At 35.0% G+C, this 144,179-nt stretch overlaps 4 protein-coding genes and 1 long non-coding RNA gene across 23 annotated transcripts in view; 2 read left to right on the plus strand and 3 right to left on the minus strand.

Annotated features, from left to right (window-relative positions):
* LOC106869440 (small ribosomal subunit protein bS16m) overlaps nucleotides 1–18,108 on the minus strand; it is a 430,651-nt gene extending 412,543 nt beyond the window's left edge. For both annotated transcript variants that reach the window (XM_089346379.1, XM_052977318.2), the window contains exon 1: nucleotides 17,975–18,108. The gene's annotated coding sequence lies outside the window, so the exon portion shown is untranslated. The remainder of the gene's footprint in view (nucleotides 1–17,974) is intronic.
* Nucleotides 18,109–18,415: 307 nt separating this feature from the next.
* LOC106882926 (non-canonical pre-mRNAs endonuclease FASTKD5, mitochondrial) lies at nucleotides 18,416–31,874 on the plus strand. The gene is made up of 7 exons (XM_014933770.3): nucleotides 18,416–19,736; nucleotides 21,863–21,957; nucleotides 23,199–23,358; nucleotides 24,306–24,471; nucleotides 27,159–27,179; nucleotides 28,659–28,776; nucleotides 31,683–31,874. The coding sequence occupies exons 1-7, from the start codon at nucleotides 18,416–18,418 to the stop codon at nucleotides 31,794–31,796; spliced, it is 1,995 nt and encodes a 664-aa protein (XP_014789256.3). The 3' UTR covers nucleotides 31,797–31,874.
* An 18,185-nt stretch (nucleotides 31,875–50,059) lies between these two features.
* Nucleotides 50,060–89,411, plus strand: LOC106882925 (uncharacterized). Of its 14 annotated transcripts, none has more exons than XM_089346224.1 (15): nucleotides 50,060–50,133; nucleotides 61,473–61,756; nucleotides 62,694–62,872; nucleotides 65,848–66,249; nucleotides 67,203–67,320; nucleotides 69,273–69,373; nucleotides 72,801–72,927; nucleotides 73,182–73,303; nucleotides 74,932–75,123; nucleotides 77,035–77,123; nucleotides 84,674–84,848; nucleotides 85,882–85,979; nucleotides 87,122–87,276; nucleotides 88,087–88,216; nucleotides 88,674–89,411. In XM_089346224.1, the coding sequence occupies exons 2-15, from the start codon at nucleotides 61,488–61,490 to the stop codon at nucleotides 88,698–88,700; spliced, it is 2,184 nt and encodes a 727-aa protein (XP_089202350.1). In that variant the 5' UTR covers nucleotides 50,060–50,133; nucleotides 61,473–61,487; the 3' UTR covers nucleotides 88,701–89,411. The 14 variants fall into 14 exon arrangements, with proteins under 14 accessions (XP_089202350.1, XP_014789250.1, XP_014789252.1 ...); XM_014933764.3 differs by having other exon boundaries at nucleotides 50,110–50,338; XM_014933766.3 differs by having other exon boundaries at nucleotides 50,110–50,338; nucleotides 74,935–75,123.
* Nucleotides 75,246–82,140, minus strand: LOC149137087 (uncharacterized). Its single transcript, XR_016239225.1, has 2 exons — nucleotides 82,022–82,140; nucleotides 75,246–78,044 (listed from the first exon to the last, which is right to left on the minus strand). It is a non-coding gene; the product is annotated as an uncharacterized LOC149137087 (long non-coding RNA).
* Nucleotides 89,412–94,060: 4,649 nt separating the features above from the next.
* LOC106882924 (myelin expression factor 2) lies at nucleotides 94,061–113,331 on the minus strand. 5 transcript variants are annotated; one of them, XM_052977360.2, is made up of 15 exons: nucleotides 113,209–113,331; nucleotides 107,938–108,098; nucleotides 107,759–107,819; nucleotides 107,581–107,674; nucleotides 106,564–106,770; nucleotides 106,324–106,477; nucleotides 105,535–105,645; nucleotides 102,240–102,314; nucleotides 101,303–102,123; nucleotides 101,162–101,213; nucleotides 100,934–101,032; nucleotides 100,037–100,077; nucleotides 96,292–96,410; nucleotides 95,565–95,603; nucleotides 94,061–95,388 (listed from the first exon to the last, which is right to left on the minus strand). In XM_052977360.2, exons 1-13 carry the CDS (start codon nucleotides 113,277–113,279, stop codon nucleotides 96,363–96,365), a joined length of 1,995 nt encoding a protein of 664 aa, XP_052833320.1. In that variant the 5' UTR covers nucleotides 113,280–113,331; the 3' UTR covers nucleotides 94,061–95,388; nucleotides 95,565–95,603; nucleotides 96,292–96,362. The 5 variants fall into 5 exon arrangements, with proteins under 5 accessions (XP_052833320.1, XP_014789248.1, XP_089202475.1 ...); XM_014933762.3 differs by having other exon boundaries at nucleotides 95,558–95,603; XM_089346349.1 differs by lacking the exon at nucleotides 101,162–101,213.
* Nucleotides 113,332–144,179: the final 30,848 nt, after the last annotated feature.

Raw genomic sequence — 144,179 nt, forward strand, 5'->3', positions numbered from 1 at the left:
GAGCACACCATTTATTCTGGGGTAAGGGGCCCATTGATCCTCCTTCTCCTTTCATCTTCCACTTCTTTACCCCACCCCTACCTTTCTTGTTTTTTCTTTTCTTTTCCTTTCTTGTCTCTTTTCTTTTCTATTACTTTGTGTTTTTAACCCTTTAGCATTTAAACAGGCCACATCTGACCAGAATATTCTACCTGTTTTATGTTCAAACTAGCCAGATCCAGCTTCTCGCAACTACATTACAATGTCATTCTAAAAATAAACAACCACATCTTTGAAATTTCAAAGCTACAAGATAACATAGGGTTCAATTTTTAAAATGTGAATAAATAAGCATTATATTTAACAAAGAAATCTGAATGCTAAAGGGTTAAACTTTATTTCACAATGCTTCAAATAAATTATATCATTCTAAGAATATATTACATTTCTAATGTAGGCCTACAATTTTAACTCTATTTCACTGTCCTACAACGTCCCACTTCTGGCACATGCAATTTTCAACCAATATCTTTTACCAATTTTAAAACATCAGGCATTGTGATATGTTTCCAACTGTTTATTTCATTTGTTATGGCTTAGAAATAATTAATACAGTAAAGCAAACACATCAAAAGATAAAACATAAAAACTATCGTTATGAACGACACAGAGGAGAAGAGGGACATTTCAGAAGAAAAATAAGATGTTAAGAAATGTGAACAATGATGAATATCACATGATTCTTTTGTCATCACAAAAATCAAAGAAAATATAGAAAAAAAATATTAATTAATTTATCAACAAATTAGTAAGTATATAACATGATGGCTTTAATGAAGAAATTCAATTTAATTAGGATACATCAGCTGATATAAAGTTTGGGATTGCTTTATTCTTCTATTTCCTTTGTATTTTGTTCTTTTATTAATCTATTGGATCAAAAGTTTTCAATATGGTCATCATGTAATTAAAGTCTTATACAAAACAAAAAGAACAGCAAAAAACAAATAAATTCTCAATTCTTCTGTATATATTATGGAGAGTGAAGTGTCAGAGATATATTGAAGAATTTACCTCATGTGTCTGTTACAAAGATTTAACTCCTATTTATGAACAAATATGGGAGGTGAGGCCTCCGACAATCTTTTCTTTTTCATCAATACTCAGTTCTCATTTTATAGCTAATACTAGAAACTTCTAAAGTTCAATTCAAAACCGGGTTTACAGGACTTGACACAGATAGTTTCTTTTTCATCAAATAATTAATGTGGAAGTTACACAAGTTTAATTCAAAAAAGAACAATTTGAAGGAAATTTGGCTGAAACCTAAGTCTAAGGAACCTTTTAGAGGAATAACATTAAATAAACCACCATTGAATGAATATTATAAAGACAGTGCAATCAAAGAAAACAAAATAGATGCAATAATTGTACTTGTTGTTGTCAGTGTTTACTGTCAGGTCAACCTTGAGTGAATAGATCAAAGCATTCATGCTATAATAATCCATCTTTTTTCCCAGCTTGAATATATGTAAGTATTTTACTATCCAATGTGTCCTTCCTTCTTTAGATGGTAGAGAATGATGTGAGGGATATTTGGCTACTTTTTCTAGCAGGTCAAGGGACCATGTAGCAGTGTCTTTGCATGTAAATGTAATAGTATTTAGGATTGGCAAATAGTGAGTCACTTTTTAGAAGGCACAGTAATTCAGTTGACAGAACAAGGAGATATGTTTTGACTGGAAAATTCATATATTAACATCATGAAAGTAGGAAAGTGTCAAACAAATAAAGAGTGAGTAATAGTAAGAGAAATAAAAAATAGTGAATGGAAGGCTGAAATACTTGGCTAAGAAAAAACCATTATGCCTGGCTTTCATTGATTCGGAGAATGCATTTGATAAAGTATCATGTCCAGTAATTTGGATGTAAGTTGTAATTTAGCCCTAATCCTAAACTGAGCAGACTTATAATCACAGACTTTCCAACACATCTTTTTAAACATCTACAACTACATTAGGAGTGGCTGTGTGGTAAGTAGCTTGCTTACCAACCACATGGTTCCGAATTCAGTCCAACTGCGTGGCACCTTGGGCAAGTGTCTTCTACTATAGCCTCGGGCCGACAAAAGCCTTGAGAGTGTATGTATATGTTTGTGTCTGTGTTTGTTCCCACATCGCTTAACAACTGATGCTAGTGTGTTTACGTCCCAGTCACTTAGCGGTTCAGCAAGACAGACCGATAGAATAAGTAAGTACTAGGCTTACAAAGAATAAGTTCTGGGTCGATTTGCTCGACTAAAGGCAGAGCACCAGCATGGCCACAGTCAAATGACTGAAAAGAATAAAAGAATAATGTATGTTTCTCTTTTTTAACATGGTAGGGATTTGAGGGTGGTTTGGTAACTGTTTCTGTGAAGTTGAACATTCTCATAAGAAGTTCTATCACTGGTTTGAAAGGTTCATGCATCTCGTAAATGTTAATATTCAGGGTTGATGTATTTCTTGGTCTGAAAGATGAAACACAGCCTTCCATAATGAAGTTATAAAAGGTGATATAAGAACTCTGCAAGAAATTTGTTAAAGAATGCTATACATTATTCATACACTTGTGCTGGTTTCTAGTACTGGGCAGAGGCCATGCTAGAGCATTGCAAACAACGTGTTTGTTTTATGAAACCATTTTTTGTTGAATTTTTAATCTTTTTTATTTTACTAAAGTTACCATGTTTACTAATGTATAAGTTGCTTTCCTAATGTAGAGTTAAATCTTGGTACAAATATTTATTTCCTTCACATTCAGACTTGATATCAGCTTTGCCCCATGCACAAGTTGCACCCCAGTATTTTCAATTAAAATAAATCAAGCATAAAATAATGCAACTTCTTTGCAAGTAAACACAGCATGTTCCTTTTATAGAGTTATACACAATAAAGTATGTATACAGACTTATATATATATATATTATAAGTAGGTACCACTATAGAGTGCCGTACAATGGAGACAAACACTGTTTGAACACACAAAAACACTTTTTGTTTTGTTATTTTCATGTCAAAATAATTTTTTTTCCATGGAAAATTATATATCATTTGAAAGTTCTGGACATGAACTTTCTTTCCATATAGTTTTATTTAAAATCTGACAGTTACATATCATGTCATGGTCTCTGGTATTTCCACACATTTACAAAGTTTGCCCCCACACACACATACACACCCTTTTTTTTTTATTTTTTTGACTGCTGAACAGTAGCCCTCATTCTAGTTCAATGCACTGAAGTGCTACAACCCAAGATGTGTTGAAAGTAATCCAGTCATGAAGAGGAATGTTTCTACATTATTATTTTGATATAAAAATCTATGGGGACAGATTAGATAATCATTACAAAATATAAAAGTAAAAATTTTATAGTTAGTTTTCACTTAAAAAAACATACTGTCTTTGAGATTTTTATGAAAAAGTTTCCCAAGAATTCAATATGGTCATAGCTGAATCTAGCTACAATATGGCAGGAAAGCACGAAGTCAATAAAGAGGCTGGTATACTGATGCTATTTGTCAAACTGACATATTCACACATGGCAAGAAGTCAAATGGAACACAAATCCAAGGTTTCAAAGATGCAGCCAAAATTTCAAGAAATGGACAAACTAACTACTAAGTAAATATACAGGATGCGTAAAGTATTTGAGGACATACTTTTTTGGGGGTCATTACTGCCTTTTTTGCTAACTCTGTATAATCTTTGTCTCAGAAAATAATAATAATGGCAGACCCTCAGCTTACTCAAGAAATGAAGAGGCATGCTGTTATTGTGGTTATAAAGGATGAGTATAGTGATTTAGAAAAATCTCGATTTTTAAAAGTTGCTAGATCTTTTGTCTACAAAGTTTGTAAGGAGTTAGAGATTGAAGATAGAAATGTATCACCAGTATCAAAGCATAAAAAAACATTCTAAACACTCTGAAATCATCAGAACACCTAAATTTATCCAGCAAGTTCAACAGACCATTTATTACAATCCCAGAAAGTCCAAGAGGTCAACTGCAAAAGATCTCCATGTGTCAGAAGGAAGAATCAGAAATGTTGTCCACAAAGACATCTATATATATAAAAATGAGAATGTGTGTCTGTCTGTCTGTCTGTGTGAATCCCTAAAACTCGAGAACTACGCAACCAATTTCATTCAAATTTTACAGATGCCTTACTTAGGGTTCCAGTTGTGTTTTAGTCAAAAAAAATTTTAACTTCTTCCAGAGTTCGAGCCCACAGCAACATAATATCTCCTCCACTATTTAAGTATTACGTGTCAAAAGTGAAACAAAAACACTCATGTCAAATACTTTCACTTTAAAAATGAAACTATTCTACTAACTGAAACAATCACATTTCGATACTGTAATGACAGATACTTTCAGAGAGAGAGAGAAAGAGAGAAAAAGAGAAAGAGAGAAAGAGAGAGAGAGAGAGATGTATATGTATACATATAGATGTATATGTATACATATAGATGTATATGTATACATATAGATGTATATGTACACGTTATTCCACTAACTGAAACAATCACATTTCGATACTTTCAGAGAGAGAGAAAGAGAGAAAGAGAGAGAAAGAGATGTATATGTATACATATACATGTATATGTACACGTATATACATAGATATATATATATAGATATAGATCTATATGCATACATGTATATGTATACACATGTGTAGATGTATATATATAGATGTACATGTAATATGTACACATATATACATATATATACATGCATACAGATATCTATACATATATACACCCATCACACACAAACACATGCACACAAACACACACATTAGTCATTTGTTTTCTTATCCAAAACTACGTCAAAAGTACTGAACGGATCTTTATGAAATTTGGAAATTATATTCTATGTATAACGGCCATAACTCCCATGAAAATTCATATATTTTTGATGTTGATGAAATTTTAACCGGAACATAAACAGATGAGCATTATTTGTAATTCAACGGTACAACAGTGTAAGACTACCCTTTCAGATATACTTTCATTGTGATTTCTGCAATGTGGTGCATAAATTGTCAAGTAAATGAGACGCATCTTTGCCTCCACTGATTCACTTGCAAAGTAAAATTATTTCGTTGCAGACCTCCTTTGGGTCTTTTTATTATCACTACAACACACATAGTCCCCAGTTGGTAACATTGATTTCAAGGCCCTCCTAGATGAGAGACTGGCATTCCACTTAATGTCTATGTTCCATGCTGGCATGGATTGGAGAATTATTAATGTAGAAATATGGTATCGTAGCTACTAACAGTTGAGGGTTGCGTAGTCTAGACGGCGTTTTTAGATTTCATTATTCTCTTTAACCCGGCAAAGCCGGGTATTTCTGCTAGTCTAATATAAGTCTTATGAAATGAGTAAAGGTCAATTTGTCAGAAAAAGCAAAAGAAAATCACTACATCAGATCTAAAAGGTTCTTAAACAAACTGAAAAATCTAGCAGAAAAAGATTTGATTTGGCTTTTCTCAAATGAGAAAAACTTTGACCAAGATCAAAAAGTTAACAGAAGAAAAATTACAGATGGTTATGTACAGACCCTTCTGAATTTCCAAGTGTTATGCGTACAAAATTTCTTGCAACTGTCATGGGTTTAGGAGTTGTCAGCAATGAAGGACATGTGATGCCTCCTTACATCTTTCCACAAAGCCTTAGAGTTAACTCTGCCGCCTACATTGAGGTCCTGAAATAATTGTTAAACCCTGGATAGACAGTGTATGCAATGGAAGGCCATCTATGTTTCAGTAAGACTCTACACTATCATACATGGCTCTAGTAACAAGAATGGATGGCTGAAAATTTTCATGATCACATAACCCCCTAACATTTGGTCTCCTAATTCCCCAGATCTCAATCCATTGGACTATTACATGTGGAGCATTGTTGAGAGAGAGGTCAATGAACACGCCCATAACACCAAAGATTCTATGAAAGCTACTATAGTCAGAGTAATGTCCAAAATGAACGAGGACCACTTGATTCAAGCATGTAGATGGTTTAGATCTCATATAGATGCAGTTGTTGCAGCTGAAGGAGGCTTTATTGAATAACATTATAGAAAAGAAGGTTTAGTTTTATCCTCATAGCATTTTTTGATAAATAAAGTTATTATCTGTTATTATATATCTGTATTTTTATAGACATAAATCTGTCCTCAAATATCTTACGCATTCTGTATATTTTTACAAAAAAAATGCACTAAAGAGCCCAAGCTTAGCATGGTATCATTGTATTGAGAATGTTGCTTATTTCCTCTTGTTTTAACAATGTGTGTCCAAATTTTATGTAGTGGATATTCTTGTGCATGTAAATTTCATTTTTCTTTGAGAAATATTGGTCAAATTTCGCAAATAAAAATTATATTGTGCAATGAATATAATTTTGTAGACTATTAAAGTCAAATGTGATATTTCTTTTTCCAATTCTGAATATAGTTGGATAATTTGTAGTAGTGTTTACATATTTGTTTTGGGTTATTCTTTCTCTCTCTACTACAAACAAGTTTGCTGTAACTTACGGATGACTTTCCTGTCTTTAATTCATGTTTTTAATGCTTAAAGCAAGGAATTAGTTTTCATATTTTGTTTGTTTTTAATCTAGGTCTACATGCAATTCTGAGGTGTCATGTGATCATGGGATGTGTAAAAAAACAAAAGCTAAATCCCATTAAATCATCACATACCTTTTCATTTGAAAATTTTTTCAAAATGTTTCTTTTTTTTTAACTGAAAAGGCTTCTCCCATCGTTTTTAAGTGTGTAATGCAAAAAAAATTGGCCAAAATCAGTCTGGAGGGGAGGGGGTGGAGAAAAAAATCATAAAGTTTCAAAAATTTTTTCTCATAAGACGCTTACCCCACTCATTTCCAAGACTGATACAAAAAAAAAAAGGAAAAAATTCCCATCAAAACAGAATCCAACTTATGTGGGTGTCCTCATCCAAAACTCCACCATTTATAGCCATTTTTAATAATTAATTAAAATTTTATTGAAATGGTGTCTTGCCCCAAAATCTCAGGATTTATTTACTTTTTTATACCTACTACAAAAGCAACAAAACTCAAGTCCCTTTGGATTGTACTTTTAGATTTGGATAGATCTGAAAACACTGTGAAATTGACTGTTTGTAACATGCAACAAAATAGATTTTACATCAATATTTTAAAAATTGCCAAAAAAAAGTTTTCTTTCCAAGAACCTGAAAAAAAATCGGCAACTGCTATACCATGATCACTATTAACTTGCATAATTTGAAGATAATTTGTCACCTCAATTTCAAAGATATGACATCATAAATATGGCTAATTATTCATTTAGGCCAAGTATGCAACATTTCGCCCAATTTGCTGACCATTCAAATTGTCATATTTCCCAAAATATTTACCCAGTACATGCAATGTGAAAAAATTAGGGTTCTCATGCAAGCCCCACCAGCTTGCATAACAAAAACATAGAATGATGGACACATATTTAATGCATTCATCACAGCCTTTTAATTTAGAGTATTCAGACAGGCCTTCCTCTTCAACCTTCATCATCTACAAACCTACAAAGTTCACCTAACACCCACAATGGAGTACTATCTAGGACAGTGCTGCTGCTACTACACATACAGATATGTCACATACCCACCAAAAAAAAAAATGGTTACCTGACTGATTGAAACGACAAATTTAGCCACCAACTCATTGCAGCCACCCACCCACGGATGTGCTGTTGCCTATTCTACTGTTACTACAGTGGCCGCTACTTCTCAGAACTAGCTGGTCTCATGCCACCTTCAATCAGACTCACCTCCTATTGTCAACCAAATTATCATCCACTCCAGCCTGCACTAGTCACATCAGCCAGGTCTTCCTCACAACAGAATCCCCTCCAACTCTGTTTATTTTTCTGTAGCTGTTAACTTCAACAATTAATTCTTTCTTGTCATATTTCTGCTGAAATACTCTTTTACTCGTTTCAGTCATTTGACTGCGGCCATGCTGGAGCACTACCTTTAGTCAAACAAATCGACCCCAGGACTTATTCTTTGTAAGCCTAGTACTTATTCTATCAGTCTCTTTTGCCGAACCGCTAATTTACGGCGACGTAAACACACCAGCATCGGTTGTCAAGCGATAGTGGGGGGACAAACACAGACACACAAACATATACACATACATATATATATACATATATACGAAGGGCTTCTTTCAGTTTCCGTCTACCAAATCCACTCACAAGGCTTTGGTCGGCCCGAGGCTATAGTAGAAGACACTTGCTCAAGGTGCCACGCAGTGGGACTGAACCCAGAACCATGTGGTTGGTAAGCAAGCTACTTACCACACAGCCACTTCCTTTGTTGCAACTAATTTTGAAAATTAATGAAGACTTTAGTAAAATACCCCAGCCATTATTAAGCTAAGGTTTGGAACATAAATTAACATGAAATTTTGACAAAAGGTTTTAATTTAGATTACTTTAAAATAGAAAGTTTGTATCGTGGAACCCGAGGTAGTTTGGGGTGGGTTGGTGTCAAAAGAGTTCAATGCACTGGTCTCACTCAACTCAGAGAACTTGCAAAGACCAAGGGGTACAGCTCCTTCCTTTGGGCCAAACCAATAAGATTAAAATTTTAAAAGATATCTAACATTCAATAACTGGAACACAATGATTTTATTTTCCAGCTCTTTACTACTGGCGCACGAGTGGCTGTGTGGTAGGTAGCTTGCTTACCAACCACATGGTTCCGGATTCAGTCCCACTGCGTGGCACCTTGGGCAAGTGTCTTCTACTATAGCCTCAAGCCGACCAAAGCCTTGTTAGTGGATTTGGTAGATGGAAACTGAAAGAAGCCCATCGTATATATATATATATATATATATATATATATATATATATATATATATATATGTATGTATGTATGTATGTATGTATGTATGTATGTATGTGTGTTTGTGTGTCTGTGTTCGTCCCCCCACCATCGCTTGACAACCGATGCTGGTGTGTTTACGTCCCCGTAACTTAGCGGTTCGGCAAAAAGAGACCGATAGAATAAGTACTAGGCTTACAAAGAATAAGTCCTGGGGTTGACTAAAGGCGGTGCTCCAGCATGGCCGCAGTCAAACGACTGACACAAGTATTAACCTAAACATATACTACATTAATTTCGTTCACCTATCTTGGCCTCTTTATTTACCACCAAAATCTCAAGATGAAAAATTTAAAGAACTACTCATTTAGCTTATAAACAATATAAGTATCAGGAGAGAGACAGATTGAAAAAGAGTTCAGTAATAAAAACGTCAATGCACTATATAAATATACACACTGCACATTAGGCTAGAAAGGACAAATTAAAGGGAGACAACTTTGGTTTTCCTAATGTAAGGGAGATAATTGTACAATTTAAATTTTAACCAATATTGAAGTTTAAAAAAAAAAAATTTTCGGTTTATATCATCAAAATTTCTAATAGAGACATGACAACAACAGCAAGAAGAAAAACAGTATCATAAATAACATAAGAGTTACATATTAATTAATTGAATTAATTTTATTCATAAGAACTTTTATAATAAATTCTATTTCTGAAGTCATTCTAATCAACACCACCACCACTTGAAATTAATTCTAAGTATATTTCGGTTCCACATTTTACATGTCACTATCATGATTAATTATGCATGTATTTATTTATTTATCGGTTTATTTATTTTTGCATGGGTTCACTTAGCACATCAAAACTATTCTTTTACTTGTTTCAGACATTTGACTGCGGTCATGCTGGAGTACCGCCTTTATTCGCAGAAATCGACCCCAGTACTTATTCTTTGGAAGCCTCGTACTTATTCTATCGGTCTCTTTTGCCGAACCGCTAGTTTACGGGGACATAAACACACGACCATCGGTTGTCAAGCGATGTTGGGGGGACAAGCACAGACACACATACATGTATATATATATATATATATATATATATATATATATATATATATATATATATATATATATCCATCTTATAGTAAAAATAGATACATAAGGGTGGAAAACCACAGGAATAATACCATATGTCCAACGCAAGATATAATATGTGTGTTGAATTCCTTCAAGAATCAATAAATAAATTTATAGTATTCAGTCTCTAAAGTGTCTAAAAGGTACGGTAAAAAGACAGGCAAATACAACAATAAAAACTTTAGAAATATCATGAATGTTCAAAATATTTATTTAAAAAAGCCTTGTGAGTGGATTTGGTAGACGGAAACTGAAAGAAGCCCGTCGTATATATATATATATATATATATATATATATATATATATATATATATACGACGGGCTTCTTTCAGTTTCTGTCTACCAAATCCACTCACAAGGCTTTAGTCGGCCCGAGGCTATAGTAGAAGACACTTGCCCAAGGTTCCACACAGTGGGAATGATCCCAGAACCATATCTTGACGTAAGTTGAAAAGTTGGACATAAGACGCATCAGACGTGGTGTGCAAGAGAGACAACTGTGGTGGTATGGTCATGTGACGCATATAGACAAAGACAATTGTCAAAAGAAGTGCCGATCTCTAATTGTGGAGAGAGCCTGTGATAGAGGTAGACCCAGGAAGGCATGGGACAGGGTGGTGAAGCATGATCTTTGAACTTTTGGCCTCACAGAGGCAATGACTAGTGACCAAGACCTTTGGCGATATGCTGTGCTTGAGAAGACCAATCAAGCCAAGTAAAATCGTAGTCATGGTCGATGCTGGTATCACATAACTGGCACCTGAGCCAGTGGCACGTAAAAAGCACTTGGCCTCACAGAGGTTAAGTGGCCGATGGCATGTGAAAAGCTCTTTTCAAGTGTTGGGCCTCATGGAGGCAATGACATATGACCAAGACCTTTGGCATTATATCGTGCTTGAGAAGACCCATCAAGCCAAGTAAAATCACAGTCGTGGCAGATACTGATGTCACATAAAGGCACCTATTAGACTCTCGGAGTGGTTAGCATTAGGAAGGGCATCCAGCTGTAGAAACCATGCCAAATCAGACTTGAGTCTGGTACATCTCATACAGCATAGATATGGTTTCATGTTGGTGGTCAGTAAAACAGCATAAAACAATACGTATGAAAGTAAAAATAGATATTCAGCATACACACATGCACACACATACCATATCTGATGGCCTATAAGACGCACGAGAGCATAGAATGCACTCAAGTCGAGGCTATACTTTTGTAAAATAAATTACCACTAAAATAATGTTTTAATTCCTCCACTTACCTACATAACTTTATGTTATTACCGGTATTTATAAGCAATTTATTGCATCCACATTCAATATAAACATAACGTAGGAGATTTTTCACCAATAGATGACAGCACACCTTTTATAAACATATATACCATAGTCGAATTTTAAGCCTACATTGAGTGCATTAGATGCAGGGGTTTTTTAAAGCCATTTTGGGGTAAAAAAAGTGTGTCTTATAGACCATCAGATACGTTTTATACAGGGTGCAGTGAATGAACTATCGTCTAAATAACACAAAAATGAAAATAATACTGACATCTCATTTTAACAGATATATTTACCAAAATTACATAAAAATATCTTGAAATACTAAAGAGTAAATTTATTCAATAAAATTGCCATTGGCTTCAATCACGGCCTCCAGACAACTTCAGAATCTCCTGCAACTCTTCTGGACGGTTTCCTTGTTTAAGTTAGTGAATGCTGCCTTCAGTTCATCTTTGGTGTTACAAGGAGTTTTGTTGGTCTCTCACTCAACCGCACCCCACACATAATAATCAAGTGGGTTGTAGTCTGGGGAGTTAGGTGACCAAATGTTAGGGGTGATGTGGTCACAGAAATTGTCTGACAGCTATGACTGGGTTCTCCTGCTTGTGTGGCATGATGCAGAGTTCTGTTGTCAGAGTTCTTCCAGCAGCTACCCTCTTGACCCAGGGTAGCTACACGCTCAAAGCAACCACCCCCACTACAGACTTGGTCACCTAGGTAGCAAAAGCTATCAACTACTTCTAATTTTCCCCCTGGCATGTGATGGAATCTGTTTTTTTTACATCTTCAGTGTTATTGTTCCTGTGCATCTGCCACCCACAAAAACTATCTACCTGGTTAACCTCCCTTTGATATTGCTGGACCTCTTATGTGTCCATAGCTTACTCCAGGTACATCATATGGAGTTTCTACCCATGCCTTTTCTACAGATCGAGCAGGGCCATCTACCTACTATGGTTTTTGCTACACTATCCCTAAGGCCCTTCAATTCTAGACATTGCTTCCACACCCTAAACTTTGTCTCTAGTTCTGGCAGTGACTCAGCTATTTGAGCAAGGTCATTAGCATAGAGGAGCTCCCAGGGGCCGCCTGTCTTGAATTCCTCTGTTATTGCCTGAAGGACTATAACAAATAAGAGAGGGCTGAGGACTGATCCTTGGTGAGCCCCTACTTCTACCCAGAATTCTTCACTATACTAATTGCCAATCCTCACCTTACTGACAGCATCCCTGTACAGGGCTTGTACAGATCTTACCAACTGCTCCTCTTTATCCTCAGTTTCCATATTGACTATCAGATAAGGGAACGGGGGACCCTGTCAAAGGCTTTCTCCAAGTCAACAAAAGCCAAGTACAGAGGGTTATCTTTAGCTAGATGTTTCTCCTGCAGTTACCTTATCAGAAATATAGCATCAGTAGTGCTTCTGCTTGGCACAAAACCAATCTACATCTCATCTAGGCTAACTCTCACCCTAATCTCATATGTATATATAGATGTAAAACTCTGTTTTTCTTTTCCCCGCCATTTTCATCTCAATCCTGAAGAAGGACTCAGCCTGAATTATTAAAATCTCCATAACTCACCACCATCATCATCCTTTTAATGTCCACTTTTCCATGCTTGCATAGATCAGACGAATCTAACTGAGGCAGATTTGTCTATGGCCTGATGCCCTTCCTGTGACCAACACTTACCTGTTTCCAAGCAAGCTAATGTTTCCCCATAGACGAACTTCCTTTCACAGAATATTGGAAATGAATGTCACTGCTTGTATGACAGTGACAATCATTTTACAACTACCATGTAATGTCCAGAAAAGGAGACACAAACATGCACACACTCACATATACATGCATGCATACATACATACATACGATCAGCTTCTATCGGTTTCTGTCTACTAAATCCATCCAAAGGCTTTGATCAGCTTGGGGCTCTAGTAGAAGACACTTGGCCAAGACATTTGACCAAGCTCAGAACCATGTGTTTGGGAAGCAAACATCTTAACATACAGCCACCCCAGCGTCTACAGAATACAAGGTTAATAGACTTGAAAATTTTATTATAACCTTAAAAAATTATGCAGTATAAACATCTACAAACTTATTTCATTTCAAGTCGCTATTTCTCTTGAAATCCATCAAATAAGTTTATGATTTGATAAAACGTTTGCATGCTGTTAGTTTCCTTTCATAATACTTATAGCAAACAATACAGTACAGTTAATGCTTAATTTAAGTTCGATATCTGCCAAAAAACAAAGAAAGAATTACAGAGTTGTAGAGGGAGGAATTATTAGGGAACATCTATTTAGTGCACAGACGCAGAAGAGAGAAGAAAAGAGAAGTGCATCTGGCGAATTTTGTCGGAGATGATTTTCAAGCCGGTTTTGGAAGGGAGAGAACTCGCACATTACATTATGTAATGAAAATAGAATCACAACATTATGTGCCGATGGCCGATGTAATAATTGTAAAGGAGATAGACAACAAACGTCTCAGAGAGCCGATAATTGTAATGAGTTGGTGATTTTTTGCCAGTCAACCAATGGCTTTCTTTTGCATGTTTGTAGTAGAAGTAATTCCAATATTATCTTTTATCTTGTTCCACTCATTAGACTGCGGCCATTCTGGGGCACCGCCTTTAACCCTTTTGATATCAACCTGCTTGAGACCACCCCTCGTTCTCTGAAGCAAACTTCCTGTTTTGAAGTATTCTAAATTAAAACCTATCAGAATTTCACGTTAATTTATGTTCCAAATTCCAGTTTAGTAACGAAAAAGTTATTTTAATAAATTCTTCATTATATTCAAATAAACAGAAACGATGGCAGAAATACGGTAACAAAAGGATTAAGGGTCCCAGTACTTATTATTCAAAACCTGGAATATATTCTATCGCTGGATAATGAGGACGTAAACAAACCAACACAGGTTTCAAGTGATGTTCATACATACACACACACACGGAGGAGGAAGTGGTGACTTCATACCTGTGAGCCAGAAGTTAGGCCAACTGATCAAACTTGAAGTACTTTCTGGTCTTTAGGAAGAAACCTAGAATATCCATATGTAGATTTGGCAATTCTTTGATAATGTAAAGTTATCGTGAAAAGTCAGGGGTTATAAAACTTTGTAGTAGTGTTGAGGATTTAAATGAGTAGTTCATAGATAAGGAGAGTATGCTATTCAGATTTAGGGTGGATGACTATTTCCTAGGCATGTGTAATGATTGTCCTTGTGCTATTGGAAGACACTAGGTTATCGTATCCCAATTCAACGATTTTCTCGGTCTTTGTTCATGAAAACAGAACGTTTAGGATGTATGTGTATGATGCATCTATGCCAACAATTAAACCGCATGGATAAAACCTTGAACAAAGCTGCATAGCAATGTCTACCTTGGATGAATATGTACTGCAAATGAATCGACCAAATGTACATAAATGCTACATCAAAGGACACTAGGACACCTATCCAGCAGAAACTTGTGTCAGATTGAAATTTGATAAGAATAATACTGTAATAAATAAATTTTGAAGATGTATAATTCTCCATTCTTTATGATGTCTTGACGTTATACTCTGCATGTTGTATGAAATCCAATGAAACAAATTCAGGAGTTATCAACCAAGTGAAGTATCAGTCAATTGTTTATTGTAAATGATTCTGTATGTTCTTTATCATTCGATGTAGTTAGCCAGATCTGGATTATATCAGAGTGGTAATAAGGTACCTGCACAGATTTTAAATCCTTATTCCTTAATGTTATATATGTGTGTGTGTATATATATATATATATATATATATATATATATATATATATATATATATATATATACATAACAAAATAGGTAAAGCATAGGAATTGATGCATAGTGCTACATTACATAAGTTACAAAATTTAAACAGAAACACAGCAAAGGAACAAATCGAAAATTCACACAAGATGGGACATTGCTCATTCCTCATCATTTATCGAAGACTGAGCAATGTCCCATCTTGTGTGAATTTTCCATTTGTTCCTTTGTTATGTTTCTGTTTAAATTCAAAATTTTGGAATGTATTATATTTATATATATATATATATATATATATATACATATATATATATATATATATATATATATATATATATATATATATATATATATATACATATATATATATATATATATATATATATATACATATATATATATATATACATATATATATATATATATATATATATATATACATATATATATATATATATATATATATATATATACATATATATATATATATATATATACATATATATATATATATATATATACATATATATATATATATATATATACATATATATATATATATATATATACATATATATATATATATATATATACATATATATATATATATATATATATATACATATATATATATATATACATATATATATATACATATATATATATATATATATATATATATATATATATAGGGTTCATATAATTTTCTCATTTCCTTATTAATTGCTACTCTCACATGTAACTTGAGAGTATGGTCTGACATATTTTCACCACCATCTTTCTTTTCTGATTGGAGTAGCCATGTATCCCCCCTACAGCAAGACACCTATATCTGTCTCTCAATCATGCTTTAACCTCTCATCACCTGGCATAAAGCCACCTCCCTCAATACTACTCCTCACTCAGTTGAGGTGCCTTATCTTGTGAGATTTATGGTGACCTCACTGGTGCTAATGCTAAGTAAATAGCACCTAGTACACTGTAAAGTGGTTGGCATTAGGACAGTTATAGAAACAAACATTGGAGCTTAGTGCAATCCTCTGTCTCACCAGCACCTGTGGAACCGTCCAATCTATGTATTACTGAACTTTCCCTCCTCCACACATAATGTTACATACACACTTTTTGCTTTACCAACTATACTTGTGCTTGTTGACTGGACTTGTCAGCTGCAAGGAATGGTTTATTTTTCTTGGAAGAATAAATTGACGATTTTGATGTTCATGGGAACTTGCATGCCTCTTTTCTTTTTGGCCAGTTACACTTCTTCACTAGATGGTCAAATTCATTAATATTCTTCAGGTTGAAGGAGTTCAGAAAACAACAAATAAATTTAAGAAAGTAGGGAAGAGAAATTCTCAACCAGAGTAACTGGAAGTATTATTACTGAGATCTTGATAAGAAAGATGAGTGATAGCAAGAGTGATGCTACTTGTTAGAATAAAGTTGGGTATAGAAAATAGTTTGAGCAGCAGAGATTGATTAGAGATATAGAATAAGATTTGGGTCTCTGACAGAAATAGTGTGTGATTTTTGTGTTAATAGGTGTGAGACTAGAAAACAGTTGGAGTAGTCTGAGCAGCAAAATACAAAAACAGGAATGAGACTGTACTGTCAACAGTCTTCACTAAATATCAAGCCTGGTACACTGGATGAAGTGGAAACAGATGAGGAGCAGGATGTCACCTAGTGGACATCTTCAATCCACAGAGGATTGAGTTCTTGATCGAGGATCTTGATCTATGATGTCCTCCCCAGACCATCTAACCTATTTATAAGGGACACCCACAAGCAGAGCTTAAGCAGTTACTCCAAAGTACTAAGTAATAAGGATGCTATCACTGGTGATACCATCACGGAAGCAATTTCTAACAGGATCAGTAACGGTAAAAATATCAACACTACAGCCAGAATGATAGCCTTTGTTCTGGAGGAGAGAAGACAGCGAAAATACACAAAAATAGCAGCGAAGGATTACTTTCCACAGGTTGAAGGAAGCTGAACTGGAAAAACAACTAGAATTTCCAGCACATATCATCCAGATCCTGCTTAGACCATATATCATCTTGGTTTCTAAGACAACAATGTAACTAATCCTATTGGAGTTAACTGTGTCGTGGGAGGAGACGATAGAAGAGGCACAGTAGAGAAAGAGAACCGTGTACCAGGAATTGGTAGAGGATTGTCGCAAGAATGAATGGAGAACATGGTGTTTGCCCGTGGAGGCTGGCAGTCGAGAATTCACAGGTTGAAAGGCCTATGGAAATCTTAGAGGAGGAAGCAAAAGAGCCATCAAGGGTAACGTAGAAGCTGCTGAGAAAGCACCCATATGGCCTTGGCTAAAAAGAGGTAATTAGTCGGGATAGTAGAATGCGCTTGGACTAAGGTCTAGATTTGATCAACCTGGGCCCAGTCACTTGAATAAGGGTGTGTGTTGTAAGACCTGAGACACTCAGTGACTAGTATACAAACACTGACGATGTGTCCAAGCATGTTGAGCTATTTACAGAATGATACGAATTTGTATAGTTTGAGAGAACAGAATTCTATGGTTAGGTGTTTTCGTTCTCATCCCAGAATATAACAGGAGATAATTTGTGATTAAATATAACAGCAGAGATACGATATGTGTATAACCAAGATGTTATACACAAGAAAACTAAGTAACATGAACGTCCGATGAACATGTGACAGTAGAAAATATAAACAAACTTCCCTTCTTAATTAAATCCACTCACTTTCATATATGCAATAAAATAATTGTTACAGAGAATTTCCACCCATACATAATTTAAACATAAATCAAAATAGAAATTAAATAAAAGTTAAGTTAGGGCTGAACTTACCAGGTTTCAATGACACCGGAGGGTAAACTTGAAGTATATTAGCAACAGCACCGCCGGTGTAAATTCCGAGCGCGTAACCGCTTAAAAAATAATCAACGAAATTATCTTTATTTTAATCATAAAAGAAATAAGCGTACACTTTTCTGGAAATTTCTCTGCTTGTTAGTTTGTGTGTTTGTGACAAATAAGATATTTTGTGCTTTTGTTGCTTCTTGTGTTTTTTTTTCTATAATAGTTAATTGCTATTTAAAGATATATTATTAGAAATTTTATTCTTTTATTGCAGTATTATTATTATTATTGAACTCACACAGCCTCACATACACACACACACACACACACACACACACATATATATATATATATATATATATATATATATATATATATATATATATCAGCAATTATTTAGAAATCCCCTTCACTAAAGCTATCAAGGTTATGAGTGCAAGGGAGATAACTAATAAGTATTGTTGGTCAGATTTAAATCAACAAATCCATTTGCTAGCTATGTCGTTCTGGCTTTCTTCTTCTGTCAAAAGAATTTTTTATAATCAGGTAAGAAAACAGAATCCAATATCTCTGTTCGAAATATGTAGTGCAAATACTATAATTCGTCCTAAATGTCCACGATTCAATGCTTCAAAAATACGCCTTTTATCCACCGTTCCCGGCTTCGAACTGTCTCAAAATTACACTAAAACATCGCGAAAAGTCTCAAGAAGACGGCCTGTCTCATTCAGTGTTGGTCATGGCATCTACAATTCCTTGTCACTTTCAGAACATATTCGTCCTGTGGAAAATAAGGAATTTGATGGAAAACTGAAAAGCTCCAGCAATCTGTCTGCAAAGGACCTGCTTCAAAAGCTTCACTCGAGTAAAAAATTGCCCTTGTATGAATTAAAAGAAATTGAACAAGCGATTGTAGGAAATTTTTCTGAATTGGAATTGAACGAAAAGTTTTTAGCAGCTCATTTATTTTTCTCGTGTTATTTTCGTTGTCCTAAGTATTTGAGTACATTATTTGAATACATCGACAACGAATTTGATCACGTTATTAATGAACCGAGCATATTAAAACTAACCCTGTTCTATATATACTTTCATGGAAGTGGACCAGAAACTTTGTTACAAAAAATAGAAGACCACTTGTCTGGAATAGTCATGGATCTTAGTCCAGATGAAATTGGCTTGGTCTGTTTGGGATATTTCCGTGCTAACCGAAGAATCTTTTCTTTTGACCTTCTCGATGAGTTTGCCGAAAGAACACTTGCACAGTTAGGATCATTTAAACCTAATCACCTCATAAATGTGCTGAAGGCTTTCCGCCATGCTGGTTATTGTAAAGTAAGTTTTTTTGAAAGACTTGCCGACCAACTAATCTTGAATGATTTATTAAATGGGTTTTCTCTCAATCAAATCATGCATGTCGTGATGGCATTCGCTTCCACTAGAATCTACCATCCTGCTTTGATTCATCACTGTTTAGTAAGAGCCTTGGCTATAGTCAACGACAGGCCTTCAATTCGTTCCAAAGAAATAGGTAGAATCATATGGGCTGTGGGAACTTTAGGCATAACTGAGTCGGATATGACCATCGTTGAAACTCTTATAGATATTCATTCCCAAATTGAAGATCAAGGCAACAATGAATACCCAGAGTCTGTCTGTGACACTGTTATGGGTTCCATATTTCTTGGAATTTTTCCCCAAAATCTTATCAACTATCTAATGAAAGATGAAAATGTTGAATTATTGCAAGGTTTGTTGTTTGTCATTTTTTACTACATCATCATAATAATGAGCTTATTGTATACCAAAACAATAGTTAATTTGACTTTTTTGTAGTTGTTTGGAGAAAATTGTTTTTCAACCCAGTAGAGTTCATTTATTCTAGAGATAAATGCTTCAAGCACTTGGGGCTCTGGTAAAATTAAACGTTTCCTCAGTTAAAAATCTGGTATACAACATTATTATATTAGTTAGAAATATAATCTAGAATTCATTTGTCTAATAACTGTTTAGCTGGAGTGTTCCTATATGTCTCCAAATAATCCACTTAAAACTAGTTGCTTCTATTTATCTAATTGGAGAATTTGTGCTCAGGCTTTATGGAGAAAGTTACATGATCTAAGCTAAAATCTTACCATTCGTCTGACTGAAACTTCAGAAATGTAAGCTATATTTTTAACCCTATAAAACTAATAGTTTTTGAAAGAATTAATTTTCTAAATTTTCAGTGTGATTCCACTCAACTTTATATCAAAATTACTGCATATTTATGAGGGGTTTTTTTTTCCTTCCTACTAATCAAATTACCTCATCTCATCTTTCATCTTTGAGGTTACTGTATCTGCTAGAAATCTCTCTTTCCCTTTGTCTTAAAATATATATAGGAAGGACATGCTGGGCACTCCCGCAGCAGAAGTTTTAAGACCAATCTTTCTGGTGATGTAAAAGCACTTGTGACAGTGCCACATAAAAGCGCCTGTGTGGCAACATGTAAAGGTGCCTGTGAGGCAACACATAAAGTGCCCATCCAGTGCCACGTAAAAGCACCCAGTAAATTCTGTAAAGTGGTTGGCATTAGGAAGGGCATCTAGCCATAGAAACTATGCCAAATCAAACTGGAATCTGGTACAGCTCCCCAGCTTACCCCCTCTAGTTACACCAGTCAACCCATACCAGCATGGACAATGGACGTTAAATGATGATGATATATAAACAGATGGTTGGAATGTTTTGATCACAGGTTTACTTGATCAGAGCTGACCTGTGGTTAAATAACAACATTCCTAGAGGTACATTCAACCAATTGAAAAGACAAGATGCACCAGGTTCAGTGCAAAGGTTTATTGATGACCAGACAGGAAATTGAAGCCTTTTAAATTCAAATGACAAATCTTCAGAGGTCATCTGTACATGAAATAATCATATTCAGCAAATTTTCCTCGCCTGATTGTGGTCTCTAGTGCATGGGCATCATATTTTTAATGGTGAGTTTTGTGTCCTTGCAAAGTTTTGAAGCATATATCATGTAGTTTAACATGAATTTGGCTGCTTTTTCTACCAGGTCTACCTATCATGCAAAGGTTTTGTCATTAGTTCATACAGTTTAATAGTGTTATGGAGAAGATTTTACTGCCTTCCTACCTAGCCTCCCTAACATATAGGGGCTCCTTTTATAGCTCATACATACATGAGATAGTATAATGAGGTTTGAGGGAGATTTGATTGTTATTTCTACCAGGCCAAGATACCTTGTTGAGGTGCCCACATTTTTATCTCCAGTCCCTTTTACTGTCAACATATACAATGCACTGAAGTGTTGTAAATGTTGTCAGAGAAGTGGGGCACTAAAGAATAAATTTATGAAAAGTTACTTTTTACATCTTCAGAACCTTCAATGTTCAGAATGTTGAACTTCTAAGACTGTTTTGAAAAAAAAAACAAATGTAAAAAAAAAAGTTGAATGTGCAAACAAATGCTGGCCATTAATTTTAATAACTTTCTACTATAAATGTTGAACTTTTTCAAGCAAATGGTGCATGTATAGGAGAGTACAATTCATTTTTCCAAAAAGAACGGCGAATTGAAAGAGAATGTGTTTTTAATTCAGGAAGGTTGTTTTTAGGTAGTCATCTCCTTTCACTCACTGTCATCTCCATCTTCTGGCTAGTAAGAAAGGCTCTGTCAGCTTCAAACCATTAAGCTGTGCTACAGACAAAAAAATGCAGTCAAATAATAGAATGACTGAAGATAATTCTTCAAAACATTGCTAGAAATGTGTCCTAGGTGAATCCCTAGATCTTCAATGTCACAATAGTAATGCTGTAAATAGTATATTGCGTCTACTTATATTCACTTAACTTATTTCTTTTCATAAAGGGCTTCGTGGTTTGGAAAAGAAATCTCAACTTCTCTTGATACATAACTCAACACACATTGAATGCCCAAATTATAAAGGCCTAAGGCTTAAAAAGGTGAGTATAGATCTAAATACACACATTTTTCAGAAAAAGAGATGCAGTTTGATCCTGGTCTACAGTAGTAAAAATAAAAACAGACACATTCATACACATGTCAGTGATGGGCTTCCACACAGTTTCCAACTACCAAATTTCAGTCACAAGGTCAACCTAAGGTTACAATAGAAGAACCTTACCTAAGATGCCATTCATTGGGGTTTAACCCAGAAACACATGGTTGCAAATATCACACGTTTATTTCTGTAACTAATCATCCTTTCACCTACGGGCACAAGGCATGAAATTTTCAGGGAGAGGGCTAGTCAGTTACATCAGCCCCAGTACTTGACTGGTGCTTATTTCATCAACCCCAAAGAGATGAAAGACAAAGTTGACCTCGGTGGAATTTGAACTCATTCTGTCCAGTGTGTTAAAGATTCTGCCAGCTGGCTGCCTTATATCTGTATTTAATTATATATTTCAAATTTTGGTGCAAGGCCAGCAATTTCGAGAGAAGGGACGAGTCATTTACTTTATTGACCCTGAAAGGATGAAAGCAGAATTTGAATTCAGAACGTAAAGATAGATGCCTGGCATGCATTTTGCCTTGCTGCCTTATGTCTGTATCTAATAACTGGTTTCAAATTTTGGTCCAAGGCCAGCATTTCAGGGGAGGGAGTAAGTTTATTACATCGACCAGTGCTCGACTGGTACTTATTTTATTGACCCCAAAAGGATGACAGACAAAACTGACCTCATTAAATGATGCTGATGGACAAAATGCTACTTAGCATTTTGTCCATTGTGCTAACAATTATGCCAGCTTGCAGCCTTATGTCTGTATCTAATAATAAAACTTAAAACTACATGGGAACTTCTATATGGTCACTTAAACTAGAAATAGTAGGGACATTTCTCACAAAATGTCAGGAGGAAGGTTTGGACATAGTGTTGAGTGTGTGAACAAGAGTAAAGAGAAAAGGAGAGACAAATTGGTTAGAATTACCTGAGTGGAGTTGATATGAGTTCTGAAGAGTAGAGGCCTTTATAGTATAAATAGAAAAGGCAGCAGGAGGAAACAACACACCTGTGGGCTAGAGGCCGGAGCATGTCTGTGAGTGATTTTATGCTTATCAGTCAAGTGACTTTTCTTTATCTTGCATTTGTTAAATATAGGTTTTCATGAAAGATCAGAGTTATCAATATATCTCTTTCATATTTTATAGTTATTGAGAGTTTTTTTTCTATTATTGTAGCAAGCAGTAAAGAAATTTCAGGTATCAGATTTTCAAAGGGCCATCAAATTTGAACTGAAAACTCGTTCTGGTTTAAGTCCAATCTATGAACAACTTGTAAAATTAATTGGACCAAGTAAAGTACACTGCCACATGATACTACCACACTTTACAACAGCAGGTTAGCATTTTTTTCTTATCTTTTCAATCAAATATTCTCTCACTTTTTAAATTATTAAAAGATTTTACAACTACTTTTATAAATAATGTAAGTTTGGTTCTCACATCTGATCATTATCATACATCTATTTTTTTATGCTTGCATTGGATGGACAAGTTTTCTCATGCACAGCATCTCGTTACTTGTTTCCTTTTGTCATTTCTTTCATAAAGTTTAACCTGCTGCACTTCATGAAATCTCCTCATGCTTTCCTTGGTCTTCCTCTTTCATTTGGATCACTTGGCCCTTCTTTACCCTACGGTTAAAAGATTAATTCCAAGTAATTTTAGTGAACATTTTTCCATGCTAGCCTAAGTGAAATGGTTATTATTGGACCAATTCTTTCTACTGGATGCTCTTCTAATTTCCCGTCGCCACCCAACCAAATATGTTGTTAAACAGATAAGAAATAGGCAGAGTTATGTCCCCTGCAATGTTATAAAACAGTGATTCCGCTCCACTTCCCGTCAGTTAATATTCTTTTCTACTCTAAGCACAAGGCCCGAAATTTTTGGGGAAGGGGCCAGTCGATTAGATCGTCTCCAATACGTAACTGGTACTTAATTTATCGACCCCGAAAGAACGAAAGGCAAAGTCGACCTCGGCGGGCAGTCAGCTAATATTATAACACGCCGGAAGGCGGCGTGTTGGCAGAATCGTTAGCACGCCAGGCAAAATACTGAGCGGCATTTCGTCGAATTTACATTCTAAGTTTAAATTCCTTCGAGGTCAGCTTTGCCTTTCATCCATTCAGAGTCGGTAAAATCAGTACCAGTTAAGCATTGGGGCCGATGTAATCGACTTACTCCCTCGTTTAAATTGTTGTTGTTGTGCCAAAATTTGAAACCAGCAATTAAATAACAGAAGAATAACTTTTTTTTTTTTTTTTTTTTTTTTTTTTGTTACAGATATTGAACTTCACCTAAACTCTGACAACTGCCCTTTAAACTTCACACCATCAAGTGTGAAATTAGATTCTGATGATACAAGAACTGTTAAATTCCAACAAAGTGTTACTGAAGATTTATTAAAGCAACTTACCAACCCATCAACTGGCAAACAAACTGATTACAGGTGCAGGTCTTAATTATCATTTTTACTCACAGTTATTCATCGTCATTGTCATCGCTTTACTCTCTACCTTTCAATGCTTACATGGGTTAGACTAGAGTATGTTGGAGCAGAGTTTTTCTCCAACAGGATGTCCTTCTTGTCACCAACCCTACCACCCTTTACAGTATTCTCCCTTTCTATGAAACAACAAACAGCACCATGCAAATGAATCTTTTGTTTACAAAGATTACACAACCAGTCAAGAAGTCTGAATGTTTTTGTAGTGGACTACTGCAAGCAAAGACTTCATGAGTGAACACAAAGGACTTACAGATTCAACCACACACACACACACACACACACACACACTTCATCATTGTCATCCTCACCATCCTTAACATCCATTTTCCATGCTGGCATAGATTGGAAAGATTGACTAGAGCTGCCAAGAAAGCTGCACCAGGTTTCAGTCTAATTTAACTTGGTTTCTATGGCTGGATGCCCTTCCTAATGCCAACCACTTTACAGAGAGTACTGGACACTTTTATGTGGTGCCAGCATGGGTGCTTTTTGTGTGGCACCGGCACAGGGCTCATGCAGACCAATCCTCTTCACCAGAAGGAGTGGCTTATGTATGGTGTGTGTCCCCCCAGTCTGCTCACAGGGCTGCAGCAGAAAGCACTTACCCAAGGTGTCACACTGAGACTGAACCTGGAACCATGTGGTTCAGAAGCAAATCTTAACCACACAGTGGTTTCCCACTTCTGTTTTCATTTCTAAGACACACAAATAATCTAATTTGCATTGTCAATGTAATGAAGATTATAAAGTGTTCTAAAGATTAAGAAAGTTATGGAGCATTTTCCTTATTTTTCTGGTTAAGTTTGAATTCTTAATTAAGTTCTTTCTGTCAACTTCAAATATTAAATAATTCATTTATTATAATTACTGTTACAATTGTTCCTATTACTGTGGCAAACTGGCAGAATTGTTAACAAGCCAGGCGAAATGTTTAGCAGCATTTCATCCATCTTTACATTCCAAGTTCACCTTCTGCCAAGGTTGATTTTGCCTTTCATCCTTTCAGGGTCAATTAAATAAGTACCAGTCAAGTACTGGGGTCGATGATACCAACTAGCACCTTCCCTCCAAATTTCAGGCCTTGGGCCTATAATAGAAAGGATTATTACTATTATTATTATAATTGCCTTTGCACAGCTTCTAACACTGGAGATGTATTACAGTGTCAGCTGTTCACTACCAGTGAACTAAGGTAACACCTCTTATTTTTCGAGCACCTTCTCGAGTACTTGAGCAGTTCCAAGCAGCGCTGTTTTCTGCAAGTGCTCCATCCTTATTGCAGCCCCTATTTATTCCACGTACTTCTCAAGATTTTTGCTCACTGTTCCCAGGGCTCCAACAATTATTGGTACTACTGCTACCTTTTTCACCGACCACAATTGCTTAACTTCCCAAGCTAACCTGTCGACTTTTCTTTCTTCCTTATCACATACTTTGTTGTCAGCTGGGCATGCTATATCTATTATCCAGCATAATTTGTTTTCTTTCTCAATTAAGACTATTGTCTGGCTTCCTATTCTCTATCTCATGGTCGCACTGAATCATAAAATCCCATAGGATCTTTGCATTTCCATTTTTGATGATGCCTTCAGGGTTCTGGTCATAACAATTTTTTGCTCTGTCAAGCAATATGAAATAAAGTGTCTTGTTCAAGAACACAACACACAGCCCAGTCCAGGAATTGAACTCACTCCTTATGATTGTGAGCCCAATGCTCTAACCACTGAACCAACTGGCCTATTAGGCCAATATTGGAATAAAATCCACATTTACAGTGGGAGATCTGACTGTTGAATGGTCGTTGGTGATTGGAACAGTTTGAAGAAGCAACCAATAAAATAGGCCCACTTTCTCTTCAACTCTCTTATAAATAATATCTAAACAAAGCTTACTAGGATCATTTTAAAAATGTTATAAATATGTAAGAAATGGATGAGGACAGCTGTGTAAAGAAGTGCCAGTCTCTAATTGTGGAGGGAACCTGTGGAAGGGGCAGGCCCAGGAAGACATAGCATGAGGTGGTGAAACATGATCTTCAAACATTAGGCCTCATGGAAGCAATGACATGTGACCAAGACCTTTGGTGATATGCCATGCTTGAGAAGGCCCATGAAGCCAAGTGAAATCATAGCCATAGCCAATGCCAGTGTCGTGTAACTGGTACCCGTGCTAGTGGCACGTAAAAAACACCCTTCAAACGTTGGACCTCACATAGGCAATGACAAATGACCAAGACTTTTGGCAATATGTCATGCTTGAGAACTGTGAAGACAAGCGAAATTGTAGTCATGGCTGATGCCAGTATCACATAATTGGCACTTGTGCCAGTAATGTATAAAAAGCACCACCCATTACACTCTTGGAGCGATTGGTGTTAAGAAAGGCATCCAGCCATAGAAACCATGCCAAATCAGATTGGAACCTAGTGCAGCTCTCCAGCTTGCCAGTTTCAGTCAAACTGTCTAACCCATGCCAGCATAGAAAGCAAATCCTAAATGATGATGATGACTAATAGACATTCTAACTATATATATTTCAAATTAAATAAAATAACTCACCTTAAATAAAAAGTGATTTTCATTTATGAAAAATAAATGATTGTTATAATTTCCTTTTCTTTTTTTCAGGAAAACCAATATTGCCAGAAGGTAAGGATTTAACTGTCATAAGATGAATGGACAACTGTTCATGTTGAGACTATATAAATATATATACTTTTTTTTCTTTATTGTCTGTTGAAATACTGATAAGTTTTGTTATAGTAGAAATGGTACACCCCTTCCACGGGACAAGTGGTATGAGATAGCTACTATAAAGTGAGATGACATCAATCAGTACAAGGAGTCATGTGTCGGTCATTGTAGAGTCGTTGTACGAGTTCTCATTTGGAGTTATGTGCCAAGTAACAGTCAAGGTAGGCAGTTCAAATTCAGTGTCTTGCAGAGCTATCAGTAATAGCACAACAGACAAAGCAGTATATTACCATTCAGGTATAGAAGAGATACACTGTATCCGATACCAAGAAAATATTGTGACTACTAGAGTAGATACAACAGCTACAGTCACAAGAGTGGCCACACATTATAACTGTGGAAAACACCACATCATGAGTTTTTTACAGAATTTTAAATAATTATTGCTTCAGTCCCGTGTGTGTGTGTGAAGTAGGTAATGGTTGGATAATTCCATAGGGACAAAAACTCATGGTTTAAGAAAGGCTGGGTTTAGAGATGAGAAAGAGGTCAAAGTTGTTTAGGGTGTGTATATGTTTGTTAGGGATGTATATAAGGAATGAAACTAGTTGTTATAAAGAGTTAGGATTGCAAAAGATTCAATTTTTACAGCACAGCCTTAGTGTGGAGTGAGTGCAAGGACCAAATGAGCTGAGGAGGTCTTCTGAAAGAAAGAGTAAAGCAAGATAGATGATGGATATCCTTAATGGAGGACATCTTTCACCAAGATATGGTCAAAGAGTTGTTAGTGGTTAGATGAAGCAAATGTATTTAGGGAAGTGATGGAAGGAGAATTTAAACCAAAGTAACTGGAATAAACGATATTGAAAGTAACTGGAAGAATGCAAATATGTGTAGACACTGCCTTTTAGAACAAAATTTAAATATAATGTCTCATCTGGAAACCTAGCTCTTTTTGTAAAAAAAAATGCATGTACTTCAATATCTCAGTGTTGTAAATTTAAATCCCTCTAAACTAGTAAAACAAGTATAAAGAATGATGTGAAACTATTCTTCACTTGCAATATCTAACTTCATGCCATGTCAGAAAAATCAATATTTATTACACTTCCTAAGGCAACAAGCTGGCAGAATCATTATTGTGCTGTGCAGAATGCTTAGTGGCATTTCCTCTGTCTTTTATATTCTGTGTTCAAATTCTGCTGAGATTGACTTTGCCTTTCATCCTTTTCAGGTTGATAAAATAAGTACCAGTTGAACACTGGGGTTGATGTAACCGACTCACCTTGTCCCCCTAAATTATTGGCCTTCTGCCAAAATTTGAAACCAATATTTATTACACTTTTTTTAATCATTTATTATTTAATGTTTTTTTGTGTGATGTGAATTACTATGTTGATGATAAGTTGTAATTCTATTTTATTTTACAACCAGAATTGTCATTCAGGTAGCAGGGCCAAACCAGTGTTCTCTTACTGAACCACACGTGATCTTTGGAACCTATCGTACCAAACTGAGACAGTTAGAATTGTTAGGTTTTGAGGTTATTCTGGTAAGTATTCTGACTTTACCACAATTCAGTGTGTGCAACCCAAATGTGTAGCAGCCAAACTGCTTGTCAAAGTTAATCAATGAAAATTAAGTGATCAAACTGGCAAAATCTGGCAAAATTATTCTACCTGTTTTATGTTCAAACTGGTCAGATGTGGCCTCTCATACCTTCCCTATAATGTCATTCGAAAAATACAAAATCACATCATTGAAATCTCAAAGCTTCAAGATAATACATGATTAATTCAAAACAATGTGAATAAGTTTGACAAGTAATCTGGATGCTAATGGATTAAAGAGTTAAACCTTGTAAGAATTGAGGGTGCATGCTATTTATATAACAAAAAAAACCCAATAATTATGCCTTTAAAAAGTGTTGGGGTTGTATTAGTTACATCAACTCTCATTATCTCAAATCAATGACCAACATAGTCATTAAGTCGTTGACATGATTCATTTTGTTTCTGTTAGTAAGAAGTAAATCAATGACAACAAAAGAATCAGCTTAACTTATTGATTTATAACAAAATGCTCCTCTCTACACTTAATGGTAAACATTTTCCCGACACTTCAACATCTGTTAACGTTTGCAGTTATATCATCATCATCATCACTGATAATAACAATAATGTCTCACTTTAGCACATGGCCATAAATTAATACTACCTCACTATGCTACCGCTGCTTCTTTTGTTTAGCCTGGAAGGATCATAGATAAAATTTTACCTGAACTCTGCAAGTTGAAGGAATATAGCTAAATATTGGTTTCACGTTTTTGGCACAAGGCCAGCACTTTTAAGGAATGGATAAGTCAATTACATCAGCCTCAGGTTCAACTGGTACTTGTTTTACCAACCCTGAAAGAATGAAATGGCAAAGTTGACCTCATCAAAATTTGAACCCAGAATGTAAAGAACCAGAAGAAATGCTTAGCATTTCGTCCAACTCATTAACAGCTCTACCAGCTCACTGCTTTAATATAGCTAAATATTAAAAGACATTTAGATCAGCACCATATCAAATCTCCTTGTCCACCACCTTTACTATAATAAACAATAAACAAGTAAAATAGTTAAGTGCTAACAGCTGACAGATGAATCTGTTTAAAATATCAGTTTATGATATTTTATACAGATTTAGCAAAAGAGTAAGTATAACATACTCATGTACGTATATCTCTTTTTTTCTTCAGTTAATACCCACTCACTCATATTCATAGCAGGGACATCATCATCATCATCATCAATAATATCTTAAAATACCTTTTCTAATATGCTATACAGTCTTTTGTACAGCATATTGTTACTTGTCTCAATCTTTTGCTTCCTTGCTTGTAAAGCCCAAAATCTGGAGATATGACCTTACCATTTCTTTCCATGTCTTTTATTGTCTTTCTCTACCACAAGTATCTTTCACTGACTGCATACAAAACATTTCCATTAACAATCATCATCTAATCACATTACACAGCCATACCAACTCAGTCATCTATCCTACATATATCAACTGACACCTTTAACAGTCCGTTGCCCTTTTCTTACAGATTGACACTAATCATCCAGTGAATCATCTTTCTCTCAATACCTTCCAGCTTCAACAGATCTTCATTCAGGTCTATGGTGTCACGATCTTGTAGCATAAGATTTTTTTTGTACATGGTTCATTCCGCCTGTCAAAAGGCATCACTGACAACGGGTTTTAGGATTGCTTCATAGTTAAGTGATTAACAGTATGAATGGTATCATCCACTATCGAAAGACTTGCGCCATCATCATCATTTAGCATCCGCTTTCCATGCTGGCATGGATTGGACAGTTTGACAGGAGCTGCCCAGGTTCCAACTGTCTGTTTTGGCATGGTTTCTACTGCTGGATACCTTTCCTAACACCGACTACTTTACAAAGTGTACTGTGTGTCTTTTACGTGGCACCAGCACAGGCACTTTTATGTGGAACCAGCACGGGTGCTTTTATGTGGCACTAGCACAAGTGCTTTTTACATGACACCAGTGCCTGCAAACCCTCAAGAGAAAGACCACTTGGCTAAGAAAGGGACAGAGAGGACATACATGTATATATGAATGGCCACAGTTTTACTTAGCTTGACATGTCTTCTCAAGCACAGCAAACTACCGCAAGTCTTGGTCCCTCAGTCCCCCAGTGTCTGGAAGATCCTTTCTTATTACTTCATACCACATCTTCCTGGGTCTACCCCTTCCACAGGTTCCCTCCACAATTAGAGATCGACACTTCTTTATGCAGTTATCCTCACCCATACACATCATATGACCATACCAATGCAGTTTTCACCCTTGCACGCAACAACTGATGCCTCTCATACCCAATTTTTTTCTTAAATCATTTACACTCTGTCGTATATGCACACTGATATTACTCATCCAGTAGAGTATGCTGGTTTCATTTCTTTCAAGCTTTCACATGTCCTCTGTTGTCACAGCCCATGTTTCATTGCCATATTACCGTGGCTATACGTACACCGTATCCAGATTTTCAAAACCTATCTTTATCATGGTAGCATAATAGATGGGGAAATAGATGTAAATCAGTAAAGACAGGAAAATGATAAAGAAATAAGGATGAAGAATATCTTATATTTGCACAAAGCCATACATCTGCAGAGGTGTAGTGTATGGTCTTTTGATTCAAGCTCAGTATATACTGGTACTTGTTTTATCAATCTTAGAGAGATACACAAAAATAGAAACCTTTTATTGAAACAAAGGAAACAGCTGTCTGAACTTCTTGTTGCAAATTACTCTAACTAATCTGCTTCTACAACTTGTAATTATGTAAGAACGTATTGGTATGTGTGTGTATATTTGTGATGGAGAAAGACTTGGTGGGAGGGCATACATATATTAATGTATAACTTTCTTTTTAACTTCAGATAACTTCAACTACAGCAAGACAGTTAAATGAGAAATTAACTTTTGATGAACAAAAGGAGTGGATTCTTCAGAATATTATTGAGAAATTCAACATAAATATTAACAACACATGAAACTTATTTATTTCATTAATTGATTATTTTGATAATACAAATAAAATTATTGAAACAATAAAGATATTCTTAAACATTTGTCCTAATTTAATCAGTTTATTGAATCCTGAAGACGGTTATTTGATTTCCTCAAACCTCAGCATAATTATCATCATCATCATCTTTTAATGTCCACCTTCCATGCTGGCATAAGTTGGACTGTTTGACAGGAGCTAGCCAGACAGAAGACTGCACCAGACATCTGTATCTGTTTTGGCAAGGTTTTTATGGCTGGATGCCCCCAACACTGGCAGGGTCACCAAGTAACTTGCAAGACAGATCCTTTGAGAGGGGAAGGGGCATTGGAGGAAGTGACTTTGCATCAGATGATAAAAGGTTATAATGAGACAGAAACAGGTATCTTGCTGTAGAGGTGGTACATGGTTACCTGGCCAGAGAGAGAGCGAGATCCAAAATGTGAACAAATAGGTGTGCTCCTGTAAAGGAGATACATGGTTACCTAGCCTGAGCGAAGAGCAGGAGGAGAGAGAGAGTGGGAGACAGCAAGAGTGTGCTGGGCATACTTACAAGGGACAACATAATAATGTATTTATTCAGCTCAGACATCAGCTTTAACATTCAAGCACACAAGTTTACATGTGACCACTTTTATTACAAATAGTGGCTATCAGATTTCAACCAAGATATACTACAAGATACCTAGGGCAGAATTCATTTCTGTGAAAAATAGAAGAATAAAAAAAAAGGATGTACATGAGTAACAAAATAAAGATGCTTTTTAAAAACTAAGGTTTGCATGAAATGTGGTGACAACCCAGTATGAAATCTCTTTTATTGTAGAATGAAGTGAAATAAATTTTTATTGCCTTTTTCATCATCCTATCCTATGAAGAAAGATTTTAGTGTGATAACTCTAATTGTAACCTAGAATAGAAACTAAATGGAAGTTGTGCAGCATAGAGATTTATGATTTAGTAAACCTGGAAACCATTTTGGCAAAAACTTACTGAGTCGCAGTCTTTTACCTTTGACTTGTTTCAGTCATTAGTCTCTGGCCATGCCGAGATACCACATTTAAAGAATTCGAGTTCAACAAATTGACACCAGTACTTATGTTTTTTTAAGCCTGGTACTTATTCTATCAGTCTCTTTTGCCAAACTGCTAAATTATAGGGATGTAAACATACCAACTGATTGTCAAGTTATGGTGGGGAATAAACACACGTACAGAGCTTTTTAGCACCCCCTCATACATATATAAGGTAATGGAGACTGGCACATCATCAAATTTTCTTTTAATTTTCAGTTGGTTGTACAGTATAACTGACAGACCTGTGTTTCTACTGCACAGAGATTATGCTGGGTAGCAGTTGCACATGCTACCCAGCATAATCTTCTGTGCACTTTCATTCAAGGTCCTTCAACAAGTGTAGGTGGAAGTGAACTGACGTCAGTTCACTTGTTAAAAGACCCTGAATGAAAGTGCACAGAAGATTACACTGGGTTGCATGTGCAACTGCACATACTCTGTGCAGCAGAAACACGTCTGTCTTTGTAACCAACTAATTATGTTGTACAACCAACTGGGAAATTTGGTGATGTACCAATCTCCGTATTTTTTGTAATTGTTTGAAATCTGCACTTCTGATAATATTCAAAATCCAGGGAAGTGAACCCAAAGTTAACCATCAGAAGAAATATACCATGATTGTTAATACTAAGTCATCACTGACACTTATTACAACTTGATGTGCTTAGCCATAACCTGGAATATACTTGAGAGCTAACTCTGTACCTGCCTGGATAATTTTATCCCTATACACTCACATTATACATACATACATACATATATATATATGTATATATGACATAATTTCCATCTACAAAATCCACTCACAAGACTTTGGTTGGCCCAAGGCTATAGTAGAAGACACTAACCCCAAGGTGCCATACAGTGGGACTGAATCTGGAATCTGTGACAGACTCCTTACATCAAAGACACAATGATATTAACATTATGATGATGCAGCCAGCTTTCAATTAAGGCACAAGGATCAGAGGTGACAATAAACAATTCATAACAGATAACTTTCTATAACATCTGTAATGTAATTCTATTCACTTCTCCACTTCATGGTTCTAAATACCTCCTATAATACAGTTTTGGCCACAACACCTTCATGGCTATCAATGTTCCCCTAGGAAGTAGTATGTGACACTTTGGGAACTCCTGTTTGACATGGTCACTGAACCTGCTAGAAACAGCAGCTAAATCGCTCTCGCATCACACCTTTCTGCTTTAAAGAAAATGGAAGGTACACAAAGACAACATAGTAATATGTCTTTATAAAGATAGAATGGTTGTAAATCTATTTAATCTGAGCTGTTTTGTGGCTAAACAGCAGCAACAAAGAACAAACAAAATTATTTTAAAAATTTTATTACCTTCTGTTGGAAGCTAATGCAGACTCTAGTTGTTGGCTCCTTTTTATACCTAATACTAATCTAGAATGAGTGAGAGCAGATGAAATAAGAAAGCATTTGGTTACATGAGATATCAGCAGATATAATCAAAATAAAAAAAAAATTGCTCCTGTTTGCACAAGTGATATGAATAGAAGGTATCAGTTTATCAACTTTGTGAATCAGTGTTGAGAGATAGCAGGAGAATGTTTCCATAGCAGAGGCAAACCATTGACTTCCTGATACAAAAACAGTCAGCTTCACAGAGGAGAGAAAAATATGGAAGATTGGTATAGTGAAAGTGCTTGTGAGCTATGCCCTGCTTACAAAATCTGAAGTTAATACTTTTTATAGCAATCCAGCTGAAACCACCTCTGGCTCTGTAGTACAGATGTCTTGTTTTCAAAAGTTCTGAATTAAAATCTTCTACCAAACCTTAGTCACAATTTATCATTAGCTTAATAACTAAGTTATTTTACTAAATTCTTTGTTATATTTAAAATTAATTGAAAGAAACACAGAACATCTCAACAGAAATATGTTAACAAAAGGGTTAAATCAGTGATAAGGTTAAGTCTGCATTTGTAATTCATATATTGTTTAGCAACAAGTCAGCTCTAACTGAGGGAAACTATGATCAAAGGTTTTGCCAGCAGTGACTCTCCCTTCTGTTTTGTAAAGTATAATGTATCTAGAACAACGTTATCCAATGTGTCTTTCCTTTTTATGATACGGTACATATTTCTTATCAGCTCATATATATAGAAAGAGAAGGAGAAGAGAGAAGAGGCTGCACAGTAAAATGCACCTAGTCTATATTATAAAGTGACTGGTGATAGGAAATACACCCAACCACAGACACCATGAAATAAATTGGAATAACAAAGGAGACATGAACTTCACAAGCCATATTGCATCTTTCCACCGAAGAAAGCAACTCTAAAAGGTACAACTCTGATACAGGGTAGAGGGTACTCTTTAGTCCGGCCACAAATAATTTCTCTAATGCTAGTGGCGTAATGTAATGCATTGATTATATGTTGTAATATGTACTCAACAACAGAATTAGCTGGCTTTCTTTATTGATTTCAAATTTTGGCACAAGGCCAGCAATTTTATGGGAGGGGATAAGTTGATTACATTGACCCCAGTGCTCAACAGGTACTTATTTTATTGACCAGGAAAGAATTAAAGGCAAAGTCAACCTGTTAAGCATTTTGCCCAGTGTTCTAACAATTCTGCCAGCTTGCTACCTTGCTGGTTTTCTATATTGCAGTGTGTTCAGCATGATGAAGTAACAAGATACTGAGACCATCAAATACCTGCAAGCATGGAAAAATATGAATAAAATAATGATGACAATAGAGAGAGGATGAGAGTAGAGATAAGTGTCTAACAAGTTTTTATTTTGGTGGGAAAATTATCTGGATATGCTTCTTTCTTCATTACAGTGATTAATTCCCTCATTGCAGTTCTGCTATGTTGTTTAAGACAACACAAAAGTTAGTAATTTATTCTGCTAATAATTTCTTCTTTTCTACTGCAAAAATATGATAATCACCTTCTTGCCAACATTTTCATCACATTGAAATTTGATTCATTTTGATGAGCTCATCTGTTTTACTGTTCCAGAGTTTCTCAAACTTTTCCTCCCAACAAACCTTTTCATATCCATTACTGTTTTGTATGGTACCCCATTGGTTATGATAACAAGGGTTCCAGTTGATCCAGTCAATGGAACAGCCTGCTTGTGAAATTAACATACAAGTGGCTTAGCACTTCACAGATTCATATATCCTTAACATAGTTCTCAAGGAGATTCAGCATGACATAGAATGTGACAAGGCTGGCTCTTTGAAGTACAAGTATTGCTCATTTTTGCCAGTTGAGTAGACTGGAGCAACATGAAATAAAGTGTCTGGCTCAAGGACACAATGCACTGCCAGGTATCGAGCTCATGACCTTATAATTGTGAGCTGAATACCCTAACCACTAAGCCATGCACCTTCATAGTGCTGGAATATACAAGGTGAAAACATGTAGAGTAAAATGTCCAGATACTATAAAATAGATAATAGATATGTTTTTTGGTAATAATTTAACCCTTTAGCATTTAAACTGGCCATATCTGGCCCAAATTATTTTACTTGTTTCATGTGACAGATTCCTTACATCAAAGACACAATGATATTAACATTATGATGGTGCAGCCAGATTTCAATTAAGACACCAGGACCAGAGATGACAATAAGCAATCTATGACGAATACCTTTCTATAACATATCATCATCATTTGACATCCGTTGTCCATGCTGGCATGGGTTGGATGGTTTGACCAGGGCTGGCAAGATGGAAGGCTGGTGTGGCATGGTTTCTATGGCTTGATGGCCTTCCTAATGCCAACCACTCCGATAGTATAACGGGTGCTTTTACGCACCACTGGCATAGGTGCCATCTGTGTGACACCAGTATCTGCCATTACTGTGATTTTACTTGGCTTGATGGGTCGTCTTCTCAAGCATGACATAATGCCAAAGGTTTTGGTCATTCGTCATTGCTTCTGTGAGGTCCCACACTTGAAAGGAGCTTTTCATGTCCCACCAGCATCAGCCACTTTGTCTCCGTGAGGTCCAATGTTCAACAGGTGCCTTTTACGTGCCAGTTATGTAACACCAGCATTGGCCACAACTATGATTTCACTTGGCTTCATGGGTCTTCTCAAGCATTGCATATCACCAAAGATCTCGGTCACTATTCATTGCCTCTGTGAAGCCCAAAGTTTGAAGATCATGCGTCACCACCTCATCCCATGTCTTCCTGGGTCTACCTCTACCACAGGTTCCCTCCACATTTAGAGATCAGCACTTCTTTACACAGCTGTCCTCATCCATATGTATCACATGACCATATCAGCGCAGTCACCTCTCTTGTACACCACACCTGATGCTTCTTATGCCCAACTTTTCTCTCAAGCGGCTTACACCTACTCGTACATGCACACTGACATAGCACATCCAGCGAAGCATACTAGCTTCATTTCTTTTTAAGCTTACACATGTTTTAGGCTGTCACAGCCCATGTTTCACTGCCATGTAGCATAGCTGTTCACACACAAGCATCATACAATTTGTCTTTCACTCTGAGGAAGAGACCCTTTGTTGCCAGCAAAGGTAGGAGCTTTATGAACTTTGCCCAGCCTATTCTTATTCTCACAGCTATACTCTCAGAGCATCCACTTCCACTACGAACTTGGTCACCTAGATAACAGAAGCTATCTACTACCTCTAACTTACCCCACTGACAGTCGATGGAATCTATTTTCTGTACATTTTCAGTGTTTATTGCACATGTGCATCTTTCACACACAAAAGCTATCTTCCTTGTTAATCTTCCTCTGATATTGCTGCACCTCTTATGTGTCCAGAGGGTACATCTTATAAATTACGCACCAGTTGCATACTGGGGTCGATCTAATCGACTGGCTTCCTCCCCCAAAATTTCAGGCCTTGTGCCTAGAGTAGAAAAAAATATTCACCTGAAAGGGATGCCTATCTATCTCAGGGTTACTCATTTACAGCTAAGTGAACTGGTGTAACATGAAATGAAGTGGTTTGCTCAAAAAACACAACACACTGCCTGTCTCGGGAATTGAAGCCATGATCTCCTGTTTGCGAATGCAACACCATAACTGTTAGGCTACGTACATCGACTCAAGTACTAATATCATCCAATATGTCCTTCCTTTTTATGATATGACATGGATTTTCTGTTATCTCTAAACAACTGACTGTTCTCTCTCCCATAAAACAAATTATTTTCTGGCCTTGTGCCTATGTAAGAAATCAGTTTCATTTTATTTACTGTTACATTTTTAATGAGGTGAATCATCTTCACTCTTTTTAACAAGTAACTTAATTTTTGATACAGTTTTAGAGAGAAACATACTTGCATATCATTATGAATTAAGACTTACATAAAATTTGTTTCTGGTTATAAATATTCATCATCATCATTGTTTAACGTCCGCTTTCCATGCTAGCATGGGTTGGACGATTTGACTGAGGACTGGCGAACCAGATGGCTACACCAGGTTCCAATCTGACTTGGCAGAGTTTCTACAGCTGGATGCCCTTCCTAACGCCAACCACTCCGAGAGTGTAGTGGGTGCTTTTACGTGCCACCGGCACGAAGGCCAGTCAGGCAGTACAGGCAACGGCCATGCTCAAAATGGTGCATTTTATGTGCCACCTGCACAGGAGCCAGTCCAGCGGTACTGGCAACGATCTTGCTCGAATGTTTTTTCACATGCAACCAGCACAAGTGCCAGTAAGGCGGCGCTGGTAACGATCATGCTCAAATGGTGCTATTTACATGCCACTGGCATGGAAGCCAGACAGCTGCTCTGGCAATGATCATGCTCGGACGGTGAGAACCATTATTCTTATTCACAATGATCAGTGGCAGGAACAATGAAAGGCTCTCCACACAGTTTCTAAACACACATAATTTGTGTTTAGTGAGTTGTAATGACTTCAAAATTCCAGTATTTTTGCAAGCCTTATATAATCCAATTTGAGAAACCCAGATCTAGTTTAACATTTCATCTTTCACATAGTAATTTCACACCCACAAACAATCTCTTCTTATCAAATTATAAAAGAGGAATACAGAAACAGGATCTTGCTTTATTTACTAATCAACAAGTGTGTGTGTGTGTGTGTGTGTGTGTGCACGCGTGCATGTGTGTGCGTGTGTGTAATATAAATATTTTTATGAAGTAAATTAGATAAAATAAGTATCTTAATCTATTGTATCATCTGAGCAGTCATCAAAGACTGTATCCTTTTGTAGTGTACCTAAAGCAAGTTAGATGCATGGAGTCCATTCCTTTCCAAGTTGAATTCATCAATTCAAGCATGATTAATATATATATATACATACACAAACTAAGGTTCTTATTCTTTCTTGGGTGCTAAAATTTGACCTGGCTCTTTATTTGATAGAACAAAAGAAACTAGCCGACAGGTAAGCCAGTTTATGAATGTCCTTTGAAAGCTGTAGATCCATTTCTCATCACATGTTACAATTCGATTCAAAATTGATTCATTTTTGTGACGAGAGAGTAGCATAATGCAGGCTTCCAAACGTTACTTTTTCTGATTTTCATTGAGTTCATATGGAACCCACTTATCCAACTTTTTCACTTTACCGATTTGAACTAGATGAGTCGATATTGTTTGCTTGCTAACACCAAACAACAACAATAATTCACGGGCACTTTGAGATAGATCTGACTCGACGGTGGCTTTCAGTTTGTCATTATCCACCTTGTTTCTGGTCGACCATGCTGCTCATTTGTGAGCTCAAAGTTACCAGAATGAAATTTTGTAAACCAATTTGATACTATCTGCTGTGTAATAACATTAGAATGAAATACTCCATTAATATTCCGAACTGTCTGTGATGCTGTGTTTCCAAGAAAGAACTCATATTTCAAAACTGTACAAATTTCCGACTTATCCGTCTCTAAACAAAAAGAGCAAAAAACTATTTATATATACTTTATAAAGTATAAAATGAGTTAGAATAAAGAAATAGATGTGTCAGCTTTCTAACAAAAAATAAAGATTATCAAAATATAATAATGGCGCAAAATGAGCAGCTGTCAAAGTTTACTGTATACCTTACTACAAATTTCATACTTGACGACCTAATATATATGGGGTGGGTGTATAATCCTATGTAGCAGGTATGCAAACATGGCAAATTTAACTAATTCTCCATAGATTGGAAACAATGAGTAACTGCCTTAATCAATTTTTGAACCTTATTCAATTCCCATCAGCGGTATTACTATATTACTTGTATATAAATAGACTGGCAACTTGTTTCTCTAAGCAAGTAGTCAGTCTGTTTATATACACAACAAATTCAGTAGCTACAGAGAACTCATGTTGCTAATTTGCATACTATAAGTATTTAACATTTTATATTCATCTAAGAATCTATGAGTCAAAAATAACAGGCATCATTTGTTTGCCAATACAATACAATATTATGGATTAATTTCAGCCAATTTCGCCAATCTGTTTCAGACATGAGAGTTTGGAAAAGCTTAGTTTTTTCATACCACTTTATAATGATATTCACAAACTGAATGTCACACTTTCTGACTTCCAGTGGCAAAGAGCCATTACCCTACTTTTCCTAACAGTCTTTCTGATGATTGGTTTCACCTAACTCTCGTGTGTAAAAACAATTGGTAAAATCAACTAAAATGGATATAATATTGCACTGTATAAATATTGATACATACATAACGTACATACATACACACATCATACGTACATACATACATACACACATCATCATTTGAAGTCCATTTTCCATGCTGGCATGGGTTGGATGGTTTGGTAGGAACAGGCAAGTCAGAAGACTAAGTGTTGCTTTCTGTTTTTGACATAGTTTCTACTGTTGGATCCCCTTCCTAATGCCAACCATTTTACAGAGTGTACTGGGGAGCTTTTTATAAGGCACCAGCAACAGTGAAGTCACCAAGAAATTTGCAGGACAAGACCTCCCAACTGGGGAGGAAAGTATTTTTAAGGGACAGAAAAGGTGTCTTGCATTAGAAAAGAGACATGGCTTCCTCAGATATGAGTGTGTATGCGTTTTGCGTCTTCTTGTCTTGACATTGCATAATAGTTGTAAATAAGTATCACAGTCAGACAAGCAATGTCATTCATTTCCAATAGTCTATGAAAATATGTCTGGTAATGTGTAGCTAAACTCGATGAAACATTGTCCCATTTATGAGCATTATGTTGTATTGTAGCTTATGTGGACTTGGTTTATTTGAGAATTAAGTGCCTGGACCATAGACTTAGTGCATTTACACTGCCAAGACAGAGATCACCAACTCTCCAGCTGCTAATCCAACATGCAAATTAACATGGCTTTCTACAATTCCTTGATATGTATAATACTGTTGTTGAATGTAAGTGGTGATCTTAATAGAGTTGAATTAGGTAAACTGAATATGTTGTAGTTTTAAGATATCAGGATATATGATAAAGGATTATCAACTCTTCTGAATTAGCAACATATTATTACATTATAAAGAGAGAGGGAAAACACTATAACCTATTTTATAGTAAGATAGCTGAGCCACATAGGAAATACTTCTGATATAGCTGAAAAGCTGATAAACTACTTGTTCCACACTCAAGTGATAAAAATAAACTCACACATCAAATGCTTTGCTTTCTTTTATAGTTGCCAGAGAAAAGGAGAAATGGAAGTTGTGATTTCAGTACCTTTTTAATGGTATTAACAAGTGAAATGCAATAGCTAGGGCCAAAAGCTGAAACAAATATGTCACAAATTCATTGAGAGCTTTAGTGTAACATGTGGTTGCATAGTTTAAATTATGACTGAAAATATTATATATGTTTAAAGTTTGTGAAGTTAAAGACCATGAAATGAAATCACCATAGTATTGTGCTGCCAGACAAGATGCATAATTCTACTAATCTGTTTTCCTGGCCAGATTAACTGATGAGCAGCAAGAGAGTAACCAGTTGTAAAAATGATGACGATGATGATGATAACAAGGACAGCAACAACAACAACAATGACAATGACAATGATGATGGTGGTGATGATGATGATGATGATGATGATGATGATGATGATGATTATGATGATGATGATGATTATGATGATGACGACGACGACAATGACTGGCATCAAAGTTATCATTTATTCATATCTTTGTGATTTAAAACGAAGCTTCTTATATAATTTGTTACATGAACTAAAGTACTGTATTTGATGGCATATAACATGCTCCTTTGTGTTTTTAAGAAAAAAACAATGGCTGAATAAATTGTCCTGCATTTTATATGCAAAGTCGAGGCCCCTTGTTGCCCACTTTCTCCAGTTATAATTCCTGGCGGACTGATAGAACAATTGCATCTTTTAGGTGTATCTGAAAATGAGTCTTTTAAGCAAAACATACAAGAACAAATGGATAAGAAATCCAGACCAAGACCTTATGCACACAAGAGGAATGATGTGATCCACTAATGTACAGGTGTAAGAGTGGATGAAGAAATCTAGAAATCTTGGGAAATGTAAGAAGGAAAATAATAAAGTTTTTGAAGTATGAAAGTAGTGACACTCTTCAAGGTATCAAAGAGGATGCATAATTTGGAGATAATGAAGTCAATTTTTCAATCTTTGATGATAAAGAATTCTTTGGGTTTGAAGATTATTAAAGTTTGTCTCCATTTCTCTCCACTGTCTTTTCGCTTATGTCCAACATTAGTGGTAGCTTGCTTTTTATAAAATGTTTTCTACTTTGTTTTCTCTGGTAATGTTATGCTACTGTAGGCTGTTCATGTATGATATTTTAATTGCAAGTGACCTGTTCATCTGTTGTGATTCTTTGCATATGTTCAACTGTAGTGTTAGCTTACTTTTTACATACAGTAATGCTTTCAGTTATAACTAAGATATCTTTGTTTTCTCTTGCAATGTTACATTATTACTGTAGGCTTCTCATACAGGATATTTTAATTGCAAATGACCTGCTCAACTGTTGTAATTTCCTGCTTTATGTTCAATTGTACTGGTAGCTTGCTTTTTAGGTACATTAATGTTTTCTGCTATAGCTTAGCAGCTTCTGTTTTCTCTTTCAAATAACAGTATCATTATCATGAAAATAGTTTTTCCTGCTGTCCTAGTCACCTGTTTTTTTTTTTTTTTTCCTACTTTACACATTTCAATAAGTATTAAAATGCTTTAATACTCTATAAACTTTTTCCTACACTTTCCCTGCTGAAATGGGTGCATTTTCATGCCCATTTCCTAATATGCCATCAAATATTGTATATATGATTACGTTCAGGTTTTTCAGATTGCTATTATTCTCATACCAACTGCAGTGTGTTACAAGTGGCAACAGACACATCCATTAATCGATATATTTTGCAGTGAAAATTATTTCTTTCTTTGCGGTTCAAATAATACATTATCTACCACAGCGATCAAGTTGTGGTAACTCTTAATTATTGAAGGATCCTTCACAACAAACTCTTATACACATAGTTCAACACTGAGAGACATTCTGTGAAATAGTGACAGCATACAAAAGCACAGAACTGTTTTCAGTGACTATCAATCATTTCAAAGTTACATGAGATATTACAACTCTCTCTTGAGCTTGTTTTTACCATTACAGTTAAATACTTGTTTTCAAGTATAAAGTGACATATGTGTCAGTTAAGAAATCAAATAAATGAACAAATATAACCCTTAATATTGAAGAAAAATCATTCATTGAAAACATACAAATATTTAAATTCTTTCGACTGAGACTTTGACAATGCAACCTCAATATTTCTACTTCTCTCAAGACAGTGAGCTGGCAAAATGCTTAGCAGTTTTTTGTCCATATTTATGTTCTGAGTTCGAATTCCACCAAGGCCAACTTTGCCTTTAATTCTTTCAGAGCCAATAAAATAAGTACCAGTTGAACACTGGAGTTTCATGTAATCAACTTATCTCTCTTTCTGTATGTATCCTTGTTTTAACATCTCTTTTCCCTATGCTTGCATGGGTCACAGTGGGGCAGAGTTTTCTATAGTTGGATACCCTTCGCATCACCAACTCATATTTGTTTCCCAGTCTATCAAACAACAAACAGTCTAGACATGATTCTGAGGAGAACTGCAAATAAATGGCACCATTTCAACGAGCCTTTTGCTTACAAAGATCACACAATGTGTCAAGATATGTTAAGAGGCCCAGACATGCTTTCATGGTGAACTGCAAGCAAATGATACCATCAGTGAGGGCATTGTATACGAGCAGTAAACATACGTTAAGATGATAGAAATACAAATTACTCAAACACACACAAGCACATAAACATGCATGCATACATACATGTGTGTGGGTGTGGGTATGTTTATGCACGTGTATGTTCTGAGGCTGAGCAGAGAGGAAAAGGGTTTATGGGCCACAAAGATGAAGATAGAGCAATGGCATCAAGGACTGGATGGTGAGAACTTTAGCAGAGTGAATGTGACCATTGTGTGTAGTGAGAAGGAATGAGTGTATTTGAGGTTCCCAACCTTCAGTCATAAAGAAGAAAGTGAACATATTCATTCATATATATAAATCTTTACTTCATTGAAGATTGATATATACAAAGATGAATACAAATGAAAGGAGAAGAACAATCCTTGTCATAAATACAATGGATAGTACTAAACTTTAAGTGACTATAAACCTTCACCCTATACTTCACATTGAGCAATAAAAAGTTACTCCTTATCCAAGAAAAAAAATATAAAAAGATAACTATGCTGCTATACATAATAAAAAAGTGTCACATGAATGACAATAAATAAAAAATCAGAAATATTTCTCTGGAAACAATTAAAAGTGAATATGAAGAAGCTGAAATCGGTAATTAAAGTTACAAAACAATCATTTTGTTGAAATATATGCACTTTTTTTCTGGTTTTCAATGCATAGAAATCGGTTGATGTGAATACAGAAGAAAGTGTCTCTGTTGAAGACAAGACAAATATAAACATGTTTTTGACAGGTATACAAAAGAAGCATATACATCAACTTTAGTATAGCAGATGTGTAGTAAATAAAGTTAAGAAATAAAAGACATATGAGCATTGTGTCCAGAGATATAATGAAGGCTAAGGAGACAAAGGTAGAGTAAAGGGCTTAACCATTGAGGTTGGTAGTCATGTGAGGATTATATACACACATATACAAACATACAATATATGTGAATGTATATATGTATATTTGTATGTAAGTACAGAAACAAGTGTGTATGGAACTAAATATATATATATATATATATATATATATAAATTGTAAATGTAAAAATAAAAACAAAACACAAAGGATTCTGCGGTACACGTGTTTCAAGCTTTATAGTTGTTACATCAGTGTATAATTGACAGTATAAAGCTATCTTCAGCCGCAAATGTATTCTTTCCCAAGAATTATATCACATAGAAGTTAAAGGAGGAAGAAAACTTCTATGTGATATAATTCTTGGGAAAGAATACATTTGCGGCTGAAGATAGCTTTATACTGTCAATTATACACTGATGTAACAACTATAAAGCTTGAAACACGTGTACCGCAGAATCTTTTGTGTTTTTGTTTTTATTTTTACATTTACAATTTATTCATTCACCCCGACCACGAGCTGGCATACACAGGTGCTTACAATTATCAAGTATTACCTCTAACATTTAATTTATATATATATATATATATATATATATATCCATGTTATGGACATATTATGAAAGACATTTCAAATTGTTAGAATGGTTCCACCAAAAATGCCTTCATCATATTTTAAACATTAAATGGAGCTCTTTTACTTCAAACACAGATGTCCTTATGTCTGCAGGCATCACTTCAATTAAAGCAATGATTCTGTAAAACCAAATGAAATGGTCTGGCCATATTGTTTGAATGGCGGATGAATACACACCCAAACAGCTGTTTTATGGTGAGCTTGCAGAGGGAAATGCTATCAGTGTAAACCTAAATAAGAGTTTTAAGGTCGGCATAAGGACTGCCATGAAATCACTTAGAATGGATCAAGAGGACATAGAAACCCTTGCTTCGAATCAAACTGGATTGCAAAGAAAAGTGTGGAGTGGAGTGAAAGCATTTGAAGAGGCCAGGATAATGCATGCAAGACTCAAGAGAGATTTAAAGAAGAATGTTACAATTGAGAAGGCGGATTACAATGACCTTTTTGTGTGTACAGTCTGTGACAGACCATGCCTTTCTTTTGCTGGGTTCAAATCTCATTTTGCTCCAGTTCACTCAGCTGTAGAAATGAGTTTGTGATGTCACTGGTGCCAAGCTGTATTGGCCTTTGACTTTCCCTTGGATAACATCAGTGATGTGGAAAGAGGAAGCTGGTATGCATGGGGGACTGCTGGTCTTCTATAAACAACCTTGCCCAGACTTGTGCCTCAGAGGGTAACTTTCTTGATGCAATCCCATGATCATTCAATACTGAAGGGGGTCTTTACCCTTTACCTTCTTCCAGAAGGAAGTTCTAATGAGAACTAGGGGTCCTTTACTCCCAGTAATCTACATGGTAATTAACCTATAGCTGGGACCTTAACAGATGCTATTACTCCACGTCAGAGTAGACTTGGGAACAATAGTGGCTAAAAGGTGGTTCCACACTCCTTAAAATCCCAGAACACCAATATTAGATGTAGTTTAAAGTCATATCCACGTTTTGTGAACATACAGCTTCTTTTCCTCTTCCTGCCAATAGCTTGTCAAGTTTATTCTTCCATTTAAACTGTAGTTATGTCTGTATGTGTGACACGGACAGAAAATCGCCTCTATGCAGGAATGAGTGTATGTAAGTGTGCATCATGTAATAGGCATCCATTGACTACATAATTTTTACCATCTTTACCATTCTCCTACTATCGTTTAGCAATTTCAATGTTCCTCTATCAATTTTAACTTAATTCTTCCTGTAGCTCTCTTACTCTTTCTATATGATGTAAAGTGCAATTGAAGAAATCAACCAATCAGCTATTATTACACACACATACGTATCATCATTTTACATTTACATCGACTTTCCATGCTGGAATTGGTTAAATGGACTGTCACAATCTGACACCAAATAAGAACTATTTGGAGTTATTGCACTCCTAGATAGTTCAAATGACCATGTCTCATTCATAGTTTCATTTCTAGCATAGTTTCTGTAGTTGAATGTTCTTTCTAACACCAGCCATTTTACAGAGCATATTGGGTATGCTTTATCATATCAATATTTGTCTGATAGGTTATCATGTCCTTGGCAAGACTAAAATGTCTTCTGGACCAGATCCGCTCATTTGCCAACCACATTAAAGAGTGTACTGGGTGCATTTTATTATGGCACCAATCCTAATGAAGCTGCTTTGTATATTACAAGACTAAGAAGTTCTCCTATTCGTTATTTTTGATAGTTCAAGGCAACATGCCTGAAATAGTGACCAGAAGAGAAGGCAATGGACCAGGGTGAGATGATGAAAAAAAATGGGAGTACAATGGAGAAAGAAGAGTGGTTGGGATGAGAAGGTGGGAGAGGAGGGAGTAATGGAAGAAAGGTAGCAATGGAAGAGAGATAGAGAGTAATAACAGGCACATGTTTGCTTGAAAAGAAATGAGAGCAAAAGATAAGAATAGAGACAGTTGATGGTAATGATAGGATATATAGGCTATAAATAGATCCCTCATTATGCAAGCATTCCTAACAGGAATGAGAGTTGGAGCGACAAGGATGGTAATAGTGGAATTGAATATGGATAGATCCAAAGACATCCCTCATTAGATAGGCAGCATTGTACAATGAACAGGAGTTGAGTGATAAACAGATGAGAGGCATCAAAGATGCAGGGATCAGTGGATGGACACTTAATAGGAATATAATGGGTGAGAGACCCAAATATAGATATATCATACATCCTTGCTTTCATCACTACCACCATTTTAAGCAGATGTCTTGTGTGGGACATCCAATTAGCAACTCATTTGCTCCATCCTACATGCTTAATACTGCATCCATGACTGAATAAGATAAGTCACAGAAATATTTCAATCAGTGGCTTTTGAGACATTTGTTAGATGCTGGAGGTTGATATAGAAATTTTCGATTTTGTAAGTGACCTGCCTCAATGAAATAGATAATGCCTGAGTGTGTCTGGCTATGGTTACAGCACTTCAGCATGCCTGCTGTAAAACTGAAAAACACAAGTTTTTTTTTCCTGAAACAATGTATGATTGAATGAGTATGTGCATGCCTCCATTTTGATAGTTTATTTACTGATTTCTTTTTTCTCCATTTTCTTAGTTTACTTTTGTAATAATATTCTTTTCACTGAATTATTGGTAATAATGATTATCAGTTGAAACTAAAAAGAAATGTTTAAGAGAAAGTAAATTAAGGCGTAGGAGTGGCTGTGTGGTAAGTAGCTAGCTTACGAACCACATGGTACCTTGAGCAAATGTCTTCTACTGTAGCCTCGGGCCGACCAAAGCCTTGTGAGTGGATTTGGTAGACGGAAACTGAAAGAAGTCCGTTGTATATATGTATGTGTGTGCATATGTTTGTGTGTCTGTGTTTGTCCCCCCAGCATTGCTTGACAACTGATGCTGGTGTGTTTACATCTCCATAACTTAGCGGTTCGGCAAAGAGACCGATAGAATAAGTACTAGGCGATAGAATAAGTCCTGGAGTCGATTTGCTCGACTAAAGGCGGTGCTCCAGCATGGCCACAGTCAAATGACTGAAACAAATAAGAGTAAAAGAGTACTTTTAATTATATTTGTAACAAAATGAACAAGTGCACAACTCAGTTTTCGTTCTATTATGATAACTTGTGAAAAGTTACAAGAAATATCAAAAGGTGCAAACAAGACTACTCTCTTGAAGATACGATGCTTTGTTTGTGATGATCTCTAATTAATTTTTTTTTAATTTCAAAACAAAAGGTGGGTCAGTGGTTGTCAGAATCTGTGTCACAGGCAAATTAAATATCTTCTAGTTATGTAGTTATGCTTCTTTAAGTTCTGAGTTAGATCCTGTTGAGAGCAATTTTACCTTCCATCATTCCAGGGATCTATAAAATACAGATATTGGTACAATCTAATCACCTGTGCTCACCTTCAAGATGTGTGGGAATGTAGGCATAACTACACAAGTGCCCACCCATCAGCTTTGTTTCTTCATAACTTTCTGAGAAATGGATATTTTGAAATGAAATTTTCTACAAATACATTTCACCAGGTGTAAATTTCGATTATATCGGAATTTGCTGTGAATTTTTTCAGAGGTAGGTGTGAGAGTTGTTTCACATAATTCGACTTTATTTCCTCGTATATTTCGGAAAGTTGAGTATTTTTTTAATGAAATTTTCTAGATACTTTTATATTACGATTATAACGGAATTTAATGTGGAAAAGAAAAAGAAAGAAAACGGGAAGACAATATTTTACGCATCTCGACTTTATTTCCTCATACGTTTTGATGATGTATGTAGATTACAGTTATGTCGAAAAAATACCTCTGGGAACTATTCCATCCCTTTCTCTTTTAGAATTTAAGTGAATATCCTTTAATAAACTTAAATTTTCCAGAGATACGGCATAAGTTTTTTTATATCTATAAAATATGAATTATATATATATATAAAGTTTTTTTATATATATAAAATATGAATTTGGCCGGGAAAATTTCATTATTCATTTAACAATTTCCACAAAGGAAAAAGTTATTTTTTTTTTAGCATAATTGTAATCTACAAACAGGAAACAAAGCCAGCGTGTGTGAAGTAACTGAAACTTGTCTCACTCCCCGCAACTCGCAAAGAAATTCTTCACAACAAATTCCGATATAGGAGTAATCTACAACTTCTGAAACGAATTAATGGAAAATTTCTTCGAAAAATATCCATTTTTCTGGAAGTTATGAGGAAACAAAGTAGCAGGTGGGGGCGCGCAGTTACGTATTTATGCCGGAATGTGCATCTTTTGATATCATTTCAAAGTCAAACCAAATAGGATTAAATATCTTGTGGCATCGATTTAATAGACAGTTTTTTTTTTTTTATTTCAACCGAGTTTGTTCCTGCGTTTCATCTTTGCAGGTGGTGATAAAATAAAATAGCTAACACGAACCGAACGAGACGTAACGAAATATATACATTCCCAAAACGTGGTTTGTTGGACAATGACGTAAACTACCGAACATTACCGATCTATGTCACCGGAAGTTGTATTAATGCTCATCAGCGACATGGTTAGTACGCTGATCTTATTGCCTGGTTGACCACTTTATTATTATTATTATATCTACTACTATAATAAATATTATTGTTGGGTTGGTGGAGTTGATTCATATCATATAGACCTTCAACTCTTTAGAAGTACATACAAAACGAACTGTCCAGTTTCTTTGTTGCTCAAATCTTCCTTTCCTGTTTACCTCTTAGGATATGTTTAACGTGAGTACAACATACACATCTACATAAACACACACACACACGTGTGTGTATGTGCATATATATATATATATGTGTGTGTGTGTATGCTTTAATTTGTTTTAATTCTATTTTTAAAATGTATTTTCCCTGTCGCTGTTCTAAAAATGTTTTCTTCCTTCTCTTTCTGCCAATGTTTTAATTATTTTAATTTGTTTGTTAAATATAAATTCATATTCCAGATTTTTTTTTATATATAAATTGCCGCGGTACAAAAAGACAAACAAAAAAAAAACTGAACTATCGTGGTGACAGGAAAATTAAAAATAAAGTATATTGAGCTGCATTAATACATTCACTTCGATGTATATTTTATTAGCAAAGACAGTGTTTCCTGTAATTCTTTTTCTAATTTTGTGATATTTTATAATAATAATAATAGTAGTTGTTGAGCTCAGATCTATCTTGATTACGAAGGCGTTCCAACCATAATCATCCCTACTTTTTGTACATCTAGGTCTGCATATTGGGTGGTTGGCATTTCAGTTATAAAATCAAGGATCATTGTTCTGTCTGATATATATATAATTATTATTGGCAATAGCATCAGTAAAGGCATGAATGCCCTAACCTACCTCCTCTCCCTCGCTATCAATCTGGAACTTAGGTAATTTATTCTCAATTCCGTTATGCTTCTTGCTATCTGATAAATTATTTTACCGTTGGAAATGTTCAGGTATTTCTGAGCATATACACACGTATTATCGGTGTCTTCGAAGAAAGAACTATTAGAAACCAAAACTCGCCTCACGACACAACACGAAATTAATATTTATCCTTTTTTTTATCCGACGCAGACTCTGACTGTTTTTCTCGGATTCTAATTTTTCTGTTTATTCACACTACTTTACCATCTGCTGCTATTTTCAGTTCTGTAATAAGCAAATTCTCTATTCACTGATATTATTTTGCACTACCTTTGTTGAGAAAATTCAACTTATGTGGGCGACCTATTCCATACATCCACCAATATTTTGCCGAGGTCGATTTTTACCATTCATTCTGCAGGCTACATGTCGATTTAACGGACAAACCCCTCCCCCCAAAGAAATTTATAGATCTGTTTCTGGTAGAAATTATTTTTAAAAAAAACCCTACACTTCTGGAACAAAAAGCCAAAAGGAGCTTCTATCTATATAGTTACTCAGCCTGCTTACAATAGCAACCAGATTTCCCTCAGTAACATACTATCGTTTTGCATAACAAAAGGACACGTTGGACCTCCATACTCTCTGCTCGGTCAGGATTTGGCTTGGAGCTTTAAAAGTAAATTTCTCTTGTTTTCCACTTTACGCTTATCTCTATCAGTAAGGTGATGTATTTTTTTAAATTGCAAACATCTTGTTTTAGAAATTAATAACTTTACAAAGTACAGATGAACTTTTTTACTTGCTTAATCTCGAAAAAATATGTTGCTATAGTGAGTGAGCAGATCGAAAACTGGTGTTTTATATATTATGGTACAGTCAGTAACGAAAATATCTCTATGGAGGTTTTCTATTAAATACCACGCGTTTTTTTTATTTTTAATTTTTTTGTTGGTCTGAAATTGATTTAAATAACCTACCTTTTTGTATTGATTGTTTAAACAAAGAGCTCCTGATCTACCTGGCCTATAATCAAAAGCGAACCATCTTTTTTTTTAGATATTGTATATATCTGAAACATTAACCAGATTGTCTTTCTTTTACTCTAAAACAGTAAGATATATAATTTTGTTGTTGTCTAAGAAGAGTCATCATGCCAATATATATATATATAACACACACTGGTTCAATTCCACTCACTTACTAAATATCCGATTTTTCTTGTTTTTGTCCAAGCTCTTTCGTTACATTTTTGCAACCTTCTCAGTGACTTTGCAAAAAGTCAACGAAAGAGCTTTGACAAAAACAAGAAAAATCGGATATTTAATAATGGGTGGAATTGAGCCTGTGTGTGTGTGTGTGTTCCTTACATTGACATGACTCTCTCTGGATACAAAAATTTGTTTCAACACACGAATTCACATGAATCTTACAAATCATATAAAAATAAAACGAAGATATTATTAAATGGTGCTTTAGCTGCCATTTCTGGCAGGATCGCGTAGCGGCTCCCTCGTTGGTCAAGATCGCTTAACGACAAATATGGATCGATTCTGGCATAGGGTTAGGAAACAAATTTAGGACTGTTTTCTAAGCAGGTTTTTAATGCATAATTCAACTGGATAGGACACCCTGTGGCTCACCATATATGCAAAGTTATACTCTCTTTTTATTTACAATTCATTCAATATATTTCTCAGAATGTGATAGATTAACCTTCCATACGACACAAAGCTGCCGCCCATCACACAAAGACACGTGTGTGTGTTTTGTAAAGCGTTAATTTCTGTTTTCGTAATTACTATATATAAATATTATATACAACATGAGAAGGCGGCCAGCTGGCAGAATCGTTAGCATGCCGGACAAAATGCTAAGTAGCATTTCGTCCGTTTGTACGTTCTGAGTTCAAATTCCGCCGAGGTCCAATTTGCCTTTCATGCTTTCGGGATCGATAAAATAAGTACCAGTTACGCACTGCAGTCGACGTAATCGCCCTGCCTCCTCCCCCGAATTGCTGACCTTGTGCCAAAATGTAAAGCCAGTATATATCCTATTAGGTTGAGACAGTGGGCACCTTACTTTGTAGTGTCTCTATGTTTATATTTTACTTGTTTCAGTAATTGAACTGTGGCCTTGCTGGGTCACCGCCATGAATTTTAGTAGAATGAATCAACCCCAATACTTTTTTCTTTTTAGCCAAATCGCTAAGTTAGGGGATGTAAACACATTGACACCAGTTGTCAAGTGGTGGGGGTGGGGAACAGGCACAAAGACATCCATACGTGGAAGTCTGGAAAGGAATTTGTAAATTTTATTTTCTAGAATGTAGCATATGTGAATTCAAAGATTCAGTCTTCAGTGATGTGGTAAAGCTTACAAGGCTACAAAAGTTTGGGAAGAGATTAGTTCCACCTCATCCAATACTTGATTGTTATTTAATTTATCAACTCAGCAAGGGTGAAATCAGTCAATCCCGACAGAATTTTAACTTATTTTGATCAACCCTGAAAGGATGAAAGGCTAAAATGACCTTGACAGGATTTGAACTCAAAATGTAAAGACCTGAGAAAAAAAATCGCAGCATAGGCGTAGGAGTGGCTGTGTGGTAAGTAGCTTGCTTACCAACCACATGGTTCCGGGTTCAGTCCCACTGTGTGGCACCTTGGGCAAGTGTCTTCTACTATAGCCTCAGGCCAACCAAAGCCTTGTGAGTGGATGTGGTAGACGGAAACTGAAAGAAGCCCGTCGTATATATGTATGTATATATTTATATGTGTGTGTGTATATATGTTTGTGTCTGTGTTTGTCCCCCCAACATCGCTTGACAACCGATGGTGGTGTGTTTACGTCCCCGTAACTTAGTGGTTCGGCAAAAGAGACTGACAGAATAAGTACTAGGCTTCCAAAGAATAAGTCCTGGGGTCGATTTGCTCGACTAAAGGCAGTGCTCCAGCATGGCCACAGTCAAATGACTGAAACAAGTAAAAGAGTATTTATATATAAATTTATTAGAAGCTCAACTCACTGCCCTACTACCAATAACCAAAGAGCAAGCATCGATATAATTGCTTGACCTGCTACAACTAATGGACAGATCTTAAATGACATGCTACTCTCTTGAAAAAGAAAGCATACATTGTATAATAGTTGTAAATATATATTAAAAAAAAAAACACTGGATAGTTATTGTTGGAATGCCTTCGATCATAAATCTGCTCATAACCACAGACGTGGCTATGTGGTAAGAAGTTTGCTTCTCAACTACATGGTTCTGAGTCCAGTCCCTCTGCATGGCACCTTAGATAAGTGTCTTCTCGAGCTTCAGCCCAACCAAGGCTTTGTGAGCAGATTTGGTAGACAAACTGAAAGAAGCTCATCATTTGTGCATGTGTGTGTGTGTCTTTGTGTCTGTGTTTGTTTCCCATCACCACTAGACAACTGGTGTTAGTGTGTTTATGTCCCTGTAACAGTTTGGCAAAAGAGGCCAATAGAATAAGTATTAAACTTTTAAAAAAATAAGTACTGAAGTCGATTCATTTGACTAAAATTCTTCAAGGCAGTGCCCCAGCATGGCTGCTGTCTAATAACTGAAACAAATAAAACAAAGAGTCGGGCCAACCCTGGAGTTAACAATATGTGATGGCAAAAACAAAAGAAAAATATTAAATCAAATGTAAAACAAATCATTATCTCCAAACATTTTCTTGGTTTCGTTTCTGAATATCTTGAAATATTGATGTTAATATTGTACCAATGTTTTTGACGGCTAACTTTGTAAAAGTTCTTGTGTTTAAATGTCATACTAAATTTTATACTTAATATTGTTGGATGCATATTCATTGATTTCTTCTTTCGATAAGATCTTTTGTTTATCTCAGCAACTCAGACTTAAAGTCTGAAGACAACCTTGGTACTTCCTTTGCTAGTAGCAGTTAAGCTATGTTACAAAGCTGATCTAATTAGATGTGGAGAGAAGCACCACATGATTAGTGTCAATGGATGGAAGAGGTTTAGAAACCTGTGGGCTGGACAGTGATATATGTTGAGTATAATGTCGTATATTAACATATAAATGATGGAATACTGATTGTTGTTTCTTAGTCCTAGATTAGTGCTGCCTAAATATGTGTATGGTCAAAATATGTTCAGACCATGATGAACTTATTTCTCAGGCATTTCATACTTTGGAGTAACTACATTATCCAACTAGACTTATTGTTATGTGTAGGATCCTGTAACAAGTCATCTATTGATTTGTTGAAATTTTGAAATATGGATGTTGATTGTGAGTAAATATATGATGCATATCATTATCAGATGTTTCTTTGTTTTTGTTTTTTTTACAGTGATGTTGAAGATTATTATTAAGGAATTTCTCAAGAATTGCTTGGGACATGGTCATTAGATCTAACTACAACAATTTAGGTCTTATAGTTGAAATGACATATTGTAGAATGTGGAGATTCATAGTCTTAATGCTTTCTATAAAAAATGAGACTGACTGCCATGATTTGAATGGCTGTCTATATTTCTCATTTACTGCATTCAGTTAATGAGAAACTCAAATCTCTTGGTAATTGGTATAAATTTATGTAGTTGAAAGAAAATAGCTCTTTATATTAAGATAAATTCTGTAGCAAATGATTTTTTTTTATTACCATGATGTGAATGGCTGTCTATATGTTTTTCATTTCCTGCGTCCAGAGCATAAAAAAACTCAAATCTCTTGGAGATTGGTATAAATTGGTGTAGTGGAAAGAAAACAGCTGTTTATATTAAGATAAATTCCATGCAAAAATATTTTTTCTCTAACATTGATTTATTTCTAAGTTTTTTAAAGTGTTGAAATTGTAAAATAAGTGTTCTGTAGAAATGTCTACCTACTTATGATTTGTAGATAAAGAATTGAGATTGTAATACTTTTCACAACAATTGGTTGACATTAATCCCAGAAAGCTGAAAAGCAAAAATTAGTTTAGACAGGGTTAGAACTTATAATGCTTAACAGCATTTCATCTGTCTTTACATTCTGAGTTCAATTTCCACCAAGGTTGACTTTGCCTTTCATCCTTTCGGGGTCAATTAAATAAGTGCCAGTTGAACACTGGGGTTGATCTAATCAACTTATCACCTCCCTGAAGTTGTTGGCCTTGTGCCAAAACTTGAAACCAATATAATATGAATTATTTTGCTCTATGCCCTACTGATTTTACTATCCAACTCTTAAACATTTTATTGAATACAGTAAAATATTCAAATAAGAGATGCAGCTAAACAACTCTCTTTCTCCATATTGTCTTTGAGAGAAAAAATCCTGCTGGGATTATTTACTTTTAATGAATCATTTCATATTTGTTGCTAAAGTGCAGTTTTTTTGTTTTTTTTCTAAAATATTAATTCAGGAGTGAATAGTATATCCTTTCAGACAAGATACTGATGCAGTTGATTCCAACCTTCACAATCTGCAAAAAGATTGGTTAAGTCTGAATGGTTGCTCTAGTGAATGCTTTTGAAACCACCAAAGGACAAGGTGGTAGTTTGTTATACATGAACATCATCATCATCATCATCATTTAGTGTCCATTTTCCATGCTGGAATGCAGACAGGTTGACTGGAGATAGGAAGCTGAAGAGCTGCAGCAGGCTCCAGTCTGTTTTGGCTTGGTTTCTACAGCTGGATGCTCTTCCTAATGCCAACCACTCCACAGAGTATGCTGGGTGCTATTATACTGTCAATTCCATTCTTAACTAATTTTTCTCATAAGTTAGTGAAAGGATATGGAGCAAGGACATGGGCCTACAAAACTGATGTGAGTAATCTGTTAAACATTCGTAGGTCAATATCTATCAGTATGAGATGTTTGAGAAGTTGGCTGGGTGCATTCCAGAGAGTATCAATTCTGGGTAGTGACACTTTCTCTACAGAATGTTTTGTGAAGAATCTGGGATGTGAAGACGCATGGTAATAGTTGGAGAGAGTCTGCAGTTATTTAGTTTTAGAGGAACATTGGCAAAGAGAGAAGACGATGAGAAGGCAAATGGTTGGTCAGTGAATTATTAATAATCAGCCAAATGGCATTGTTTGGGATGTTGTCCAGAATGTTTGTGTAAACAGCAGTAACTGTCTCATGTGTGAGAGCAAACAGACTGATCTAAGTTCTAGTGTATGTTGGATGAATTACACATGTTCATAATTTTTTATATAAAAAACTAATTTGTTTCATTCTTGTGTCAATCATTAGACTGTGGCCATGCTGGGGCGCTGCCTTGAAGAAATTTATTTGAACACATCAACTGCAGTATCTTTTTTTTTTTTTAAGCCTGATACTTTTTCTATCACATTTTTTTGCCAAACTGCTAAATTATGGAGAAGTAAATACACCAACACCAATAGTTAAGCAGTGATGAACGACAAACACATACACACACACACACACATGACAGGCTTATTTCAGTTTTTGTCTACCAAATCCTCTCACAAAGCTTTGGTTGGCCTGAAGCTATAGTAGAAAACACTTGACCAGGGTGCCACATAGTGGGACTGAACTTGGAAACATGGTTGGGAGGCAAACGTCTTTCCACACAGCCATGCCTGTGCCTAACTTTTGAAAATAAGAATTTTAATCTCTGGAGTTAGTTCTATGATACAAAACCTTACTGTTTTAAAAAATGTATATATAAATTAAAATCTACATTCATGATTTCATGTAAAAACATTTTTGTTGATTCATATTGTGAACCTCAGCTGAATATTGGAAAAAGTAGTTACCTTACTAAATCTTTTAAAACTCTTGATTATTTTCAAAATTAGTGAAATTCATAGGCAATGTATTTCATGTGAAATCTGCTTAAAAAGGGTTAACAAAAATTTAAATAAATCTCCTGTACTTCAATTTTAGGGCACGCTAGATTTACTATTATTTTCATGTAAGTTATGTACAAGTAACTTTATTGGTTTGATATCTTCTGGCTAACTTTCATACTGCACTGGTACGAGAGAGAAACCAGAGGTGTAAGCATTAGGGGTCAGGACTATAAATGACCTTTACATTAAAGTGCTACTAAAATACAATGTTCTTAGCATTTGTGGATACAACTGAAATTGTTCAGGAAGACATGGGATGAGTTGGCGAAATACGATCTTCGGTTGTTGAGTCTTGCAGAGGTGATGACAAGCGACCAAGACACCTGGTGATTTGCTGTACTTGAGAGGACTTGTCAAGCTAAGTAAAATCGTGCTCATGGCCAGTGACGATGACACATAAAAGACACCCAGTACACTCTGTAAAGTTGTTGGCATTAGGAAGGGCATCTAGTCATAGAAATCAAACCAAAACAGACAACTGGAGACTATGGCAGCTCTCCAGCTTACCCATGCCAGCATGGAAAATGGACATTAAATATTGACGATGTGTACTGTCAGTTGAAACACAATTGATTTTTAAAAAAAGGTTTTCATTTATTAGAAGAAGGGAAGTGTTGTTTTTCATAAATACCAGTCTCTAGGATATCAATGTTAAGTATTAAAAAAATTTATCTTTTAACTGTTTCGCTCATGAGACTATGGCCATGCTGGGACACCACCGTGAAGAACTTTTAGTCAAATGACTCGACCCCAGGACCTGTTTGTTTGTTTATTTTTTCTAAAACCTAGTACTTATTCTATCAAACTGCTAAGTTACAAGGATGTAAACAAACCAACACAGTTTGTTAACCAGTGGTGGGGGGGGGGCAAACATAGGTACAGACACATACACACATACAAGGGGCTTCTTTCAGTTTCTGTCTATTAAATCCACTCACAAGGCTTTGGTTGGCCTGAGGCTATAGTAGGTACTACTCAGTGGGACTGAACCCAGAACCATGTGGTTGAGTGATGAGTTTTAGAGAAACTGTTTTGATGGAGAGGAATCTTTTTAACCCTTTAGCATTCAGATTACTCTGTCAAAAGTTATACTTATTTATTCAGTTTTCAAAATTTCTATGATGTGATTGTTTATTTTTGGTATGACATTCTAGGGTTGGTGTAAGTGACTAAATCTGATCAGTTTGAACATAAAATAGAATATTTTGGCCAGATATGGCTCTTAAGGGCATTAGTATATAAAGTTTACTAGCAGAAATACCCGGCGTTGCCCGGGTTAAAGAGAATAATGAAATCTAAAAACGCCGTCTAGACTACGCATCATCTTTATATATAGAGATGTATATACACACACGCACCCAAACACACGTATATATATATGTATATCAATATAAATATATGAAAGTCAATGAAGTTTCGTAAAAGAAGGTGATCATGTACATACTTTCTTGCTGTTGTGATTATAACACCTCATTGTAAACTATGTTCCTTGTTTTCCCTTGTGGAGCATATACAAATAGGTTTTTTGTTGCTACCCACTCTTGAGCAGCCAACATACAGTTGTCCATGTGAGAAGCAGGGCTCTTCCAAGAGAAGACCAGCTACAGACAGTGTTTGACCCTGATATTTGTTTATGGACATGGCAAAAGTCACACGAAGGGGGAATTGTAGTCTTCTGAATGTAAAAGGAATGTCTGCTCCTGATGGAGTAAGAGGAATTCTTGGAATAAAGACGTCATCCCCTTTTGCACATCCAGAAAGAATGGTAGCCTCGATAACGTGTGACATCATTTTCTAAATAATGCTCATCTGTTATGTTCGGGTTAAAATTTCATCAACATCAAAAATATATGAATTTTCATGGGAGTTATGGCCGTTATGCAAAGAATATAATTTCCAAATTTCATAAAGATCCATTCAGTACTTTTGACGTAGTTTTGGATAAGAAAACAAATGACTAATGTGTGTGTTTATGTGTATGTGTGTGTGATGGGTGTATATATGTATAGATATCTGTATGCATGTATATATGTATATATGTGTACATATTACATGTACATCTATATATATATATACATCTACACATATGTATACATATACATGTATGTATAGATCTATATATATATACGTGTACATCTATATGTATACATATACATCTCTTTCTCTCTCTCTCTTTCTCTCTCTCTCTCTTTCTCTCTCTCTCTTTCTCTCTCTCTCTCTTTCTCTCTTTCTCTCTCTCTCTCTCTGAAAGTATCTGTCATTACAGTATCGAAATGGTGTACATATACATGTATATGTATACATATACATCTCTCTCTCTCTCTCTCTCTTTCTCTCTCTCTCTTTCTCTCTTTCTCTCTCTGTGAAAGTATCTGTCACTACAGTATCGAAATGTGATTGTTTCAGTTAGTGGAATAGTTTCATTTTTAAAGTGAAAGTATTTGACATGAGTGTTTTTGTTTCACTTTTGACACGTAATACTTAAATAGTGGAGGAGATATTATGTTGCCGTGTGCTCGAACTCTGCAAGAAGTTAATAATTTTTTTTTACTAAAACACAACTGGAACCCTAAATAAGGCATGTGTAAAATTTGAATGAAATTGGTTGCGTAGTTCTTGAGTTTTAGGGATTCACACAGACAGAGAGACAGACAGACACATTCTCATTTTTATATATATAGATAAGAAGGAGATAAGTTGTGAAATAATGGTGCTGTATGATAGACTATAAGAAAATTATAGTTTGAATCTCTTTTTCTCTTTCTTTCTCAGTAACACACACCTATTATGTTGCAACATTGTCCCTTTTAAACTGTGTAATGGTCACCAATTTATGATTGGTTCCTATTGTAATTAGTAAGCTATTATCAAAATTTGTATAGCAATTACATTAGCAATGTGAATGGTATGTAAAATCGAATATTGAAAATTTGTCATTTTAAGGAAGGCTTGAAAAAAAATCCAATTTAGACTAATTTGAGAAGCAACATATCTCAGTCAGGAATTAGCAGATCTTCTAATGAGTGATGTATTTGTTTATACCCACTAATTAGAAGAGTCAAACAAATGATGACACAACAAACTTTAACCCTTTTGTTACCATGTTTATGTTGACATATGCTGCTTTTGTTTCAGTTAATTAATTTTGAAGATAATGAAGAATTTAGTAAAATAACTTTCTCATTATTAAGTTGGAGTCTGGAACAGATTAGCATAAAATTTTGATGGAAGATTATAATTTAGCCAACTTTAAAAGTTTCTGTCATAGAACTCTAGACGATCTCAAGCAGGTTTGGTATCAAAAAGGTTAAGGGAGACAAGGCCAAGTAAATGTATTGGAAGTATCACACTAAGTTTTATATAAACTGTTTTGATCTCTTAATGGATTCAAAATCTATTTCAACTTGGAATTTATTATACAGAACTATGAAAATTTTTATTTCTGATTTTGTGTAAAAATATATTTATTCATGTGTAATCATGCTTATGATAAAATATTATTGTTGATATTTCAACCAAATTTGTTATTTGCTTATCTTCCCTACATCACACGTGTATATACAATGACTTCTGTCTATGCTATTTTCAGCAATTTTAAGGATAGAGAATTGTTTAACATTATTTTTCCTTGGAATATTTCCAGATTTTCCATTGAATAATGTCTCGACTTGGTGGCAACAACCTCAGTCCTGCCACTAGTTGTGGTAATTCTGCTCCAGGCTCTGGTAACACATCAAATTACTATGGCACAAGCCTCCGTGAGAAGATGAAACAAATGTCCAGACAGGAGCAAATCATTGAAGAAAAGAAGCGCAAAATACAACAAAAGCTAGAAGATGAAATGAAAAATCTGTCTTCTGAGACGAGATCAGATTCTAGTGGTTCTGCTCCTGGAATTAACCCTGCTAATAAATTAAAATCAAAACTGTAAGTTGACATTTTAGGAGTTGTATGACCATTTTTCCTTTTATTTCAATTTATCAATAACATTCAACTTTTTTTATGAATTCAACTGTGTTTTAAAAATTAATATTTGTTTGGCACAAATTTTATAGTTTTGTGATCAGAACCATTGACCATGATCACAATTTTCTTTTGTTGGCTAGAACAGTGTGTTCTTCCCTTTATAAGGTAAATAGAGGAGAATTTGGCTTCTACATTTGAGATGAGTGACTATGTAAAACCAACTTTGTTGAGTTGTTACTGTTTTGAAGGAATTAATTGCAGTTCCTCTGAAAACATTCAAAAGGAATTTCAAAAATGTTTACATTTGTATTCTTTTCTTTGCTAATGTATAGGTGCTAGTCACAGCCAACTGATTAGAAACAGTAAAAGAGTACCATGGCTTGATTCTACCATTTCAAATGTTTACTGTTTGAATTGGATCTTTTACAACAAATGTAAATTGAAATGCCACCTACTTAGCTTTTCTTGGCTCTTAATCAACCAATCATTTGTGTTTATATCATGAAGGAAACCAACTCTTCAATGCCTTGTTCTAGGATTTGCTTGTTTCAGGATATTGGCTGTGATAATCTGCTTTTGAAATTTCCATCTCGGGGAGAACTACTCTGTAGATGAATTGTCTTGAATTTCAGAATGCTATATAGTTTGAAAGTAGTAATGTTTTCCGCTTGACATGATTTATGATTTAGTGCTTATAAATTCACTGTTTTGATAATGTTTTTTATAATAAAGTGTTTATAATCATTCATGATAGAGTAGTCTTAATAATTGACACTCCTCCACTGCCAATTCTTTCTGTGTCTGTATCTATGCTTGTGTAAACACATATACTTTGTATATTTGTATGTACTGTGCTGCATATATATGAATGTATGTATTTTACTTTTCTTTTCATAAGATTTGGTAAAAGACCATCTTTACTGAAAAAGTACACAGACTTGAAAAAGCCCAAAGTTGAAATCGACGGTTTACCAACTGTGTCTCCACTCAACCCTGTAGTTACCACAGCCAGTCAGGATATGTTTGTCAATGATGGCAGCTTTCTGGAAAGGTTCAAGAAACTTCAGGGACTTGTGCGTAAGTGCTGTACATTTCTCATTCTTGCTGGTAGCCAAATATTGAGGCCAATAATTTTTGAGACTGACAAATATCAGGAAAGTAATGGCTGTTGTTAAAATGATAAATGATTAGCCAATAGTATTTGTATAAGATTGCTGATATAGTTACTAGTTTGCAAATTGTTAACCCTGCATTAGTCACTTCAGATTTCCAAAATGGATAGTCCCTGAGGCCTTAACACATCCCAATACAAAAATGCTTATAGCATTACAATTATGTAAAATATTGTCATACTGCTGAAAAAAAGTAACATAACAGGCAATCTCTGTCACAATATACATTAAATCAAAACTTGAACTGAAGATATAATTATTTATTGAATGAAAACTATAATAAATGTTTTGCATAAATATATGTTATAAATTGTAGGTGAAACACAGCAAACCAATAATAGAGAAAAGTTTTATTCATCAAAAATAGCCACAATATATTTCCATGAATTGAAATGGAGGGAAAAATCAATGTGAGCTCATTATACAGCCATTACCATTCACTCTGATTGACTACTGGTTGAAGACAAGCAAAGTCTGCCTCCCACAACAACTGAGCTACAATTGTGCCACTGCACAGTTGCACACCCTCACTGATTCAGGAGAGTAGTGGGAGGGCACAGAAGAAAAAAAGTTGCCAACTAGGAAGTATGAGCACTTAAAGTTTTGGTGTAACAAAATATCCCATGTGACTAATGCAGGGTTAAAAAATAACTGTTCAGCTATAATTAACTCTTGGTGACCTTGTAAAAGAAACAGCTATTTAATTTTCAGAGATTAAATACTCTAGATTTGCTTTCCATAACATACTCAAGATACAAATATGTTCTAATGATAGTAAATGAATAGACATGACTTAGAAGTGTGATCCTTATGGGTGTTTTCTCATGTGTTCATTATATAATGTAAGAGCTGGTTTTGTATTTGATTATTTTTTTTATGAATATCTTTTAAGCATCTTTTATTCTATCATTTAGAGTACAATTAATAGATTGATTACAATGTAACACACATTCCAAATACCTTGTGCAAGATATAGATGTAATTTACATACCTATGCAAACATGGTTGTATGGAGTTTGCTTTGTAAACACATGGTTTCACGTTCTATCTTACTGTGTGGCACCTTAAGCGAATATTTTTTATGTGGCCTTGGACTAACCACTGCTTTGTTAGTGGAATTGGTAGATTTTTACTTGTATACATATATATATGATGGGCTTCCATCATATGTATATGCGTGTGCATGTGTGTCTGTATGTCTGCTTAAATTTTGCATTGTGCATGAAACCTTTTGAACAAAAAATGACATGTTAACATTTCCCTAGCTTCGTGCTTTTAAAGAAAAGGGGAATTAAGATGTAAAGGTTAATGACAGGAAGGGTGCTGGGTATAAAGTAATACTTCATTAAATCTCTGTTAGTATGGAAAAAAGACAAATGAACTGAATGATGTATGTTATACAGATTATTCACTTTGAAAATGTGCATTAATGTGTAGAAAGTATTCTTTGCAATATAGGTAACATAGAATTCAGATGAATTGAAACAGATTTTATTTTGTGGAAAACAGCGAATGCCAACGTTTTAAGACTTCAAAGTCAGAGAAATGAATTCCATTCTTTTGATCAGGAATGTTAAATGTAATAAAGAAATGCTAATTAAAACCCATTTCATGTGTTCAGTGAACTGGATCCCTCTAAATCTGTAATTTAGTTTGAAATGAAATGAAATATGTATAATACCAACAATGAAACATTCAGGTTTCACCTTAATGAGATAATCACTAATTACCTCTTATCTAGATTCATCCCTCAAGTAGCAAAATTTGATACACATATGTCACATTAAAAATGAAAATGAGATTGTATTTATTCAATTTAATGTCATCAGCAGTATCATTTCTCTATTGCTGGCAGGCAGTTGAGTTTGTCATCCATTTTGTTGAAATTGCAGGCATCCTATTTCTCCTGGCTGTTTTGTCTGGCATTCTTTTATAGTTGATTTCATTGTGTTGTTGAAATCGCTCCCATTATTGTTAGTACTACTAATATTACTGTTTGTTGAAGATATGCTAATGGCAGTGTTGGTGTAGCATCAAAAGAAGTCTTGGGTATTTTTGACCAATGGAAAAAATATATGAAAAGTTGTTGAAATATTGCATGAAGCTATCACATCAGAAGAATGTGTGTTTGAATTTGATTGGTCAACAATCTAAAGAATGGAAATTTGTGCTTTGTAGAAAATACAGAAGATGAATTAAAATTTTGAATGGTAGACTTACTCCATTTTTCAGTTTAATGCCTACTCCTTAGATACCTTTTGGAGAGTCCACTCTGTTATAAGCATTCAGGCCACCTCTCCTATATGAAGGTTACTTCCTCTCACTGGTTACATAAGTCCTCTTGTAAGCTATTAATAAAAATTTTATTTTCTTAAAAATACTGAATGTGAATATATCTTCTTGCTACTAGTTGTTGTTGATCATCCTGAATGGCAAGTAGAATGCTATAGATAATTGAAAGAAAGAAAAATTGTTTGTTTCGGGCTTATGGAAAGTTAGGCCTGGCTAGGTAAGCCATGTCACCCCAAAGATAGGTCATTGTTATTGAGTAAAATGTAGGTGTTCAATGAACGCATTCTTCTACTGTGAGTGTTGTGAAAGAATGATAAATTACATCAAATGTAATATAAGAAAGTTAACTCTGAGGAGTTGAAAAGTGTGTGTTTGTAGATAGCTAGTAAATGTTTATATGTTTGTGTTTATGCTGGTGCATATGCTACAGAATTCATATTGTTTTTTGTTTTTTTTAAAGATTCCTGATATGCTATCTACATGATTAGTTTTACACTATTATCATCTTAAAGGACATAGAACAATATTTCAGTATATTTTAACAATATGTCATACTCAGTTTTAAATATGTATTTTCTTTTCGTCTAGCTTCTCAGCAAAGCGATTCTGTATCAAAAACTGGACCACAAGAAGAAAAACCTCAAAGTGTGACTCAAGTGCCTTGCTCATCTTCAATACAATCTCAGTGTTCAGTAACCAAATCTGCCACCTCAACTATTGCATCCCATCCAACACCACTTCTACCAACCCCTTCTACGTTATCTGCTGTAAAAATACCAAACTCTTCAGTTACACCAGTTATTGGATTATCTTCATCATCTAATTCTCATTCTTCTACCACCATTCCTTCTCCTCCATCTGGTTCCAGCTGTAAATCTTATAAGCTTTCTAATTCAAATGCTTTAACTCTCAGTACGTCATCGATCTCTTCAGTGGAAGACGAAGATGATAAATATGATCCAACTTCACCAACTGAAGATCTCAGTCCAGGTGAGATATCACTCTTGATATAACTTCATATTTTATATGAGTGTGTGTATATGTATTATCATCATCATCAATGCCTGTTGTCCATACTGGCCTGGGCTGGACAGTTTGTCCAGGGCTGGAAGGCTGCACCAGACTCCAGTCTGATTTGGCATGGTTTCTACAGCTGGATGCCCTTCCTAACACCAATGCCAACCACTCTAAGCGTGTAATGGGTGCTTTTACGAGCCACCTGCATGACACCAGTATCTGCCATGACTGATTTTACTTGGCTGTGTGGTAAGAAGCTTGCTTCCTAACTACATGGTTCTGGGTTCAGCCCCACTGTGTAGCACCTTGGACAAGTGTCTTCTAATATAGCCTTGGGCCAACCAAAGCCTTATGAGTAGATTTGGTAGACAGAAACTGAAAGAAGCCCTTTGTGTGTGTGGCACAGGCATGGCTGTAAGGCTAAGAAGGTTACTTCCCAACTACATGGTTTATTGTTCAATCCCATTGCATAGCACCTTAGGCAAGTGTCTTCAACTGTAGTTCTGGACCAACCAAAATAAGAATAAACAAAAAGATGTTTAAAATATACATAGAATTTTTTCTTAGTTATTTGTATATTCACTCTTCCACTAACAATTGAATCGATTCAATTGTTTATTTTTATTTTCCTTTAAATCTCACCTTCTGAAGAGTACAAATTCGACCTTTATGATGTTCTCTTTATGGAAATCTTGGTCCTTTTGTCAGAAACAATTGTCTGGGAATATGAAATAAAAGGATAATCCATTTTAACATCCAATCTGCTTCATTTCAGTTATTTGATGAAATTTATTGAACTTAGTTTAAAAAATTATTATATTGATTATTTATTTATTTCATAATATTAAAAATGATAAAATCGTGAAAATTCTAAATGTGTCTGCATATTTTCTTTATTCTGAATTCATTTGTAATTTATTTTGCAGTAAAGCTTCAGCCAACAAGTGGACGGAAAGAAAACCTGTCTCACAACACTGATGACAGTGAACACAGCTCTGTTGCAGCAGAAACAGAGAAACAAAAGAATTTTGAAATTACATCAAAGTAAGCTGATTTGCTTAAATATTTTTTATATAATAACCTATACCCTTTACTGGTTAATTAAGAATTTAAAGTGTTTTGGCATGAGGTAAATATTTAGAACTATTAAATGGAGGCAAGTTGTGATATTTTGAAGACATTATCTTCAATAGTAAAACATTTAAAGATCAATGGTAGTATCTACTTTTCATTGACAAGAAACTATAACGATACATTGTATTGTCCCACAGGATGTGTTGAAGAGCTATATATATATATATATCTGCTGTATTCTCTGAGTTCAGGGACAACTGTGCAATAGTCTTGTAAACTATATCTGCTGTATTCTCTGAGTTCAGGGACAACTGTGCAATAGTCTTATAAACTATATCTGCTGTACTCTCTGAGTTCAGGGACAACTGTGCAATAGTCTTGTAAACTATATCTGCTGTATTCTCTGAGTTCAGGGACAACTGTGCAATAGTCTTGTAAACAAGTATACATTAATGGTGTCACACCATGACCACTTAAGCAGAATTAGATTCTACTTCAAAATAGATCTTCCTTCATAGTATTCATGTTATATTGTGTAAACGTCTTACCTGCATATGCACAAATTTGTTGGCAGAAGTATTTAAAAAAATTCATTTTCTAATACAAAATGATGACAAAAACCTGAACCATGCATACTAAAGGTAAAAGGTTGAGATGCCACTTTGAAAATACTGAAGAATATGTAAATTCTAGTGCTGAGAATTTGTCAGAAAATTTAGCAAGGGATTGGTAAAAGTATAATCACTGAAATGCCAAAAACAAAACCTGCTATGATATTCTGTCTCCCTGTATGGTGACAAAATCTTTTAAATAAAAATGACATTTGTAATGCAATGAATAGAACAGGACATAAATGGATACAACAGAGACTTTTAGGGTAAGAGGATAAGTGTTCAGTGCAGACAGTTTCACTCTAGCAGAAAAGGATTATTATCTCTGATGGTGATAAAATTTTGTGTGAGAGTGGAGGGACAGCAATTTTTAGGATGTGGTGATGATTGAGTGTTGATTGTTACCTGTAATTCTTTAAACTCATGAAACCATTTTGCGGATATTAAAAATTTATTTATAATGAAGTTTATTGAGATCCATTTGTAAATGACTTTCGCTGTAACAGACTTGTGTGTGTGTATACACACATATACATATAGACACACTTTCTGTATGTGCAGTTTACTATTAGCTAGCTGTAAATTCAATGCCCATTAAATGCTGCATATATTACTCTTTTACTTGTTTCAGTCATTTGACTGCAGCCATGCTGGAGCACTGCCTTTAGTCTAGCAAATCGACCCCAGGACTTATTCTTTGTAAGCCTAGTACTTATTCTATTGGTCACTTTTGCCGAACAGCTAAGTTACGGGGACGTAAACACACCACCATCGATTGTCAAGCGATGTTAAGGGGACAAACATACACACACACACACTTATATACAACGGGCTTCTTTCAGTTTCCGTCTACCAAATCCACTCACAAGGTTTTGGTTGGCCCAAGGCTATTATAGAAGACACTTGCCCAAAGTGCCACGCAGTGGAAATGAACCCGAAACCATGTGGTTGGTAAACAAGCTACTTACCACACAGCCACTCCTGAGGAATAATAATTTTAAAACCTTTGGTTCTGAGATTTTTTTCCATACTGTATTGACATGATTAGGATTATTTCAGGTAAAATGCAACTGCAAACCAATTTGCCAACAGTATTTAAATTAAGCAACAATTGACTTAGGTATGGGTCAGTAACAAAGAAATAATAGAATTCATAAGCATAAAACAGTATGACAACTTAAGATATTTTACATTAGTGGATGCCAATTTGTAAGTTTTAACAGCAGATTACAATGATGCTAATTTACTTTATTATTGCTAGTAACAATCTGATCGTGGATTTTCTCATTTTCATTATATTTTCTATGTTAGTGTGCCCTCCCAGAATGACTCAAAACAAACTCCAAACAACAGAATAAAGAGCGAGGATGCAGTTTTGAAAAATTTGAAGAAAGAAGAAAATGAAGAAAGAGGTATTCCCCTATTCTTCAATGTTTTAGCCCTTAATGGATTTACTTATTTTCTTTAACTTCATAAATTTTCAATAGGAGTTTTGTTTATTCATTTCAACTATTGATGTTTAAATTTCCAATCTTAAGCTAATTTTTAAGTAAATTAATATTTGATCTTTGTTTGATTTTTCTAATAAATTTAGTTGTAGTTGAAATATTTTTCTGTAATTGGGAAGTGTAGTAACAGTAAACCTCTGTGACATTAATGATGTATATATTTGCCTTCATTATATGTGTAGAAAGGAGTATGGATGGGTATGTTTGCCATTTGAATGCCTGGTTAATGTCATTTGTTGTGTGCATGTATACAAACGCTTACTCATTTGTTCTTTTGATTGTTGCTATAACTGCTTTGAGATTTAATTTTTTTACATGTTAGGAAATAAAGTTTTAAAGATTAGATGAGGCACAGGCAGCCTTTTTTGAGAAACGGGTTACATGAGACAACTCATTATCAGGTGGGCCACACTACTAGAAAAAATTCCAATTATTTTTTCATTAGGCGTATCATTCAGAATGTTCTGCAGGCTGCAGTCTGCCCATGACTGATTTTAGTCAAATTTAGACATTATATATATATTATATATATGTGTGTATATATATATATATATATATATATATATATTGGGTTGTTCCATAAATAATGCAGTTTTTTTTTTGTACTTCTTTTAGTTTTAAAAATTTCTTTATTAATCTAAAATATACTCTCCTTCATTTTCTACAATGCTCCTCCATCTATCTGGTAGACTTGCAAGGCCCTTCTTCCAAAATTCACTTGTCCATGACAAAAAATACTCCTCCAGTACTGTTCTGACCTTGTCAGCAAAATTCATATTTTTTCCATCCAAATGATTTTGAAGACTGCGGAATAAATGATAATCAGATGAGGCAGTGTCCAGCAAATATGGTCGGTGGGGCTTCGTTTCCCATTCAGACTGCTCTAGCCTTTGGAATGTCATCCTCGCTGTATGTGGCCAAGCATCCTGATGGAAGAACACCTTTCATCTTGAAACCAAAGATGGTCGTTTTTCTTCTAGCGCTGACTTAAGCCATTCAAGCTACTCACAGTAGATCTCCTTTCTTATCACTTGGTTTGTGTTTAAAAGTTCAAAGTGGACTAAACCTTTCATATCCCACTAAACAGATAACACCATATGTGGGTGAAGACCTTCTTTAGCCTGGGGTGCCAGTGTTTCTCCTTTCCCTACCCACTGTCTTTGGTGCTTGACATTTTTATAGAGAACTCGTTTCTTGTCACCAGTCACAATTCAGTCCAAAAAAGGTTCATTCATGTGATGTGACAGCACAGAAGAGCACACATTCACTTTCTGCATGCAATTGGTCTCGGAAAACTTGTGAGGAACCCATTGACCCAATTTGCTAACTTTTCTGATGGCACACAGGTGTCAATGAATAGTTGAATGACCAAATCCAAGCTTCTCTGCCTGTTCCTCAACAGTTACAATGGGATTTTGTTCCACCAGTGTTTGCAGGGTGTCTTCATTGAACTCTGTAGATCTTCCAGGACGAGGCTTGTCTTCTAGGTTGTAGTTTCCGGCTCGGAATTTCTGGAACCACCATTGACACTGGCTTACGTTTATTGTCCAATCCCCATATACTGCATTAATATTCCTTGCACTTTCTGTTGCATTGTTGTCTTTATTGAACTCATAAAACAAAATATGCTGAATATGCTCCTTTGTCACTTTCATTACAGCTTTGAAAAACAACTGTTAACATCGAATTGCGCTCTTCAAAACTTGTACTAAGAATAAGGACAGGGTAAAATTACTACCTGCTTTTATAGCAAGTTGATGCAAGTAGTTTATCCCATCCCCCTGACTTTTAGTTCATGCAATTGAAAAAAAAAAAACGCATTAATTATGAGATGACCCAATACAATCTAAACTTTGCAGACAGAAGAAAAATTGTCCTGAGTCTTAAGTTTTATTACTATTTAATGATGCAGTTGAAATTTTATTTATGACTTTTCTGTGGTATTCCTAATCTGATTTAACCACCATCATTTAGTTTTTGAGTACCTTTTGCAGAGTCTTCTCTGTTGTAAACATTCAGACAAGACCTCTAGTTCTCTCTCCATCCATGTTTTTCCTGTAGACATTGAACTGCAGGTGTCAAACTGAACATCAGCTGCATCAGTCTCACAAGTCTGAGGAATTGCAAAAGGCGTGAGACTGTTTTTTCTTCTATAAGTAAATTATTATTGGATAAAAGAATATATAATGTGAAGGATATTTGTTTTCCCCTTAAGAGTTTTGTTTTGCATTAATAAGTAAAATATCTTTTACTTATAGCGTACAATTTCATTGGAATGAACAGAACCTATTAAAGGAAATTTACTTTCACTTAACACATAAAAGTTGTATATAAAGTCACATTTTCAAGTTATACTGATCTTCTGGTTTTGTTTTAAAAAGTCAATCATTTTGTTCTGCCTGAGTCATCCATTTTTTCATATTTCTGCTTTTGTTACTTCCCATTTCTATTCCTTAACATTCAACATTAGTACAATGTTCATACTATACATAACCATCACTCACAAGTGAGTAATGATCTACTAGCATGTAACAGGATTTCACTAGTAGTTTTAGGTACCTATGTAATCATGAGAGCAGGCAAACACCTTTTAGGCCCTCTACATATAACCCAACAGAACAACAAGGATGTAGTAGCTGTAGGGGAGAAAAAGAGCTGCACCAGCACTAGATTGGTACTCCTTTTCAGCTGAGTAAACTCAAGCAACATTAAATGAAATGCCTTGCTCAAAGACATAATGTGCCACCCAGTTCAGGAATCAAACTTATGAACTTAATGACTACAAGCAAAACATCCTTATCACTAAGTCACACACTCACACATGCACATACTGTTGACAGTTTTTGCTCCTACTATATATTGTTATGGATGATGCATTATTGAGCATATTAATGTAATTTATGAAATACAAAAAGTAGCAATTTCATTAACTGGAATTATATAGTTAATCGCTACAATATGTGATTCTATAATTCAACCTAATGATAAACTAAAATAATTCTGAAATGTTAATCATCTTCGTTTTCATTTTTTAACGTGGTAGAGAAAATTTAGTTCTTAGCATTGTTGGAATTCCATGTCTAGAGTTTAAATACAAATAAAAATTATTTGTAGCAATTTTTATTCATTGAAAAATCCTGTTCCATTCCCTCTTTCTTGTCTCAACTGGAAGTCAGCTGGCCTGCTTTGTTGCTTGCAAGTTTGTGTTTATGAGTGCTTGTTGAAGTGTATGTTAGTGGTATAACAGGGCCACAAGTACCATGTAGTGGTTTGCCGTTTCTGTCACAGTGGCTAGACTTGGCTGACACTAGGAGGTAAAAGATACTGATAGTGATTGTAGTCTCTCCAGCAGACGACCCGCAAGGACTTGTGGACCAACTAGCTGTAATCATTGCGCAGTGTGGCCCAGAAATGGAAAAAAAAATCTTGGCTGAAAATAAAGAAAATCCTTCTTATTGGTAAGATATTTGGTATGTTCTGATACTTTGTAAAACAACTAAGCATTTATATGTGTGTGGATGTTTACCGTTAACAATCTCCCAAAAGAATCTAGATAAAGCATTTATGCCAACAACTCTTCAATCTATGCCTGATGAAAATGATGTATTATTGATAAGGATATAATAAAATTGACTGATTTTGTTTTCTTTAATTACATTTAGAATTGTTATTGTTGTAATTTTAGTTTTTTTTTTTAATTTTCCCATTCAAGGTTTTTGTATGATACTGAATGTTCACTGCACAAAAAAATGTGGCTGAAAATTGAAGAATTGCGTAGTTTAAAAAACACAGAAGACACACAGATGACTTCTACAGTAAATACTGGTGATAATGGTAAGCAAAGTTTGGAGAAATTTTTTTTATATTTCATTTACGATAATTTAAAATAGTTGTATGTCTACTTTTCACAGTGAACACACACACACAAATGAAATGTAAAACTGCTGTGAATCAAGAGGTAAACTAAAGGAGAGATATTGTACTTTGAAGCTTTTTTTATTAGTTTGTCTGTTTTTTTTTAATGTATATCATTGAATATTAATCTAAAATATCAGTTGAAACTTTGTGCAAGTATTTAGCTTACAACATAGTTGTTTAAAAATTTTAGAGTTAAGAATTTGTTTCTGATTTTACTCGTATTTTTAATATAAGTGAAGTATAGCCAAATTGTTAAGAAATTCATTTCTCAACCATGAGGTACTGGATTCAATTCCATTGCATGGCATCTTGGTGGATTGTGTCTATATTTTAAAAAGTACAGCCTTGTCACACACACACACACACACACACACACACACATTGACATACTGTCTCTGCCTGAGAATTAAGGTTGTATGCGTCAATGGAATGAATGCTCAGCCACGTAACAAATGAATTCAGGAGCAGGTAATTCAGTTGATCGAACAATTGAATCCACATTCTCAAAACTCTGAAATCTACTTACCAGCATTAAATATAAATATATTTCCTTGTACAAAACATCTGACATTAAAAAATTCCTAAGTTTACAAAGTAGTCCTAAAGTGCCAAGTTAATGTTTTAAATCTGTTTATATTTCTTGTAAGAAACATTTGGAAGGAGTCTCCCAGACCAACAGGGCCGTTGAACACTATATTGTCATATTGAAATAAGAAATGGGGTTTGTGTTACATGCAGTTATTTCCCTTGACCCTTTTGTTACCATATTTCTTTTGAAATATAGTTTCAATTTTAAAAGAATAATGAAAAACTTATTCAAATAACTGTCATTATTACACTGAAATTTTGGCAGAAGATTTTATTTAGATTACTTTAAAACCAGAAGTTTGTGTCGTAGAAACAGGGGCGCTTTCAGGCAGGTTGGTAATAAAATAGAGTTAAGCATGGCTGTGTTTAAAAGAAGTTTGCTTCACAACCATGTGGTTCCAGGGTCAATCCCATTGTGCAGGATTGCGATGAATTATGTTCTATCATATTCCTTTTTACTATATCTCATAATCTTTGGAATTTCCAAATGTTAAATTCTGTCAGTGTAATATCAGTTTATTACTCACAATTTAAGTTTATTTTCACAACTGTCTCATTTATATAGTCATCATACACCTTAATTCTTTAAACAGAAATTTAATTTACAAGCCATAATAATACCAGATTTGAACAATTACTTTTACTTTGTAAGGTCTGTGGATGGAAGTAGTTTACAATCCATTTGAAGATTGCTTCTGAATACTCCTTTTGCACTTCATACAATTAAAAGAAAAAAGATAGAAAATATCACTCAGAACAAGATTGTATACATTTCTTTATGCCTTTTATTAGGTGTTAAATGATGGAAGGCTGTATAAAATGAAATTATTGCTTCTTGTGACATCATTTTGTATTTGGGGGGGGGGGGGGCGGTTCAATTATATTAATAGTCTGTGTAAGGAAAGAAAAAAAAAATAGTAATCTCAGTATTGATATAATTATATTTTTGTGTTTAGCAGAAGGTAAATGTGGGCGCAGGAAACGGCGAAGTCGGTGGGGTCCCCATGAAGAATTCTGTCCTCTTCCATCTGACCTTTTAGACCCTAGTAGTATTCCTGCTGGCTCTAGAACAAATGCAGTTCCCTGCCCTGTTGCTGTTCAACCATTACCAATGACATCAACTGCAGCTACTGCGTCTCGACCACCTGGTAAGAAATCTTTTGTTAATCTACATAATTTCTATTTATCTCTATACCTATCACATCACAGTGTCCATCTGCCTCCTGTAGGGCCCATTGGGAGGGTGGTTTAATTAACACAAAAGGCTTGCTTTTTCTTTTTTCCAGATTTTAATTAATTCTAAGCCTAGCTTACTACTCATTCATCTTGCACCTTTTCCCCCTCCTCACTTTGTATCCTTTATGCCTCCTGTCTCTTTGTCACTTGTAGTCTCCCCCCCCCCTCCACACACACACACCTTTTCTCCATCTAGATGGACCACCTCTTCATCATTCCACTTCTGACTCTTCTCTACATCATCGTTTAACGTCCGCTTTCCATGCTAGCATGGGTTGGACGATTTGACTGAGGACTGGTGAACCGGATGGCTACACCAGGCTCCAGTCTGATTTGGCAGAGTTTCTTCAGCTGGATGCCCTTCCTAACGTCAACCACTCCGAGAGTGTAGTGGGTGCTTTTACATGCCACCAGCACGAAGGCCAGTCAGGTGGTACTGGCAACGGCCACACTCAAAATGGTGTATTTTATGTGCCACCTGCACAGGAGCCAGTCCAGAAGATTCTGCTCTGAACCATCCCTCACCCCACCTACCCAGTAAACTCTAGCTTCATCCTGCTGTATTACCAATCAGCACACTCTCTCTCTTGGGTTATCCCACCAGCCATTCTTTCTTTCATTGATCTCATTGCATTCATCCATTTCTCTCACCATCCGCCCCCTCCCCCACATCAGGGATACTTTCTCTGCATTTACACTGCACTTCCCACTTCTATGCTACCCTCCAGCTTCTCCCTCTTTGCTTTCATTGCACTCTCTATCTTGTTTCTTTATTGCCCACAAGGGGCTAAACATAGAGGGGACAAACAAGGACAGACAAAGGGATTAAGTTGATTACATCGACCCCAGCGCGTAATTGCTACTTAATTTATCGACCCCGAAAGGATGAAAGGCAAAGTTGACCTCGGCGGAATTTGAACTCAGAACGCTAAGTATTTCGTCCAGCGTGCTAACGTTTCTGCCAGCTCGCCGCCTTTCTATCGCTGCACTCTTTATCTTGTCCCCCTCTGGCCTTCTCTCATACTTTACACAAACCCTTCACAGGCTGTCCAAATTCCTTGCTACCCTTGTCTATTTTCTCTTGTTCTTTTACCCATTACATATTTTTGTTCATATTTGCTTTTATAATGTAGGATTTCCCTGCCCCTCAGCCCTACCTTATCACCTTTCCACTCTGTCCTCTCTTTTCTCCCTACATCCTGATACTAATCTTCTTCCTTCCCCAATAGTGAATCCTCTGTTACTCTCTCTCTTCTACCGCTCACTCAAAGCTATAAATCTGTTCCTGTCATTTTACATTACTCTTTTTTTCCTTCAGTTATAGAGGCTACACCAGCCTCTTAGTCTTGCAAGTTACAAGGTAACCTCAGTGATGCTGGCATCACAAAACAAAGACAAACTAGTCTATAAAGTGGTTGGTGCTAGAATGGGCATCCAGCCGTAGAAACACTGCTAAAGCAGACACTGGAGAACAGTGACTGCTTGGATCCTGTCAAACCATCCATCCCATGTGAACATTGGTTTCCTTATTGGTTTATGTCAGCAGTGTTGTACTTGATGTTTAGCATCAGGTCTGCTCTGATGTGGGTTGTTTTGAATCTCTTCTCCAGCAAATTGAGCAATTGCATAGACGATCTTTCATTGGCTCAGTACCAGACAATTAGCTAAAAGTTGTGTATATTGAAATCATTAAAGACATGGAATTTAAAGAGCAGTAGGCTGAGATACCTATACACAGGATGGGAGAGTATTGATGGTTAGATGAGTTTAAAGAGCAGTGGAGATAGCTAATGAATGTTATATATTTCTTCTTTATCTTTTAGTTGTGACAATTCAAGATTTTGCCCGCAAGATGGTTGGCAGTGATTCGCTTTCTGATGACCAGTTAAAACAGATTAAAGAACAGAGAGAGGTAAGTTTTCTGTTATACCCTTTGAATTGTAGATAATGTAATTACTGTTTGCACATCAGGTTTCTTATAGGCATTGCTTGTTTTAAAATTAATGTTTTAATACTTATTAAAACTTAAAGCATTTTATATTGAGAATATTAACTGTGAAGAGAAAACATTTTGTTTTTAAAACTGGAATTATTGAAATAGTTTTTATTTCTGCTGTTTGAATTGGCCTCAATTAGGAAAAAAATTACACTTCCATGATTTTATTGAATATTCACCAAGTTTATGAAACCTCATTACCTAAACACCTTTCAAGACTTTGTAATAGTTTGTCATTTTTTAAAAATAGTGTTACAGCCCAGTTCAAACTTGCAAAGCATAAGTTCCCAAATTAGACTACATTGCATTTTCATCTGAATGCATTTCAACTCACATACATACTGAAGCAATGTACAGTGTGTCAATACTCCAACTACCACTACACTGCCAACCCCCAGTGTGTACCTTCCATGGCTTCATCTACTTGGTCACATGATATGCACTCCACAAACTAGCATGTATGCAAATATTGCAAAACTTTTGACTCACCTCAAAATCAGGCCTGTCCATCAGTTGTACTTGTTATCAGTAATACTCTAGTACTTTTCATAGTTAGTCATTTCCTCATCTAAGCTATGTATAGACTGCAGCATGTGTTGAATATGCAATAGGATCTTTAAAGACAGATGTGTACCAGGCATCCATTTTTACAGAGAAAATCTCTTTGTCATCAATAATTTTCTAAACTTACAATCACTTTATACAGTAGGTTAATGATGGCAAACTACGACACGTGTCAACAGTGATTTGTTATTGATTTTTAGGTGACACAATGGACTTTAAGAGAAAAATAACCTTCCTGCAGCATCATATTGTTCATAGCTTATATGCATTAACCTAAATCAAAAGAACATGTATACATATAAGTGACACTCTAGTGAGATAAATTTTCAAGAAATTAAAATATCGGCATGTCAGGCCAGAAAAGGTGTACCACCGTATTATTAATGATTAATTACTAATTTAGTTGCAAAGGTAAACAATTGCATTATTTAAAAATGTTAATCATCAATTTAATGTCCACTTTTCCATGCTCACATGGAAATTTATTGAGGTAGATTTTCTACAGCCAGATAGCCTTACTGTTGCCAATCCTCATCTGCTTCCAAGCAAAGTAATATTTTCTTATGGCCAGACATGTTTTCACAGAATATTGGAGATGACTGACACTACATGTTTGACAGTGACACTAATTCGATGTCAAGACAAGGAGAAACAAACATTCACACACACACATACACATTGCACAGGATTCTTTCAGTTTTCGTCTACCAAATCCACACTGATGGCTTTGGTTTTAGGTTTCTGTAAATTCCTTCTTTAAACTAGTATTAGACTTTTTTAGTGCCTTTTGCAAACCTAGTGTTGATTTTGATCATCTCTAGATCTCGATCTCTCTCCAAAATCTTTTCTACAACCCTTTAGCTGTGTTGCTTTCCTATTTTCAGTAAAAATGGTGTATTTATTAATATACAAGCTTCTATGATTGTTAATTCTGAATATCTTCATAATGGTTTCGAGGACGTTAGGGAAACAATGCAATTATTTAATTTTAAAATCTTCATTGGCTATATTGCCACTCTTGATTGTATTTTTACCTTCTGCCCCTCGTATTGCCTGAATAACTTTCACTTGGAACTATAGAGTGTAAGATACTTAGGAACCCATCTCTTTAAGAAATGCAGTGTTATGGTGCTTATTGTGTTCCATAAACTTGCCAACTCTCACTCACCATAAATATATTCATATTTTTATACCTGATAGTGATAGCCTTCTGAGTGAGGCATCAAGTCCCCAAAGTAACCAAAATGAGATGGTCATGGCTGGAACACTTATGGTCATTTCTCAAAGCTGACCCAGGCTAACCAACTACAGCAGTCACCGCCGTTTATCCATTTTGTCTTTATTCTATATTAGATTGGTTGTAACTCTTTCCACCAACTTTTAACTTTCCCTTCTATGTTTACTACTTTTATCTATATATCCACGGAAGCAAGTGATTAGTGCTACTGCTAACCATTTTGATGTTTTATGTAAGTGTTTGTAGGACATTGGTTTATGAAATTTTTTTTTAATGAATCCCTGGCAAAAAATTTTGTCTCAGTGGCATGTGTCAAGTATGAGTGAAGGCCAGTACTGTCTGTATTAGTGTGCGTGCAAGTGTGCAAATAAGGATCACTATTGTATTGAAAAAAAAAGAGTGCATGAGTCAAATAAACTCTGATGAACCCCTGAATAGGAGCTAGAGACCCTATGGATGCTGAAAGGAGTGTTAAAGAGTGTTTTGTAATATGTATGGTTAAAAATTCTTCTCATGTCAAGGGCAATAACTTTGCTTTTACTAATGATCTCAGTGACAAGAAATTGTTGGTGATGAAAACCATTCTCTTGTTGATCTGGTTCTACAGAAACAACTGCTGAGTAGCGAGAAGAGCCTACTGTGATATAGGAGTTTGTTGTTTTAAATAGTTCCTTCTAAAGATAGTAGGGTGTAGTTAAAGGGAGATATGTTCCTATTTTCAGCAGCTGTTTTTTTTATCTTTTTCTTGATTTATTTGGCTGCTTTACTACCTCATTATCCACTGCCTGAATGTATTTTTCCTCCAACTTCTTGATGACTTTATTATCTTTTAATGACCAGCTATTTGTTCTGCTATTAAATGTACACATCCTCTACATCGTCACACACCTAAGCTCTTACTTTTCTTATCTAAAATGAGCAATCTGTTTCATGGAGTCATTTTGTATTCTTTCCTATGGTAAGCAGTTAGTTTAGCAGACAATGCAGTCGTTTGTAACCTACGACATCAGAAGCTTTCCTCAAACCTGATTTCTTTTGCCAAAGCCATAGCTCCATGCACATTTATATAAGTGTTTCTGTGTTGAGTGATATAAGTATTAAATTTTGCTTCTTATAATAGTTTCTTTCTTATCTATTTTTAGAGGTTCTTCATCAAATGTTCACAGAATAGATTTTTCCCTTAATTTACGTATCATATTTACATAGTGTACAGTATTTCCTATATTCTATCTCTTCTGTCTGCTAGTTAACCCTTTAGCATTTAAGCTGGCCATATCTGGCCCAAATATTCTACCTTGTCTTATGTTCAAACTGGCCAGATCCAGCCTCTCACACATACCCTACAATGTCATTCTAAAAATAATCACATTGAAATCTTGAAGCTATGAGATTAATTCAAAACAGCATGAATAAATAAGCATTCCATTTGATAGAGTAATCTGAATACTAAAGGGTTTACCTACCCAAAAGAATTTATATTTAAGTTCCCTCTCCCCTCTACTATGCAATTTTACTGATGCATGTTTTAATCTCACTTTAGTGTTCATTTTCTACAGAGTATTTCTTGAATTATAAAGTGCCTACTACCTCAACTTGACTTCCTCTCATTAATGTAAGTTAATCTAATTGATTGAAGTGGAAAATAATGATCTTCATGAAATAATTGTATTAAGGTACACTGACCCTCTGCGTTATTAGCATAGTTCATACCAGATTGATTTATATAGTTATCAGTACTAGTTAACCTCCAACTTTTTTTAATTTTTATGCTAGCACAGGTTAGACAGTTTGACAAAGCAAGTACATTGGTTTTGATTGCTTCAAATAAGGTTAAGGAAAATGATTTTGATAAACTTTGTTGACAATAGGCGCAGGAGTGGCTGTGTGGTAAGTAGCTTGCTTACCAACCACATGGTTCCGGGTTCAGTCCCACTGCGTGGCACCTTGGGCAAGTGTCTTCTACTATAGCCTCGGGCCAACCAAAGCCATGTGAGTGGATTTGGTAGACGGAAACTGAAAGAAGCCCGTTGTATATATGTGTGTATGTATATATATATATATATATATATATATATATGTATATATATATGTATATATATATATATATGTATATATATATATATATATGTATGTGTGTCTGTGTGTGTGTTTGTCCCCCCAACATTACTTGACAACCGATGCTGGTGTGTATACGTCCCCATAACTTAGCGGTTCGGCAAAAAGAGACTGATAGAATAAGTACTAGGCTTACAAAGAATAAGTCTTGGGGTCGATTTTCTCGACTAAAGGCGGTGTTCCAGCATGGCCGCAGTCAAATGACTGAAACAAGTAAAAGAGTAATAGTTGATGAATAGCTTAAGCTTTGTGTTTCACTGAACTCAGTGTCTGCCTTTCCATTGTATGGTTAAGAAGCTTGCTTTCAAACTGTATTTTCCTGTTTTGTTCTACTGTATTGCACCTTGGGCAAGTAGTTTACACTATAATTTTGAGCAGACCATAGCTGTGTGTGTGCTGATCTAAGCCTTGTGAGTGGATTTGGTAGAAGGCAACTGAAAGAAGCCCACCGTGTGTGTGGTTGTTTCTGTTCTCCACCACCACTTGACAACCAGTGTTGGTGTGTTTACATCCCCATAACATAGCAGTTCAGCAAAAGAAACAATAGAATAAAATAAGTAGATGGCATTAAAAACTGTCCTGGTGTTTTGTTTGACCACAGTCAAATGAATGAGACAAGAAATACATGTAATGTGTGTGCACAAGATGATTGCAAACAAACATCACCATCATACAACCAGTGTTATTCAATTCTAGTCTTCCATGAAAAACACATGCGGCCATGGGGAAATATTACCTTGGTTTGTGAGGATCTATGCAAGTTTCATAGAATTAAGAACGAGGTTATTGAAAGAAACCACATGCATAAAATTAATTACTTATTGAAACCATTTCCTGAATTATAATTTAAAATGCCCTTTTGTCCAGACTAGCAAATAAATTTTTAAAAAATACTTACTTTGGATTAAGGATTAAATATCCATTGTGGGAGAGATTATTCGCGTAATGATGGGAAGTTTGTGTGGAAACTGAATTATAGGAAAGGCTTGCTTTCTTAAATTTGAGAACCTAGGACCTAAAGATAAAAGTTAAAGAAATATCAACATTAAATTGAATAGATATACAATTATTTTCTTGTGGAGAGAATTTCAAATGAGAAAAGAAATGAATCTGGAATTATATATTTGTGAAAGGGCGGGTAGAGAGGGAAGTGCTGCCTCCCAGCAATTTTGTTAAAAGGTAGGTGAATGTAGTACGAATGGCCTGAATGAACGGGTCTACTCAAAGCCAAGAGTAGATGAGGTGGAGAGGACACTTGATCTAGAGGTCAGGGTGATTGTGGTTGTTGTGGGCTTTCCACAAGCAGCCCTTAGAAGTCTTCCTCTTTTGGGGATTTATTTATAATTTTAATTGTTACTACCTTTTTACATGATTAAATCCCACTCTCTTGTGTTATGTTGTCTTGTGCCATCCCCAATTTCTTTATATAAATCCTCAGTGGTGAATAAAGTAAAGATTAATATTGAGTGAGAGAGCAGTACGTGCCATCAAAGTGACACTGGTAAAATATATGAAGCCCATCATGACTACCCGTCTGTTAAGGGTACACCAGGCACATGCATCACAACCATATGTGCGCGACATGGTGATCTCATATCAAGATAAACAGCAAATGACCTTGCAGGTGGGGCCCAATTAGAATTTTCTTCGAGCCGAATAGCCCATCCCGCTCAAAAGGTCCCTGAATAAGAGTTGTTTAAGGATGTTGAACAAAACACCAATGTTTCCAGAGGTGAATTATTTAAACCCCAAAGAATTCCTCTCAACACATAACTATGATGTTCCCCCACTACTTCTGCTCATGCTCAGAGATGGACAAAGACAGCCACCAAGGGACATGCTTAACTGCTTAAGATCAAACAACTGACCAGCAAATCTGTGGTATTAAGCAGAATATTTGCTGTAGCCCATCTTTTATACCAAGACAAAACATGTACATGAAAACACTTCCAATCACTTAGGATCAGAAGCCATTAGAGCCTGGTATTATTATTGATTTTATTTTCGTTTACGATTCTGTTCACAAACAAGTACATAGTTTTATTCATTAATGTTAAAAAAAAACTCTTAGCATTATTTCCTACAAATATTTTATTATTTCACATTTTAGATTTTATACTCTGTGTGTACTGATGTAAATAAAACAATAACTTTTAATTTACATCCATGAAGTGAATTGAGATTAATGTGAAAAGATTCAGAGAAGGTGTAAATTTATTACCAACTTTACTTTTGGTATTACTGAATAATGAATGGATGTTTTTAAAGATGAAGCACAACTGCTGCAAGTTTTAGATGCTAAGCTATTGACCATTTAGCCATCAGCTTGAATCAAGGCATCTAACTCTCTTCTGCTTTACCTGATTTAACAAAAAACAAATTCCTTTCTTACATCATAGTTGATTGCTTAGTCAAGCTTGGACGAATGGGTGGAACATAGTAACTAAATCTGATATTATTTTTCAGTAAACATTGCTTTTTCAAAAGCATGAAACTGAAGTTCTCCACAATACTGTGTTTTGGATAATTTGAGTTATTAGTTCAAAGAGAAGGAAGAGTAGCAGTATGGGGTAATATGCTGCAGCACCATGTCACTGCATCCACTATTTGTTGGTGATTTTCTTCTGGTGAATGACACCACTGCATCTCATAACCCATGGGTTTGTTTGGGTAGTCATTGCTGGTGTTGGTTTTACAAGGTCAGAGTACATATCCTGACTCAACCTCGTTTAGTCACCGTTTGCAACACACAAGGAAAAGTTGGGTCTATTCTTTGTCATGCTGATCCCCCACATTGTTTTATTTTAATTTGCCACATAAATGTTTTGTTGAATTTTATGCAGAGAAATTTGTAGAATTTTGTATAAGATTTATAGCTATTTGAGTGTTCATTTTTACAATTGTTTATGGATCTACTTTATTAGTTAATAGAGATAAGCTTAGCTAGGAAAGTCTGAAAATATTGATCTTTAGTCTTTGTTCTCAGACAAAATTATGACAAAAGTTATTTCAGGACTAAGGAAATGAGATAAATGTTGGTGCTGTTTAATTTGTATGTAATTAATTTCAGCTATATTCAGTTAGGTTGCAGAATTCATTTTAATGATAAAAAATGATACAAACTAAGAAGCCAACCATGGATAATTTTGTTGTTGGATATAATCTTCTATGCATAGATTAGCTCTTAAAGGCATCCATAAGTGACAGTCTTTTTATGAGAGTGATGATGATCAAAGAACTTAGTATTGACTTTTTATATACACTAATAAACACATCAGAATCAGGGCCAACTGTTTTGCTTATAGGAACAAATAGAAGAGCATAGGTTTATCTGCAATACTTCAACAATTCTTGTCACTCACATGTCGTCTTTCAAGACCCACCAAAGCACATCTTTTTAGCAGATGATTGCTTTGAGGATTTATATATATATATGAGATTGATGCTTCAAATGGAGACCCATAAGTGAATTATTAGTTACCATTTAGTTATTGTGTAATTTTTGTTATTTTGTACATTATAAAATCATTCCCATTCTATCAAACTATAGCTTAACATGATGTATGAGCTAATTCTAGCTCAGAAGAAAGCCAAGGAAGCAGCAGTGATGGCAGAGGCAGCTGGTATTGCTCTAAATCCTATATACGAATATGATTCAGATGAGGATGTAGAAGGTGGTACCTGGGAGCATAAAAAAAGAATGGCTGAAATGAATGCTACCAGAGGTAAGAACAGACTTTTATATTATATGTGTGTTGCTGAGAAATAATATATGGTTTTGCTGAGGATTTAGGCATGGATGTGTAGTAAGAAGCTAGTTTAAGGTGCCACTGCGTGGCACCTTAAACAAGTGGCTTTTGCTATAGCCTCGGGCTTGTGAAAGAATTTGGTTGACAGAAACTGAAAGAAGCCCATTGTATATATACATATATCTATGTGTGCATGTCTTTGTGTCTATATTTGCCCTCAACTGCCACTTAGCTGGTGTTGGTGTGTTTATGTCCCTATAACTTAGTGGTTCAGCAAAAGAGACTGATAGAATAAGTACCAGGCTTAACAAAAAGAATTACTAGAATCAATCTATTCAGTTAAAACTTCATGGCAGTCTAATTACTGAAATGAGTAAAAGATTAAAGAAATTTTCCAGGTTTAATTGATGATGTTAAAAAGTTTAGTGATTTTTAGTAACTTTTACTCAACATAACTTACAATTCTCAGATTTTTACTTCTAGAGCTAAAAATTAAATTTATTGATTGGTATCTGCGATTGTTACACTTAAATAGCATTGGTTTGGACATTAGAAAGTCTTATTTTACTTTCATCTCTGTGGTGTAGCTTTGTGGTAAGAAGTTTGTTTCCTAACCACTTGGTTACAGTTTCAGTCCCACTGTGTGGCTCCTTGGGCAAGTGTCTTCTATAGCCACAGGCAACCAAAGCCTTGTGAGTTGATTTGGTAGACAGAAACTGATAAAAGCCTGTCACACACACACACACACACAAATATATGTGTGTTTATTTTTATGGTTGCCTCCACCACTGCTGCTTGACAACCAGTGTTGGTTTGTTTATGTTCCCATAACTTAATGGTTAAGCAAAAGAGACGGATAAGTACTCAGGTCAATTTGCTTATCCTTTATGGCCACACTCCAATGACTGAAACAAGTAAAAGATAAAAAATGTCGATACCAACACTTAAAATTGTCTTCAGTGAATTAAGAATGTTCCTTTTCATTGTGCAATTATATTTCCCTTTTCAGAGTGGGCCGAACAGTTGACAGAAATGAACAAGGGCAAACATTTTATTGGTGATTTTTTGCCTCCAGATGAATTAGAAAAATTTATGGAAACATACAATGTAAGTAATATATATTTTGGAAATTTACATACTCATTGTCAGAGATGATTATTTAGTTTGATGATTAATTAACTATAATATTGTAAACTTGTGTGTGAGGGAGAGAGAGAGAGTTGGATCTGAAATTTAGCTTATTCCATTTACATTTGTGAAAAATTTCAGTACCAGTCACATGGTTTTACATAGGAGTATATATGTCTTTTATATGTCATTAGACTGCAGCTATGCAGTGGTACTGCCTTGAATTTTTAGTTGAATAAATCAATCCCAGTACTTATTATTTTTTTCTAAAGCTGGTACTTCTTTTATGGGTCACTTTGCCAAACTGCTGAGTTACAGAGATGTAAACACACCAACACTGGTTATCAAACAGTGGTGGAGGACAAACACAGACACAAGGACACGTGTGTGTGTGTGTGTGTGTATATATATATATATATATATATATATATCCTATATATATATATCAAGTAGTAAAACATAGTACTTGCTATATGGTTGGAGTAGTTACAACTGTTGATATTGGCAGTTAGCCAAAAAAGCTGGTTGAATAAAACTGATTCAAAAATGTAGTTCTGTTTACCTTGCTCATGATTAAGTATATATATATATATATATTATGCTAGAAGAGTATAGTGTTTTACTTTGTTAAACATACTTAAACTGCTGTTTGTTCAGTCAATAGGTTGGAAATAGTAAACCAATATATATTTGCTTGTGTAACCCAACATAAAAAAATGTAGTAGCTACATGTTATGAATAACAAAATGATTGAACTTTTTTCAATTAAGTCTCAATTTGCTTATAAGTCGAGATATTACTAATAATCCATTTTCTATGCTAGCATGGGTTGGATAGTTTGACAGGAGCTGGCAAGCCAGCGGACTGCACCAGGCTTTAATGTCTGTTTTGGCATGGTTTTTATGGCTGGATGCCCTTCTGAATGCCAACCACTTTGCAGAGTAGACCGGGTGCTTTTTACATGGCACCAGTACTGTATTAAAACATCAACACTGCAGAAATATAATGGTAGTCTAAATGTATGAGACGTGTTAATACCCGATTTCATCCTCTTTACTATGTCATTATTAAGTCTTTTGCTCAACTTTTTAGTACTTAAATTCATTTACTATTGTTTATAGGCACTAAAAGAAGGACGAGAGCCTGATCTTTCTGACTACAAAGAATTTAAGCTGACCTGCGAAAATATTGGTTACCAGATGTTGCAACGTCTAGGCTGGCAAGAAGGAGAAGGCCTAGGATCTGAAAGCCAGGGTATAAAAACTCCAGTTAATAAGTATGTGTTTTCAATCTTAATTCTCCATTAGTTTCCATAATTATTTTCACAGTTTTAGTTCAATGTCGATGACATTCATAATATATATTTTCACTGCAAAAAGAAACAAAATAGTTACTGAGATTCTAGGATACTGAATCTCAAATGTAGACATTGAATTATTTTCATACTCCATCATTCAGTCTAAACTTTCTTTGTTCTGCTGCCAAATGAGAGCAAAGTAAGGCCAAAAGTAATCAAGTTATCTAAAGCTCTGAAGGAAAAAGTAAATGAGTTAGATGTGGTTTTGGAATTGTTAATAAACTAGAATTTTCTTGAAAGGTTACTTGAGTTACTGAATTTCAGTGTGATGCTAAGAAATGTTTTGTGAGGCAATTTGTTGGTTTTATATGTCATAAGAAATAGATTTTAATTTGATGACATGATGGGTGTTGCTATTGGCAGAAATGTTTGCCATTCATCAGGAATTGAAGCTATAGTAAAGAATTGACCATGATTGTTTCATCAGTTTAGAAGTGGATAGCTAGCTGTGGCATGAAGTTCCAAATAGATACTAATGAAGGGCAACACATACAAGTCTCTTCTTACACTCATTTTCCCATGCTTGCATGGACTTAAAATAAATGATATTCCCTTTCCATTACAAAAAAGTCTTTTGTGTTTAAAAGATAAATGATACATGAATCATTTATAGTTTTTCTTTTGCTAGCAAGAATTGAAATATCTACTTGCAATTTCTTCATAAGATATAAAGTGTAATATGCCTATATTTTAAAGGATATAAGAAGATAAAATTTATTTTGATTGCAGAGGTATTCAGTCAGTTGATGGTGGTGGATTTGGAGTTGAGCGGCCTGCAAATCTTACAAAAGATGATGATGAATATGAAGCCTTTAGAAAACGAATGATGCTTGCCTACAGATTCCGACCTAATCCATTGGTGAGTTCATATGTATCTTCCTGTCTTTATTCCATTACAGCAATACATTACACTGGGAAAATAGTTGATTAGTATCTTACATTTTGTTATGTGCATATGATAGAAGGTAGTATTCGATAAAATATCCTATGTATGACCTAACATGGGTAGTTTGAGTGAGAAAAATAATTGTGTGTATGCATATATAATCTCACGCAAAATGGAGACAAGTACCAACACTTCCATGTGGTAGTCTTGAACAATCGGGGAGATCTCTTCACATGAAACCATTGGTTTACCTTGTTAATCCACAAATAAAGAATATTTATCTACCAATGTTGAGCACTCATTGTCACTGTTCAGTATTAGTGTATAATGTATTTAAAGGAGTAAATGTTACTGGTCATTTTATACATAATGTAAAGTTTGTAGCTTCCTTTTTTTTCCTAATCTAATCAACTGGTTTATTATTTTACAGAACAATCCACGCCGGCCATATTACTGACGAAAGTGAAAAAGTTAAAACAGAAAACTTCATTTGAAAAAAAAAACATTCATCAGAGAATATTATTTTCATGTCCAAAATCTAACAACTATTATATTATCAATCTGTTGTTGGCTATCTTGTGAAAATGCACAATATATCATCATATCTGCTCTATATTCTGATTTCTCTTTAGTCTTTCTGGCAAAAAAGTATTCAATAAGAGCTATCTGGTTTTAAATTAACCCCCCCCCCTCCATATTATTGACTGCTGTTTGTAAAATAAGTGACATTATTCTTGTCTTCAAGACAAATTTCATTATCTTTTTGAATCTTTCAGTCAATAAGAAACATTTCAGCTTGTCATAGTCAGCTTAGTGAAAATTGAAGAGATGTTCAACTTTTTTCTCTTGGGTTGTGATGTTCTGCTCTATAATTATAATTTTTATGTATCTCCAGAAAGTCAAGTTAAAGCAGCATGGAAAGTTTGCCTGGTGTAGCTTCTATTAATTTAAATTGAACAAGCCACAAATTTATTGTGCATGTACTAACTTGAACTGTCACATTCCATTTTGTGTTAGTCAGGGGGTTTGTTTTTGTTTTTTTTAATCTTTCTTCCTTCTCCAAATGTTGCCTAACTCTTGCAAAATGTCAGGTGAAAGAAAGAAAGAAAAACCAAATCCCAAGATATTCCCTGTTTACTGTGATCATTAAAGCATTATTGAAGCAATATTGTTTGTTATTGTTTGATACATAATTCTTCAAGACAATATTTGGTTTTGATTAAGTATGATAGTTATATATTTACACAACACACTGAGAATAGAGAGAACATAACGGAATATGTCTTGAATATGAGACATCTGTACTTATGTAAAGAAAGCTTAATCACATGAGTAAAAATGTATGTAAAATTATAGCAGCTCACCTATTCATTTTGTTATATTTTTCACAATACTTTTGAGATTTCCATCTATAATTAATAGGGATAACTCATTTCTACCATGGGTTGACTAGTTCAACAGGATCTAATCGAGGACCACATCATGCTCCAGTTATGCCAAGATTTCTACAGCTGAATGGCCTTTCTCATGTCAACCATTTCATTTCACCAGGTAAAAGCACTAGCACAAGCGAGTTTACCATATGTAACTTGCAACACTAAATAGCCAAGTGGGAGTAGAGATGATGGCTTGGATACCTGGACTGTATAAGGGTAAAAGAGTGGTAATCTGGAGAGATGTGAAGGAAGATCAGAAATGGCAGTTAAAGAGAGATAGTTAAGGATAGGGGTACAGCTGAAAGAAGAACAGGTGGTAATGGAATGTTGTCAACAGAAGCGATTCAGGGGAGAAGGCAATACAAAGTGAATAACAGGATAACGCAATAGCTAGGAGAGGGATAAGCGATGAAGTTAATTAAAAGTTGCAAGGGTGAGGAGAAAGAGAATCTTCTGATAGGGAGTGGAGATGAGGGAGTTCATAGCAGATGAGACTTAAGTGACATGAGGGAGATGGAGCGATGGCTGGCAACATAAGAGATGAATAGTGAAAAATACAAAGGAGAGTCAAGAAGTGGTTTCAGGAGGGGAAAAGAATTATTGGTAGCATAGAAAGGGAAAGTAGTTCTGTCTCATTTAATTACAGGAAAATTCTGCAGTAGTTAGGATGAGGTGAGGTAGCATCTTGAGTACCTTGCTTTGAACCTTATACTCCCCCACCCCACCGATATAAGCTTTCAGTCTATCTAATAATGTAAACAACTGGCACTTCAACTCTGAATTTCTAACAATGCAATGAATCTTTGAGCTTCTACTGTCCTCCTTTTCAAGACTGGTTTGTGTTCTAGCTAGAAGTCTGAAGTCACTTATTGGCTTCAATTTCATAATTTGATTTACATATTTCTGAGTTCAGTGAATTTGAAAATCAGGAAACATACTTGTTTTAGCTTGTCTCATGAACTATCGTGCTGTGTTCCCAGTATAGTGGGAATAGTCTAAATGTAATTTCTAACAGATTCTCATTAACCCTTTAGCATTTAAAATCAGCCATATCCAACCCAGTTTTTCTTTGTTTTACATTCAAACAAGACAGATCTAACTTTTCACACCTACCCTACAATCTCATTCTAAAAATAATCACACCATCATTATCTCAAAGTCACAAGATAATGCATTATTAATTCAAAACAAAGTGAATGAGCAACACACAGAAAAAGATAAAATACTAAAAATAGACAACTGATTACATTATAGATTTGTCGTCAGTGTTTATGACTGTGTTAATAAACATTCCTCTCCAAATAGTTAATAAGCTTACACTACAGCCACTCCAATCAGTTTCTTCTAGGATAAAATTAGCAAATTTTGAGGAGAGTATTAGTAAATACCACTGACCCCACTATCAACCTTGAAAGACTAGCTGAATTTGAACTTCAAATGTAACCCAAATATTGCATTTTTTCTAGTGTTCTAACAAGTTCTGCTAATTCACTACCCTTAGACTACTTTAATAATACAAATGTAATTAATATTTCACTGGCATTAACCTAAACTCTAGTAATACATGCCTAAGATTGTATGTAACCCAAGTCAGTAATAATAGCACCTAATTAAATGAAAAGAAATTACAACCTACATTGTGTCATCAACCTGGGCTTATATAAATCCCGAGTTCACAGGAAAAAAAGATAAGTTCTGGCAGGGTTTGATCACAAAAGTGATCAAAATTGCCAATCACCAAGATGTTAGTCTACCATGATGGTATGGGTTAGTTTGACCTGCCAATTCACAATACTTAGATCACTAATAATACTAACATTCATTAATTGGAAGATTCTACAGCTAGATGCACTTCTTAATGTCAAACAAGAGTCTACTAGGGACAATTTGTGGAACCAGTACAAGCGAGCTTACTACATAACTTGAGAAATTAGTAAGTCTCCCTCAACCGAGTGGGAAAACAGGAGTCTCTTAATACTTCAGGTTATGAGATTAAAGAACAGAAATAGACTTGTTCCTGTAGAGGTGGGTGGATGAGAGTAATCTGGAATTGAGCTAGGAAGATAAGATCACCCCTTCAAGATACAAGGGAAAGTGAAAGATGGCTGTGAACTAGGCCAGATGAGTGGTCAGTGGTAAATGCTGAGTTCAGAGAAGGGGAATGGTGATGAGATGGATGTCAAAAGAAGGGGTTAAGAAAAGGCGATGGTTAGCAGTAGAGAAAAAAAAACTATAGAAGATTGAGAGAAAGGTTGCAAGGGTGTATGGAACAGGTGAACATAAAGGTAGAGGTCAGATGTATGTAGCGATGCAACAACTTGCATTTTGTGAACATTCTGAAAAACTTTCCAAAAAGCAGAAGTGATTTGATAAAGAAAACAAATTAGCTAGATCTGAGGTCTTTAAACTTAATATCCCCAACAGTAGAAGGCTTGGATGGTGACAGATTTAATATTACAGCATAATATCATGAATGGCCCTGCTTAAAATTTTAAATTGTAATGTTAAAGCCTTAGCTTTTGTACCTAAACCCTGACCAGCTGTGGAATTCCCAGCCTCAACTGCTAATTAATCTTGGGTTACAAAATGCAATAAAGAAAATCAAAATGAGAGCTGATTGTGGAAGCATTGAAAATTCTAATCCCATTTTCACTAGTTTCTACATCCACTTTTCCATACCAGCATGAGCTAAATAAATATTGATCATTTACTTTACAGCCAAATAGTTTTCCTGTTGCCAGCCCTTACCTGTTTTTTCCACACATATCTTCAAAAGTCACTATTTGTTTACCCAAATGTAAAAAGCATACATAGGAATTCTTCCAGTTTCCTTTGGTTGACCCAGGTCAAGAGACACTTGCCTAAGGTGCAATACAGACAGTCAAATGCCAAAAATCAAGTAGTTGGAAAGCAAACTTAACTGCACAAAACATCAAATTCATGAGTTGAATGTATAAAGTACATTGCCCACATTCTTGCCACAATAACACAATTTGATAGAACATGAGTCATCAACTCTGCAGACTATTTTTAGCAGCCAGAACATAAGTCTTCAGGAATCTAATGAACTTTTTACGAGGCACAAAAAAAAAAAAAAAAAAAAAAAAAAAAAATAAACTCCACCTGAAAATTCACGCACAATTAAGACTAAGTGTTCTATCTTATGAGGTTTGTGTTGTGAAAAGATTGAAGGCAACTGACCTATATAACAACTTTTAACATCTCCACAATTATCCCCAATAGAACTATCTTGCCTTTACTTCTGCTGGCTCTGATTCATTTACAGAAATCATAGAAGAGATCATTCTCAGTGCAACATGCATCTCCACTGTCCACAATATCAATCCTTGCTATATATGCATCACCTCTACTGTCTGATTGCACTGATATAACCAAGTGATTTGTGATGTCAAGAGCCAGCAATTGTGTTGAACTCTCAAGCACACTCTGAAGGCAGGTTCTGTTCTGCAGCATAAGTCCTTTGCTTCAGCAAATTTGGAAAAGATGCTAAACCATTATGCGTGCTTAACCTATTAAGTCCCACTGTCTTATAAATAGGACAATAAATGAGAACATTAAATAAAACATTGTTTGAGTGTCCTATTTACAAGACAGAATATTTCCATTTCTACTTGAAGTAAAGGAGTTTTAATAATTTTTTTTTTTCATTTTAAACTATTTTCAATCACCTGTAAAAATTTAAAAGTAATATTTAAAAATTTAAGTACTCTGGGACTTAATGGGGTTAATATGGTTGAATATTTTGTATACTAAATATGAATGATAGATCCTTACATAACATTGTAGAAAGAACATTTTACTGAAGATCATAGCCATGAATTTGTTAGCTACCAATAATTTCTCTTTGCATTCACCTGAAGAGCACTCTCCAATCCAATATAAAACCTATAAACATTATAACATCAAGAAGTAAATCACTGCTGCTGGAACCCTCCCTCTACTGGACCTATTACCAATAGCTGCTATGGACCTAGATCGTTATTTTAAGAACTAGAAGAAAATCGCTCCACACCTGCAGGGTCATCTTGACTCCAGATTTATTCCTCAATTAGCAATTCAAATTGGAGATTTACAAAACTATACATATTCAATTACGTAGCTGCAAATTATGATAGATTTTCTACCAGCAAAACTGAATTTCAGGAGATAAAATATGCTTGATGTACATCATACATTTGATGTATATCTTCCCTGGGTACTTTTTCCACTCCTTATGCACCTTATAACTTTCTACACTTGAAACAAAGTTTCCCATTTTGTAACACGAGGTACCTTGAAAGAAACTGAAGCATTAAAATGAAGAATCAAACAAGCTTAAGACAAGTCAAATATTTCAATTTGAGTGATAGCAACACCAATATTGAAGCAAAAATGAATTTATTACAGAAACAAATTTTTAAAAAATATCTTTAGAATAATTTTCCTTTGATGTTTTCCTATTGAAAATGTTCCATCCAAACAATTGTAGAAACAAGCCATTATACAGAATTTAAAAAAAACAAAAGTATGGTCTTATACAAGACCTGGATGAATAGGAAAGTTCCCAGTAGTAGAAAGTAAACTGAAACAACCTTCTTCAAAAGAGTCGTGCACATGCAATTTTATTTACCTGCAAGATGACTTGCAAAAATTCATGTACACATTGGCTAACTGAATAAAAATTTATATTTTTCAGAAATTGATGAATTCAATTACATCGTTCTAGTTTAGCTATATGGTGCACCTGATATATGCACAATCCAAACCAAGCATAATAGCCAACTCAGTCACACTTCATTTCACTGAAATTACCATCAATTTAGAGTAAATTTGAGACAAAAATTCAGATTTATCTAAAAACCTTTAATTGTATTCCAAACAATATTCATTTATCAGAAAACAGAAAAAAGTTGTTTCATGAAACCAGTCAAGTTCCTAGTTATTTAGGAATTAAATTGAAAACACAGAGGATGTATTCTTAGTTGGAAATATAACAAAATTATAATCAGTTAAGAATATGGCAGTGAAGAACAATGATATATCAAAATTCTGCTATATACAAATAGCTAGTTTTAAAAAACTAAATGAACCAGTGATAAATGATAATTATATTGAAGAAACTAATAAATTATCGACATATGTAAGAGCAACTATGGAAATCAGAGTCTTGTTCCTTTTGAGGCTCTATCTGGAAAGTTTTTACAATTATAAAACCAGTAAAATTGAAATGTAATGGCATATGTTATTTTCCCTTACCACTAACTGAATATCAAATTAGTAAATCTTTTAGAACAGATTTAAACATACTAAGAAAAAAAAAAAATTATTTGAATATTTTATTTAGATGAAATGACTAATGAGGAATCACAGTTGGACTGTTATCACAGATTTCACTTTCAGAAAGACTATGGTTTTGTAATAATTTTGAGCACAAGGCATCAAAAATTGAGATCAAAGAGAAGAATCTCTAAGAATGAGCTATAAAAACTCAATGTTTAAATGAGCATGTTTAAAATGGCATTTAAAATATATACGATTTGTAGAAATGTTAGTTATGAATATTTAAATGACAAATATTTGAAAAATGGCACAAAATATATGCTTTGTAAAAAGTGAATGAGTTTGTATGGATATAAAATAAATTTGTACAAATTCAGGATAGTTCATATAAAATTTCATTTTTCCACATTTGTAATTAGCGTTCACAACCTGGGGGGAAAAATACAAAGTAATACATTATACAATGAAGTCACAAAATGTGTGGAATTTCAAAATATCCAATATTATATTAATATGCTAAGTAGCCATAAGGACCTTAATTTAATATAGCCAAAGTATAGAATTTAACTATTACACTTTAGGAGAATAATAAACTTACCACATGCCTTTTAGAAAGTATAAGAATTCTCAATTCAGTCATCATACTGTAAACAAAGAAAGGCAAATTTATATCTATTATCTAACTGAAATTCTGACAAGAATTCATGTTAAACCATTCAGGCAAAACAGGTAAATGTGTTTACACTATGTACAAAAGGTTCTAACAGAAAAACAGTGAAATTGACATCAGTGAGATTCGAACTAATAGCAAGGAGGCCAGGAACAAATAATGCAAGATATCTCTATCCAATATTAACTGCCAATTTGCTACCCTAACATGAGACTAATATAAACTTTATAAGGAATAAGTAGAGCTGGAACAAATACCACAAAGCATTCTATCCAATGCTCATACATCCGTCGAGTAGAGTAGGAGACTGATCTTAGTGAAGTAATTGGGAAGGTGAAATATTTGTAAAATTTGTTCACAATCACATGGACAAGTGGTATCTTGGCATGTAGAGATATTTTTAAGGAGGATCTATTGGACTATCTTCTGAGCAAATGCATTTAATCATTAAGGAATAAGTAATCATGTAGAGTGCACAAAGCTGAGTGCATAGACTTCACTCAATGTCAAAACTTATTTATAAAACTTGCTGTAGTAGAAATACTCTTACAACTGAAATGAATAAAGAAAAGAACATGGAATAGAACTGTCATATCCTCTCATAATAGATCTAGGTCCAATTACAACAGCAAAGGGTAATTAAAATCAATTTTAATACTCACCCATCTCAAAACATGTACAAAAGCTGCAACTTAATTTTGCAGTCTCAAGGATCCATTATAAAAATCTGTTGCTATGATGGAATGCCAGAGTGAGGTAGATCTTTAGATGTTAGAAAACACTATAGAAAAAAAATATAAGATATCAGTGATGCATTACAGTTTGAAGGATTAATAAATGCAAAGGAAACTATGAAAACCAGACCAAAAGTATACATATATATATTTATATATATACATAACCAATGGATAAATTTATACAAACTTGATTTTTTTTTTTTAATGCACAGGATAAGTTACATCAACTGGCGCACTCCATGGAAACAGAAGCACTGAGCATATTTTGGTCTCATTTTTCAAAAGAAAAACCACTCTCCATTGTAATATTTTTTTCTTTGTTGAAATGTGGAGGATTAAGAAAATTGTTATCCTCTCAAGGAGAGGTAAAAAGGACCATTTGACCAGTTCACTTATTTACAAAAATAAAGTATAAATTAAGTTTCCTTCCCTATTGAAAAATAGAATGATGCTATTGATATATATATATAAATATATATTAGAATTGAAAAAAAGCATCGAGGGAGAAACATGAAAAACTTACAGAACATCAGCAAGCCGAGATTGATTTCACAATGCTTGATAAAAAATAAATGCAACAAATTGAGAGTAAACAAAAACCAATATTTCTTTGTTCGGAGAGGTGCAGTGATATTGAAGATGTGGGCCTTACAATTAAGGCCAGCCAGCAAAATTTATTGTAGCAAAGCACGATGAAAGAATACAAAACACTTGTCTAATTATTATAATGAAATCATAGTCATTGTTGTAAATAGTGATAAGCATAAAAAGGTCAAAGTGAAGAAGCCTCTTTCTGGCAGCACTTCTAATTGAAGGCATAGCACACAGACTGACAATATCCACAAAGAAAACAACTACAGCATCACGTCTAATAGCAGTAAGCTAAGTTAATTACAATTAAATACAAAACTAGAAATACAGAAAAACAATTAGAAAATTTAATATTTGGTTAAAAAATTAAGAATGGTGGGGAAAGTTCATATTCAAGCTGATAAAAAGTGGCTGAACCAGAAGAAGAGAATTTGCCCATCTAGAATAGTGAAAACAAAGGACAAATTCAGCAGTGGATAATTCATACATGTATATAGTTTAAACAAACAGGACTCCTTAACGGAATACTTAGCAGGCCAGCAAGTCTACAGAAAAAGTGCTAATCTCTAGGGAACTAACGAAAATATTTCACAACAAAGATGAGCTAGAAAAACAAAAATATTTACTGTCACTAAAGTAATTGCAGAATAAATAAAAAGCCACCAATCCCATTTGTAAGTATTACTATATATAAAAAAACAAAGAAAAGAGACAAAAGATAGTTCCTACTTACCATCATTTTATTGACTGAAGAAAATACAATGGTCTTGAAAGACGTCAGAGCCTCAACAACCCCTCAGCAAGCTTGCACTGTGAAGTCTTTACAACAAACATTAGGAGTTAACTAACACCTAGATATGAGGTAGATAAATAATAAATCTTCAACTTGGATTTTCCAAGTCAAGAGTTATTCTCTCTGGACAACAGATAAAAAAAGGAGTTCAGTGAGACCATCCTCCCAGAGAGTCAAGAGATGAAGAAAAGATTTGGAGCATACACATTTCTGTGCAACTGATGCACAGACAGACGAAGCTGTTGATAAAAATCCTTGGGAAATATTCTGCTAGATACCACCAGGGTCAAATAAGCAGCACTAACTACCGGAGCAAGTAAAAAATAATATATAATATATACAATAGGATATACATATATAAGATTTAAAATTAAAATTTTTTTTTCTTTTTATGAAGAAAATTTTGTAAGCTTTCCCATATTACAAAAAACATGCAAATTAAGTATTGGCAATCAAACAGCTCCATCTCCAGAATGAAATGTGTATAGCAAACAAAAACGATCAGGAACCACTGAGGTACACAAATTTCCAGGTAGACTGAACTAATTCCCTTATCCCAGAATTTTCCAATGATTGTTATGTGGTTATGTTAGGAAGATATACAATTAACAAATGAATAATTAAATGGGCTGCTAAGAAAAATGGAAGAGACTAATTGAAGGGGGTAAGTCATGAAGAACATTTAGGAGTAAAGTCAAGGAACTATATAACAATGTGAAAGTTTAAAATATAATTAAGGAAATAAGCAAAATAAAAAAGGGGGGGAAGAGTGGAAAATAAGTATATCATTCCATTTATTTTAACCCTCATGTGGGTAGGTCTGCAGTGCAAAGAGCCAATTGCTGACAAAATTCACCTTAGTAACTGGCCAGCAGTGGTAATCTTATGACTGGAGAGCCTGGAAATTTTCGGCATTCAGTCGTTCAGCATGATCAAATTGTATTGCTGGAGTAAGCTGCCAACAGCCCTGTTCTTCTTCAAAAAGGTAAAAAGTAAAAAGTCTGAATGAATATCTCAACATTAAATCCACTTGCTCAGTCAAAAGTAAATAACTGGTTTGGTTGGTTTCCTAAATCTTTTCACTTCAAACATAGCCAGTATCAAGAGATGAAACAAGCATTGCTGAATTGTAAAATTCTAAAAACTTCTAGAACAGGTCAAGCAATTTTCACAAATATTAGCAGCGCTTGCCTGAAATTATATATCAAAGTTGAGAAATATATATATATTTAAAGAAAAAAAAAAACCCAGGTAATTTTATGAAATTCAACTTTAGATTTGTACTTAAGGAAAGAATTGTGACCTGACCAAAAGCAGATTTCAGTTTTAATATAAACTTGAGCAAATGAAACTAAATTTTTTAAAAAAATGAATTAAAGCAATTTGTCAAATACCAATCAATATTCTATTGAATCTTTTCAAACAAATGGGAAGAAAATATGCTTCATTAAATAAAACCGAAAACATTCCCAAATCTATTATTTTCCTTTTAAAGTTTTTAAAAGCAAAGCACAAGATTTTTTCTTATTGCTTCTTTTTCAATGTATTCTAGTTTAAAATTATAAACTAAGTAGAAAAACCATGTGCTTAGGTACTGAAACAACCTAGTCCAAATAAAAAAAATATTTTTTAAAGCACATGGATTACGTTGATAACTTACTGAAAGATGACCAATGATGAAAAAAGCTAATTTGGAAACAGAATGGATACACTGATTGTTGATCCAAGTTGAAATATTCAGACACATTTTGATAAAAAATTGCAAAAATTTGTGTGCACACGATTTTATTAAAAAAAGAACTCTAGGTTTCATTCAATTAAATTTGGACAAGAATAACTGAAAAGCTGCATACCAGTGAAACGACAAGCTTTCTCCAAAAGGGGTTTAAAATAAAAAAAAAATAAAGAAAAAAAAAGAAAAAACAAAACAGCTTTCAGCAGGCCATAACTGTGAAGACGAGGACAAAGAGCCTTGAATCAATGTTGGTTTATTACAAATGATGGTACATGTAAGTATTGTATTTTAGAGGATCAGACAAGAGAAATCCCCAACTGGCAAGGAATAGTGATCAAAATCTGTATCAGATCCAACATCAAAAGGAGCAAGAGGACGACGACGACGTGATTGACACACCAACCATGATCCATACATAAAAGCTAATAAAAGGCTAGAAGACAAGTGAACAAAAAGTGGTCCATGTATCAATTAAAATGTTTGCTTCTGATGTGTAGACATGATGATTGAAGATGTGAAATGTCTCCAGTTCAAACTCTGTCGATTCTCACCTCTATTTCTCGCCCTTCAATGCGAGCATGATTCATTAAATCTAAACACAGGTTAAGGAATAAGTTTTTACTGCATGTATAGAAAGATTTAGAAATAGAAAAGCATTCAGTTTATATATTTCAACATAAATCTGAAATATCTTGTACTAAAATATTTTTGGTAGCCAAAATTACTACATGAAGTACAACTTTCAATATTAAGAGCTAATTAAAAAGGTTATATCTAAACCACTCAAAACCTAGTCTTTTCCATATAAATGAACCAAGTTAGTGGTAATATAGTCTTAATAGATTGCTATAGAAAACAGTCCGACATCAGGTATTCCTGGAATTCTATAGAAAAAAAAAACTCAAATTTGGACAATTAAAAAAAAAAGCAGCAGCAAATGTTTTTAATTCCAATACTAAAAGCAACTGTGACAGTGAGAGGAACAACAAATTTCTCGAAACTGAATAGATTAACAATGTTGCCCTTACTAAATTCTTCAGAAGCTATATACATTCAATGCCACATACTAATTCATGTATTCCATACAGCAAGATACTAGTATACAAAAATGGACAAACTGATCAGAATGTTCACTTTCAATATTCTCTTTTTAAATTTCTAGAATAGATCTTGTATGCATATATATATATCTCAATAAAATACTTATCTCACAAAATACACAAATATAATCCCTGAACATGTAACAGGTGTAAATTTGTGACACTCAAACCCATACTAAACTCCACTCACACTGAAGATATTGAAAGAAATCTAAGTTGCAAATGTATGGAAATATTTAAAGTTTTAAATTTAACCTAAGTGACAGAAGTTATGAAATATCTTGAGCTAATTGGAACAATAACTGGGGTTAACCTTAAAGGAGACAAAACAAAATTCTTAAAGGATACTGACTGCCCTTTGTGCATCTTCTGGAGTAGCAAATCTTACTACTCCCCAACCACGGCATTTACCACCATCTGTTTTAATCTCAGCATATTTTACATCACCTAATAGGAGAAAGAGAGAAAAAAAGAGCAAAAAAATCAGACGAGTTGGAATTAACTCACAGGCTGAAATTGTAGAGTGACAACTATCTAATTTCTCTACATGTAGGCACAAAAAATTTTGACACTTACCAACATCTCTAAATCTTTCTCGCAACATCTGCCATGTGAATGAGTGAGGTAGCTGAAACAAATCAATTAGACAACACATAGTAACACACTTGGATACAAACCACAAAATTTATAAATTTTATCAATCAAAACAATACTCACATTTCTCACAGCAATGTGGCAGTCATCACGTCCTGTGCTGCCACCACCACCACCTCCACCAGAACCTGTACCTCCACTGCTACTCATGTTCTTCATCATGGTTCGTCCATCCATTCCAGATAAGCCGTGGACACTCATGTCAGACATACTCATGCCCTGATTGCCCATGCTTCCCATCATGCCCATACTACCTAAGCCACCCATTCCACTCATGTTGCTAGAAAAAGTATCACCCATCCCTTGGTTTGAGCCAAAGTTCTTTGGGCCTAGATTACTTGCACCCATACCATAACCATCTCCCATTCCGCCTCCACCACCCATACCACCCATGCTTCCACCACCGCTCATACCACTAGACATACCCATAGCACCCATGCTACCTGTGGTCATGTTGCTACCCATACCTGCACCTCCCATACCGCTACCCATGCCACCTCCCATACCACCAGTACCACTGCCCATACTACTGGCACCAGACATACCTGCCATACCAGACATGCCCATATTACCTGGCAACATACCTCCACTCATATTGCCAGCCATTCCTGACATACCAGTATTCATACCAGTGTTCATGCCAGTATTCATACCAGCATTCATGCCACCCATGTTACCACCCATACCGCCACCCATACCACCACCCATATTATCCATACCACCTGCCATGCCACCCGCCATACCACTATAGTTATTCATAGGTCCAGCACCCATGTTACCCATGCCACTACCCATAGCTCCCATGTTACCATAATTACTGCCAGAACCACCTCCACTACCACCAAATCCTCCCATTGGGCCACCGCCACCGCCACCACCACCACCTGAAAGATATTAAGATAGATAAATTATTTCAATTGAAGACTCAGTATAAATTAATATTTGCAAGGATTAAATTCAACACATCAATTCACAAATGTTACAAAGAATATTTACACACCTGACATTTGATTATTGAAGTTCTGCAGAGGCTGTCCTCCAACACCAAGACCCAAGCCAATTGTTTTCAAGCCACCTAAAGGAGAAAGAATTTAAAATGTAAAAGCAATTTAGCTACACTAACAATACTGTAATTAACTGAAAAAGTAAATCCAGTGACTTTTATGCCCAACCAGACAGGTGAAAATGAAATCCATAATGATAATTTTAAGAAAATTGCATGCTGATAATCAATTAGGAAACCACCTGGCAGTCACAACCATGTGGCCACACATTAATACCACTGCAGTCTGCATATCAAGAATATGTCTCCTACAATACCAATGCCGTGAGAACCAAATTTGGCAGAAGCCAAGAGAGTATACATAAATATTGTACTCATCCACATTTATTTACATTACTGTGTCCATGTCTATTACACTGACCTTGCAGCCATATGTACATATAACATGCAATAATTTGCACCACTCCATGATAAATTCTCTACCTTACTCCTACCTTGTGTATGCATATTTTGTTCACCCAGATCCAGTTACAAACTGTAACCCTCTCCCTGATTTTACTGGCACCATTACCCTCGTACAGCTGCCAAACCACTTTCACTAGATTTACTGTAACCTCTGTTTCTTGGAAATATTGTACACCTGGTGACCAATATATTCCTTTTAAAGCAAAATTTTTCTGGTGGCAAATCAACTCTGAACTTTTGACCTAGAATGAGAGACCAGCACTAACAAGTATGGCTCTTACATCACCAGTCATAAAGTTTCATCATAAGTATCACATTGTATAGTTACACACAGTACTATTTGGATTTTGAACAAATCTTAGTTTGCTCTATTATGGCAGCAATCCCATTACTGAAACCAGCCATTGGACCGCAGCCTTGCTGGAACATTGTCTTGAATGGCTTAATCAAACAATCAACCCCAGTACTTATATTTTTAAAGCTTGCTACTTATTCTATCAGTCTTTTTTTTTGCAAAAAGCCATTAAATTATAGTGACATAAGCTAGCCAACAAACAATAACAGTTTCTCTACCAAATTCACAAAGCATTGGTCAGCCAGGGCTACAGTTAGACACTTGCTTAAGGTGCTGCACAGTGGGATTAAATATTTACGCTGTACATTGGCTCACTTTCATTTAATTGGTATTGGTTGTACAGGTGTATTATATCAGATGTTGAAGTTATGGTTTTGTTCAAGAACAATGAAATGCTTAGTCTGGGAATCAAAACTACAATTTTGTGATCATGAGGGCAACATCCTAGTCACTAAACCATGTGACACTGAAATGTTCTACAATGAACAATCATTTTTACAATTTTAGTATATGACTAAGTTAGGTGGTTTTTGCATAGATTTTAAAATGAAGGTTAATTGCAATTTGAAAAGGTCATTTAACATCCATCTTCCATTTTGGCATGGGTTGGACAGTTCAATAGGATTCAATGAGCCAGAAGACTGCAAAGTTTGGCAGGATGCCCTTCCTAATAGAAAGCAATTTACAGAGAACTCTCTTCTGTGTCTAGCACCAGAGAGGACACCATGGAACTTGTAAGACTAGAAGAACCTCTCAAAACGAGAGAGAGAGATGGCTTTGTATTAGGTATTAAGAGGCTAACATATGACAGGGACAGATAGAGAACATTATATAAGAGTGGGTGTGGCAACCATGGCAGAGCTAGAAAAAGAAAGATGATAACAATGTGTCAGTGTGTTCTCAAAGTAAAAGATGGTGAAAAGAAATGAGGAAGATGGATAATTTGCTTTGCTGTTTATACAGTTATGAAATGCATCCAACTTTATAAACCCTGAACCTTTTTATGTGGTAAATGACAATGGGCTTTGCTTGACCAAGTGAGACATTTGAGGCCTGCCCATACCATACAAGCATGGATCAAGGAACAAAATTTGTTATATGTGTGTGTAAATATATATGCATATAGATGGAAGTATATACATGCATATGTATGTTGTGTGAACAAATATTTACAGAGAGGTACTCCCAATTTACTATCAAGTTATATTAAAGATATTACTGCAACCACCAGAAGATTTTTTTTTTCATCTTACAGTAAACTGTAATAGGGTGTAAGCAGCAGTGTAATAACTTCCATAGAAAGATGTTTGTGTAATCTGAATCGGATTCCCAATACTCTTTCACTGTTCATTAACACTGAACATAAAACAGAAAGAATGAGCCAGATATGGTTGGTTTAAATGCCACAGGGTTAGGCCAAATGATACACACAATAGTAACATGCATATACAAGCCTGAGGAAGTAAAAGTAAACAACAGAGGCAAGGCCATAACTGACTTAATGGATTCTCTAGTCAATTTAAACTGTATTTTTTACTCACTGGCTGAAGTTTAGTTGATCATATTGACCTTGAAATTTCAGCCCAATATCTTACACACTGGTTTTTGAGACAAGTATGAACAAATAAGGATACAAACATTAACTCCAACAATTTCCAACTACCAATTTCTAACCAGGTATTGGCCAACAAAAAGATTTAGATGCTGTGCAGTAGAATAGAAATTTGGGCCACAAAACCATGCATAAGGTACTCAGAATAATTTCTAAAGGCTGAGTCAAAGGAAAAGCAGCCCCAATGATTTTCGAAGGTCTTCGAGATGGATTGGATGAAGTTAACTAGAGATCACTAGTGACAGAGGCAGTAAAAGTACCAGGAGGTAATATTTACCCCTACTTAGATGTGGATGTTCTATTTGAACAAACTTTACTGTGTTAATTATCATGAAAGGAACTCTCATATTGGTTTTTATTGTGCAAAATGCACTTGCTTATATCAACAACAGGGAGATAAATCCCCAATACCTACAGATCATGTAATTATGACCTTGCTTGGACACTTGACCACTAGAGACAGCAGCAATTCATCTCCTCCACCTGTATTATATATTGATAGTGCCAGGAAACCGCAGTAAAGTTTGTTCTAATTGAACATTCACATTTAAGTGGGGATAAATATTCTCTCTAACAACAGAGAGGTATCAAAATAATACAGCATTCTGGCAACTGCTTCAGGTTCTATCTCCAGATGTGAGCATATAACTCCACCATGATAGCAGTGATGTTAAAAACAAAAGGTAAAAGAAATGAACCAGACTACCAAACAAAGAAAGCAATTAGAATTCCAGATAAATTCCAACCACAACAACTAAGTAAAAAGCAAGGACCAGAAGAGGAGGGGCTTTCAACAGCACATATTATTGGGAAATTATCGGCTGCATCCACATAGCATTTTGTAGCTTTAAAATACTTACTTGGAAGAGAAACTTTTGGGTGTGTGGTTTTGTCGTTTGATGTGTCTACACTGGTTTTGTCCATCCGAACAACCATTGCTCTATCATATAGGGTTTGACTATTGAACATAGCTAAAATTAAGTTAAGGAAGGTCAAAACAAACCTGCAACATTGCAAATATTTATTTACAAATAAGCACAAAAACAATCTTAATGCATTCTTTTTTTTTTAAAGATAAGGAATGGTGTAACAAATTAGCAACATCGAAACTGCAAATATCACTAATAAATACAAAAGAATCTTAAAACTTTTTTTTTTTTAATATAGGCATAGCTATGTAGTAAGTTTGCTTCCTAACCACATGGTACCAGGTTCAGTCCCACTGTGTGACACCTTGGATAATGTCTTTTACAGCTTCAGGCAGACCAAATCCTTGAGTGGATTTGGTACACAAACTGCAAGAAGCTCATGTGTACATGTTGCAATCTCCTTGCCATGACAGTTGTAAACCAGTGTCACCATCATGCAAGCAGTGGTCATTTCCAGTATCTCTGAACATACTGTCATGGGGAAATACTGCCATACTTGGAATCATAAGGGTTTACAACAAGAGCCATCCAGCTGAAAATCCACCTCAACAAATTCTGCCTCATCTACGTAAGCACAAAAGATAAGCATAGCACACAGCTCTTACTTCAAGCCTTTCTCGAAAGACAAGATAGGTTTAATTAATGCAATTGTTTTGTATACATCAACAGATAAAATAGAAGGAACTTGCTCTATCACTCTCAAATATTAAGCAAGGATACAAATTGCTTGTACAGCTTCCATTGGATGTTCGAAGGTAACAATTCCCATTCCTCGACTTTTACCCTCTTTATCTTGTTTTATTTCAGCACGAAGTACATTTCCTGCCAGCTTGAAAACATCCTTTAATTTTTTCCATGTTACTTTATAATCAAGCTGTGAAAAAAAAATTCAAATAAAATAAAAACATTGTACTTGAATTTAATTAATGACAATCAAAATACAAAATGAAAATTACTTACATTAGCAACAAAAACTGTATTTGTAAGAGGACCTTCAATTCCTAAACTCTGGAGCAACTGAGGATTGGGCCCTGAAGATCCCGACGTTGCTCCACAATTACCCATGCCACCCATGCCCATTGGGCCAGGGCCAGCTAAACCAGCACCCATAGAATGTTGCTGTTGGTTTTTCATCTGCTGCATCATTTGTCGATCGCTTTCTTTTTCCTATAACAAAATTACATAAAGTTTAAAAATACAAATCAGAAGTTATTACTGACAAGATTTTATAATTTACCCAAGAATGTCACATAATCTGAAGCTCTTATTAAGTCATTTCAATAGTTTATTCTTTTCAAGTACATCCTTGAAAAGGTTGTCTCAGTTTCTATACAAAAGACAACTCCCTAATGATGTTTTAAACATCATAGCTATGTTATTTTATATGCTCAGAGGCAATGATGAATGACCGAAACCTTTGACATTATGTTGTGCTTAAGACCCATGAAGCCAAGTAAAATTGCAGTTGTGGCAGGTAAGGCATGTAAAAGCACCCATTACACTCTTGGAGTAGTCAGCATTAGGAAGGGCATCTAGCTGTAGAAACCATGTCAAATTAGACGGGAGTCTGGTACAGCCTTCCAGCTTGCCAGCCCTGGTCATGCCATCCAACCCATGCCAACATGGACATTAAATGATTATGCAATCAATGTAATTCAAGCAACCATTCATAGCAGTGTTTTCTGATAATACATACTCACAAACTCATTTCAGAATGTAGTGTAATCCAGTGATTCTGAATTCCATCAACTTGATTTCTTTGCCTATCTTTGATAACATCAATTTGGATTCCATAACTAATAAAGTTCTGAGTTACTTGAAATTATATATTATCTTACCTAATTTAGCATTCATTTCTTGGTATCACTAACTGTATAGATCAGTTCTTTTTAATAAATCATATCAAACTTAAAAATCACAGCATCAAAATACTAAAATTTTTATTCCAATAGACTTCTGTAGAATAAAATTATTTACCTCTCGTACAACAATCTGTCTGTCTTTAACTTTGTATCTGTGCATTTTTTCAATGGCTTTCCTGGCTGTTTCTTTGTCTTTGAATTCTAGAAGGCTGGAGGAAGAGAAAAGACAATTTGTTAATCATCATATCCTATAAATATTGAAATATCAAAATAAACCATTAAAATATAATTACCATGCTCCTTTAGGTTTTCCATCAACAGTTTCCATCATGTCCACATATGGAGCTTCACCAACTACAAAAATTTTTAATATTTTTCATTTAAAAACTTCATAGACTTACAAGATAAAATTAAAGCAACAAGTGGTTCAACATATTAAGTTACTTAAAAGTAATATTTAAAAAGAACCTACCTTCCTTTTTGAAAATATCCTTTATTTCCATCCATTTCATTTCATATGGAATATTGCAGACATAGACTCGTTTTGAATTAACTGTTATTCGCCGTCGTCTTGGAGATTTAGATCTAGACCTTGATCTAACAGGTGATCGGGAACGAGATCCCGATGGAGACCTAATAAAACCAAATTTATAAATATAAAAAAAATTTTCTAAGTGTCTTAAAATAGTAAATGAAAGACATGAAGTATGTGTAAATTACTTTCTTACATTATCCTTATTGTTTTTATGAGCGTCATTTTAGCACACAATTATGTTTTCAATACAGACTATTTTAGAAAATCCATATCCAAACTGAAAACCATAACCCATAATTCATCTCAGGAACTTTTCTTACCAGTCCAGTGGCTATCATAATTTACTGTTACAAGCACCATCAAATCACAACTTGTAGTTTAACCAAAGTTGCTTTATTTGCTTTAAACTACAGAAATCAGTGGGTCTTGAGGGCTAAATTTACCTTCTAGACAAAAAATTGCTTTCTGAAAAGCCTAATGGACCAGGGTCCTAAAACCTTCGAAGTGTTATTGCTCTTATTGTATGCAATTTCATTAAAATACTTTAGCAGAAAAAGAAAAGACAGTTAATTGACATTGCAAACCCATTTTGAATGTCAGAAAAAAAAAATTTTTCAAATGAAAAAGTTAAAACTGAGAGAACACCACCATAAATTTGTAATCAAGAAATATGCTCATTTATGTACTTGCCAACGGTTAATTTTAAAAGGATTTGTGCGACTTTGAGCTTCATATTAAAAACATTACGTTGGCAACGATGAATGAGCTAATACGAATAATAAAATTAAAAAATATTCTCAACTCCATTTCAAAACACTAATAAAGTTATTTTATAACAAAAACCGTATTCAAACTTGGCTTAATTTTCCGGTAACTGAATAGCTTGACCCCCAGCCGTTTACCGTTACAAATTTTCCAAGCCTAAAATTTTAAAAAATTAATCTTTTTTAATAATTCACAGCCGAAAATTTCTTAAAGACTACTACCCTCCTATTGATAATTATAGATTAAAAGATTGACCTAGCAGATAAAGTTATCTTACTAGTCGACACTATTTGTATGTAATCTGTGAGCACCGGTGAGAATTTATGATTCGTTAGCTTAGCGCCAATTTTAACTTTTCACGTGGGTTTAGAAAAGGCAACGAGAAATCATAACTATCACATAATCATCAGTGCACCAGACTTACAATTACGAGTCTGAGGATACCATTCATTATAACTAGGTTTTCAGTTACCTTTCCCGCCATCGTTAAAAATAACTCGTATCGCTACACTTTTGCATCTTTAAAATATTCGCACATGGGTTCACACCGCCTTCCAATTTCCCGATTTACAATATTTCTTCATCGTAAACGATAGTGAGATCATTGGAAAACCATTCACATGGACTCGTTGCTAAATTGGAAGCTGGGTGTCAAAGCTTCTTTCAACTAGGATCAAAACGCCCCTTTGACGATTAACAATGTGAGCTTAGGTTTGGTGACGAAGTATATTTTTCAAGTTTGTAAATTAAGTTTTAAAACAATTTTTGTTGTAAACTTAACATTTCATTACTTTTTATTTATTTATTTTGATGAGTGAAATCAAGCCTGCGGTGCGAAGCGAATAAAAAAATAAAAAAGAAGATAAACGAAATTTGTGTCAAACGGCTGTTAAGAATATCATCGGAACTACTGATTGGTGTCCACCCCTCCGACACAACTTTTTGAAAAAATGCATATTCTTTGATGAAAATTTAGCAGATACGCTTTCAAGGATTTAGATACCCATGTTGATAAAATTTAAGGGGGAAAAAAAAAAAAAAAAAAACCATTTCGCATCATTTTCTTCGTCCGATTGTTACCACTTCCCCTAACTTTAGCATTATTCAGATTTCTTTGAAGCACCATGTAATATACTCTCCTGAAACGTATTTCTGAAAATTTCATTTCATAACATGCATCCTAATGAGAGTTAGGAAGAAACAAAATCAGGTGGGATGAGAATGATCCGAAATTCAATATCAATTGTAATCTACCCTCGAAAACGTATTATCGTAAAATTTCTTGAAAAACATGCATTATTAATGTTATTAGGAAAGCAAGTCAGAGTTAGGAGCATCAATGTGTAGTTTTACCCTAAATATACGTTTCTATAACCAGCCGGAATAAGAAAAACATATACTGTAGAATATGTAACACGTATGTATTTACAAAAACTAAGTATGTTTCTTCGTCCTCCCCACTTTAAATGTATCTTCACTGCTACATCGTATTGACGTTAATAAAACGAAAAACCGAAACTGCTTCACCGCCATAATATCAATGTTAAAATGCAAACTTGATATATAATCAACTATTTATGCTAAACCTAGAGGAATTGACTAAAAAATATTCTGTGACTAAGCAACCATACTCGCCAAGTCGGACAAGTGGTCGATTTCACTACTTTTTCAATTATTGTCGCTTTAGAACACAATCTACTGTTAATGAAATTGATTAAGCACCCCTGCAAGTAAACTCATTTTAGGGCAAGAATAGTTACATAATCAACTTTCACCAATCTAAATGGGGTAAAAAAAATTTTTAAATCAGTTTTGCCTAATTTATAAACTAAACCAAATGAATGACAGTTCCAGTTTGCTGTATTCGTATCCCTTTAAGTAGTGCTACTATAATAAATGCACTCACTCTTACCGCCCCAGTTACCAAGCAACAGAGGCCGGTAAGAAGGAAAAACAGCTACTCAGAAGGTGGAGCACTGAACTGAATAGATAAATAGTGTGGAGATCGATTCCTCACTTATTCTAGAACAGAATTGCACAAAATATACATATTCACAATCTTAATGAATCATTGATGAAATTTCACAATTGTTGCGCCACCACTAAGTTTTAGATTAAAGAAGAAAACTTAATAGCTTTAAGGTTTTCACTCAATTTGGTGATGAAAGAGAGCCTTTGCAGGAACTCAACACCGCTATTTTCAGCATATTTAGCAAGGCAAACCCTTGTATTATTTCGGAAAAAAAAAACAGGTAATGGTAAATCGTTAGAAACATTCACTAGTTCGAAATCTGTGCGACTGCAAAATGCACTCAAATGTAGACATAATAGTTAGATATCAATAATTTTGCGGGGCAAACAAGATACTATTTAAATGATTAGATGAATAAACGAACATATTTAAGTTTGTCATTATTTGACAAAACTGAAACAATATCAAATTGCGATCATCATTCCTTGAAGGTGAAATAACATCGTAAAAATGACCAGTTCCTTCACTCCCTATTACTGGGGGATATGTAACAGGAGATGAAACGAGATAAATTTGTCGTTAAATTTCATTAATGAAATTACTTTTACTTGAAATTATTAATTCAATATTAAACTAGACAAACAAAAGGCGTCATATACCAATAAGAAACAAAACGTAGATAATGAACATCTTGCGGTTTAAATAGGTCGAGGTTAGCAGTCCTGTCATTTTATAGGATATTATTCAAATTACAACTTGTAAATTGAGATCTAAAACCAAGTTGGCAAGTGACATCTCGCCACTAAATGGTTGCGTCCTTCGGAAAAATTCCATAAAATTACTGAACCTGGAAACTAAAGCACCACTTTCCCAAAATCTAATTAATGACCCAATCTTGGAGACACTTTAAAGTAAATAAAGGCTTAAATAGATTGACTTATATACTACGTTGAAAAAGAATTGGATGAGTAACAGATAAGTTCCAGTTTTGTACTTGTATGCTTTGCGTTAAGAGTTCTTTTTCAATAAATTTCGCCTATTTAACATGTGAATGGGTCGATTGACGAGAAAGATTCAAGGAAATGTTGCCAATAAGTTTCAACTTTTAAACCGACTGCCCAATATTACTAAAATTTACTTAAATTTCAGCAACAATCCAAGCATTGTATATACTTCCGGACAAGAGAAGGTATGATTAATAGGTGTCCTTCACAATACATTATTCAAGGAAATGACAGACTGTAGTATAAAACTTTCGATATTCATGCAAATAACCAAAATTAAGACAATTGACATTAACTCCATTTAATTTAAATATTTCAGAATTGTGGACCGACAGATGAAAGTAATTTCAATATTTTATTTACAAAATAAAAACCAGGAAGCGAATGCATTTATTTTTCATTTATATCTAAACACGTTTTTTTGTTTTTTTTACACCCTTTTATGTAAGAAATATTTTTGCATCCGGTTTTGAGAAACACATGGTTGGAAATACATGTTATGTCGATTGTGTGTATGTAGAGATAAAATAGAGCACAAAGTGGATAAAAATTGTCTTTATTTTCAATAAAAGAGAAAGACAGAAATATGCTTAATAAAAATCATTCATTTACCAGAAGAATAACCCTCAACAAACTAGCTAATGAAATAGTGTAAGAGTGAGGAAGTGGAGAGAGCACGAGTGGAACGGTGGCGTCCATTTTGGAGAGGCGGTTTGAAATTTGGAGAAAAATATATATAATAGAGTATTACCATATGTAAGGTGTAAAATATTATAAAACAGGTTGTAAGAATTGTTCTGGTGGAAAACAAGATATATAGAATTAAAGAGAAATAGCAAAGAGAAGACATTAAAAAAATAAAATCAATATTTTTTTTTGTGAGAGACTAGCGGCTTGGCGCGTCAGCCTGAATATGGCCGCAAAATGGGGGATCAGCACTCTTGACTGTTCGTTGTTTCGAACACGTATATGTAGGTTAATCACAGGAAACGCTGACTGACATAGAATTATGATTAAAGTCAAAATAAGGGGGAAAACCATAGCGGATATTTCAAAGAAGGAAGATTGTTTAAAATATGCTGCTATTCCACGTTAATAGATAACCTGCTGGAACAGTCGCCATTGTCGTATTAGAGTAACAAGGAGTGGTCATAAAATGGCAGACTTCTTACTAGATACAGAATAACAGAGAGACGATCCCTCACTTCTCGGCCACCCTTTGAGGTAGAAAAATAAGATTTGAAAAAGGACAAACCATTGACAAAAGACATAAGCAAATAGTTAATGACAAACGAAATTTTCTTCATTTTTCAGTTGGAAATTCGCTAACAGAAGTGAAGTTGAAGATAAACGACACTGTAAGAAACGAATAAACGCCTACTGTTTTGTTTGCTTTCATTAAGCAAAGTGAGGATAACAGTGAATGGAGTTGTTTAGAATAAATAATAAATATCATATTGGTTTTACCTGTAACGGTTGTTTTCTGCATTGGGCGAACTTGCCCTCGAATTTTTCTCACTTTTTTCGCAGTCGGACATCGCTGCTGTAATCGTGACTAAGACTTTCTCTCACTCTCTCCCTCACTGTTTTGCGTGTGTGTATGTGAGTGAGTGAGTTAAGCAACACCGAAGCTACACTCGGTTGTCGTTTTCAGAAATGTGGTAACAGGCGGAGTAGACTGTATTAAAGAAGTTGGAGTATAACGTTTAGTGGGAGAAGGAGGAGGCGAAAGAACAATCAAACGGTCACGAAGATAGAAAGCGAGTCAGAGAGGGAGGTAAAGATAGAGAGAAAGGGAGCACAAGGGTAGAAGGAAGTGCAAACAAACGGTTAGGAAACTAGAAAGGGAGCTAGAAAAAGGGAGGCAAAAGAGAAAAGTGTAGATGATGAGGAAAGAGAGCTCTCGGAAAATATAATTAGAGAAGAGAATCGAGAGGAAACGGAACAATAAGGGGAAAAGACAGATAGAGAGTGAGAATAGGAAAAAAAAGTACTACACGTCAAGAAGAAATAGAGACTGCAATATTTGAAAAGTGGTGGGCGGTTCAAAATAACACTAGAGAAAGAACAAGAGGAGGAGGCAGAGATAACAATGACGAAACTGAAGGCGGAAGAGTAGGAGGACATTCAAAGCGAGCTGTTTAAAGATGTCGGGCGGTTTTTTTATGTTGTCTTTGAGTCTTTCTAGGAAAACGTAGAGAAAAAAATTTCATTGAATTTTAAAAATTAAAAAAATAAATTTCATTGAATTTACTCATCTTTCATTCTAAGATTAAAAAAATAAACATGTATAAAAGCATAAAAAAAACTCCAAATAATGCGTATCGTCCGATGAATAATGAAAGGAAAATGATTAAATGAGAGAAAAAAAATCCCTGCCCAAAGACAGACGTTAACGGCGGGGAGATAATTCTCCAGTTCTCCATTGCTCAATTAAACTAGCAACCATGCCAACGTTTATTATTATGGAGTCCCACTCAACTTCAATGTCACACTTTGCTTCCTCATCTCTCACTCCCACTTCGTATATATGTGCATCTAATCTCACAATGAAATACAATTCATTACTATATTTATATACTATATCCTCTTCAAATCAACTTATTATTTTTCACTTTCTCTTCTAAGATAATTATTTATTGATATGGTATAATTTTCTTATTTACATTTATATTCATAATTTTTATTTATACCTTTGTTCTCAATTATTGACTTATATGTTAACAGTTATACTAATAAAAAAGAAAGGTCATTAATTCTCATAAACCCAAATATCTAGTGTGTGTGTATTATAGATAATATGAATGTGTGTGTGTGTTTGTGTATATATATATATATATATATATATGTGTGTGTGTATAATGTATACAGAGATACACAAAAACGTGCACACGTAAATGACACACACACACATATATATATATTTATTTATTTATTTCCTATAACAACTGGTCACCATTTGCTAACAAGGACAACCTGCTGAACATCAATATTTCATTTGCTTTATTGGAGAAATATACATATATGTACATTCATATACATATGTTACATTATATTATTCTATATCAAAAGTTGACAGTTTACAGTTCAGTTTCGCCCTTGGCAGAGCTGTATGTATATATATATATATATATATATATATATATATATATATATATATATATATAGGGTTTGTATTCACACATGCATATATATATGCATTCACACACGCATGTGTGTGGAGAATTACCCTACAAGATTAGTGACCCTCTTCAGTGGGTAGAGCATAGAAATGAATACCATATGGGAGTTTTTAATTAAAACAAGAACATGGAAGCTATAGCCATAAAAAAGAAATTTCAAAATATTAAAATGTTAGATTTAACGGTCCTAATTTCTATTACCTAATTGTCCCACGAGATATTGGTCAGTGATTATGTGTTGGTTAGATGTAATAATATAGTTAGTGACATGAACCCTATCCTAATGACAGTCAGTTTCTCTATATATATACTCTGGCTCAAGCAGGATGAGCTTGTAACATCACATCTAGGAGAATATCCCTAGAATAGTAATATAGAAACAACAATGGAGTTAAAAAAAAAAAGATCTGGTTTGAAATTGTGACCCTAGCAAAACGACTAACAACTGAAGAAGGTCAGAAGGTCCAAATATATTAGCATCGAAGGACACCCCTTCAACACAGTCAACCACTTCACCTATCCAAGGAGCATCATTTCTACTGATGCAACTGTAAAATGGATGTTGACAACTGCATTGCCAAAGCCAACACTTCCTTTGGATGTCTGCAGAAGCATGTATAGCAGAATTGTGTACTGCACCTGTCCACCAAGATGAAAATCTATAAGGCAGTTGTCATCACTACTCTTCTTTATGAATCAGAAATTTGGGTGTTTTACAGGAAGCAGGTTAAGCAGCAGGAATGCTTCCAGCAAAAGTGTCTTCCCTCCATCATGGACACCTAATGGAAGGGACACATCACCAACAACAAATACCTCTAGCAGGCCCATAGCCCAAACACTGAAGACATGCTGCTACTCAGGCAGGTTACATGGACAGGCCATAATCTCATACACAGACAAATCCAGAATGCAGAAGGTTGCATTCTACAGCAAGTGTAAGAAGGGAAAAAGTTACAGATGAGACTCAGAAAGCATTTCAAAGACCAATTGAAATGCCAGCTCACCCAGGCAAGACGAGACCCTACAGGTTGAAAGGGAGTCAAACTACAGAGGGAGGTGTGGTGAGACTGCATCCACATTGCCGCAAACAACTTTACTAAAGCAAGAGCAATTGCAGCAGATAAGAAACACCAAAGAAGGAAAGAGTCATTGTCATGACCCCTATCTAACCACAGCCTACATATTTACCCCAAGTGTGCCACAGCCTGTCATTCAAGGATCAGTTTACTTAGCCACATGAGGGCTTGCTGCTCTTATGATCTCTAAACACAAAGAACTGCCACCATCATCATAGTCTTAATGCCTATTTTTCCATACTTGCAATGGATCAGATGAGTACATTAAGGTGGAGTTTGTTCCAGCCAGATATTCTTCCTGATGCCAACTCATGCCTGTCTCCAAATTAGGTAATAATTTCCCAGTCCATAAAAACAACAAACAGCCCAGATGTGGTGACATGAAGAACTGGAAGCAAATAACACGATATGAATAAGTCTTTTCTTTACAAAGATCACACATGTCAAGAAACCAAAATATGCTTTTGCAGTGGACTATGAATAAATGGCATGCTCTGTGTGAACAGCAAGGCCATTGTTTAAGATCAGTGACCACATGTGAAGACATGGGAAACCACAAAATCACTCACACAAACATATGCAAGCATATAGATACACACACACATACATATTTATATCTAGGTTGATATGTGAAGATACATATATGTATCATCATCATTTAATGTCCACCTTCCATGCTGGCATGGGTTGGATGATCTGACAGAAGGTGGCCAGGCAGAAGACTGCACCAGACTTCTGTGTCTGTTTTGGCCCAATTTTTACAGCTGCAGTGTGGATTATGCTTTTTACGTGGCACTAGCACAGGCGAGGTCAGTTTTGGCAAGGTTTTTACAGTTGGATGACCTTCCAAATGCCAACCACTTTACAGTGTGGACTGGATGCTTTTTTACATGGCACCAGCACTGGCAGTGTTACCAAGTAACTTGCAAGACAAAGATCCTTTAAAAGGGGAGGGGACATTGGAAGGAGTAATTTTGTGTCAAATGATGAAAGGTTATAGTGTAACAGAGAGACAGAAACAGTTGTCTTTTTGTAGAGGAGGTACATGGTTACCCAGCCAGAGAGAGTGTGATCAAAAATGAGGACAGAAACAGGTGTGCTGCTGTAAAGGAGATACATTATTACTCAGCTAAAGGGAAGAGCCAGAGAAAGAGAGTGGAAGACAGCAGGAGAGAGATGGTGGCGAAGTGCCAGGGCATACAAGGAATGGAGATCAGAACATGAATGGGATAGATATTAAAGGAAGAGAAATATAGATAGTAGCAAGTGCCAGGCATATCCTCAGGTCACAAAGGTCATAATATGAGTAGCAGGGTATTGCCAAAGAAGCAAGTGGAGTGGGGAATCCAGTGATTGGTGAGAACCTTGGTATATAGAGGGATTGGGGGACTACAGGATAGCAATGATACAGTGAGCAGGGCAGTGAGATAGGATTGAGGAGTGAGAGATAAGCATAGTGCATAAAAGAAGAAATGTGAGGAAGAGAAGAGATGTAGTTTGGTTTGTTGGGGTAGAGTATGTGAAAAGTTTTATTATTATGTGTGGGTAGAACACACAGCACTTCTAAAACTCAGTTTTGCTGATGTGAGTAGGTCTTCTCAAGAACTTGATATTGCCAATGGGCTTCTTTCAGTTGCTGCCAAGCAAATCCATTCGCACAGCTTTGGTTTGCCTGGGGCTATAATAGAAAACAGTAGTTACCTAAGGTGCCACACAGTTGATTGAACCCAAAACTACATGGTTGTGTGGTTAAGAAACAAGCTCTTAACCATACAGCTATAGAGCTCCAGCTATAGAGCTATGCCTGTACCTGTATGCCTATGCCTGCACCTGTAAACCCAAACCTGCCCCTTAATGCCATGCTTGTGTCTTTATGGTCATGCCCATGCCTATTGTTATATGGCCATATGTGTGCTTCAATATTGGGTATCCAGTTGTTCAATTGACTGAACTCTTTGAATTAGCATGTTAAGTAACTGAACATTCTATAGACAAGTATAACTTCGATTTAATAATTCTCAGATAGAATCAGCATTCATTCAAAGCAACATGACAGAGAAGGTGAACAGAAGAGAGGGTGATGGCAGAAGATAAATAATGACAATAGCAGAGTGTGATGTATTGCAGCCTGGTCTCAATCAAATGAATGAAGCAAGTAAATGAATAAATATCTGTGCTTGCTTTCAAAGCTGGCATGGATGAAACATGTTGTCATTGAATCAGTTAGCTGTTATTTGGAATTACTGCCCTCCTGGATGATCTGAGGTTCACAACTTGCTTGTACATTTCATTTTTAGCATGATTTCTGTATCTTGGCATCCTTCCTAACACCACCAACTTGACAGTTTATTAGTTGTTGAGAGTTGTCATGTCCTCAGCATGCCTAAAGAGTTCTCTTGATCCAATGTTACTATTATTTGTTGGCTAACCACCACTTTACAGGGTGTTGTGGATACATTTTATCATAATACCAGCATTAGAAAGGTAGCTTTATCCTAACCTACTCTGAAGAGTCCTATCTGTTCTGTTCAATCAAGACAAACATGACCAGAAGGTTGAACAGAAGAGAGAGTGGTGGGAAAGAGAAACCAGGATGAGAGGTTGAAGAAGAGTAAATATGAAATATGATGGTAGAAACATAATATGAAGAGTAGAGAGTCAGAAAAGTAGAAACAGTGATAGGCAGCTATATGTTAGTTGTCGATAGGAAAACTGAATACAAAAGGACCATAAGCTGTATGGTAGGAAAGGAAGTCTTGATAGAGAGGGTGAAGGATTGCAAGATAAAAATAAAGATGAGTGATGGCAAGAGAAAATAGGAGATGGATAGAAATAGAGATGGGTGATAGTAAGAAGGAGTAGTAGATATCAATAAAGAGTGACATGAGTGTTGAGTAAATAACGGTTAGCAATAGAAGAGGGGTGATGGTAGGAGATATTGAATAAGAATGAATTTTATGTCATCCTTCATTATGCAGGCAGGAAAGAAGAAAAAAATCCAACACCATTTACTATGCTTACACAAGTGAACAAACCTGCATGTTAAAACTCAGGGTCCTTTAGCATCTCCTTCATGAAGTTCACTATTCTGAGAACAACCTTTGCCACTTCACCTCATGTTTCTGAGGTCTTCTTTCACAGGTTTTATTCACCTTGAGCATTTGACACTTCTTCATACAACTAACACCTTCCATATGCCTCACATGCCCATAAAGTACAGTCTTCTCTCTTGTGTACTATATCTGATTCCTCTTATATCATGCTTTTGTCTAACCCATTTGTGCTCTGTTGTTAACCTAAAGTGAATATTCATTTCATTTCTTTCAAGCTTTTATGAATTTTCTGCATTCAAGATCCATGCCTCACTTTCATGAGTCCACACTTCATATGCAGGTATCATACAATATATCCTTTACTCCAAGAGAGAACCCTTTTGTTAGCAGCTGAAGTAAAAATTCCCTGAATTTCACTCCTTCCCACCTTCTCTCAGTATAAAATGTAATCTTTCAGAGCATTGTATAAGACATGTAACATCTGTTTCATTGAAACCAAGGTAATAGAGGATTTCTAGTTATTGTAGCAATATGAGCTTGGAATTGTTCCATTGGATGTGAGGAATGGGGTGAAAAAATAACTGGATATCAAAGTTATCAATGTGTCACAGGATTAGTTGCAGAGTCCCAAACACCAACCCAATGCATAGGAATCAAACCTAAATCACTGCATTCACATTTAATAATGATAATCAGGGATGCTGTTGAAGATTGATCAAGAAGCAACTAGCCCATTCAAGTCGGAAAAAGACATTAAAGAATTTGTCATTTATCAGTGACAAGTTGACCAGCTACACTGGCACAGATGTTTAATGAAAATAGCTGGTATATATTAAGTAGAATAATCAGAAAAATCTTTAGAGGAAAGGATTAAATAAAATCTTACAGAAATGAACATAAAAGTGGATATTACATAGGATTAAAATGCATGGTGAAATTATGTGTAGTGCATTTATCCAATATTTGCCATACATAAGGTTCTAAAGTAACCATGACAAAAACGATGATGATATATTTCTTATCTTTTTATCTTTCTGTTTATGTGTTAGTCACTAGACTATGGCCATGCTGGGCCACTACCTTGAAGGATTTTAAACAAATGATTTTAATCAGTACTTATTCTATCACTCTCTTTTGCTGAACTGCTAAGTTAAATTGATGCAAACAAGCCAATACCAGCTGTCAAGCAGTGGTGGGGGACAAACACAAACACACTCATATAAACAGTATGTATGTATATATGTATGAATGTATACGACAGGCCTCTTTCAATTTCTGTCCTCCAAATCCACTCACAAAACTTTGGTCAGCCCGCTATAGTAGAAAACACTTGCCCAAAGAGCCATACAGAAAGACTGAAACTGGAACCATGTGGTTGGGATGCAAGCTTCTTACACACAGCCGTACCTGCAATATATTTTCTTATAAACTATAGAGTCATTTCTCAGTAAAAAAAAAGAAGCAAACTTTGTAATTGTAACATCTTGGATTATTTAAACTGAGTCACTACACAATACTAGATGAGAGCATTAATTAGGTTATGTTTAAGAAACAGAGCATTTTTAAAACTGACAAGAATACAATAATGACAACATCATCAAACTAATTTCAAATAGCAAATCTTTTATATCAGTAGAGCACTTGAAACATCTCTATAACTTCAATGTTATTAAAACACAGTTCATGATACAATGAAAAAGGAATACCTAGAAGCAGAGAAAAAAACTTGAAAGAACTGTATTAAAATGACACATTATAGTCATACTTTAATACAAAACATATAAGTACAATTACTAAGTGTGGAAGAATATATATATATAACACATTCAGAGAAAGTCAATGGAAATATTTTTGTTTTTAATTATGACTCTCAGCAAAATTAGTTATAGAGTAGAAATAGGAGAATCTCATAAATGAGATGGTGATAGTGATGATGATGTGATTTTAATCTTAGTATAGAAAGTATTTCTCTGTGGTTCATGTCCCATTTTATTAAATATACATGCTTATGTCTGTGTGCATAGAGTGTGTTTGCTTGCATAACATTCATATTAGTGCGTGCATGTATATAATCATAATATAAATACATACACACACACATACATGTATATAAATTCACACACACACACATACCTTAATTAACCAAAATTCAGAGAAGTGAGAGATGAAATACTTATTCCATTTGTTGACAGCTGTTTTGTAAACTGCATCATACAACTGTATAAAAATGCATATAGGTCCACAGTTACAGTTCTCGAAAGAACATTTCATGGACAATATCCTAATCTCACCTACAGCCTTCTGGATTGCCAGACACCCAGCAGAGAGTTACTATGAGTTCTGTTTTTTCTTTGAATCCCTATTCCTGTGCGTGTCTGTGTGTGTATATGTGCATGCATGTGTGTTTGTGTGTACCAAACTGTGCTTAAGAAGCTTTCTTTTCAACACTTGATTCTACATTAAATGCCAGTGCATGACATTTTCGGTAAGACTTCTACCATGCCATCAGGTTCACCATTATCTACTAAGTTGAAAGTGGCAACTAAACTGTATGGAGGCCAGTCATATGTGTGGTAGCACACACACACACACACACACACACACACACACACCTATCTATCTACCTTTCTGTCTGCTTGTCTATATCTATCTATCTATCTACCTGCATGTGAAAAATAATGTTCTCCAGAAAAATTTCGCAAAACGCCAGAACAGGACAAAATGAGAAATATACAGAATAAAGAATTGTCAATGGACTACTGCAGTTTCGAACATTAACGTTATACTTACGTAACAACATCCGTGTTCTCATCAGCATAGGCATTCTAGAATCAATATAATTTGCAGAACTATACATGAATTGTCTTCATGAAACAAGACACTGCATATAGTTCTACCGATTACATTGTGGCTACTTTTCAAAATGCCTCAGCTCCGGCGCGCAAAAATTCTGGAAACAATTCAAGCAGTATAACCCCACGTTGTCCAGGTGTGACTTATTACGCCATCTACGATAAGTCTTGCTAGGTGAAAATCAACTAAAAAAGAAAGCCTTACAATGAAAAAAACCTTATGATGTAAATATGTTCATAATTCAAAAGACGATGAAATTAATAGGGAAAGTCTGAAGACTGTTTTGCGTAACATTATTAAGCATATGTAAATTTCATCTGTCTAATTGGCTAAACAAATGCTTATGCAAAATAACTTTTTGCGCAGCCCTGATTATATATAGCAGAGTAATCCCTTTTCGCAGGAGCTAGGATGGCAATTTCTGATGAAGCAATTGCTGGCGATCTGTTGCTAGACAGTTCTGCCAGAATTCTATCAGATTGGGCAGTAGATGTTGATGCACCATTTTGCATTATGTTCAAAGTAGCTTTTTGCATGATGTTATTTCTCAAGGTTACCGTGGTCTTTTCAGTAGGCTTTTCTTTCCACGGATAAACCTAATGGAGTTAAACGCAGGTGTTATTCAAATTTTTATACTTCCGACATATGTTTCAAAGAAGACATTATTTATTCCTTTCAAAGAAAACATTATTTATTCCTGAGGGAAAAACAAGAAACAAAACACATCAATAAGCCATTTTAACTGAATGTGATTACCGCATATATGATGAAGCATATGTCGGAAGTATAAAGATCTGAATAGCATCTGCATTTAACGTTCTTAATTGATATATTTATATATATATATATATATATATATATATATATATATATATATATACATACATGTATATATTATATATATATATATATATATATATATATATACATACATGTATATATTATATATATATATATATATATATATATATATATATATATACATATATCATATTATATGTATATATACATACATGCATACACATATATATACACAAATACACATTTATAAATATTACTGGTATATTATCTCACATTTGTAGCTGAATGGGGCAACAAGTGCAATTTATTGCCTTTTATTGACTGAGATTGTTGGTTTATAACCAACCATATGCACTTTTTCTTGATATAAAAAGATGTATTAAATGTATTGAATAAGGGTGTATAAAAGAGTACAGAGATTTGTTTAAGCATTCCAAGTATATGTGTGTCATAGTAAAAAAAAAAAAATATTGATAATGTCTTTTGATTACTTCCCATTGTTAAGATTATACTTTTCAAAAATGTTCTCTCCCAAGTTTGCACCTTCACTACTACCTATATTGAATTTACACCATCTCGAGAATCATATGTTCCTGAAAAAATGAAATTTCAAAAGAAATTATGTACTTCATAGCTCTCTCTTATCTACAACAATCTTGTAATTTTTCAATATGCATACATATAAACGTATGTGTGCACTTGTGCATGTCTGTGTGCGCATATATATATATACATATATATATACATATATATATATATATATATATATATATATATATATATATATATATATATATAGGCAAATTGAAAATTATAAATAAAAAAAGACAATAAAAGTCAAAAGGACATTCACATGAAATGTATTAGGTTGACGCTCAGTATAAGAGAGAAAATGAGGTTTGGTGTAATGTTTTGAGCGTGACGCTTCATGTGAAAGAGCTGAGAAGGTCCAGAAAAAGAAAAAAAAAGTCAGAGAAAACATGTATGAGATTACATGGCATATACACACACATATATATGTATATGTTTATATATACATATATACATACATGTATATATGTAACATATATTTAATACACACACACTCTCCCTTACAGGCACAGGGCATGTAAATTATACCAAAGCTTATGCAAAGAAGGACATAACTTTTTTCTTAACAGATATAGGTCGTTCAAATTGCACGTGTTGGCAGAGTAACTGCTGCCCTTTTTATCTCTTCTTCCTGTTCTTTTACATTGCAGGCAAGTAAGCAACATGCTATTGTTACAATCTTGATGAAAGAGGACCTCCCCAAAAGTCTATAAGTTGTTTACTGAGGATTGACAAGAGCAATGTGGACAGATGGATGAAAAAATTTCAAGAAGAGGAAACCAGCACTAAAGGCAAACCATGCAGCTACAATTTCCAGTTATTGGACCAATTGATTCACATGGACAGATTGATTTGTCCATGTTAATCAGTTGTGATCACAGTACAATTGTGGTTGCTGCACAACTGTACTGTAGTCACAATTTATTACAGAAGGTAGTGGGTATCAGAAAGTGTGTGCAAAGTGGTTACCTCAGTAGCTGACACTTAATTTATTTAAGCAATGCAAGCATGGGAGAATGGATGTAAAACAAATGAATGTGTATGGGTGTGTCCGCGTGTACAAATTTGGCGATTTTCTTTCTCCGTCTTCCCTTCTTTGGACTTTTCCTGTATTTCTGACGAAGATCTCCAATCGAAACGTTAAATCCTCTTTCTTTTCTTTTCTTTCCTGAGCATCCAATAACACTGTACTTTTTCCACGTCTGCGCATTGTTTTTCACATTTTTTTTCATGTTTCTTTCTTGTTTGTTCTTGTTTAAATTGACTATATATATATATATATATATATATATGGGAGAATATACAAAAAATAACAACAGACGAGGACAGGTGGTGTAAATAACAAAAGTATATATTAGTATGACGCTCGGGAATACGGAAAGTCTTTGACGTTTCGAGCTACGCTCTTCAACAGAAAGAATACGGAGACAAGGAGAAAAACACGGAGAAAAAAAATTGAATAGTGTTCAGTCAACGGTCAATCATAATAATGGCCGATCATAACAATGACTGACCGGAAGTTAGAAATTCTTATTTCAGGAGAGCTAAGAAAGGGGGAGATAACAAACGGTGATCGGGAACGAGGGGCTGTGTGTGGGAGGTAGACTGCTGGTGATCTTGACGTATGTAGTGTGAAAATGGGGGAAGGGAGAAAGGAAGAAAGTAGTTGGTCAGTTGTAGTGTGTGCGTGGTGTGATGCGAGGGTATTGGTGTGGTGTGCGTGGTGTGATGCAAGGGTATTGGTGTGGTGTGATGTGAGGGTGTTGGGAGGTGGGGAAGACATGGGTGGAGTGTGGGGTAGAGGTAGGGGTATGTGGGTAGGGTGGGGTATGTGGGTAGGGGTGGGTGGTGGGTGTAAGGAATTGGATGGGGTGGAGTGGGAAGGTAGAGTAGGAGTGTGTTGGGGTGTGGTGGGATGAGCTTATGAGGGGGTGTTGACGAGGAGGGAGAAGGGGAAGGTGGATGTAAGAGAGGGGGAAGATGGGTATGGGAGGGGAGAGGAAGAGAGGAGAGAGGGTGGGTATAAGAGAGGGAAGGGGGATTGAGAGAGGGGGAAGGTGGGTATGGGGGGGAGAAAGAGGGGAAGGTGGGTATGGGGGGAGAAAGAGAGGAAGAGAAAGAGAAATATATATATATATATATATATATATATATATATATATATATATATATATATATATATATATATATATATATATATATATATATATATATATATATATATATATATATATATATATATATATATATATATATTCATTTATTTATATTTTTTTGCCACTTTCACAGACTCCCATGATTCTCTGTTGCCATCCAATTCCATTATTATGAATTTGAATTGGGAGCTTGAGGCATAGTAATTCTTTCATTACCTGATTACACAACCATGGATGCCACTCCTACAGATTCATTGCAATAATTCCGTTGATAGAGCCTGGTGATTCTGACTGTTGATCATCTAGGATTCCTCTGCTCTGCCTCAATGTAAGAAGCACAGTTGGCTCAGTTGAGCTCTTCCACTACCTCATCAGAATTTGCCAGCCATGCTGCAGTCCCATGACTTCACCATATCTCTGGCAGGGTGGCTAAATGGGTGCTAGGTTTAGTCATGTGATGAGGAAAGAGAACCTGAAGAATTTAGCAACGGCAAGAAAGATTGAAGGAAAAAGAAGCAGAAGAAGGATGATATGGATGTTAAGTTTGATGAACTGGCTTTAAGAAAGAGGTGTTTAACATCAGGAAGTGGAACTGTTACAGGAAACAATGAGCAGAGAAATGAGGCAGGTCATGATCACCTGTGTCCTACATTCTGGACATGGCACCTAACAAAATGTGAGTAGGGGTTTTAATTTTATATCACCAGTGGCATTTCTCTCAGACAATCTTTGGAAGCTTTAAATTGTTGATTTTTCTTCTCAAGAAATAAAAGTTCTTGCAAGCATGCACTTCTACAAAACTATAGTTTCTTCAGCTACTCAGGACAATTAGTAGAAGTCTCTGTATCACCACTGGCAACTTCAGAAGTCCTTTTTATGTTGTGCAAATTCAAGCACTTCTCAAATTATTCACACCAAACCCTTACTAGTGAGATAAGGTTTTATACTAGAAGTTTCACCTATTTTCTGAAAATTATCAAAATTTGGCTTTCTTCTTTGAATTACCATTTATAGATATATGTGTGTATATATATATATATATATATATATATATATATATATATATATATGCCACAGCTGTGTTGCTTCTGCCTAGTGTTTGAAGCTGGCCCTATTTTTATAGGATGTTCATGGCTGAAATTAGTATGTACTTTGAATATGATTTGATTGGTAGAAGATAGTCACATGACTGATCTAAGAACCTTTTGTAGGTTATCTGCTATGCCCGTGTGTTAGTATCAAGTGACAATATTTAGTGTCAGAATTTAAATCTGACACGTTTGACTGCATAAGTCCAAACAACCAATGCTCTGAATGTTTTCTGTCAAATGTTTATGAACTTAATCATGTGTTCATTCTCTACAAAGAGTTTTTTTATCTGTTGTCTGTCTGCTTTGTCCTAATTTTGACTTGAAATCGTCAGTTAAAGAATATCTGTATGTGACAGTTGACTTTCAAAAATGAACTTGCAGAAAAATCTGGAATGACTTTTGAATCTTGGTTAAGAATCTAGGATATGATTCACTATGTATGTATGTATGTATGTATATATATATGTATGTGTGTGTGTGTGTGTGTGTGTGCGTGCGTGCGTGCATGGAGAGAGAGAGAGAGATAAATAGATATAGATATATACATATCTCATTAATAAATACATATACAGGCATTCCTGTGATATGGCTTTTTCAAGTTATAGAATATTGTGCTTACATCAATTGTACAGTAAGACCACTAATTTCAGGATACAATCTGTAATTTCACCCTTACAGAATCTCAGATAAATTTAACAATTTAAAATCTTCACTTTCTTCTTTGCCAAAGGCTGCTTCTCAGTGTTTTAGCTAGGATCAAAGTGTAGCTAACAATTTGAAAACCTGTAATCAAAACAGATAAATATATACACATATATATGTTTGTTTTGTTATGTTTTCTTGGATCATGTCTATCTGTCTGTCTGTCTGTCTGTCCGTCCGTCTGTCAGTCTGTCTGTCTATATACATACATACATACATATATATATATATATACAGTCTACCCCGCTTATTCACAGTTTGGCGTTTGTGGAACTAATAATTGTTCGTGGAAACCACCGCATATTCGTGGAGTCATATTATCATCCATGATTTTTTATGGCTTTTTTCCATGGCAATATGTATATTTTCATGCTTTTTAAAGCTAAATTATTAATAACAATATACTGTATTAGCTGGCTTACTGGACGCCCCTTTGCAGCTGAAGGTCCCTCTGGTTAGACTAGCCATGCATCATGTCACTTGATTGTTTTAGATACAAATACTCTGTGTCTTGTATCTCTTATTCCTGCTTTCAATCACACCTTACTAATTAGTATGGCAACATCTATCTATCTATATTTCACACTCTCTTTCTCTCAACAACAATAACCTCTCACTGTAGTGAATATATATATATACATACATACATACATACAATGTATCTTGGTCTTTAGAATATCCTTGCTTGCATGTTGGAAGCAGTGATTAAAAGGGTTGGTGTTGTGAAGAGCATCTGACTGGAATACTGGCTTGAAAAGTTACATTGAAACCCATGGCAACATGGAAAGGTAGATGTAAAGATGATGATGATACATATCAACATGGATGTATGGATGTACATACAGGTAAGTGGGTCCAATAACCCTTATGTAAGTATATCTTCACAGATATATATACCATATATATATATATATATATATATATATATATATATATATATATATATTATAATTTCATTTGGGTATTAATTCTGGAGTTTACCCTATTAAGTTCATCCATGGGCCCAGGCTATCAAACAAATTGTAATCTGGAGTTTGTTTTTAATATCAAAACCTGTCAGAAAATCCACAAACATCCACAGGGTTTCTACAATTATAATCAAAGAGAATGGAGTGATCAAGTCCCTTTATTTCATTGATTTAAAATTGTTTCATTGAACATTGATCTCATGAGTATTGCTATATTATTGAATGATATAGCAGTGCTTATGTGACCAATTGTAAATCAATGAAATAAAACGCCTTTCTCACTCCATTCTCCTTGGGTATAATTACACACACACATGTATATGGTATACTGATATATACAACAAATAGTATGTATACTCTTTTACTTGTTTCAGTCATTTGACTGCGGCCATGCTGGAGCACCACCTTTATAGTCGAGCAAATCGACCTCAGAGCTTATTCTTTGTAAGCCTAGTACTTATTCTATCGGTCTCTTTAGCCGAACCGCTAGGTTACGGGGACGTAAGCACACCAGCATCGGTTGTCAAGCAATGCTGGTGGGGACAAACAGACACACATACATATATATATATATATATACATATATGACAGGCTTTTTTCAGTTTCCATCTACCAAATCCACTCACAAGGCTTTGGTCCGCCCGAGGCTATAGTAGAAGACACTTGCCCAAAGTGCCACGCAATGGGACTGAACCCGAGACCATGTGGTTCGTAAGCAAGCTACTTACCACACAGCCACTCCTGCGCCTGTGTATACATGTACATACAGGCATACAAATAGGCAACCTAATATATAAACACGGGTAGATTTCTCAAACAATAGGTATATATGGAGGGGGTGCTTGTTGGCATATATAACTATGTGCCGCAGTATCAGAACATATACACACTTCCAATGTGACTATAGCTCAGATCATGTATATGTTGGTACACACTGAAAAACAAATGCTCATTGAGAGGCTTATAAATGTGCTACTGAGAGGAAAAGTAGGTGTTGTTATATGGGGGAAGATGCAGTGGTTCATATAATCTCATAGTTGGAGTTATGGGGGATACATAGTTATGGACAAGCAAAAATGGATGTTTGCAGATGTAAAGAATGGAAGTATTGGAAATGTAAAGAACCAGATTTCATTCGATGCATATAATGAAAAGGTGGTTTGTATTTCATGAGTATATGGAATGACACAAATATATGCATATGGGTTAATGTCAAGGTTGACGTTTAATGAGGTTAATATTAAGGGTCATGTAATTAGCTAAATGTTGTTATGTAATGAATGATGTTATATTATTGTAGTTTGGACTGCAGAGATGTTATTACTTTTCTGATTTTTTTTCCGTGTTAAATTTTTTCTATTTATAACAATAAGTTATGATTTGAGGGAAATTTGAGTGCTAGTTTTAACAATGAGTGAATACAGACTGTCTTGCTGGGCACACCCATTACTGTGGTTTAAACCAGGACAGTGATGATCAAGCAGACAAATGAATAGATACATTTCATATATGACCAATCCAACTTTTCTCAGGCCATCATTATTAAATGTTTTTGTTCTTTTAAAAAGTAATGTAGTGTAATTTGAGGAAGACTTAGCTGTTATTCCAAGCACATCAAATGACCACATGAAGATGTTACTATTGTTGTTGTTAGTTGTAGTGCAGAATTGTTTTCTAGTACTTTTAAAGCATACAAATCAGAAAATGAAATTAGCAATTAGGTATTGAATGACACTTGCTTTATTGTAGTACATTGCTTGCAAATGGACACACAAAGTGTTTGCTGTAAACCATATATCAAAATGTATACAAAATTTATGGGGTCCATATTTAGTAAGGAGTGAAAGAGAGAGAATGCTAAAGACAGAGTGAGTTTCCTTAAGACAGTGTGTTTTGGAGTACAGAATCTAATGTATCAATATTGTAACTGCATTATTTACTGTAATATGGCAGGGTTTGGAAAGTAAAATAGAGCAGACAGATAATGAAGGTAATAAAAATCTTTTTTTTTTTTATTTACTAGACCATGACACTTTATGAATATATTACAACTGGAATAAGGCAACGACCTAGCAGAATCATTAGCATGCCAGGCAGAATGCTTAGCAGCATTTTATTTGTCTTTACATTTGGAGTTCAAATTCAGTTGAGGTCAACATTTCTCTTCATCCTTTCCAGAGTCAATAAATAAGTACCAGTTTGACACTGGGGTCAATGTAATCAACTTATCCTCTCCCCAAAATTGCTGGCTTTGTGCCAAAATTTGAAACTAACATATTACAAATGGAAAAAAGAAGAAAGAAAAGAAACAGTTGGATTTTTTTCCTTTTTTCACATTGTGAATTGCTCATGTTGAAAACATGTAAATATGAAGTCAGTATTAAAGAGAAAATGCTTAAAGAAAAATTCCGAGGGTGGTTGGAATAAGAAAGTGAATTTGTGAAGAAATTGTATTTTTGCTGAATCAAATAGCCTTATGTTTGAAGCAGGTATAAATCAGAAAATGAAATTCATGAGCAAATATTGGCAGTATATTTCTGCATGGTGGTTTATGATAGAAAGAGAGGGAAAGATCATGCTGACCTAAGAATATAAGGAAGTGTTTTTTAAATATGCATTTTTTTTTTGTGATATGCTATATTTATGCATACATAGAGGAAAGCTACAAATTACTTGGGATAAAACCACAAATTAAAAAAAAAATGCAAATTAGAAAATGATATCAGACAGTGAATTTTGTGGTATATTTACCTAGTGGAGTTTATTGTCAATGAACACACTATTTGGCATATATATATAATGTCAATATGCAAAGAAACATATGTGCAAAAGAATAAATTTTAAGGAACTTTGTTGACAAATGATAACAGAAATGAAATAGCAAATATAATAATCAATGATGAGCCTAACTGAAAAAGAATGCTGCATGTTAGCCTTGGTTTCCACAAATGTATTCTATAAATGGTAAATTGAGTTTGTAAAACAAGTGGATAAATAAATGAGCAGAAATTATGGTTGACTTCTGCACATGCAAAGCACAATTGAACAAAAGACATTGGAGAATTGTATTTCTCATGTATAAACACACACACACACACTTATAATGAAACAAAACGGATGAGGACATTTGGTGGGTGCATTAGCAATCATGTATGCAAGGAATGTGCACGAGTTAGGAAAACATAAAAAACAGAACTAATAAAATTTATCTCTTCAGCTATCTCACTAAGTGTACTCAAGGCATTGGAACCGCATACCTTTAGTGTAATGGCTTATGATGGTATGATATTCCTTTATTCTGTCTTTATATTTTTTACCATTTGTACACATTCCTCACACACACACATATGTACAAAGATATAACTTACCAATCTAATTGTCTATATGTATATATGTGCATGTATATGTATTTGTCTAACTACATTATATGTGGCTGTGTGGTAAGAAGCTTGCTTACCAACCACATGGTTCCATGTTCAGTTCCACTGCATGTGGCACCTTGAGCAAGTGTCTTCTACTATAGCCTCGGGCCGACCAAAGCCTTGTGACTGAATTTGGTAGATGGAAGCTGAAAGAAGCCCATTGTACATGTATGTATATATATATATATATATATATATATATATATATATATATATATCTGTAATATAATATATGACAATTATTCGGTTGTATTTTTATTCCTTTAGTTTTTACTTCCTTCCCTTCGGTTTTTTTCCCCTTATTTAATGGCCATTCTAATAGCTCTTTTGTCTTAATAACGGTCAATTACATAGTAATTTCCCTTTGTTTAACGGTCATTTTCATAGAATATTTTGATTGCGTTGATAACTGAAGAGATGCCAGTGCAGGTTTCCACCCCAACATCTGAAACTCAGAGTTTTTTTATGGCAACTGAATAATTATCACATATTATATTACAGATAAATTCCTCTATTTACATAATATCAAGGTCTCTTTCATTCTTTTGTTATCTTACCATTACTATGAATATATATATATAGATATTTGTAAGTGTGTCTCTGCTTGTCCCTACCACCATCACTTGACAACCGATGTTGGTGTGTTTACGCCCCCGTCACCTAGCAATTCGGTAAAAGAAACCAATAGAATAAGCACTAAGCTTACAAAGAATAAGTCTTTGGGTTGATTTGTTTGACTAAAAGGTGATGCTGCAACATGGCCACAGTTAAATGACTGAAACAAGTAAATGAGATATATATATATATAGGAAGCATTTGACAATAAATGTCACCTATAGATTTTATGGTAGGTTATACCATAAAACTTATATTTTCATTTCTTGGTGTGTGTGTGTGTGTGCATATATATATATATATATATATATATATATATACATACACACACACACACACACCAAGAAATGAAAATATAAGTTTTATGGTATAACCTACCATAAAATCTATAGGTGACATTTATTGTCAAATGCTTCCTATACCTTGTCAAAACTGATTTTCTCACAATGCACCAATATCACCAATGTCTCTACATTCAAGTTAGTAACTGATCTGATTCTTATCAATAGCAGTCTACAGTTGAGGATCTCACCCTACCTTTCCTTATTCCCCTCCCCTTCCTTCCACTGGCCTTGTACCTCTTGAGTACTTAAATATAGCAACTGCATGTTTGTGACTTGCATCAACTGTCTGACTGAGGAAACATTTAGTTTGATTATGCATGCTGCATTTTTGAGATGCATTTAAGGACTGCATTTATAGTTGACATCATCATAATATTCATAAAGTCAGTGAGCTGACAGAATCATTAGCTCACTGGAGAAAATTCTTAGCAGCGTAACTTTGCCTTTCATCCTTTTGGAGTCAATAAAATAAGTAACAGTTAAGCATTGGTGTCAATGAAATTTACTAGCCCCTTGCCCCCAAAATTACAGGCCTTTTGCTAGTAATAAAAAGAATTCTTTTAACATTTATGACTGTCAGGATTCTTTGACAAAGAGGATCTAACTGATCGCTGTCTTTCTTTGCAACTGGGTAAGTTCATGGCTGTTTTAGAATGCCATGTTCAAGGCAGTGCCCCAGTATGGCCACAGTCCAAATAAAAGAATAAAGAAATAAAATAATACAAGAATAAAAGAATAAACAAATAAGAGTCAATATTTTCTGTCTTAGCAGAAATGTAGATACTTACATGGATTATTGCTGCAGTTAACTTCATTCACTTTCAGCATCAAGAATTCATTGACAATGAGCTCCCACCGATACCCATCACTCACTGCAGTTAGCAGGAGATCACGACTTCTTTGCTTTCTTGGTCTTTGTGTTGGTTCCTATGATGTCACTGGGTGAGTTACTTTTTTAATTCTTCCAGAAGTGTCTACTTAAATATCATGGATTGTGTGACTTGTTAATTTGTGACAGGGCAAAGAAAAATGTTGGTAGGTCCTATGTTAGTTGGGAAGGGAGATATGTTAGTAAGAGGAGATACTATCGTGTTAGAAAAGGGATGGGGAAAATGAGCTTGGAAGGGAAACAGCTAAAACCTAACTGAACAGAAAAGCAAGAGAGAAACATAGGCTTCAACTTGGTATTTCTTTATTTCATCAGTTACATATGTTTCAATATTTGGTGACACAATGTCATGCTATAAATGCAGCCCTTACATGTATCTCAAAAATGCAGCATGCATAATCAAGCCAAATGTTTCCTCAGACAGACAATTGAAGTCACAAATATGCAGTTACTATATTTAAGCACTCGAGAGGTACAAGGCCAGTAGAAGGAAGGGAAGGGGAATAAGGAAAGGTAGGGTGAGATCCTCAACTGTAGACTGCTGTTGATAAGTACTATAGATGGAAACAGGCACCTAGTACCACCAAAGAAAGTGGATTATTTGTTGCATTGATTTGTTGGGAGCTGTATTATTTAGTCTGGCTGTGTGCTGCTCCCAAATAAAACCAATCATGATATTTAGGATTTGAGTAACATGTTTATATACTGGTTGATATTACAATCGTTATTTTACATAAGCCATTATGCTTGCGTGTGAGAGGAGAAAATGTTGTTTGTACTTGACGAGAAGAGAGAATGTTATGCTTGGCAAGAGGTGAGAATGAATGCTTAGAAAGAGGAGGCCTTTTAACACAAGGTCAGTGTGGTATGAATGCTGGTTGAACAAGAAAACCTTTGCTGTCCTCTGTCATCCTCTGCAAATCTCAGCGAATGCTCTCTCTCTCTTCCTCCCCCTTCTCTCTGGTTTGTATTTCCCATGCATTTCACTTTATAACCATGATTTGGCATGAAATTGCATGGAATTTTCTTTTTGATCACACCACCATACAAATGCATTAGAACAACAATTAGCTAAAATATAGGCTGCATTCACCTGATATGTCATGGCCTTCATCTGTCACAGAACTGGCAAAGTTTTGAATGCAAAGCAGTGCTACATACTCATTAATAAATACCTCCCGTAGATGTAAATAGATACTATGGAGAGATGAAACTGCTCAGCTATATATATATATATATATATATATATGTGTGTGTGTGTGTATGTATGTATGTATATATATGCGTGTGTGTGTGTGTATATATATATATATATATATATGGTGGACTCTCCCATTGAAGACAACGCATGAGCGTTCAGCTTTTGCCGAATGACCAGCACAAATGATTTGTTTATAGTGATCAAATGATCATGCCGCACATTAGCTCACTCTCTCCCTCAAATCGATGCTATCTGAATAGGTGCACTGTGTTCCACATGTCAAGTGTCGACGTGATTGCAGAGCAATATGAGTTGAGATGTTCTGCTCAAGAACACAACACACATCCTGGTCTAGGAATTGAAATCACAATCATTAGATTGTGAGTGCAATACTCTAACCATTAGGCCATATGCCCTCACACACACGTGCGATGGGTAAATTGTTGCCATTTTATATTTCATGCATGCACAGTATATTAGGGTCAATATCTGTGAGAAAAAACAGTACCAAGACACAATTCACTCTGCCAGAAATTTGAAAATGACATGCTGTGCTGTTTGGCATTCACACCGGAAGCTCCAGTACGAACATTTCAGAGTGTTTGGGTGTCCACTTTGAAATATGTATCGGGATTGATAAAAATCAAACATCCAGTCAACATCATGGTGTTTGGAGTGATCACTAGTGATGGTGATGTTATGCCTCCATTCATCTTCCCACACAGCCTCAGACTCAACACAGAGGCCAACATCAAGTGCCTGGAGGAAGTAGTGCTGCCCTGGGTCGAGAGGTTGGCTGCTGGAAGAGCTTATGTCTGGCAACAGGATTCTGCACAATGCCACACAAGCAAGAAAACCCAATCATGGCTGTCAGACAATTTCTGTGACAACATCACCCCTAACATCTGGCCACCTACCTCTCCACACTGCAATCCCCTTGACTATTATATGTGGAGTGCAGTTGAACAAGAGACCAACAAAACCCCTTGTAACACCAAAGATGAACTGAAGGTAAGGATTATGGCAACATTCACCAACTTAAATAAGGAAACCGTCTAGAAGAGTTGCAGGAGATTCTGAAGTCGTCTGGAGGTTGTGGTTGAAGCCAATGGTGATTTTATTGAATAAATTTACTCCTTAGCATTTCAAGATATTTTCATGCAATTTTAGTAAATATATCTGTTAAAATGTGATGTCAGTGTTATTTTCATTTTTGCGTAATTTAGATGAGATTATTCACTGCACCCTGTATATATATATATATATATAAATCATTACTAATCCAACAAATAGTAGTACAGAAGAAATAAATGAAGTTGAAAATGCACAAAGAATATATGAAGATTTTTTTAAATTTTAAAACATATATATACATGTAATTGGTTTGAGATTTGATTTTTCAGATGTGTATGTTATGTAGAACTATGTTGCAAACACTATCATTTCTGATTGTTGTTTTAAAAATGTAGCTTAGATCACTATCAGTTAACAAACAGATTGATTGGTTGAGGAAGGTCGAGTGGTGAGGTAAGGGAATTTTGGGTCAGTTTTCTGTCACATTTGTGTGTTAAGGTCATTTGACAACCCTGCGAGAAGCTCATGGTAAAGCTTTTGCCCAGAAGATATATCAAAGATATATCATATGACAGTTAAAAGGATAGCTATGATATTTGCATCTGAATTTAGGATTATTTTAGCCTTTTGGTTGTATCCAGTAGCTGTGTGAGCAACTTTTATCTTATCTAGTCAAGGCGCAGTGACTTTTTTCAGTTATATATATTGTTTGAGTGAATGATTCAGTCTATCTTACCAAAATGTAGTCAAAATGGTTGAAAATGAAATCTTACTTTTAAACAATTTGGAGTGCACAACTGTTATGAATAATTACAGGTGATAACTGCTGAAAAATCTCAAGTGAATAAAAAATAATTGTTTTGTTTCTAAATTTTCACAACATCCATTTGAATACATTGAATTCACAGAGCAATCTAAATATTAAGATAAGGCTGAATGTGTCATGCTGTCACATGGTCAGTTGAAGGGAGAGGTAAGAGAATAAGAGAGGGAGAGAAGTTTTGATGACATGAAGTACGGGGAAAGTAATAGTTATTACATGGTTATACAGAGATTAGAAATACAATATTTAGCAGAGTGTTGATGTTTTGGTGGTGAGGTTAAAGAAAGGCAGATAAATAGATAGACATATATATATATATATATATATATATATATATATATATATATATATATATATATATATATATAGAGAGAGAGAGAGAGAGAGAGAGAGAGGCAGTTATATTGAGAGTAAGAGGCAAAGAAAGAAAGTGAGTAGCAGCCAATGCTTTACACTATCATGTTGTTAGTGGAACTGAGAGAGAAAGAGAGAAATGATAATAACATGGAGAGAGAAGTAACATGGTTAAAGTTTGTTGAAGTAATAGGTAAAGAAAAGAGAGAGAGAGAGAAATATAAAGTGTTTAGCAGAGGGAAATCGTATATTATTGTGACTGACAAGAAAACAACATTTTAATATCAATTTTTTCATGTCTTTTATCTGTCGATCTATTTATCTATCTATCCACACTGACAAATACATCAATTGCTGGACGGAAGAAAAAAGGTTTATATTAAATATGAAATTAGATTCATTAGAGATAGAAAGATAGATTTTTCAATGAAAGTGAAATAACTAAGCAAAATATCCGTAGATTTTATTTTGTTTTCCAAACTTTGTGTTGTCAGAGAAGAGGGATCTTTTCCCTTTGAACAGCACATCGAGAAATTAATTTTTTGCAACTAAACACTTTCAAACTTCGGACACTGGTAGAATGTGTCATATAAAACATCTTTTACTCTTAGTGCTGTTGAGAAAAGTTTATATTTTCAAAGTTATTTTGTGTTAAAGGTGTCATATTTTGGTAATCTCAACCAATCAATGACATGTATTCAGCTGAATAAAATTGCTGCCGTTGTTTGTCAACAACAACTATCGGCAGTGTATATTTGGTTTGTCACTGTTATTTATGACATAGTTCGTGCATTTGTACTGGTTTTAGCTTTAGGGTTTTAGGGTTAGAGTTAGGGTTCGGGTTTTAGAATTAGGGTTAGGGTTTTAGAGTCAGGGTTATGGTTTTAGGGTTAGGGATAGGGTTTTAGCATTAGGGTTAAGGTTTTAGGGTTAGGGTTCGGGTTTTAGAGTTAGGGTTAGGGTTTTAAAGTTAGGGTTAGGGTTTTAGGGTTAGGATTAGGGTTTAATGATTAGGGTTAGGGTTGGGGTTAGAGTTACGGAAAAGTGAAGAAATTGGAGGAGGAGGGGGCAAAAATGTCTTTCCGAAAATAGTAGCTGAAAAACAGGGAAAAAAAACTAAAAGCAGTAGAAATGCACGAACGATTGTGGTGGTGCCATGAAGTAAACATGCTTCAGATACACTCGTTTATTCATACAAACGTAACTGAGATCAAATATGTCATAAATAACAGTGACAAACGAAATATACACCGCCGGAAGTTGTTGTTGACAAACAACAGCAGTAATTTTATTCAGCTGAATACACGTCAAGCCCATCAGTTGTACTTACTCCAACTCTTTTAAGTCTAATCCTCATAGTGCCCGGCACACCCACCCCTCTCTACCCTCCCTATTGACTCCAGTGATGTCCAGCTAAAAATTTAACACAGCAACAGTTCTGGAGTCATTTAGTCAGAAACCTAACCTTTGAGAACTACAGAATGTCAGATCTCTTACCCAAGTAGAACAATAAAACATCACAGCTGTCTTACTGGAAAATGCACAACTTCCTACCATGGGATTAGGTTTGCTCATTACACGAGATAAAACGACTCATCACCATTAGCATAACTAGGATCAGGAAAAAACACATTCGTTTTCTCAGTAGAGTGCAACAACAACCTACTAAAGTGTCTTCGCCAACTAGACAAGGTGTTTACCAGACGTCGACCCCGACTGACATGATTTCCAGTTGGAATCAAGGACGGAACTAGAGTTGACAACATTACCTAACTAAAAACTAACCCCAGATCATAAAAGGGAAATGATGAAGGAATAAAGGGAAAAAGAAAAAAAAGTGAAAAGAATAAAAAATGCAAAGACAAGGCAGACTCAATAAACTGACAAAATTACCAGTAAATTGATTGCAATAATAAAAAGATGACAGGCAATGAAGCAAAACATAAATCGCAGATTCGTAATTAACTAGAGACTGATTTCAACAGCCTGCTCGAAGCCAGTTTGAATCAGAAGTGAATTAATGATGAAGAAAACTTGAAATTGTAATTTTTGTATATTATGTCTTTATTAGTTCGTGTTAATTCATGGCTGAGTTAAATTTTAATTATTGTAGGGAAAAAAAATCTTCAGTTTTTACCTTTTTTATTATCACGTCTTAATCACTCAATCTAAATTCTTGGCAGAATCATTACTGCGAGATGAAGATAGTTACAACCCATTATGTTCTGAGTTCAGATTTCGCTGAGATTGATTTTTGCCTTTTACTCTTCTGAGGGTTAATAATATAAGTACCAAGGAGTACTAATGTTGATTTAATCACCTAAGTTTTAGGCCTTATGCATGTCGGTTTTAGAAGATGAATATAACTGATATAAATTTAAATATAATCTACAGCAGCAGATTTCAAACTAAATCAATTTTCTTAAGTATATAAAATAGAATTACAAACAGTTCAATTTTATTAAGCGTTTATAATAGAATTAAATATTTCGAATAAAATCATTTCAAATATGTTTCTCACTAGCAGACATATCGCTGTCTGGTTATAGGATTGAAATAATACTGTAATAATGTGGCGGAGTTTTTTTTTTTTTTTTTTCAGCTTCAATAAACTTGCAAATAATCCTATTCTTGCTTACTTTTCGAAGTAGTTACTTTATATAATAAATGACTCAACTTCAACAATGCTGAAGCATAAGTTAAACTAAAACATTAAGTGTTGTGAAATGAAAGAAGTAATCGATAGTAATAGCGATGTAGGGAGTTAATATTAGGGTTCGTTGAGGTGAGCAAAGTTATTTTGTATTTATTGCCCATTATTGCGAGGCGGGTGTCTCTTCATAGTTTGTTCGCTTATTTAGAGACAACCTGGCACCTACGTGTGCGTATATACATCAGTGGGGGTCCTGTGTGGGATATGCGTAGGTATACATAGGGTTGCTAATGTCGGCTGCTACCACTTTTTCTGTTTACAGTGAATAGGTGTTGTAATCCCCGTTATGTCCTCATGAAGCACATCTGCATGTTCTGGTAATCAATGTATTGTATATAAATGTTTAAGTGAGGTATATTTTTGAATCTTTGAGAAATTAAGGGTTAGAGATTCCATATATGTTTTTCTACATGTATATACCTATTATGAATTGATGATAATAATCCTTTCAATTATAGGCACAAGACCGGAAATTTGGGGTGATCTAATCACCTAGTACACAACTGGTACATAATTTATCGAACCTGAAAGGATGAAAAGCAATCGACCTCTGCAGAATTTGAACTCAGAATGTCAAGACAGACGAAATGCCATGAGGCATTTTGTCCAGTGTGCTAACGATTCTGTCAGTTCACTGTAATAATAATAATAATCCTTTCTACTGGAGGCACAAGGCCTCAAATTTGGTGGGAGGGGACCAGTTAAGTATATCAACCTCAGTGTTCCACTGGTACTTATTTTATCAAATCCGAAAGGATGAAAGATAAAGTCGACCTTGGTGGAATTTGAACTTAGAACGTAGTGATGGGTGAAATATCGCTAAGCATTTTGTCCAACGTGCTATCGATTCTGCCAGCTCACCACCTTAATGATAATAATAATGGTTTAAAATTTTGTCACAAGGGCAGCCATTTTGGGGGAGGGGATGAGTCGATTACATTGACTCCAGCGTTCAACCAGTACTTATTTTATCAACCCTGAAAGGATGAAAGACAAAGTCAACCTCGGCGGAATTTGAACACAGAATGCAGCGGCAGACGAAATACCACTAATCATTTCGCCCAGCATGCTAACGGTTTTGCCAGCCCACTGCAATAATAATAATAATAATAATAATAATAATAACAATAACAATAATAATAATAATAATTCTTTCTACTATAGACACAAGACCTGGATTTTTGTGAGAGGGACAATCGATCACATCGACTCCAATACTTGACTGGTACTTAATTTATCGACCCTGAAAGGATGAAAGACAGAGTTAACCTCGTCGGAATTTGAACACAACGTAGCGGTAGACGAAATACCGCTAAATATTTCACCTGGCATCCTAATGATTCTGCCAGCTCGCCACCTTAATAATAATAATAATAATCCCTTTTTCTGGAAGCACAAGGCCTCAATTTTGGGGGAAGGAATTAAGTCGATTATATCGACACCAGTGTGTAACTGGTACTAACTTTATCGACCTTGAGAGGATAAAAGGCAAAGTCGACCCCAGTGGCATTTGAACTCAGAACGTGAAGATAGACGAAATACCGCTAAGCCCGGTGTGCTAACGATTCTGCCAGCTCACCGCCTTATTCATCATCATCATCGTCGTTTAACGTCCGTTTTCCATGCTAGCATGGGTTGGACGGTTCGACTGGGAAGCAAGGAGGCTACACCAGGCTCCAGTCTGATTGGGCAGTGTTTCTACAGCTGGATGCCCTTCCTAACGCCAACCACTCCGTTAGTGTAGTGGGTGCTTTTCATGTGTCACCGGTAGAGGGGCCTGAGGAGGCTGGCAACATCCACATTAATAATAATGATAATAATATTTGTAATGTATTTCCTATACTGCAGTGAAACGTGTAACATGGAATTAAAAAAACAAAATTTTCTAGTCTTTATTTGTTCCTGGATGCATACATACATACTTACATACATATGTACATACATACTATACTATACTACAGAATTAGCCAACACTCTGCTTAGACAAATGTAAACATCTTGTCTCTATATCTACTATATAGCTTCGGGGACAGAAAATGTGGGAGCAGTTACATTAATTTCAGTTTCATGAGAGATTTCATCAGTGGCACAAAACCCTGTTACTAAATCCTTAAGTAAATTGGATTAACCAGTTCATATATACAAGAATAGCGCATTCTTGACAGTTTGATTAATAAATTACAAGTACATTATTAGTGCTTTGTTTCGGTGTAAAAACTGTTGTCTAAATTATGCAAAAATGAAAATAACATTGACATCTCATTTTAACAGATATACTTACCAAACTTACATAAAAATATCTTGAAATACTAAACAGTAAATTTATATAATAAAATCACCATTGGCTTCAACCATAGCTTCCAGACAACTTCGGAATCTCCTGCAACTCTTCTGGACGGTTTCCTTAGGTTGGTGAATGCTGCCATAATCCTTGCCTTCAGTTCATCTTTGGTGTTACAAGGAGTTTTGTTGGTCTCTTGCTCAGCTGCGTCCCACATGATAATCAAGGGGATTGCAGTGTGGGGAGGTAGGTGGCCAGATGTTAGGGATGATGTGGTCACAGAAATTGTCTGACAGCCATGACTGCGTTCTCCCGCTTGTGTGGTATGAGTTCCTGTTGCCAGACATATGGTCTTCCAGCAGCCACCCTCTTGACCCATGGCAGCACTTGATGGAGGCCTCCACATTGATTCTGAGGCCGTGTGAGAAGATGAATGGAGGCATAACATCGTGATCACTAGTGATCACTCTAAACACCATGATGTGTACTGAATGTTTGATTTTTATCACTCTCTGTACATGTCCTTAGACTGACACCCAAACTTTGAAATGTTGGTACTGGAGCTTCCGGTGTGAATGTGAAGCAGTACAGCATGTCGTTTCCAAATTTCTGGCAGAGTGAATTGTGGCTTGGTGCTGTTTTTCTCACAGAGAGTGCCCAACTGACCCTACTATACTGTGTAGTCAACAAATCAAAAACAAACAATGCACATGCATGAAATTAAAAATATAAAATGGCGACAATTTACTGATCACACCCTGTATATTATGGGAAGTGCCTATAGTTTTCTTACAAGCACTGCATATAAAGGAAAATTAAATGTCTTTTCTGTATATTACAGTCCAGCTGATTCCTCTTTTCCTGTCTATTATGTAGTTCTCATGATATCACTTTTCATGGGGGAGAAAAGAAATGTACAAAATCTCTATACACTCTACATTAAAGCAGGAGATAAGACACTGCAAAATCATTTGGAAAATTCTTGGGTTGCTCAATATTTTCTGTCTTTGTGGAAAAGGAATATCAAATTGTGTGAAGAAAGTTTAACGGAGAAATATTATTTTTCGTGGTTAGCATTTCATCTGGATTTTCAATAATTGCTGATAATGGTGCTGATAAATCTGGGAAGGAGCAATTGTCACCTGGCGTAAATCTGATAATATAATCCAAGAGAAATTCCTTGGCTTTGCAACACTAAGTGAATTTGCTGCTATCTCCTTTGCCAATGAAATCATTCATCAATTTACAAAATTTGGGTTAAATCTAGAAAAACTATTTTGCCAAAGAGTTAATGGTTGTTCTTCAATAGCAGAAAAGGAAGATGAAATGCAAGCTAAAATAAAGAGCAAATATACAAAAGCTGCATTTGTTCATTGTGTTGCATATAAAGTAAATTTCATTGTGAATGATCTTAATGTAGTTCCTGAAGTAAGGAATTCTGTTGGCACAGTTAGGGTAATCTTATTATTTTTATATTGTTTATTTTTTTTTCTCTTTTATTTATTTATTTTGCAAAATTCCAAAGAGATGTTATATATCCAAGCATGTCATTACTATGTGAAACCCTAAATTCTGATATAATAGAGGCCTTTTAGTTTTATCATTGACTTTGAAAAGAGTTTTGATAAGTTACATGTATATATACAGCTTCAGGTAAAACACCAGTTGGAGTTTGTTCAAGTACAGCAACTTTTCACATCTGTCTGATCAACATTTCAGTTTATTTAGCATGACTCAAATCTACAACACAAGCTTTCCAAAAGTGGATGTACATATATTAAAATGAATTCCAGACTTTTGCATCTTGGTAGTTGCAATTTTGTAACAGACCACATCTTTACAAACACAAGAGCATAGGCTGTTAGACTTTTTCTGCTACTTTATACAAATCTGAGCAAGTCTGGACACTGCTGCTAGTGTGTGTGCGTGTGTATTTCAGCTCAATATTTACATGCTTTTCTATACAGCTGTATGTAATGTGGCTTGAGAACTATTATTTCAGAAAAGAATTCATGTTCTCTAGAAAGTTTATAGAATTCTCATAACATCAGCTATATATATATATATATATATATATATATATATATATATATATATATATATATTGCCTGACTGGCCCTCATGCCAGTGGCACGTAAAAGCAGCCACTACACTCTCGGAATGGTTGGCATTAGGAAGGGCATCCAGCTGTAGAAACTCTTCCAGATCAGATTGGAGCCTGGTGCAGCCATCTGGTTCACCAGTCCTCA

This window comes from Octopus bimaculoides, chromosome 2 (genome assembly GCF_046866305.1).
Source record: "Octopus bimaculoides isolate indiv1 chromosome 2, ASM4686630v1, whole genome shotgun sequence".
NCBI lineage: Eukaryota > Metazoa > Mollusca > Cephalopoda > Octopoda > Octopodidae > Octopus > Octopus bimaculoides.

Excerpts from the sequence above, each read along its gene's own strand:
- LOC106882924 (XM_052977360.2), bottom strand. The coding sequence starts at position 113,279 with ATGTCCGACTGCGAAAAAAGTGAGAAAAATTCGAGGGCAAGTTCGCCC. Across the intron at positions 108,099-113,208 it reads GCAGAAAACAACCGTTACAG|GTCTCCATCGGGATCTCGTT; the intron begins GTAAAACCAATA and ends TGGTTTTATTAG. Across the intron at positions 101,214-101,302 it reads GCCACATTGCTGTGAGAAAT|CTACCTCACTCATTCACATG; the intron begins GTGAGTATTGTT and ends GATTTGTTTCAG.
- LOC106882925 (XM_089346224.1), top strand. The coding sequence starts at position 61,488 with ATGTCTCGACTTGGTGGCAACAACCTCAGTCCTGCCACTAGTTGTGGT. Across the intron at positions 66,250-67,202 it reads AACTGAAGATCTCAGTCCAG|TAAAGCTTCAGCCAACAAGT; the intron begins GTGAGATATCAC and ends TTTATTTTGCAG. Across the intron at positions 72,928-73,181 it reads AAAGAAAATCCTTCTTATTG|GTTTTTGTATGATACTGAAT; the intron begins GTAAGATATTTG and ends TTCCCATTCAAG.
- LOC106882926 (XM_014933770.3), top strand. The coding sequence starts at position 18,416 with ATGAGTGCAAGGGAGATAACTAATAAGTATTGTTGGTCAGATTTAAAT. Across the intron at positions 21,958-23,198 it reads AAGGCCTAAGGCTTAAAAAG|CAAGCAGTAAAGAAATTTCA; the intron begins GTGAGTATAGAT and ends CTATTATTGTAG. Across the intron at positions 24,472-27,158 it reads GGCAAACAAACTGATTACAG|GAAAACCAATATTGCCAGAA; the intron begins GTGCAGGTCTTA and ends TCTTTTTTTCAG.